Source organism: Pempheris klunzingeri, chromosome 9 (assembly GCF_042242105.1).
Source record: "Pempheris klunzingeri isolate RE-2024b chromosome 9, fPemKlu1.hap1, whole genome shotgun sequence".
Classification (NCBI taxonomy): Eukaryota; Metazoa; Chordata; class Actinopteri; order Acropomatiformes; family Pempheridae; genus Pempheris; species Pempheris klunzingeri.
This window is the reverse complement of record NC_092020.1, coordinates 4,598,071-4,723,055: the sequence shown is the minus strand read 5'-3', so window position 1 is coordinate 4,723,055 and position 124,985 is coordinate 4,598,071. Positions and strand designations below refer to the sequence as shown.

The 124,985-nt window shown below is 43.9% G+C and overlaps 4 protein-coding genes across 6 annotated transcripts in view; 2 read left to right on the top strand and 2 right to left on the bottom strand.

The window, feature by feature from the left end:
- The first annotated feature begins 765 nt into the window (after positions 1 to 765).
- Positions 766 to 8,429, top strand: LOC139206879 (moesin-like). Its single transcript, XM_070836477.1, has 15 exons — positions 766 to 789; positions 1,835 to 1,882; positions 2,086 to 2,169; positions 2,245 to 2,340; positions 2,529 to 2,651; positions 3,027 to 3,178; positions 3,281 to 3,364; positions 3,455 to 3,601; positions 3,764 to 3,860; positions 4,572 to 4,735; positions 4,877 to 5,007; positions 5,188 to 5,348; positions 5,768 to 5,860; positions 6,509 to 6,742; positions 8,149 to 8,429. The coding sequence occupies exons 1-15, from the start codon at positions 781 to 783 to the stop codon at positions 8,311 to 8,313; spliced, it is 1,788 nt and encodes a 595-aa protein (XP_070692578.1). The 5' UTR covers positions 766 to 780; the 3' UTR covers positions 8,314 to 8,429.
- Positions 8,430 to 9,855: 1,426 nt separating this feature from the next.
- LOC139207588 (progesterone receptor-like) lies at positions 9,856 to 18,784 on the top strand. Its single transcript, XM_070837327.1, has 9 exons — positions 9,856 to 10,652; positions 11,673 to 11,770; positions 12,032 to 12,148; positions 12,757 to 12,900; positions 13,036 to 13,245; positions 13,804 to 13,948; positions 15,017 to 15,147; positions 15,302 to 15,453; positions 17,393 to 18,784. The coding sequence occupies exons 1-9, from the start codon at positions 9,856 to 9,858 to the stop codon at positions 17,555 to 17,557; spliced, it is 1,959 nt and encodes a 652-aa protein (XP_070693428.1). The 3' UTR covers positions 17,558 to 18,784.
- Positions 18,785 to 51,306: 32,522 nt separating this feature from the next.
- efnb1 (ephrin-B1) lies at positions 51,307 to 106,305 on the bottom strand. The gene is made up of 5 exons (XM_070836648.1): positions 105,998 to 106,305; positions 82,651 to 82,928; positions 60,877 to 60,969; positions 55,438 to 55,554; positions 51,307 to 53,316 (listed from the first exon to the last, which is right to left on the bottom strand). Exons 1-5 carry the CDS (start codon positions 106,111 to 106,113, stop codon positions 52,922 to 52,924), a joined length of 999 nt encoding a protein of 332 aa, XP_070692749.1. The 5' UTR covers positions 106,114 to 106,305; the 3' UTR covers positions 51,307 to 52,921.
- An 11,451-nt stretch (positions 106,306 to 117,756) lies between these two features.
- The window catches only part of stag2b (STAG2 cohesin complex component b), a 23,133-nt gene continuing 15,904 nt past the window's right edge, over positions 117,757 to 124,985 (bottom strand). For all 3 annotated transcript variants that reach the window (XM_070836402.1, XM_070836404.1, XM_070836403.1), the window contains exons 30-34: positions 123,757 to 123,976; positions 122,724 to 122,831; positions 122,511 to 122,637; positions 120,923 to 121,000; positions 117,757 to 119,691 (exon numbers count right to left, since the gene is read on the bottom strand). In XM_070836402.1, the coding sequence (XP_070692503.1) occupies positions 119,668 to 119,691; positions 120,923 to 121,000; positions 122,511 to 122,637; positions 122,724 to 122,831; positions 123,757 to 123,976 (557 nt within the window). In that variant the 3' untranslated portion in view covers positions 117,757 to 119,667. The remainder of the gene's footprint in view (positions 119,692 to 120,922; positions 121,001 to 122,510; positions 122,638 to 122,723; positions 122,832 to 123,756; positions 123,977 to 124,985) is intronic.

Sequence of the window (124,985 nt, the reverse complement as noted above, 5' to 3'; positions counted from 1 at the left end):
AACTTTTCTTAAATAATCAAAAGTAGGAGTACTAATTATGTAGAATGGCCCCCGCCAGGTAGTGTAGTCTAAAACAGTGTATTGTATTTTACAAACTAAAACTACTGTTTTAAAACAACACATTCAGTAAAAAAGTAGTAGAAGTATCATAGAAGAGAAGTACTCATTGAATTTATCCAAATTGCTAGTTTTGTTTTTCAGTGTGCTCATAATTAGCTGCCGGCGTGGGGTCGGGGGGGGGGTCCTTGGCTGTATGACCTCACTACCTGTAAAATCCTGTCCACGGCCCTGTCAGCTGCCACAAACTCAATACAAGCAGTTTGTAATGGGCCTACACACCAAACACACCACCACATGTACCCCAAATCACTCTGTCATAACAACATATGCTTACTACATGAACTGAAAGGATTATTAGACCAGCAGAATGCAGAATGCTCAGTTGCTGCTGTGTTACAGTTGATTTGTGTCTCTCTATAAATAGCTTTAGGAGACAAATATCCTGTCTATGTCCTAGATTAGTGACACACAGTCAAAATCTAATCAATTTAATGGGAAAAAAACTTGTCGCATACAAAAAACGCTGCCTGTCTAAACATGGTGGCCCCCGAGCTGCCACTGGATTAACCAAGAGAGAAGTTGGGAACAATACAATGGTCCATTCTCATTCTGTATAATCCTTGTAGGTATTGCAAGCAGTTTCATATGACTCCGCAGAGAAAAGGCAGCCGCAAGCACCTCTCTGAAGCAGTGTTTCGGCCACAGATTTAAAAAATACAAATGTCAACTGTAAGTAGCTACCTTTCATTGTTTCATAGCTTAATTTTCACCGTGTTTCATGTTAAGTTCAAACGTTTTGACTGCAACCGTCGTGGTTTGACTGAAATTTGTGCCTGGCTCTGTAACTGAATAGCTACACGTTAGCTCGTGGTAAACTAGAGTAAGAATTTGTAGAGCAAAATGTATGATGTCTTGCCCAGTTGCCACATGTCTGTAATAAATATAATACACAATAAATCCAGGGAGACAAATGCAACAAGTAAACTGGATTTATTGTGTGCTGGCACATCAAATGTATAAACAAAACAGAAGAAAAGTTAAGCTTTCTCATTTGTCTTCACAGATACACATTGAAACAGTCTGTTCTGCTATGCTTACAACTGTAATACATTATTATTAGTATCATTATTATTGTTTTTATTATAGACACAAATGAAAGCCTGCTTTGCTTAAAAAGAGTTATGACAGAAAAAGTTTACGAGAAATGGAGCAAACAACTTCTCCTCTTTGCTGCGTTTTTTTTCTATTGTACAAGTCAGTCTATAGCAGAAACGCTTAACCCTTTGAGGGTCTTCAGCACTTTCTAGTGTGTTATGATTTTTATTTTTAGCATATTTTTTTAGTTTTTCATGCATATTGCTTATAATTTTGCAAGATGGTGAATTTTTCAGAGTTCTCAATTTTTTTCATGTATTTTTTGTGTATTTTAGACCATAAAATGATGCGCATCATGACAAAAACATGGCAATTTAAGGGTTAATTTTTTAAAAAACTAATTAAAATTTGATATGTATGATTAGGGCTGATGCTGGTCTAAAAAACTATTTAAAAAAAATTAAAAAAAAAGAAAGATTTTTAACATTTTTATGGCTTGTTTTTATGCATACACATTTATGTGTGTAAGGATCTTTAACGTGATTATTTCTGAGGACCTTCAAGGGGTTAATGGGTGTCGTTGTTTTGACCCAGTCGTTAATACTCATGCATCATAGAATGAACCCCATGTTCTCAGTTAAGTCTAAAATATATTGTGGGCTTCATTTCTTGATTGTAGTCCCCACCAACCTCTTGCGATTGGATGCTCCTGGTTGAACAGAAGAATGTAAGGAACACTCTTTTTGGTAATTTTGCTGTCAAAGAACCAACAAATTTAGCATTGTTTCAAAGAACAAGCAAAATTATTAGAGCTTTTTTTTCACCCAGTTGTTGCTCTGCATGCTCCTTGATGCTTCTCCAGTGACACAGATGAGTGAACAGCAGGGATCATTTCCTCCTGTATCTCAGTGTGAGTGTTTTCTCTGGCAGATAAATGTACGAGTTACGACCATGGATGCTGAGCTGGAGTTTGCCATCCTGCCCAGCACAACTGGCAAACAGCTTTTTGACCAGGTACACTGTGCGTTGCAATCCAACAGATGCTATGGCAGACAAGTGTGTGATCATGTGACTTGTTGACGTGTTTAGATAGTGAAGACTATCGGGCTGAGGGAAACCTGGTTCTTTGGCCTCCAGTATCAGGACAGCAAAGGCTTCTCCACCTGGCTCAAGCTGAACAAGAGGGTGAGCGGAAAGTGTGTGTGTCGACACTACATCACTTGTTGGTAGAACTGCGCTCCCCTGACAGCCGAGTAAATGATGATGGCATACATGGATGTGGTTTTAGTAATGCTGCCGTGTCACCCCATTGAGGCTAATTAGCACGTATTTCTTCATTCTGGCATCCCTGTGCTGTGGGGTGCCACTCCCAGGTGACAGCTCAAGATGTGAAGAGGGACAACCCTTTGTTGATTAAGTTCAGGGCCAAGTTTTACCCAGAGGATGTCGCTGATGAACTGATCCAGGAAGCAACACAGCGGCTGTTCTTTTTGCAGGTGGGAGATGAGCGCATGCACATTTTTACACTTTTAAAGAGAGTCATGCTGTAAATTTGAAACTCTGTAACATTAGCTGTTGATAATGCGCTTTCCTAATTCCCGATACTCTTTTACTTATCAAATGGCACCACATCTTATTTGGTTGCCATCAGAAACATCCAGATCCATTAAATATTGATATATGCTAAACACATTCGTATTGCAACAATAGTATGAATAAGTTAAACACACATTTGGAGTCTGGACATAGTGGGCATCACAATGCAATGAATGCTGTCTCATGAGTGTGGCAATCATGAATAAGGAATCTCAACCAAAACACAGTGCTGATCCTGCCTTAACGACCACTATGTCTTCTTTTCTGTGTGTCAGGTTAAAGAGAGCATCCTAAACGATGACATATACTGCCCACCTGAGACCGCGGTGCTCTTGGCCTCGTATGCAGTTCAGGTCAAACAAGGAGACTACAGGAAAGACTATCACGTACCAGGATACCTCACGAGAGAGAAGCTGCTGCCACAGAGGTACTGAGTTCTGTGGATATTAGTGTTAACCAAAGTTCAACTTAATTCCACTTTCAGTCATCTGAATTCTAACTGGTGTGTCCTCTCCACTGATAAAACCAGGGTTTTGGAGCAGCACAAGCTGAATAAGAATCAGTGGGAGGAAAGAATCCAGGTGTGGCATGAAGAGCACAAGGGAATACTGAGGTACTGTGGGCCTACAACCAAAAGCCATTCATGCATTTTTTTTTTTGTAAACAGCTGTTGTGTAGTTCATTAAATTGCTCCACGCCACAGAGAGGATGCCATGGTGGAGTACCTGAAGATAGCCCAGGATCTGGAGATGTACGGGGTCAACTACTTTAACATCAAGAACAAGAAAGGATCCGAGCTGTGGCTGGGAGTCGACGCGCTGGGGCTCAACATCTATGACAAAAAGGACAGGTGCGTCGCCATTTAAAAACATATACGACAAACTCGGTGTGACTTTGGGGATCCCCTGACTTTTCACCTTGCCTCATAGCGAGGCTGACATATTTTTTAGTGAAATGTCTCAGCAGTGATTTGGTGGACTGTCACAAAACGGTGCCAATTTTTTTTTTACAGGATGACCCCGAAGATTGGCTTCCCCTGGAGTGAGATCAGAAACATTTCCTTCAATGACAAGAAGTTTCTCATCAAACCAATTGACAAGAAAGCTCCGGTATGCAAAAAACATTATCATTAATGGTCCCTGATAGTGATTTATCTGCATCTGTCTTTACTGCTGCCAAGCTTCATCAAAGGGAGCTAATTTTATAAGAAATTATATTCCTACATACCTAAAGTCACCCAATCGGGACTCCTTTTTATGCAGCTTGATGGTATGTTGAACTGTGAGCCTATTATAGCTTAACTCAAGTCATGGGTGTTCGGGAATGGGATTAAATAGCTGCTCCCGCTCTGGTGCTTAGGGTTTAATATGTAGTACTCATCTTAGCATTAGCAGTGTTTATGGAAACATTTTCACGACTATGTACAGGATGTTACAAATGCTTTGTATATTTATTCAGTGTGGCTGTAAACAGGAGGTGTGAGAGAATCCCATATCATTGCCACTGGTGAAATAACCAATTTTGCAAATGCATAAATTACAGCAAGTAGTGTAATGAGAGCAGCTGCTACTTGATCTCATTCACAAACATGAATTTAGGCTCACATTTCAATTTGGCAACTGACTGCATGCACAGATTTAAGGGAAGCATCCCAGAGCTTAGGGAAATTAATGACAGTCTCCCAAACAAAACCAACCCTTTACATTATTTAAACCCATGTTTAACCGCAAAACAGACCTGAGATGCACACGATGTGCCACAAATCCACCCGTGGACAGTGACCAATATGTGATATATATATATATTTTTTTATGTTTAAGGACTTTGTTTTCTACGTGCCTCGTCTTCGCATCAACAAACGTATCCTGGCCTTGTGTATGGGGAACCATGACCTGTACATGCGCAGACGTAAACCTGACACCATCGAGGTGCAGCAGATGAAGGCCCAGGCCAGGGAGGAGAAGAACAAGAGGCAGATGGAGAGGTAAGGACAGAGGAAATAATGACAGCTTTTTTTTTTTTTTTTTTTTTACAGTTTACAGTGTGTTCTCTCTGCTTTAAGAAAGAACTGTCGGGAGATCTAGTTTTTTTTCAGATGTGTATTTATGCACAATTCTCCTGTCAGGGCTTTGCTCGAGAGTGAGAAAAAAAAGCGAGAAAACGCCGAAAAGGAAACAGAGAAGATTGCTCGTGAGACCATGGAGCTGATGGAGAGATTGAGACAGATTGAAGAACAGACAAAGAGAGCTCAAGATGGTCTGACAACTTTCTGAATACAAATGTTTCTCAACTTGAGTTTTGTTTTTTCTGTCTAAGAACATTAGAAGAATGAGCTAGCATATTGAAATATTTTGTGATTTTAGTATCTCTACAAGGTTCTCATATACTATGTGTGCGTGATGGGTGTTTCTGTGGACATGTGCGCGTGCGTTGCAGAGCTGGAGGAGCAGACTCGCAGGGCTCTTGAGTTGGAGAAGGAGAGGAAAATTGCTCAGGAGGAGGCTGAGCGGCTGGACAAGGACCGCAGAGCTGCAATGGAAGCAAAAGCAGCCCTGCTATACCAATCTGAAACCCAGATCAAGAACCAGGAAAGCCTGGTACTCGAAACACATCTGTATGCTGGGTTAAATTCAGCTTTAACCAAATAGATTAAGTTAGCAGGTGGATTTTCTCCAAATCTAAAAAATAATGAAAAACATTCAGTAACTGACTTTATTCCTATGATGAAGGGCTCATTATGGTATATTTACATATATTGATCAAGTGCCTCTAAGCTAGAAGCAAGGTGTTGCTGTCTTTAGGTATATTAGAGTATAATTTTGTATATTCACACTTTTAGCTGATTCAATAGAAAGGCTGCGAGCCATGATGCTGCATACGAGGATACCCGCACACGCACAGACACACACATAGTCTCTCTCTAACACACATGTGCAGACAGATGCAGGCAGAGCACAATGACCTTAGATCAGGAGCACTCTTAACTCTCTTCCCACTTGTGTGCGTGTGTGTATAGGCCACTGAGCTGGCAGAGCTTACCTCTAAGATCTCCCAGCTGGAAGACGCCAAGAAGAAAAAGGACGACGAGGCAAAGAGATGGCAGAAAAGGGTGAGAATTCACGAAAGAAACCACGAGAAAGATAAAGGATGAATCAAACATGAGCAAAGAGCGATGCCTGACACTCCTAAGTGTTAGACCGAGGTAAAATAGAAGCAATGAGTCAACCCCAGACAAGTATATCACAGTGATTGTATAAATTGTATGGGTGTTACTGCATTGTCAAATGTGGCAAACCTCAGCCCTGTAGAGTCACATTTGGCTAAAACAAGACATTGAATGCATATGCAACTTTTCTCCAAGATTTACTTAAAGTGTATGTAAATCTTTGCATTCAAATAAGGCGTACTAGTCTGAATTCACATGTAGTCTCCACATTATTTGGTATTACTGCGGTGTTACCCTTGTTTCTGTTTTATGAAGACAACAGTTTAATTAGGCGTTCAACAGGGCCATCAGCAGGTTACCCAAGATAACCAAGATAATCAAATTTCCCCTTCAATACTACTAAAATGTGAGCGCAAAATACTATCCAGTTATCTTTTTTCTCAAACAGTACCTGGCATGGAGCTCCCTTTGCAGAATAGGAGCACCATGTTTCAAATCATGATTATGTCATGTTGTGGAACAAATCCAGTTGGCTACTTGCACTTAAATATCCAACCACAGCAATTCACTGCAAGTCGTTTGTGTTGACAGGCGGTCGTAGTAGAAGCTGATTTGGAGCGAACCAAAGAGGAGCTGAAGACTAAACTCATGGGTGTCCACATCCAGAATTCAGTCCACCCTCCTATGCACGACCACGACGAGACGGACGAGAGCAGCGCAGAGGCGAGCGCTGAGCTGTCTTCTCTAGAGATGGTCCGAGATCGCAGTGAGGAGGAAAGAGTAACAGAGGCCCAGAAGAACCAGAGGCTGCAGAAAAACCTCAAGGTAAGTTTAAGTGGATATAATCAAATTTGCCATCTTGCAGAATTGCTGTTCTGTGGCTCGCCTTCAGGTCAGACGTCATGTTCAGCTAAAGATTAGCAGTGAAGCTGTCCTGGAGCTTTTAAGAGTGCAGACAAATGAATCAATAAATGCCTTCAATTTCCTGATTCAGTGGTTATAGGCTCAGTAAATTACGCGGCCTGTAAATTAGGAACCACCCCAGCCGAATGCTGAGGTCAACGCATCATTGGGTCTAATGGCCACTAAATGAGAGCCACAACAAAGCAATACTATATTAAAAAGTATTATTTTTGTAGCCATGCTAGGGCCACGACTCTACGGCAGTGTCCGCTCATTGGTGGGACTGAAAAAAAATCTCAACAACTATTGGACAGACTGCCATGAAGTTTTGTGCAGGCGTTCATGGCCCCCAGAGGATGAACCCTACTGACTTTAGTGATCACCTGACTCTTCATCTAGCATCACAACAAGGTTGAGATTTTTGTTTTGCAGTGAAATGTCTCATCGTAATTGGATGGATTGTCACAAAATGTGGTACAAATAGTCCCCAGAGGCTGTCTCCTTTAGTGCCACCAGCAGGTCCGATTTTTCTCGTATTCGCTGAAATAGCTTCACGTGTACTTGGTGGACAGGCACCAAATTTTGTACAGGCGTTCAGGGTTCCAGAGTGATAGCCTGGACATGGTGCTGACTTTGGTGATCCCCTGACTTTTCCTCTAGTGCCGCCATGGGCTTGACATTTTTGGTTTTGAGTGAAATGCCTCAGCAACCACTGGATAAATTGCTGTGAAATTTTCTGAAGATATTGAATGTCACAAAAAGAAATATTCAGATAACTCTGGTGAACCTCTGATTAAATTGCCGAGTGCATGTGTGTCTTAGCTTTGCACACGCGGCCACGGTGGCTGCCTCTTCCACGCCCCACCTCTTACAGTTTGCGGTTTGAAAGACACGTCTTGTGCTGTTGAAGATTTTAAAGATGTTTAGGTACATTCGCTGTGTTTGCTGTTGACGCGGTCATATGGAGGTTTTGACTGTGCTGTAAAAATGGCAGCTTAAATGCCACCAAAAAATGTGTTTCACCAAATATTGAATGCAGTCTATGTAATTAAACATTGCTGCAGGTACATTGTCATTCTGTTGATTTTATTCATCCAGACCTATTACAACTGAAATAAAATTGGGCTCTATCTGGCAACCAAAACAAGATATGATGTTGCATAGAGGACACAAAAGTGGACTTAATAACTATGGACAATAGAGTGTCTTCAGATGGGGATTGAGGGGAATACAGAGGTGAGGGGAGGTGGGCAAGACTTCTGAATAGTCTCCCAAAGAGTCTCGAGAGAGTGGATTTCATTTGCCGTGTGTTTGTGTTTCTCTTCCAGTTCCTGAGCACCGAGCTGGCCAGAGCTGTAGACGAGAGCAAAAAGACCCCCAATGACCTGATCCACGCTGACAATGTGAAGGCAGGCCGCGACAAATACAAGACCCTACGTCAGATTCGTCAGGGCAACACCAAACAGCGCATTGATGAATTTGAGTCCATGTGAGAGAGGCTGCCATAGGCCCACTCAGGCTGAGGGCAGGATAAGGAGAGACGATGAAATCAAGACAGATTGAGAAATTCTAGAAGTGTAGGTGCAGATTAACGCATAGGTAGAAAATTAAGGGGGCACAACAGGTTGAATATGACGAAATGATGAATGCAGTGATTTTGTTACTGTGCCGTGATTTTTATTGTAATTCCATTTCATTTGGAAACAAGTCAGCGCAGGATGACAACTGTCCTTAAAAATATTTGTACTTCTTTAAGAACAAACACACACTCATGGTCCACTTCAGTGTAGCAAACATATGAGACAAATTATTATTATTATTATTATTATCAATGCTGTCATTTAGGAAAAGCATCAATCACATCACACACATTTACAATTAACTAATGAAGCCATGTGAATATTGATTCTTGAAAGCAGTGACACTTAAGACACTTGTTGTTTCTCCAGCTAAATGTTAAATCCTCTGTTCTTTATCACAGAAATAAAAGACACAGGAACACCATCAGTGTGTTGTGTGTGTGTGTGTGTGTGTGTGTGTGCATGAATGAGTCTATGTATGGATGTCTAATGAGGCATAAAAACAGATGAGCTGCAATCAAAAACAAAAGATAATCATCACTCACAAATAGGCATCTCTCCTACACAACTATAGAGAAAGTTAGGCTGCCTCACTCCATCTCCCATCACCTCACCCCTGCCTCGCTGTCCAAACTAGCAACTCAGTTTTTCTTTAAAACAAATTGGACAAATCGTCGTTTTTGATTGTGTTTTTTTTTTTCCAGCTGTGTAGCTTCCCCCTCCTCTTGATGCTGTCTCTCTAAACAGATGCAAATCCAGTGATCCAGTGGTGACACCATTCACCATGTTTTTTTTTTTTTTTTATAAAACCACCAGACGTAACCAAGTCTAAATAACTTATTCCAGTCAAATTAAAAGAAAAGAAAACAGACACATAGATAGTGAACGGACAAGGCAGATGCTGGGAGACACAGCAGCCTCATTATAACAGCAACAAGGCGATAAACTGTGAATTTCCTTGTCAATTCCGGTTAATCTCGCGAGACATGGGGTCAGTTTTAGGGAGACAAATAACGGGAGGTGCGGGTGGTAGATAATAAGTTACGTTTACGTTTGTTTAGTGCGTCGAGCAGACAACATTCCCGAGTGCGAAGTCCTCCGACGCGGTTCCCAGCAGTTACTCATGAAGTGGAGGCAAAACGCCGCCAGGCGAACAGATCGCGGGAGAAAACCATTACTTTTTTAAAGTTTTCCAGCCTTTCACCCGCGGAACGGCTCGCCAGGACGTCCCTGTCCTGCTGCCACCTCCGACGACAGCTCCGAGTTTCCTGTCCGCGGAGACATATGACCAGCCTCTAGGGTAGGCGTTTTCTCGCCTGGAAAGTGTTGTTTGTGATTTGTTCTCGGCGCGACCAGCTCACTGCCTAAACTCCGAGGAGGCGAGCCGAAGGAGGCACTTCGATCGCGCACGTCGGACTTGAAAGACGCGTCAAACTCTTTAACTCTTTAAGTATAATGAATGAACGGGACCGCCTGGACGCCGCCGCGGACACCTGTGCGTTCCCGACCACCGCTGAGCTCAGCAAGGCAGTGTCCGTCTCCCTGGGCTTGGATACGGTGTCCTCTCCGCTCAGCAACGCCAACCAGTGCTTCAGCGGCGCTTTCGCAGACTTCGACCCCGCTGTGGAGAGCGGCTCCGGAGCGGCTCGAAATATGAACTCAGGGGGCGGCAGGTGTCTCCTGAGCGACGCCAGCATGAGAGAGCACGAGTTTGGAGAGGTGTTCCGTGGCGTGCAGCAGGAGAGCTGCATGGATCTGCTCAGATCCGGCGACATGGACAGCGCGCAAACCGAGACGCGCGGTCCGGTGATATCCAGATATGTCAGCAGGGAATCAAACTTGTTTATGAGCCCGGTGGCAGAGCTTCCCGCGCCCTCTCATGTGGACGAGATCTTACCTTTGAAACCTTACTCCGCGTACTCTGCCAGCCCAAACCTATACAGAGATACCCCGGGTGTGTGGCGCGCATACAGCGGACGATCCGTGCCAGACGCAGGCGCATCTGTCGGATATAATTTCTTGTGTAAATATTGCAATTGTGGGCAAGCCTCTCTTGGATCCAGGCAGGAATGCCATTGTGTCTGGAACATCCAGGGTGAGCAGGGTGGTAAAAGTGGCACCCGAGCAGCGGTGGCACAGGCGTATGGTCAAGTGGAAAGTTACCAAAGTGCAATTCCTCAAGGGCATGCCACTTTTTCCACTATCAAGACTGAATCTTCGGTCTGGGTGGACTGCACAGATCGCAGTTTCAGGTAAAAAGGTTTAATCATTGTTGCTTTATCATTGACATCAGGTCAGGGGGGGGACAGTCCTGTCAAGAGCCACGCACATTCTTTCCTGCCACTCACTCACTCACTCACTCACTCTCATCAAAATACAGCGTGGCAAATACTAATAACCAGGGTTTGATGTGACATGCTTTACAGTTGGTCTTAATGAATCTTACATTGTTGAATGTGGTCCTTTTTATTTTGTGTTTCGAAATTGATTGTTTATTACATCCACAATATCACTTAAAAGCGTCTTGATATCTCTGTAGAGAGCTGCAGAGCCATATTTGATTTGTTAAGAGGCAGCAGAAATAAATCAAATGCAATACGCATGATAATTCTGCAGAGGCAGTTGTGAATCACCATTAAATCATTTGTGCTCCAACAGCCCCATGAGCTCTTCTTGGCCTTGGCCAAATCGTGTTTCAGCTTGCAGCTAGACTGAAGCAAAGTTCACCCTATCCCTAACTTCTCAGAACTGTCCTTATTTGTGCTGCTCAAAATAAGAGTTGACGTGTCAACAGAAGATATAACACCTGTTGCTGATTCTCTGCTTGGAATGTTTAATGTTCAGTTTCCACTTATTTATTCCTCTGTAAAAGTCCTAAAATACTTACAGTTCTTTCATCACAGGGTTGCCTATCCTGTAGGTGATTTGACTTGGTACATGATCATTAATGAGATAGGGAAATCTTTGACAGACCTTAGATACCTAAATCTGACTTTAATAAATGTGTTTGACTGTTATTTGTGTGGGTGTATTGTGGCTATCTATTATTGTGACTAAGTATAGTATCTGTGCCCACTTCTTCCTTTTAAAACTGCACTTTTGTGTACATTTATGTGCCCCTGTGTGTGTGTGTGTGTGTGTGTGTGTGTGTGTGTGTGTGTGTGTGTGTGTGTGTGTGTGTGTGTGTGTGTGTGTGTGTGCGTGTGTGTGTGTGTGTGTGTGTGTGTGTCCAGGGGTGAGGATATGTTTCCAGGTGTGTACCTGTCAGACAGGAGAGCGTGTCAGGTATGCGGTGACGATGCCTCAGGTTGTCACTATGGAGCAGTCACCTGTGGCAGCTGCAAAGTATTCTTTAAGAGGGCCGCTGCAGGTGGGTGTGACAAACACACACGAGTGCACACACACACACACACACACACACACACACACACAGTTACTCTTCCACTGATTTAATTTCTTACACCCACACGCTGGTTCATGCAGGAAAGGCACAGTGACCTGGCATTATGAGGACGAGGTATTTGTTATCAGCAAACACCCACTTATCGTTGCTATGAGTGGAAGCCCAGACATTGTTGAGGTCACTCCCTCATTTCCAGATCACCAGATCTCCATTTTTGTGTGTCACCAGGTAAGCAGAACCACCTGTGTGCCAGCCGGAACGACTGCACCATCGATAAACTGAGGCGGAAAAACTGCGCCTCGTGTCGTTTGAAGAGATGCTTCATGTCAGGAATGAGCCTTAAAGGTGAGGAACTATAGATGAGAATGAGTGAAATATTAGAGGATATAGATATAGAATATGCTGTTTATAGTTTATAAGCAATCAATTTTAAAGCAATATTCATGTTCGTATTATTGTAGACTGTCCAAATTATTCATACAAATTGTATTTTGCTCTTTATCTGTTTTTCTTTTTTCTCCTTTGGCAATGTTTTAAACTTTCAGGCCAATAAAGTCAACTGAATTGAACTGAATTAATGTGAGAGAAAAGTATGTGGCATGCATTCTGAAAATGGGGTCATGGTGGTCAGATGCTGAACATGCACTGGATCAGAACTTATTAATTAAACGTTCCAGGTTAAATACAGTGTAACCAAAGCATTTCAGCAAAGGCCAAAAGAGCAGTTTTTTTTTTTTTTTGCCCAGTGGCAGATGAATGAGAACCTTGCCACGTGGTTATGATAAGTGTTGATTATGAAAGTACAGCCCAGTTTATACTATTCTGTCCCTCTTTCTCTTTCCTGTTTTTCCGGCTATCTCTTGTGTAACAGTCAGACAAAACAACCTGAAATGGAAACGTCTTATCTCCCTTTTGTCTTCCACTTTGTCTGTGTTGTCTGTGGTGGATTCTAGGTCGCAGGCTGAAGGGAGCCGGACAGACAAGGAATGGAGATGAGGAGCCATCTCTGGCTCCCTGGGGGCCTAGGGAGCAGGGAGAGAGGACCGGAAAGAAAGACGTCATCTTGGAGACCGGAAGTGCAGCTGCCAGGGCTCAAAGTGAGGATTAGTGTCACATAAGCTCAAGTATCTTGCTAAATCAATATCAAACATAATTTAGCATCAAAAGATGTGATGTAGTTTTCTTTTTTGTAGTTTTCTGGCTTATGTATCATTTTATCTGTGTATCTTCAGCATCTTCCCAGGCCATGGTTCCGGGCATCCCACCGACCCTGCGCTCCTGCCTTTCCCTGCTCAGTATCCTGCAGTCCATTGAGCCGGCTGTGGTGAATGCCGGACATGACCCAGCCCAGCCAGACAGCCCTGTGTCCTTGCTCACCAGCCTCAATGAGCTTGGGGAAAGACAGCTGGTAACCGTGGTGCGCTGGGCCAAGGCCATCCCAGGTAAATGAGTCTGGGCCAAGGAGATGCACTGGAAGCTAGTTCACGCCACATGTAGACGTTCCTGCCATTGATTCTGGCTCAGCTTGATGCTAGTCCGACTATTTGCACTTCATGCTGGTCAGATCACTGCAAGACAAGACTTACACTGAGCAAGAGAGTGAAAGATACTATGAATCAGCCGCAAAGTAGCACTTGTGTAACTCCAAGTTTACAGTCATTTAAAAGAGCTTTAAAGCTATCAGGTTAAGTCTATCTGTTAGCATTGAGGTAGGCATTTAAGACCTTGTTTTACCAGATAACCCTGGCAGAATTTTATGCCAGTAAACTTCCATGTTGGAGCAGCCCATGCAGTGCAGACCAGCCTGTTCAAATATTAACCAGTAGAGGGTGATATGTTCATATTAAAGCCAAGAATGGCTGCAAATGGCCAGCAATGTATCCAGAGTGTGGTATCCCTTTTCCTGGTCTAAAGTCTTCTTATTTATTCAGTGTTATTCTGTCATGTTTTATCATTTTTGCTTGAGCAGACGTTTTATAAAACAAGTTTTTTGTTAACAGGTTTCCGTGACCTGCATGTGGATGATCAAATGTCAGTGATTCAGTTGTCATGGATGGGGGTGATGGTGTTCGCTCTGGGCTGGAGGTCCTACACGCTTACTAACAGCTCCATGCTCTACTTTGCTCCAGATCTGGTCTTCAACGAGTAAGTCGTGACAAATCCCCCCTTTGCGCAGCTTACCGCTGTAGAGTTCTACTGCTGAAGTGTTCGATTTGAACAAAGTTAAGAGAACTTTGTCCTGTCTGGCACAGCGTCTTTATCAAACAAAGAAAGTTTGTTTGGGCTGTAATAATCACTGTGACAATAGGTTTGTTGGAATATCCTGAGATTTCACCTGTCACCGTGATTGGAAAGAGAGGCCCAGAGGAATGCGAGCTTCAGAGGAAAATTTAAAAGAAATCACATGATGATCGGCATCTCTTCCAGGCGAGACAGTAAACAAGCCTGTTCTGTTCTTACCGTTTCCTTTGCGTTTCGTATATATGTGGCCGCAGAGGGATCACCTCAGATGATTTATTCCGTTTCATCTTCACGAAACCGTCGTCAGAACTGCTGCGCCGTTGACTTGTTCCTTTCTTCACTTTGACAAGTTTTTATTTGCACCCCAACCTCCTCCAGCCTCTATTGAAATCCTTCTGACGCTCCAACTCCTGCCGTTTTGTCTTTTCTTTGTAACTTTTAAAAACTTAACACAGGCTTTGAAATCAAGTCACTGTACACGATACACATAAGTGACAATTCCACCTCTTATCAGTAAGTTCCCCCTCGGTGTTGAGGGAGGGTGTTGCTCAAAATGCTAAAGCCAGTCAAAGGCCCTCAGAGCGGATTTCATTTGGCTGGTGTTTCGCGCAACATTAGCAAAACACTCATTGTGTCTGCATTAGACCTCTGTCACTCTATTGGGCTGCCTCTGACCTGCACGGTAATGGACACGCCTGCCCTTGTTGCTGACCCTCATTTTTCTCTGCCTCTCTGTCGTTCCCTTTTTCCATTATCCACCCCACTCATTTTTTCTCACCTCTGCTGCTTTTTTCTTCTTTTTTCCTTCGCTCTCGCTTCTGCCACCATTAATTGTCTTCCACCTTTATATATTTCTCTCTGCCTGACCCTCTCTTGGCTTGTCGCTTCCTTTGTCGCACCTTGTGCTCCTTCTTCTCCTTCTTCTCCTCTCACGGGGTTTTTTTTTCTTTTCTTTTTCTTCCTTCCTTACAGCCAGCGGATGCAAGTGTCCAGTATGTATGAACACTGTGTGAGGATGAAGCTGCTCTCCCAAAGGTTCTGCATGCTGAAGGTCACCCAGGAGGAGTTCCTCTGCATGAAGGCCCTGGTCCTCTTCAGCATCAGTGAGTCTGCTGGGACCACATCTGAAATAAAAAGTTCAATGTCACCTCCGCAAGTGAAATATGACCACCACAGAGTGCAGCCATACTTCAGAGAATTGATGGGATGGATAAAGTCTGTGAGAGTTATTGTTATGTTCTGGCTTTGTGGTCACAGTACCAGTGGAGGGCCTGAAGAACCAGCGTTGTTTTGATGAACTGCGGACCTCCTACATCAAGGAGCTGGATCGCTTGGCCAGCCGCCGCGGAGAGACCACACGTACACAGAGACTGTTTCAGCTCACACAGCTGCTGGACTACCTCCAGTCGGTAACAGACACAATTCTTCTCCACATATGAAAACACACCATGTCGTGACTCCGAACTCCAATATAAAGGCAATTTACAGTTAGTGTTGCAGAACAACTACTTGAGCAGGGAATAGTAATAGTGCAGATCAAAGTTTTACACAAACACTGTATTTCGCTCACGGCAAAACAGTGCCAACTTATTAACTGCGTCAGGCTGCGTCAGGATTTATAATCACTTTAATGGCTGAATAGGTCAGTTATTACACTTCAAATTTAAGCAACCGTCTGTTTTAGTTAAGTATAGTTTCATTCTGTTTTTCCTCACGTGACAACCAGGGGTACAGCTCCAGTACGTGTGTTCTAATGATGGTTAAGCACATACCAAGGGGCCATATGACTCCATACTGGTTGCACATGAGGAGGGAAAATGATAGTCACCCTCTGCTGGTAGCATTGCTGCATCACAATGTAATGCGCCGTAACTGACACACACCGCCCACCACTCACCCAGAGGCAACCAATGTTACATTTTAAACCTCTAAAAAGAACTGTGTTAATTGGTATACAAACTGTCTAAATGCGACCTTTGTCCTCATGTTTACTTTGGAAAAGGAAACAAGGATTTCCGACCAGATTGTATCCATTTAAATAAAAAGCGCCAGAAAGTGAGTCATTAAAGCTGTTAAAGTTTTACACTCATGTTCCTCAAGTTGCCTATCTGCTTCATAATTTAATATCTTAAAGAGGACAGCGTGACTCAGTGAACTCCCATTTGCATAGATTGTTTGATTTTAGCACAAGTTTGGTAAAGTATTAAATCATCCATGCACTGCGTTTTTTTTTTCTCCTAACTTTATTCTGCACATGCTTCGCACACAGATGTAGCCAAGATAATTAAATTCAGTAAAACCTGAAAGGAAGCATGTTTTACGACCCTCTTTTTTATTCAAACATAGTACAAACTGACTGTAAGGATATCTATCAAGGTTTTAGAAGGCCTGAAAAACTGATAGTACACTGTTGCCCATAAAGTTGGAATAATTGTTCAATACCCCCAATTTAGTTAAAGCCTGAATACACAGTTTGCAAAGGTTCATTGTGGTTTAAGTTTCACTGTGATATGTTTGGAAGAGTTTGATCAATAAAGTTGAGAAGATATACACTTTATTTATCAAGAATAAATCACATTGTCACAATCATTTCATGAGAAGAGGTAAAAAACATTTTATTCCAACTTTATGGGCAACAGTGTATTTATGCACATTAAACTTTTTACAGTGATTCTTGTAATGGTGAGAATTCTAATAAAAAATGTATTACTGTATAAGCCCAAACACGGATTATTCCCAAATCTATGCTTAAATGGATTTGAAATAATCTTTTTTTAAAATTGGTTAATGGAGATATGAGGATATGAAGCTTCTTGGCAGCAGTGCAACCACTAGAGGGTGTAGATGCCCCCCCCCCTAACATTAGTAGAACTTCATGTGACTTGGTAAGATCGGTTATATATTGAGCTGGGAAGTTTCCTCCCAAAGAGAGCAGAGCTGCAGCAGTTTCAGCCTCATGTCTTTCACTGTGGATTTACCCTGAAAGGTTCTGCTTTGTCTGTGTCCCACTCTCATCTCAGATTTTCTAACACCTTATGAGCTAAAGGGCAGCCAGGGATTGTCTGGCAGGGCCCTTTAGGCAAAAAAAGAGAGTCGATCAAGGCTTTGCAGTTCAAGCCCCTTCAGCAGCTACCCTGCCCGTGGAGCTTAGAGCATCACGATGAGCGCCACCTTTTTAAATCACCTCTTCCGCTCGTGTGAATAAACGGGCTTTAATGCCGTTTGTTATTTCCTCTTTTATGTGCAGGCGTTGTTCCTTTGCAGCGCCGCACACATTCAAGCACATCATCTTTGTTATTAATAACCCGTGCGTGATCTCTGCCTCTCTCCTTGTTCTCTTTTCCCCAGATTGTGAAGAACTTACACCAGTTCACCTATGATCTGTTCATCCAAGCTCAGTCCCTGCAGACGCGTGTCAACTTCCCGGAGATGATCTCAGAGATTGTGAGCGTTCATGTGCCAAAGATCCTCTCAGGCATGGTCAAGCCCATCCTTTTCCATAATACAGCCTAGAGAGGAGTCTCTGTGACTGTCTTATATGTCGCTTGAGCTTTGGCACCCAGTCCTTCGGCCACCTCTGGTAAAGCTTGAAATGGCGAGAGAGAGTTTCTGATTTTATGAGGTGAACGATACACAAGCTCCTTTTTACCCACAGGGCGAGAGCGGGGCACAGTGAGGCTGTGGGTGGACATTAACAGAGGGGCCTACAGAACATTCTTCCAGTCTGTTGTAATTTAATTATATCCACTCTATTCTTCTTACTGTGTGCTCCTGTTCTGTATCACGCACATCAAATCTTTCTGGAGCTTATGAAAACACCTTGCATGCGATCCTCCACACTATCTCATGAATGGCCGACCAGCTGGCATGTAGACATCTTCACGCTGATAATGACAACGCGTCATTTTGAGAGGGAGAAAAACACGTTTGCAGAGTTCACATCACTGTGGCTTGTCTGTGTGCAGTAGTATGACATTTGGACTAGCTTTTCCACAATGAATGTTATTGTGTGCACCTGAGATGAACAAAGTTGTTGATTGACAGTTAATAAACGGTTGTGGCATGCATGCTAAGAAGCGACGCTCTTGCCTGGAGGCATATAAAAACATTTCTGAGAGCTGCTCTCATCCATAGACATAATGGTCAACTAATAGTTAATGGTGTCCACAAAACAAATACACTTATAAACCACATTAATGCAAATTTAAAATGTATATTCATGAATTTTATGATGTGAAAAGGGCACAACAAAAACGATGAGGAAAATAATTGGACAAAATACTCAAATCACTCATTAGTCGACTAACGTAATGGGTGACTTTTAAAAAAAAAAAAAGTTTGCTTGTTTTTCAGTGTCAAATGTTACTCAAGTACATTTTTTTCCAGAGCAGGCATTTCACACTGTTGTAATTTTTCTACTGTTTCTTAAAATGTTCTTTGCAAGTGCATTGTTGTGCATCATCACGTGTTCATTGTAGCTTCTGACAGTTTTTGCTCACTGTCAAATGTCAGAAATCCGCGCACCTGTAGCTACCTGTGCAACTTAACATTTAATAAAAGTGCAGCATGAGTGTGTATCTGTTTGTCGATGGTGAGGGCAGACCGAGAGAGAGAGAGAGAGAGAGGCAAACCGGTGCAATCTAGAACAAATGTCGATAAAGTGTGGTCTCTTTTGAGTGCGCGCCAGTGACAATGCAGTAATCAGCCTGTTTTTCTCTGTGTGATTCATTTCAGTGTGCGATGCAGTCAGGTGGACAGACAGACTTTAGAGAACATCAGATAATAAAGTCTTTCCTACCACTGCATTACCCTCCCTCAGGATTATTCATTCTCCACCCAGCCAGGTAATAGATCACAGCAGGAAACCAGAACATATCACAGAGTCGAAAGGAAGAGGCCTATCTGAATTATTCCTGGCTGAACTATTCCGTCTATTTATCCTGTGAAGAAAAAGCCATGTCTGCTGATCTGACAACAGAAAGCGCTGCCTGTGTTTTAATACCATCTAGTGGCGGCTGATGAGTCTACATCAGTAAACTGAAACTCGGCAATAGTATAGCAGGACAACATCTGCTGGATGCATTGACATTTGCTTCGTAATGTAATTGGACACGGATTCACCCGGTGTTTGAGCAAGGTTACCATTAAATAGTCAGAGTCACGAGAGGCGGGTTCATAGCATTAAAGGGGACAACTATTAAAGACCACGTTCTAATCACAGGTGTAATGAATGATTGGATTGTCAAAAATTAATAATTTGGAAGTAAAAGCTTCATCTTATTAGAATAATAAAGTTTTTTTTTTCATTGTTTTTATAGAAAAGTGTAGATTTCAGAGGGGAAAAGGTGTTTTTTTTTTTAAGATACAAATGTCTGAAGGGCCAAAGAGAAAATAAAGCACATCTTTGAGAGCTGCTTTATTTTTACATGGTGCATTTAAAAGCCCAAACTGTAAAAAGCAGTCTGTCTGGGTAACCTCTACCGCCATTTTAAGTCCCATTTCCTGAACAACCTCTTTCAACAAGTATTTGTCCCTCTCATAAATGAATTGGAGCTGAACGAGGTTGGGATTGAAAGACATGCTGAAATATCACTTATTTCTAAATATATTCCCTGCTACACATGCCCCTGTGGCTTCCCTTAAAAGGAATGGCGTCTTTTAGGTTTACAATGATCAAAAATGTATGTGTTGATGTCGACATTTGAACTTAGTTTAGATTCCATTTGATTTCTGTGTTTCTCCGAGTCTGCTCTGCATCAATATTACATGCCTACTCTAGCAGAAGAGGGATTTTTCCTGTTGGGTAACGGCAGCCACAGAAAGCACAAACAGCGCGGCCGCAAACAACAAAAGTTCAAACTATTTCCTCATGTGGAGATTGAGGAAAGATTAATGTGAAGGGAGAGCTTCAGTGTGAGAACTCTCTTCGAATGTTAGAGGACGACACACACAAAAGGAAGCACGACCAAAAGAGGAGCGGAGACGGTTAAAACTTGAGTTTAAAGTAACAGAACACCCACAATACCAAGCTCACAAGGAAATGTGGTTGGCACAGGGGACAATACCTCTTACAGAACCTTACATAAAACTCTAGCAGTAATGTAATGTCTTTAACACTAGGTTGCCACAGCTCACGGCTACAGTGACCGGAGAACAATTCGATTGTGGAGGTGTAAGATGACACCCTTGAATGGGTTGTTTCGGTGGCCTATCTAATGGAGGGCGATTCCTACCCAAGCACCAGTCCATTAACAACCAATTAAGTTCCTATTAATATTTTACCAGACAGGGCCTCTCATCCTGACGTGTTTTAAGGAGCTTTTCCCAGGAGTGTTTGAACATGAGCAGCTTTTAGCGCAGCATAAAGAGGCCTGTGTAATGGGCTGGAGGAGGAGGAGTGGCAACCTGATAGCACTGAGAGCAGAGGAGGGGAGAGAGCAGAGGAGACAGACTTCTGCAGCTGGCCTGCCCTGCGCCGAGCCAAGCCCGGGCCGGGCCAAACACACACAGGGATCGCAGCGTTAGGAAATCCAGGGTTTTATGGCTGCGACACAAGATCAGACATGAGTAACGACCCTGTGCCATGCGTTGAGTGTGATCGTGTCAAAGATGTGACTCAGGAGTTTTCACTTGTTTGCTCAAAAGTGCATCTGAACAGCATTTTTTTTTTTTTTGCCTCCAGGACCTTAAAGTGCCTTTCTCCCATCCTGGAGTCATCCATGTCATAAAATATGTCTTAAAGCAGAAATATTCACAGTGCTGAACTAGCTTTGTGCTGCGTAAGGCTGGTTTGGGTGGACATTTACAACTAGTTCAGGGAAACTCCCTGCCTTAAAGCAAAAAGAAAGAGAGAGAGAGAGTGAGGCAGAGAGAGAAGCCATTATGACTGTAGCCCGAGGCTACTCCCAACGGATAAGGCATTTGTCTTCACTTGAAAGTATGATTTATTTTTCCACCAGTCAGAAGGGTTATGTTTGTCACCACACACTGAAAGGACTTTTTTGGAAATAGCAGCAGAGGCAGAAATGGAAAAAAAAAAAAAAAAAAAAGAATGTCCTCTGGTTTTCTAATGCACTCTTCATGTTTTCTCAGACCTCCCTTCTATGGTTACCTTGTTTGAGATCACTTTCAGTCTTCATTAACTTTAGTTAATCATACCGAACCTCGCGTCTAATTTATCAGCAGGAGCATGTGTGTGTTGATGATTAAGAGAAAGAGGGGAATGTGGGAAGGGGGGAAAGATGTGGTTGTATCAGGTTCCCTCCACTGGGTGTAGATGTGGTCTTAGATTTCTCTCTGGGCTGCTGATTAACCGTGTGTGTGTGTGTGTGTGTGTGTGTGTGTGTGTGTGTGTATGTGTGTGTGTGTGTTTAAGCTGGGAGTGCACTGAGGAGGAGAGGAACTTCAGCTTTAATTTCCCCCAGCTCCAGATATTACACCCCCGCGCTCTCTGTTTTTATTGGAACAGAGACCAAAAAACACCAAGTGTTTATGATGCATTAAAACACGGTGGGGAACTCGAGTGTGGAATTGTAAATCTATACATTTGGCTCTGTCTCTCCAAAGCAGAATTAATTCTTTTATGCGGGATTTGGTGTGTTTTACAAAGACTGATGATTGCAACGTGCCGTGAAATCATGTTTATCATCTTGATTTAGAGGACAGGGGCTGGAGAAAATTCTCCGTCAAGGGGAAAGAGAGGGAAATGGAGGCAGAGGGGGCACATGGGAGGTGGGAGGAGTCACTGAGTTTTGGGTTGAAGCACAGAAGGAAGGAATTATTCTGCATTACCCTAATGACCATTTGAACAAACGGATGGGTGAGGAGACCACATTACATTCTATTAACTCTGCTTTTGTTGTCGGTGAACTGTTAATGATGTACAAAGGGAGCTCTGCACCGCTCTCCTGGACAATGCATGCTCTGTGCTTCTAATTATTCTCAGGAAAGTGCTGACAGCCTTTATACCTGGAGACACATTAGCTGGCTCTAATTAGAGTAAATATTCTTCTGGTATAACACTGGTATTGCCTCACCAATCCGACAGCGATTAGCGCCTTGTTTTTCTGCTGGGCTGCTTATGCATTCCCAGCCCTTCTCTGCCTCTCATTCTCCCTCTGTTTTTCTGTCTTGATCATTGCCTGTGACTCTTCCTCACTCTTTTCTTCTCTGCACTCAATTTACTTCCTCTCCTCTCTCCCTCCTTCCTCCCTTTTTTTTCCCCCTTCTTTTTCGCAGCAGCAGTGGAGCGCCACTAGCTGTGACAGAATCGCAGTGTCTGCCCATGCTCCAGCCATCTCCCAAGTTCATTATATCTGTACACAGTGTCCATGCCCTCCGCCCCTCGCACCTCCTGTGTCCCAGCCAAACGCAATGTGACAGCGCCGCCACAGCCCTCATTTACAGCCATCACAGGACAGATTTCCCCTTCCAAGGCTCCCGTCTGCAGCCTGATAGATGGCACCCCAGCCTTTCCCCGCGCGTGCATGCGAGCCTGTTGTTATTTCGTGTGTACATGCAACCGTGTGTTCATTCGCGGCCCTCCATTCATCCAAGTGTGCGTGTCTCTGTGTCGGGGCAGGCCTACATTTCTTCTGTCAGTAGTGATCCCTAAAACCGTGTATTAGGATAATACTGGGCTTTGTTTCCATTCACTCAGACACTGTGTTTTTACATTTAATGCACTCTGCATACATTGCTACAATCTCTGCTCGCGCTCTCAGAGTGCTGCTCGGTTTTAAGTGCACAGTTTGTGTAAGGCCTTCCATTTCTGTGGCGTGCTTATTGGAGCACCCTTGGGGCGGGCACATCTTTAGTTCGGGAAATGCTGCAGCACACTACACACACTTTTTGATATCTTGTCTCCACTCTCCTCTAAATATTATACTTGTAGCCTCAGGCATCGGTTCTGTGTCATACTGGGAAGGTCAAGACACACGCACAAGGCACATACGCACACCACACACACTCATAGATTTCAAATATCTCTATCAGCCCTCTGAGGATCAGATTGTTTTACGGGAAATCATGTCACGGGTCAAATGATTGAATTATTAATGGAAGTGCGGTGCAATAACAATCAGCCCTTGTCTATTGTGATTCCAACGTGATATTCACAGGCCCCTCTCAGCCTAACTTGATACTACCATGTTACAATCCAAATCCAATAATGCCGACTCTGCAAAAGAATGTCTCCCCCCCTCTCCTCTATTGTTTCATCAGTCGAAGAGCGTCTTCAGTCTGTTGCCTTCACAGTGGAGAGTATTACTGAGTATGTAGAACCATATCGACTGCTGCGCCACATTTCCAAGGACAAGGCAATGCATTTTCATCAAAACAGTCATGGTAAAGTAATTCACAATCATAGGACTCTTTCACAATGCACCGGGCTATGAAGAGTGTGTGTGCGTGAGTGTGCCTACTACAGTATGTGTGTATGTGCGTGTAATCTGGCATTCCTTACAAAACTCTAATCTTTGTTCCTTTTTACAGTGCCAAATATGGATTTGGTTTCTGAGCATAGCTGGAAATCAACCAAGCAAATCTAAGGCGCGTTCATGATTCACATTATGGAAATAAAAGCAGACAATTCAGTATTCTCACATTTGCATATGTAAAGAACCACACTCAGAGTGGTACAAGTATTTTAACCTTATTTAACACACGGGAGATTCAATTGAAAGTAATATGCTGCGTTATGATGTTTTGAGAGGAGTTCACTGCAACCAGAGGCACTTCTCGTTCCCTCAGGCCTGTTTCTCACAGTGCGAGTATGGAAATGCCTGTTATTGTAAAAAGCCCAATGATGGATTCTTGACCTTAGTTCAGGAGGCTTTCACGGTCTGTTTTGAGAATGACCGTAGAGCAACAAAGGGGAAAGAGACGTAAGGTCACCCCTTTAGCATTTATTACCAGCTGGTGCCAGAAAACACAACTCTTTTAGACATCCTAAACATAGCACGCTGGACACATGGGCTGACAACTTCACTTAGGAGAAGGAAATCAAACAGGCTTGTTAATGCAGCTGCTGAAAACAGTCCCATTAGGAGCAGTCACTCCTATTCTTTGTTTTTCTATCATTTGTACTTGCCTTTTCATCGCTTCTCCCTATTGGACATGGCTGGAAAAAAATGAGAAATGAAAAAGAAATGAAACATGCTCTCTCTTAAACATTTAATGAAGACATTTCTCCCCCACTTATAGCTAGAAATGGATATCACAGAGCATTAAAAAAAAAAGAAAGAAAGAAATTGTTATGTTTCTTTCTTTTTGATTCCATATTCCTGAATGAAGGCGCTGCCATGTCTAGTCCATCAAGCTTGTTTGCGTCATTATGCTTTCTCATTACAGCCTAACAGAAGTTTCCCATCTGGAAGAGCAAAATCCCTGTTTACAGCCCTCTCTTCCCCTCCTCTCCTCCCATTTCAAACCCCGTGGACGTTCTCTGAGGCCTAAATGAGCTTGAAGACGAGAAGAGCATGGTGTAGTATATTTTTTCTTGATCTAATTTGCTTTTTCCCTCATTATGTTCCCCACTTTATGTGAAAGAGAAAACAAAAGATGACATATGTAATTACCGCGTGACTAAAGCGTAAACATGCCTTATAGGATGAGGCCATGCTTTCGGCGGGAGGCTAATTGTAACTTTCCCCTTCTCCTTCAGTGCCTGAGTTATACGATAGTGCACAGTCCGACACGTGAACATGAATATGTGCTTACATGCAAACGAGCACCCGCACAGATGCACTCATGCTGCGTGTGCAACCTGTGCACTTTCACTTTCTGTCTTTCAAAAACCGGATGTGTCCTCATGCTGTTTATGGTCTTTATGGCTTTATAGAGTGAGTGACGTGATTCTAATGAAGACAAGTGTTATTGCTGCTTTTCTCTCAAGCACATGACTGTCATATAGTTATATTTCCTGTACTTTGTTCAGGTGATAAAACAAAAAAGCACTGACGCACTGAAACTAATCTTTTTTAATACACAAACACCACTTGAGATTGCAGCAGGCCATGTGTTAAAACTACTGTATGGAACTTGCCTGCCACAGCCCTAAAGTCCCCTCTGGCAGTTAAAACCACAACACTACAACCATGAATGGCATCCCGGCCTTGGTCTACACACACATCATTCCACACATTACTCCCCTTAGCTCTCCTTTTGATGTGTCAGAGAGAGAACTAGCCACTGTTCCACAGTTTTTATTGCTCACACAGCAATGTGTGTATGCATATGTGTGTGTGTGTGTGTGTGTGTGTGTGAGAGAGAGAGAGAGTAAGAGAGTGTTTGCTCTTCAAAGGCAGCAAAGGGGGTGCGCTACTTAAGGCCTATTAAACCTGGAGCTCTGTTCATTGTAGCTGGGAGAGAGAGCGCTGCATGCTGAGGCAGACAAAACGACGAAGGCATACCTTTGAACTGGAATCATGTGGGAGCTCACATTTTCACAAGTGCTGCAGAACTGAAAACAATGTTTTGGCGAGTCCCCTGATATGTGTTTTCTGCTAAGGGCCGGCTAACAGAGAATCTGTTAGGGCTTTGCCCTGACGGTGTGATATTACAAGCCCACAGTACATAATCCAACATACTGTGAGTTATTAAAATATGACCATAGCAGCTCCCTGGGGCTATATAACTCACACATACACTGTCTCTCTCTCTCACGCACACACACTCGGGTACACATTCCTGTGGCACACATGCTTGCACACTGTCCGTACCCCCCCCCCTTGCTCGCTCTCTCGCTCTCTCTCTCTCTGCCTCTCTAAAGCAGACACCCAGACATGAAGACAGAGTTTTATTTAAAGCTGCACACAAACTCGTATCCCATAGTGAGAGAGGTAAACTTCACCCACAAATCAATACTTTAATGGAGTTTCATACCTTCATTACACACCTCACACTGCAGCACGTTGCCCTGCAAGGTGAAGGAAAGCATGTCTCAGGAAAAAGACCACCAGCGTGCGTGTTACTCTATATCATCGAGGCACAGGAGATAAACATAGCAGGCAGTGTCCTCTCAGGAAGCAGGAAGGAAGCGAGACACACTAAATCTGATCAATGCCACAGACTGCAGTTTATGTACAGCGAATCTGAAAATAGAGAGAAATTATTATAACCTGCAGGGTGGTTTGTGCAAAGCAAAGTATGGCTGGATTGATTTCTAAAACTCGTTCCAAATAAAAAGAAGCAAGCTGAGTGCGAGTCCTGTGGTAATGATAGATACGCAGTATTGGATTCATTTATAGAGCGGGAGTGGAACACTATTGTTAGATCATAATTCAAACAACCTGCTTCTTTCAACTATGGTAGATGAGACTCCCAGGAGGATACTGCTATAGTCATCTGCATTATGTGTGTGTGTTCACGTGCACACACAGCCTACGCACACACACGCACATACAGTGAATTCACACAGACCCACACAATTTTGGTGTTCGTGCAGTCCCCAGGCGCAGAGCAGGACAGGAGATTTATGTTCTCTGTCGTCCAGACACCGTTCTCCCGGCCAGCTCCCTGCTCATTAGGGCTCCTACATGGTCATACGTGTTACTCTAACAAGCTGTATAGAGCCCCCCACTAAAGCCTGATGGATTCGAGGGGTGGAGTGAGTTCCCTCCCTGCAAGAACCCGGAGGAGACGTCACAATGCATGAAGCATCGCGGAAACAACTTATCTCCATTGAGGCAGGAAGAGGAGTATGAAGCCGTTCAGCCATCCATCATGGTTAGCTGCATTTATTAGGCCTCAGTTTAATGATCCTTACGCAGACATGAAGACGCACTGAAATGAACATGTTTGGTTTGCTCTGTGTTTGTGTAGAACCGAGGCAGGGACCGCCGTTATCAGTGCTGCGATGGCAACCGAAGCGGGAGAGTATGTTTGCTAATCTCTATAGTTACCTGATATGAAATGAGTGTCATTCTCATTCTCTATTGGTTACAGAGACTGGAGCAAGTAAGAGGGCCAAATGAGCAAACAGACAACTTGTTTGTGAGCTGCTCTGCTCACAGGGTTTATCAGTTTTGCTCCTAATCCGCTTGATAATGCATTCCGAGTCTATTTTACAACTCTGACTGATCATGGTGAGTGAGCGTGTGCCTCTGCTGGTCTGTGTGTCTTTATGCGTGTGATTGTTTACAGCAGAGCCACTGACAGCTTCCTAAGAGATCCGTGCTTGTCATGGAAATCGACTGCGATGGAAAAAGGTTTGTTAAAAGACCATCTCTTGTGAAAGCTCAGGCAATAAATGGTAATATCACTGCCAATGAAGCTCATCTCGTCTAAGTCTGCACCTTGGGATTTAATCAAAAATCCTGTAGCTGTTCACTTACAACTGGCACGATCAGGCTCTCTACTACTGAGGAATACATTATAATGATTTCTGTAATGAAGACATATTGCACATTCTCAGACTTACCATCGAAGCTCTGATCAGAAAAATAACTGACCTAAGCACAGCTAATGATCTCCCACTGGCCTTGTTCGATTCTTTTTATGGCAAAGGCGACAAAGTTACACACAGGTGAAGGCTGCAATGAAATAGGCAAATAGTGGGTACAGAGAGATAGGAGACAGGCATTATTTACAACCAGCCGGTGTAAGATAAGCTCAAGTTGGAGAGTGAGATAGGTGCCCCTACACCGCCCATATTTCAAGCATAGCTATCACAAAGTGGCAAATAAAATGTCTGCAGTCAAATTTTACAGACCAGTAAAGTGTAACTTAATAAAGGCAGTGAAATGCCTGCTGTATTGACTGCTTGTGCAACAACATAGTGATTCCAGAATGATTGAAGATGCCATTAACAGCATCATTAATGAGCCAACTCAATGCCTTTGTAAATCAAATGGTACCGTTCAGCAGTCTAACTTATTCTAACAAACAGTGGGAAGTGAAAACAGTGGTGATAGCACAGGCACAGCCGGCGGGACATTCCTCCCAAGCCTTTTCTGATTAATCACACTGCAATTTTTGCGCGCTAGGTCATCCACCTCGGCAGCTTTGGCAACAGCGACGAGTTTGATGGTTCTTGGAAAGTGCCGTTTTATCATCGCACCAACTACAGGCTTTTTAAATGTAGGACAGGTCAATTCATTCAATCTAAAGCTGTTTGAGTTGGCATGCTGTGTAGGTTTTTAAAACGATATTTGGGTGATCTGGAGAGGGTTTCACTTTTCTACCGCAACATCCAAAGTAAACCTTTTCATTTCCAATGACAGAGAACCAGCGCAGCAGAGACAGAGAGCGCTGCCATTGTAAATTAATCAGGCTTGTGGAGGAGAAACAGGAAAAAGCATTCCTCAAATTAGACAAACCCCAGCCCCAGCTTGATGCGGGCAAGCCCTGGCTGTGAAATGGCCAGCTTCCATGCTTCATACAGAGCCAAGGCAAATTTAGGGCTGATAAAGTTGGCCAGGTCTGTTACAGTTAACCTTCGTGTTATCAGTGCTCTGGCCAGTTATCTTTTCAGATGCCTCCACTTGTGCATTATCTGTCACTACAATGCACGGATGAGAGGGGATGATTGGCATCACAAAGTATTGTTCATTTAGGGAAATAACAACAAAGTCAAGCTGTGTCTGTGGGTTTTTATCCAGACACATTTCCACTGCTGAGTCACTGTCAGATTTGTGCCTTTTCCTCTGATCCGGGAAACACAGTCAAGGGAGACAGTGGTGTAGAGCAGTCCCAAACCAAGCTGCTCTGTCTGGGGGACACCAGGCCAGCCTGACTGGCCGCCCCTTCATGGAGACAGTGCTGGGTTTAATTATCCCCAGCTGTGCTTCATCTCCCTCCCCAGCTGGGCTCTGTGTCCCAGTGTCCTCTGCAAGTGCGCTGCATTCACACTGAAGTCAAGGTGAGACACACTGACGAGCGTGCACACACACTGAGCAGACTGACACACAACCACACAGAGAAAATATGCATGCATGGATGAACACAGGCAATGGACACTATAATAAGAATTCATCACACCTTAGCATTATGAGACCATCTAATGTTAAGCTTTTCCTGTGACTGTCAAAAATCTCTTGATTCAAGTACATGTCATACATTATATTATGTTGTGTTTGTGCCGTTTTGTTCTTCCTGCATGCTGCATTTATATATGATATAAACACCCTCCAGAATATTTAGCATTACATGCCACAGGTACCTTAGCCCTGTGTCCAAAAAGCTAAATGTTATCTTGGTGTCCTGTGTTGTGCCAGTGAAATAATTTTCTTAGGTAAACATGAATTCTTTTTGGCTCAATCGATATACACTCAATTATCAATGTCAATTATATCTTCCCATACACAAAATAAATTATCATAAACATACTGCTCTTCAGACATTTTTTTTTTCAGATTAGAACCTGTTACCACCTCAAACCACCTGTTACCTATCAAATATATTATAATGAGGAGTTTTTCAGTTAAAAGTTAAATATATTTGGAGAAATATGGTCTAATTTACATGTCAGATAATCACCTTTTTGGTCTGTGTTCTATTTTATTAATTTCTTTTGCCTTAACACCTGTAAACAATATAAACCTTCTAATAAAACCCTGAATAAGCAGGGCTGTAGCAGCAGTTGAGGACACTCATTGTGAGTTTTAGCATCCTGGTGGACGTTTACTTTTTTCAAAAACATTTAAAATAGATATAGATATCTTATTAGGCCAGTATGTATATTCAAATTATTATTATTATTATTCATTATTTCCTTATTAAGTCCAGTGTGGCTTTGAAATGCGTGTAGATCTTCATGTTGGGGAAACAAATTTACAGACAATGTTATTGCACGGGTAACTGAAAAAAAAAAATACAAAACGCAAAAATAAAACCAAACAATTCAACTTTGACATTTTTGGTGTCCAAATTTTCTTGACGTCTTTTGACTCTAGACCTGAGTGCTTCATCCTGGCTATGGCCCTATTTAATAACAACAAAATGTATTGCAGGCTATGGGTCATACAGTTGTTTAAGTTGTGCTTATTGCCTGTACACATGCGTAGAGACTGACACATGCACCACACACACACACAGTTGCAGGGGTTTAAAACAGATGTGACTGTTGAAATAACAGAGTACCACCGCCCCATACTGCTTTCAGATGGAGACAAATGCTCATGAAAGCTGTCCCGGCGTGAAGCTCTTGCATGACCACTGCTCTGGCAGTTTTGATTGAATCCCAACCTGACTGGGTTTGACTTGGTCCATCTGTGCGACTGTCCTTGGCCTCGGTTTAGGGTCTGGGGTAGAGGGGGCCGCGGAGTTATCACACTGAGAGGCTGTTAGGGTCATTACAACCCTCTGCTTCGATATTTCCACTTTTTTGATGGGAGCCAAATGTTGTGCTGGAATCCCTGTGTCTGTCTGTCTTTGTTCCCGTCTCTCACCATCCTGTCCAGGGCTATGCCAGCACAGCTGTGAGCGGCAGCGTGTAATAAAAGTCTAATGCGAGCAGCTGCTGGGGGTTTAAACTGTAATGAGATGGTGTGTGAGATTACCACACTTCGCTAGTCGCTGAGAGAAAGCTTGGCACCCCGACAACACTGTCCCCCCCCAACGGTACAATTACACTTTAGATATGGCTAATAGAATATCCACACAACGCCTGTAAGCAAGAAGCATAATGAGCTTTAGCTTGGCCTCTTCCTCCTCCTTTCCTCAGTCTCTCCATCTCTCTCTCACATGCCCACATCTGCACAGAGCGTCCACCCCAAGGAGTTGCTGTAAACTGCGAGGGGCTGATGTAGGAAACAGAGACAGTGTTTCTGAAATCAAAGGCACGCCTAGTCAGAAGATTCCCACAGAGGGGGACGGCTTTCTTTCAGGGCTTGATCGCTGGAAATACGGCTTGCCTGCTTACATCAACCCAACAAATAATTCAGGCCTCAAGTCATGAATAGTTTGAAAGCCCTGTGTCAACTTCATTAGTCATCATGGGGGAGTTAGTGGTACAGGATGTATGCATACCCACATGGTGCCCATACAGTCAATAGAAGGGTTACAATGGAAAGGAGTCTTGCTATGGAGTTGCTTTAGGCCTGCTGTGGAGCTTTTGTTATGCACTACTTTATCATGCAAAAAAATTTTTTTCCCCACTTCTCTCTTATTGTCTTGCTTATTTTTCCATTATTATCTCCTTTTGTGCTTGAGCTCATTTGTTTTACTTCTCCTTCTGCTTCTTTTCTTCTCTCCCCTCTTTCCTCTTGTGCTCTCTTTCTGTCTCATCCTATTATTGGAGCTCTATCCCAGGCATGATAGGATGGATGTAGAAACATAAAAGTCCTTGTTATGATTCCGGCACCTCCTCAGAGGCGCTCTGTAATGAAAGTTCAGGGTGTCTGGGTATGAAGCGTCTGTACCTGTCATAGCAGTGCTGCGATAATAGGCCCAAAGGTGCCACTGCCTCATCACAGTGGAGGAGGAACTCTTCTGAATGCGTTCGGCTCTTCATTACCTCATGCAGAAGGCTAAACTCTAGATTCACAGCTCTGTGGAGCTGGATATTGTGAATGTGACCCCAGGGAGTAGAGCAGTGGAATTTCAATACGCCACACGGCCGGTATTATTCCACACCTGAATGCAGAGCCTTCCAGACAATTAGTGGAGAATTATAGAAGGCGAGGCGTTGGGTAATTTACAGAGTCCGTCTCGCCTCAGCCACAGCCTTGGCCTTGCCAGGCGACGGGGATATTTCACATTCTCACAGCAGGGGGGTTGTGATGCCTCTGGCAGGGAGAAAGAAAATGGATGCTCTGAGAGGACTTAAATGGGAGCAAACTCAATTTCTACAGGTATTTAGGAGATGTCGAGTGAGGCAGCTCCGGCCATTGAATTTCTAAACGTTATTGTTAAATGTTTCCCGTGTCAGGCTGATGCCTGCGTCTGTCACTGTGGTCGTATTTGCAGTAATGTCTATGTTTCAGCGCAGGTACAGCCGCGAGATTTAATGTTTAGCAAATGGCCTGTCACTGTTGCACACTGTAACCGTTTTATCAACCCAGTGCAGACAAGCCCTGTCCCATTATGAATGCAAAGGATGATCAAGTCATTAAAGTAATATTTGAGCCTAGACTGCGGCTTCGCAGGCTTATCAGTGTACTCCACCATCCCTTTCATTAGCCCACCTCATCTTGTTATTATCATCAGCAGCAGATATAGTCTGGTGGAGATAACAGTTGTCATTTAACTACACCACTGCCCTTGATTAAAGTGCTCCATTAAATGACACTGTTGTTATTTTCGCCACAGATCCACTCCTTCATCCACGCAGAAATCTGGATGATTATGAGATGACGCGAAAGTAATGGAAAGTTGAGCAGAACTCCCAGCCAGTATGCATCAATTGATAACATCAAATTACAAAACACCTAAACAAATGATTCAGTTAATGCATCAGTCAGCTCACTTCTGTTCTCCCTGTCATCTGCTTGTCATGCGATGCCTCAGCGCTGCAGCTCACTGCTCAATGTGGAATGCTTATTGCCACATGAGATCTTCGTAGTATCCCAGCTCTCTCCCTCTGAAACGTGTGTTCCAGCTGTTACCACTCTATGGAGTTGTGAGGTTATAATGAGCATGGAAGCAGCTGCTTCCTCCTACAGTAGAGGCCCCAGCCTCTCTAATCCTGATCATTAAGAAAGGGAAGGGTGTGGGGAGCCAGAGCGCACAGACTTGTGGGCCTCAGCACCCCAGGACACGCTGCGGAGACTTGGGTTACCCGACCGTTTTATTAGTTGGACCAGCAGGTATAGAACCTTATTGATCTGCCTGAAGTGGTAAAAAGGATTAACTTATGCAAGACAGCTGGAGCAAAGACTACAAAGAAGTGCAGCGGTTCCATTTTTAATCCGTCATTGTCCAAACTCTCACTCCGAGTTTGGACATTCAGCAAAAACCTGCCAGTGAAACATTCTGCCTTAACGGTGTGAACTTGCTTAGCTAAGATAAAGACACAGTAGCCTGATGTCTCTGTGCTCTCACAGCCTTAACGTCACCATGCATAAACTCAATCTTACACAGAAAATATCAGATTATGAAATATTTATGTCCTGACCTTTCCCAGTAATGATTTCATGATTTAATTTTCTCTGGCTTTACCTTAAAGTGCTGAGAGAATACAAAACGCACCCAAGCACCGGGCACGAGGGGAAAAAGATGATATACAGAGACGATGACATTTGCATTCATCTTGTAAATATCAACAACACTCTGGCAGATTATTTGTAACTCTAGGCTTCCCTGTTTCACTAATGTCTCACTATGAGCCTTTAGACATTGGCAAAGACACCTCTGTCTGTCTGTCTGTCTGTCTGTCTTTTTCTTCTTCTACTATTTAAACCTTTAATACTTTAATACTTTACTGGCCTGATAACCAACACAAAGAGTTGTAAATCACAGACTATGAATGTGACACCACTTAGAGGAAATGTATGCGAGCGTATACCATGGAAAGTACCAGTGTAAAGTTAATAGTGTAACATTTAGAATAACAAGCCCACCCAACCTTTGTCACGGTTGAATTGACGTGATACTGCACCCAGAGCTGCGACTCTAACAAGACTATGTCTTTGGAGCAATTTTATGTAGATTAGTAATATGCTAATTTGAAGCATGACCTCGCTGTTTGCCAGAGAAAATCTGTCTCTTTTTTGATCTGCATATTAATGCACAAAGAATAGATGGAAGTTGAGACATGAAAAGGTTTAATAAAATCAGCAGGTAAAAGGCAGCCTCATAATTAATCCGGCAAAGAGGAAGTCTTCCACAGACAATGGCCGCACCTCAAATTCATAATTGGGCCCTTTATTGATATTCCACAGCCTCTCCAGCGCATCTCCAGAAACAGTGATTAATCTTTCACAGTAAAAAAGAAAAAAAAACTACGGCGAGACGTGCTTTACTTCCTCTTATACCTCTGGTACAACTAGCTAAGCCAATCAGAGCCCAGAATTATTTCAGCTAGAATCAACCCTCCCCGATGATAAATACACAAACTAGCAAAATTACTAACCAAACTCATTTTTCAACAAGAAACACAAATGTGGGTGCTGTTGAGGGGACAGGCCGTGGCTCCATGTGTGATGGTCTGTCATTGCGTTTGCTCGACCTAACCTCTCCTGACACCTGGAGTCAGGGACCCCCCTCTAAATGTGTAATATTCAATCTTCCTGACAGCTCTGCTAATGACCAGGAGGAACCAAAACAGAGGTAATAGGTGAGCCTCAAAATTGCTTTCAAATTATCCCTGATAATGATTCCCTTCCAAGTAATAAACTCTGTGGTGTGTGTGTGTGGTTTTGTGTGTGTGTGTGTGAGTGGCGGTGTGTTTACGTCGGGAGAATGTAGAATGGCAGGGCTAATTATCAGCACTATTAAAGGTAAGTACATCCAGCTGCATCCCGGACAAGTCCTAATGAAGGACAGCAGACGGGACTGGACTCTTTCATCTGTCGTCTGTTGTTGGTCAATATCCACACCCCCGGACTGCTGCTCTAGCTCTGCTTCTGCTCACACTTGGCTTTCAGGCGAAAGTTAAACATCTCACAGTGGGACTGGTATTATCCCTCGGTTTGTGTCAGTAGCCTGAGAGTAAACCCACCACAACTCACAACTGTCTTTACCCACCTTTCCGAACTCTCCTCAGGATGATATGAATCTAAACGCTAAACTTTCACGATGCAAAAAGGGTAATTCAACTAAGTTCTAGTATTTTAGGATGATTACATCTACCCAAGATGAATAATCTTGTCAAGCAACATTTGCAGTGAATTATTAGCATAACACAACTGGTCTTAATTTCTCTCAGTGAGATATTCAATCTTTTTTTCAGCGAGAGCTGACAAGAGACTGAGCCTGAAAAGTTTATTGCATGGTTGTCACACTGATATCCCAAACATCTGTTACTGTAAGAGAAAACTACACGGCTTTGCCCAATTTAGTCCATTTAATCCCACTTTCTTCTCAGATATGTACTTACATAAATTATACTCTTTAGGCAGCCGCGTGCAGGAGCATTTTTGGGGGAAATTAAATGGAAAAGTCAGTGAAACAAGTGTTCTATAGTTGTTCATAATTATAACCAGAGAAAACATACAGTAGCAAAACATGGCAATGTAAAAGACACTGTTTCAAATACTTGTGTGTGTGTGTGTGTGTGTATATATGTATATATATATATATATATATATATATATATATATATATATATATATATATATATATATATATATATATATATATATATATATATATATATATATATATATATATATATACCTGCACACACATATACATATATATATACACACATACATACATACACACACACACATATATATATATGTATGTATGTATTATATATATATTGTGCAGATGTTTGTGTGGCACTGACTTTTCAACAAGTCCTACAACCTAAACAATCAAACCGGTGTTGATGAATGTTTGCTGATGAAATGTTACGAATGACCAACTGTGTGTTATCTAATCTGTCACCTCTATGGTTGGGATCTCCTTAGGTTTAGGCACAAACACTGTTATTTTTGAGATTCATTGTTAAAAGACACTAACATCGACTGCTACAAACGAACAGCGTCCTCCGGTCCAAAGTCAGATTTTGCAAACTCATGCTATTTCAGCTTTTGCTTCGAGGAGAGAACAGTCATTACTCGTATGCCAGAGGACGGCTGTCAGGAAAATGTAAATAGAGATTGTTTTGTTAAGGATTTTAACAAATGACCATGTGACAATGTAGTTTTCTGACTTTGGGTCCAACAAATAAAAATCCACCCTGCTATCTCTGGGGAGTGACCCTTGATGCCACGGTGCCGTACTAAAGATAAGAGCCTGGGAAAACCAAGGGAGCTGTTGGTGTTGGACAGTCTCTGGTTCTTATACCTGTGGCACAGTGGCATTGTGGGTGTCTCTTTGTGTGACACATCTAAGAAGTTTCAACTTCTTTTACCAAGTCATTTTTGCATGACTGTGCAAAACCCATGACCCATTTGCAAATTGTTTTGTTTTAAACAAGCATTGCTGTAGATTGCGCAATATTTTGCTTGTGTGTAGAAGACTTTAAATAGGAAGTAAAGCAGTAGCACATAAGAGAACTGTGCAGCAGGAGGACTGCAGACCCTTTCCCTAGATCTTATTCTACAATATGTTTAATGGCCAGCACTGCAGAAATGGGCTCATTTAATAGAGGCCACACTCCTGGATTACAGTTCAATGTATCTCAACACTTCGCTGCACTGTGTTGTATGCCAACGTGCAATATATCAAGTCTCTATTTCTCTACTAATGCATGTAACACGGCAATTTGTACTTTTCTAATCAGTGCTGCGTAAATACATCACTGTCGACGCGCAGCACTCCTCCGACTCTTTCTTCTCTCAAATTACAACTGTTGTAAGTGCTTTTAATTTTCCATAGCTGGTGAATTATGAATGATATAAAATATTTAAAAACCAGCATGGAGCAACAGTGGAGAGAGTTTCATAATCAAGCTAAGTATGCGATGGTCTGTACTTAACTAAATGAGCCCAGGCCTGTGCACTGCGTAACTGTTTGACCTCTCCGCAGCACATTCATTTTCCAAACATATGTTGGCTATTTCTGCAGCTCTGGACTGTGAAACTGAGACAGGGGGAGAGAGGTCTGTCGTGCATGTGAGCATGATCTAACTGGCTGTGAATATGGGGAACGGACCAGCGGTTAGCGGTTAGGGAGGAAAGTTAGCAAACTGAATGACATGTTTGTGTGATCTGATGCAGATTTTTCTGAGGCTCTCTGAAGGAACGGGATGACCCGAAGCCTTTGGCCTGTGAGCTTCACGTCATTTCCAAACACACGCACGTACACACACACACACACACGCACGCACGCACACACACCGCCGTGCGTAATTATGCCACCAGTCCCCACCAGCATAAACATTCGTAAGGTACAGCTGTTCCAGTGTGCCTGATATTAAATGACAAGGTGACTTGGTGTCCTGTGGGCCACCTGAGAGGGAGAGCTCTGCAGGGGGACACAGCAATCTATTCTCCTCAGTGCTGAGAGGAACTTACTCAAGCAGAGCAGCAGTTATTTCCCCACTCCGCTCTGCTCCCAATCCCTCCCGGTTTGCCTTCAAGTCAGCACCAGTTAGTAGTTCCTTGTGTGTGTGCGCGCGTCTGTGCGCGCCTGTGTGTGCGAGACTGTACACCAGGCTAATTTCCACCACGATGCACTGCAGTGTGCTACGAGCGTTCTCCAGGATATTGATGTGCAGCATATTAGGCAGCAGAGTGAATCAGCTCAGTGTGCTGTAAATATTCTATTGTCACTTTAATGCCTCTGTCAATGGCTTTGTCCGGGCTAATTCAGTCCGCTGCTGTTTCTGTCCCCTGTAGCTTCCAACCAGCGACGAGCCTCACACACATCTGCGCGCACTTCATGCGCACGCATGCAGATACAGAGGGAGTGAAAGTGAGTAAATGAGAGGAGAAGAGAGAGAGAGAGAGAGGACGCACACGTATCACACACATGTGCACACACACACACACACACACACACACACACACACATCGCCCGGGGTTTTTCTTGCCGTCACAGATGATCAAGCCCAGTTTTGGCTTTAGCTCAGCTCTGACCAACCCCTGGTCCTGGAGCCAAACTGTTAAAAGACATTAAGTCAGCAGAGAGACGCGCCACTGCCTCCTCTCTCTGCTAACCACAGGACACTAAAAGTGTGTGCGTGTGCATGTGCGCATATATGAACGTGTGTGCGTGTGCGCATGTATGTACGTGTGCGTAAGTGTGTGTGTGATGGAAAAGGGTGACTGTGGGCTAAGATCTCCACACATCTGTATCCTAATGAGTCTTTGTATGTACTGGCGCATGTGTAGCCTCCTCCTTGGTGAGGTCAGATAGAGAGGGGGCAGAATATTTGGAGCAGCCTTCCGGTCTCTCTGGGCGCACCACATGCCTGTCGCAGCTCAGTGAGCAGACTGTGAAAAGCTTATGTAAATGACGAGCCGCTCAGATGTGAAATCAGCCCTGTATTAAATTGTTTTGTTCCACTTGTCAGAGCTGATTAGTCCAAAAGCTCTCCAAAAGCTGCACAGGTATTGTGTTGATTGTATTCATATAGGAGCACATGCAAAAAAAAAATAAAATCATGGATCACCTCGGGAAAGAGCATCTGTGTAGGTAGCAGGGTGCAATTGCTTTCTGAAGTGTGATCATTAGTCAGTTTATCCCATGACAGATTAGTCTGGTGGTGTTTGAAGATGCTGGATGGCCCTTCACAGATGCACACTGATTGCCATCCTCCCCCATATGTATCCAGAAACACCCCACCTGTCTCTTCAAAGGAGTCCGTTCTCGCTCCATTACAAAGACCAGATCACAGGTCCCATTAGTCTAACCTTAGTCTACTTCTGTCTGAATGTCATTGACCAGGAACTGCACCCCACCTCCCTCCCCTCCCTGTCTGTCTGTCTCTCTCTCTCTCTCTCTCTCTCTTTCTCACTCTCATACACACCACTGCAGCACAGGTGGCATGATATCTTCAATTCTGAGTTGGGATAGTGAGGGGAAATTAGACTGGAGGAGAGAGGGAAGTGAGAGACAGGTTGAGGAGGAGGAGGAGGGAAGGGGGAGTGAGAAAGAGAAAGCGAGGAAGCAAGTTCGGGAGATGTGTGCGCAGAGAGAAAGAGATAGAGAGAAAGAAAGAGAGAGAGAGAGAGGGGAGAGAGGCAGTGAGGAGATTGCAGCACGACGGCTGGAGGGCTCCCAGCATAAAGCAGGTCTTTGAAAAGGGCAGACAAAGAGAAAAGGTCTCGGCCAAATACCTGAAAGAATGTTGAGAGGAAAGAGGAGCGCGGCAAGAGGGAGATAAGGCAGTTAGCCGCACACTGAGGCAGCTCCTGTGTCATTGGATCATGTTACTTCTGCTTGCATGTGTGTGTGTTTGCATGCGCTCATCTGTGCGCTCGTCCATTTGAGCGCCGAGGTCGATACCGGCCCTGCCGACATTCCGGAGTGGTCTGTCTGCGTTCATGGTCCAGTGAGGTCGCTGACAAAGCCGTGACGGGCGAGGCTGTGTGTGGCGCCTCCAGGGCGAGCTCGGCTTGGTTGGTTCGACAAAACCTGGACCACAGACGTGAGCCACAGCATCGGGCCAGACTGCAGGGTTAAAGAGGGATAACAAATTCTCAATATTTCTGTTAGACTCGGGAGAATTCTGGTTCCCATGCGTAGCTTTTTCAAGCTCTTCTCCTGGGCTTCAAAGCATCTTAAGAGGGGCATCTGCTTTGAAAGTGATTTTCAAGTCTGGGCTTTATCTGTGTGTGGGAAATCACCCTCTAGCTATTTTGTAAGCTTAGCTACCTTTGAATAGACTAACAGAGCCTTAGGATAAAGGGATCTACTGAGCTACCGTAGCAACAAACCCAAAAGAGGTGCAAACCAGCTTCTCTCTGTGTTGGTGTGGAAACGACAACAAATCTTTCAGGATATTAGGAGTGGATAATACGAGTATCGAAACAAATCTAAGCAGTTATTAGTTGTGATTGAGGTCTGATAGCAATTAGTCTCGCTCCGGCACACAGACTGACTCCTCTCTAATGATGTCATTGACCTTGTCACCTCCCAGAGGTCAAAGTGTCCATGTTAAACCATGCGGAATGGTTCCGTGTTTAGACTACAAGGGCCTGTCCGTCCAAATGGTGATGGATCGCTTCTTTTTGCCTCTTGTGGTGTGTGTTGCATCAGATGATACGGGTCTCAACATGATACGCAGTTGATTAAATCAATACTCCAAGGAAATGTGTGGTGGGCTCCATTTCAATCCAATAACACAGGGGCTTTAGATGTGCGTGTGTGTGCACGTGCCTGCACATATATAAGTGTGTCTACCCTTGAGGCGCTTTTGCCCAGTACACAAAATAAAGGACAAGGACATTGTGTTTGTTTGCAATATGCTTTTGAAATGAGGTCATCAATAGTAAATGCACGCCTTTAAAAAGGTATCATGATCATGTGCAACATGTGAAAGCAGAAATCTCTTTCATATCAGCAATGACAGACCAGATGATCGCGGCCATTTACTGCCCCAGGTTCGTAAATCATAAAGGAGAGATAGAAAATGACAGACAGGCCAGGAGGCTCATGGAAAAAAGCAGGGCCCATTTTTCTATTTTTCTTTGCTTCTTTATTAGATTTGTTTGTCGAGAAGAGTCCAGCTGCTACTGAGGCAGAAAACTGAATGGGGCTGGTGGACAGATGAAGGACGGTGGATCTGGATCTAGAATAGCAGCTATGAAAGAATTTCCGCCCATATGGCCACAGCGCTCCGTGTTTTGTCATGGATTGTTAGGAGGACAGGTGCTGCCCTTAGGCTGTGCACATTAACAAATGCATGCACGCTGTTCATCGCAGCGTTCGCACACAAACACAGCAAAGCATCGCAGGGAACAGGACAAGGAAAATAATTTGTGCTATTTTACTGCCTACCTGTTTTCTCTCCTTCTGCCTCTTTTTTTTCTCTCTGTCTCACCCCAGCAGTGACCCGTAGCAACCCCCGGTCTAATGACCGCCGCAGTTTGACACTCATTAAAGGTGGTCAATTAACCAGAGGGCCCGGAGTCACTTTCATTAGACGGCTTGTAAAGGCCTATTTTAGTCTAGCTTTAAACACAATGGGGGGGGGTGTAGGGGGTGGGCGCAGACATGGGGTACCTGGACCTCGGGTGGTTGTAGTTGTAGACGTACAAGAGGAGTAGGTTTAAAACCTGCAAGAGGAAGACAAAAGAACCTCTGGAGAGTCATTTGTTTTGTTTGTTATTTGTTTTGTTGAACTGGATTCTGTTGGTGTTTTATGGAAACAAACTCAAATGGTGAAAAACAGTGAAATTGCTGAACAGAGCACAGAAAATGAGATCTCATGAGAGGGAAGATGAAAAACAGAGCCATCTGCTCTGAGGGTTGGCTCTCTAAAGACGATCTGGTCTCATTTCAATCCTTTGTATCGCTCCTCTACAGTAAACCAAGGGAGAGAGTTTTTTTTCTCCTGATGGTTTCAGTGTAACGTTTCACCAAAGGCTTGTGCTACGAGGAAGACTTCACACAGTACTCAAAGTATTAAAAGTATTATAGTAAATGGTGAAAGAGACATCTTATTGTATAATTAATCCGTCTAGGGTAAACTATAACTCTCACTCTCTCCACCAACTAATGAGAAGGGAATGATCCTGTTTTAATAGCCCAATGTAATGCATGAAAAACCTGTTCACTTATACAGTATGTGGTGACAAACGACAGCACGAACACCGAGGCCAACGACTGGGTAAAACATCTGTGACGACCGCTGAAAAAGTTGTCTAGAAACTTCTTGAGGCATGCAGCCTACTGAATATGCGCAGTAGTGCTCATTAGAGGTCATTAGAGGTGCAGGTTTGGTTCCACATTTCCCGTTCCATTACCGTGTGTCCCATGTCTGTTTATCATTATGAGTAATACCCGAGTGGATCCCAGAAAATGCACAAGCAGCACCGATCAAGAGGGAAACACACAAGTAAAAAACATGCAGTAACACCAGTGAGTTGGAGGTGAAGAAGAGGAAAGATACGTCCCTCACTGAGGTGAAAATGAAGCTAAAAGAAAAATAACGTAAAGACGTCAAACTTTGCGGTACCTCTTGCGTCTTGGCCTCCGTCATGCAAATTGTGGACAAGAACGACAAGAAAGTGAGCACTGTTAAGTGTATTACATGTGATTGACTGTTACGGTTCAACTGACTTCAGACAGGAGCATCACTACAACAAAAACAGCAAAATAACATTATTATTACGACGTTATTAAACATTATGTGCATAAGATGGATAATAACAGTATGGTGTATCTGACATGATAAACGTTCTTAGCAGAAGAATGCCATTTTTAGTAGCAATTTTAATTAAGGGGTTTGTCAGGTTCAGAGAATAGATGGGTCTCAGGTCTTTCTCCTCCTGGAGAGGAGGGCAAAAACGGGGCTGGGTGAGTATATTTTTACAAACCGTCAGATGTGACCGGATCTCGGAAAGAAATTCCAGGGTCCGTTCAGGTTTGCGTCCGTCATTTTGAGAAAAATGCTTTTTGGACCTCAGTTTTTTTCCTGCTGCAATACCACTAGTGGCCACTAGTGCCATTTTCATGCCTTATTGGTCAACACACGCTCAAGAATGGTGGCCATCAACGCACAAGTACTCCTTGTTCAACAAGCTGTATGACTGTACATCCTTTAATTTAAGTTAATGCTCTGAATCTCGTGCACTAGTTGGGAAGTTTTGCTTTTTTCCCCCCATCATCATTTTTCAGGTGTAGAATTAGTACCCCAAGCAATAATTTCCCAAAATGATGTGACTCTTGGATAACCGTGTTCTCTCTCTAAATAATTTCAGTCTGCAGTGATTACTCAAAGGGGAACAGGAAACCAAAATCCTCCAGGTCATTAATTCTCTACAATAAACAAGTATTATTATTGCAACTAAGCTTTTATTTAGGTAGCAAACGATAAATCTTATAAAAGATGCTTAAAACATTTCAGTCTAATTCACATTGACATTAACTGAACAGGAGTTATGCACCTTATCAGTAAAGGCAATAATCCACATTTGTAGGACGAGGGGAAAAAAATACAGAATATTTGACCTGATCTGTTTCTGACATAAGCATTTTAAATAAATATTTACGGCTGCATGTGCATGTTTGAAAATATAATTGCTAGTGCGCGGTGGGGACTGTTTTCCCCATTGTGTATGCTTCATGCTGTAACATATCTTAGTGTGAATGTATCTGGTTCTAGGCAGAACGTGTCTCCTGGTCCCAGGCCTCTGGAGTCATCAGCCTGTGAAGGTCAAGTCTGATTCTGAAAGAGACAAGGCAGATTGGCATGGAAATGGAATCTGCTGTCTCTGTGCCAAACGTCCAGACTGACTGACTGCCCTCAGCCTCTCATCACATCCAAGTCTATCCTCTCATCGCACCGTCCACTCCTCCTCCTCTCGCAGCCGCCTCTGCATACCAATACGAGAATAACACAGTGGAGGAAGAGCGCTGAAATGGGCCTTTTTAATAATCACGATGTCAAACAATGTCTGCATGAACGGGAAACATGAATCCAGCTGTTAGTTGCAGCAAGGAACCATCTGCTTAAAGCAGAGCTGTCTCTTCTCATTGCTTCCTTGCATATGGCAGATTTAGCCTTAAGCCATTTTTAAGCAGTTATTTTGTAATGAAACAAGAAATGCACTTATTGAGCTAATGGGTTCATAAGCAGCCGCTACTAAGAGATATTGTTCAAATGTTTATTATATCTTTATGAGAGAAGTCAAGTTAGATGAGTTGTATGAGACCTAATGTGTGTGTGTGTGTGTGTGTTCTGCTGTTGTATGTAATGAGCATGCGCTTTTGATATGAATGAGTGCAGTGAGGCGTGAGATGAGTATGTGCCTGCTGGTATGGAACAAGTCCTTGCACTTCTTGTGTGTGTATGATTTTGTGACTGGACTGTGTATGTGTGTGTGTGTGTGTGTGTTTGTGTGTGTGTGTGTGTGTGTGTGTGTGTGTGAAAGAGAGAGATAGACAGACAGAGAGAGAGAGAGATAGAGAGAGAGAGGGAGGGAGGGAGTGTTCATTGGGCTGAAATGGGTCCCTGCCCTTCATGAATATTCAGTTACCCCCCGCGTTTCCACTGATGTCTCACTGATGTCAGCTTGCGTGTGGGAAAACTAGTTGCCCCAGTAACAATGCTCCCCCAAAGCTGTTCTTACTGCTGCAAAAAAAAGGGGAGATGTGTACTGAAGTTCCTCCCCACAACCAAAAGTGTGCTGATCTGCAGCCAGTGATAAAGTACGGCAGAGTGAAATCTTCTTGATCTCATGTGGCACCCTTTAAAACTAGGCCAGCACTTGGGTCACATGTTTAGGTCAGTCACCCTTCACTGAGGGATTCTCTAATGCATCCTGTCAACCACTGTGCAGCCGCAGCATCGCTGGGAACACAAAGGCATGTCTGCACCCGCTCATGATGCTTCCTGACTGCTCTTCTCAGTATTAATTTCTCAGCTGGGTATTTGCTGTGAATTTGTCTGTTAAGCTGAAAAGCTCCGATATAAAAGCTCTGTTTTGCTCTCTTCAAGGCGGGTGACATTGAGAGATCCTTCACTGCTGCACCGAATGAGAGATGTTATTATTCTGACACTGTCATTGTCAAACAGGCTTGCAGACACACACACATGCCCGCATGCGCGCACGCACACACACACACACACACACACACACACACACACACACACACATACACTCAGCATCCACCATCTCTGCCCCCACAGATGTTGCCCAGTATTTAGGTCAGTTAGTTTGCAGATGGGTGGTCAGCAACGCTTGCATTAGCTTGGGTTTCCAGGAACTGATACAATAGGCCAGTCAATTCTCAGCGGCCACCCCGGAGAGGCCGGAAGTGCAGCTCTTTATAATCATAACGGACGGTTTTCGCTTACAGATACCAAACAGCATTAAGGTCTGGCTAATGACTATAGCTGCAAGATTTAGATTGCGGTGAAAATCCAGTGTAGTGATGTTTACTTGTACTGTGGCTTTGAAGAGATGAATGATCACATGACCACGTAGTACTTACAGTGTGTTACTATTACTGTCCGCTGCTTACTACAAGGGCGATACTGCTACCATTACTACTACTACCACTGGGAGCATTATTATTAAGCACTTTTCCTTTAAGAAGTTTGGTTTTATTTTAGCATGACTTGTACTTGTTTATTATTGAATTTCAGCTCTTTCACAGCACATAATGTCAACACTATGCATAGTATGTATATATTTAATTCAATATTCTCAAGTTTTAATCCAATATTTTTTGGCATTTGCACATTATTGTCAGGTTTTCACTCAATATTCTCAGCCATTTGTTCAATGTTCTCAAGTTTTTGTGCAATATTTTCTGTTACATGTTTAAATATTTACAGCTTTCCATTCGGCATTCCCATTTTCTGATTCTCAGGTTTTCATTTTGTATTCTCAAGTTTCCTTTGAAAGATTCTTAAGTTCCAGTTCAGTATCCTCTGGATTTAGTTCAATATTCAATAGTCTGATTTTTATTTAATATGAACATATAGGTTATTGTATAGGTTTTCATTCAGTCAATATTCTCAAGTTCGTCTCGATCAATACTTTGTTCAGTATTCTTAAGTTTCCATCAATTTTCTCATTAGTCAATATTTTCTGGGTCTCATTCGATATTCACAAGTTTCCATTTGCTGTTCTCGTTTTGGTCAATATTGTCATTTAATGTTTTTAAATGTCCATAGAACTGTCTTGGGTTTCCCTTCAAAGATTTCTGGTGTTTGTTCAGTATTCATCCGGTGGTTTCAGGTTCTCAGTCAGTGTTCTCAGGTTTTCATGTAGAGGTTTCAGGTCAATAATGCCATGTAACATTTCCTGAATGGTATGCCACTGACGTACACAGCACCTTTAATTGTAATTTAAAAATTTGGGAACTTTAATTTACTTCTTGAGCTTTGCCAGACGTGCCTGAGTTTTTCATCCTTCACCCAGCTGTCAGTCAGCCTAGGCCAGGACACAAATCCTTGATGTTACTTAAAACAAGTTGAAAATACAGTGTGATAAACACAAACAATGCATAAAGAAGGAGAAGGCCATTACTCTAAAGTACAAATGTGTGTCTGTATTCGCAGGGGTGACTCTTTTGTAGTGTTAAACATCAAGAGCAGTTTGAGTGAAAGGGGGGAAATGAGAGAGACAGAAGGAACCAAAGCTTCAAGGCATAATACTGTAATTGGAAAATTGTGCAAATGCGTTTTGGAGTCATGTTATATAAATGGCCAGCAGAGATAATGCCTGAGATACGAGGCATGGCCTAATTGAGAGAAGGAGATGGAGGAGGAGAGGGGTGGTGATGCTGAGGGAGCGAATGAAGTGTGGGTTTTAAATTGGGTGAAGGAAATGTGGATGGAAATGGGATGTTTTCAAAGATGAGGGAGGGAGGGAGAGAGGGAGGGAGGGAGAGCTGTTTCTCTTTTAAGGGGAGGAGGGAAAGAAAGAAAGGGAATAATTCCCACTTTCTTTCTTGGTCTCCACACCTGTGACCCAGCAGCCAGCCGCCCCGGCTATTTCACCCACAAGTGTGTGTGCGTTTTTTATGTGTGCAAGTCTCGTAGGTTCTCGCACTCTCTGTATGATTGATGAGTCGCGGTCAGACCTGGATCCCTGCCATGGCCCAGGCCTGATCAGGCATGTTCTGGTCATAACAATGCCATCAATATGTGGCTGACGGCTGTGTGTGTGTGTGTGTGTGTGTGTGTGTGTGTAATGAAACATAAAAAAGAAGCATACCATAACCCAAGAGAATCAAGATGCTTTGGTGGGATTTCCATTTCCTGCCCCTCTGAGGGATTAAAGAGGAACGTTGTTTAGATATAGTTCCCCCCATTGATTGGAATTTGAATCACATTAATTAGCCTTTCATGAACGATCCACATGTTACTGTTTGACTAATGAACTCTCCTTTCGTGGTTTTTCTTCTCTTAGTTTCTGTTTCTTTGTGCCCTCTCAGGTTTCCTGTGTAGCGCTACGATTGACCAAAAATCTGTTTGATATTTGATGAGTAGCATTTGATGAAAGGCATTAGTGGGCCTGCATTATTTATGAATGGCGAGTGATGCATTAACTCATTAAATATGTATATGTGCATTACATGAGAATGAACATGTCCCATAGCATGTCATATTGATTCTGGTGTGAGTTACGAGTCCCCTGCACGATCCATATAAAAACACATTAGGAGGTGGCATACCAAAACGCTTAAGAGCTATATTGACGGACTCTCCCGCCGGATGCACGGTCACAGTTGAGAAGTTGCAGAGTTCTGAACTCGCTTGCTTCAACAAATCAAGGGTGGTGTCTGCACATGCAGCAGATTTTGTGTGGGAGTGGAGTGTGTGAAATAACGTGAGGGGAAACTAAGATGCGGTGCCAACTTACACTCTTAAAGGAATCATACTAGTGTTATTGAATTCTTTCCCTCATCTGGTTAGCTATCACTTTACGTCTTGCACTGACAACTTTATTTTCCATCCGTGGCTCCTTTACAAGCTCTAATGCCCTCGTGGCCTCGTCACAAGTGAAAATAGCTTGTCTTACAGGCACTGATTTAGTAGAAAACAAAATGATAAGTAAACTATGTTAATGCAAAAGCAGTTGGTGATCATCTGAGGCTAACAACCAACAATGCAAACTAAAAACGAATTACTGAGCAAAAAAAACCCCATTAATCTATACTCCCTCACCTTAAACGACACTATGCTCATTTACTTTACATCAGTCTGAAAGTAATTACTATGGTGGCCACACGCTTTGAATTTGTATTATGTAATTTTGTCAGCCTAAAAATAAAGCTCAACATCATTTCATGAATAAAAATGCAAGTTTGCTCTGCCTGTAGGTCTCAGTGCCTCACAAGTGTCTCTATAATAATCTCCAATGATTTACTCCTCTTTCCACATTACAAACTGTTAGAAAAAAAAATGAACTGGAAAAATGCTTCCTTGGAAGTTCTTTTCACAATTAGCATTCATGGTCATGGATGAAAATGAGTGTAAGTTAAATTGTTCCCAAGCCACCTCAAACTGCTGCCAGCTGTTGCTTTCCCAGGTGACTTGTTTCATCTATAAAGACATGTGAGCCATCGTGTTACACGATATAAAAAAAAAAAAAAAACAATGTGTGGAATTATACATGCTCATGTCAAGTAAAAGCTCATGAGAGTGTTTCAGGTTTGTGCAGTTTAAAAATGCACTCGTGTTTAAATATGCAAATGGCGTGGGGTCTAAGCATGCAAAAGCTAAAACACTGCCATGTAAATGGATGGAAATTAATTAAGATAAAAAGACAACCCTTGATAATCATTGTAAGCTGCTAAGGTCTTCTAGTGATGCAGCAATATTTGGGTGTATACATGTAAATGTCGCATATTAAAAAAACCCAAAAAACTCCTCAGCTGTTGAATCTACTGCACAACTCAAGCTAACATTTGATTTAATAAGGATATAGAGCACATGCCAAAAAATGAGGAGTATAAATGCTGCAGTGCATGCTGCAATAGTAATACTTCCTTATTTTTGTGATGTTGACTCTGTTGTAGAACAACAGAAGAACCCTGTGGCAAATGCACACACACACACACACACACACACACACACACACACACAGAGGGAGAGAGAGAGACATACACAGAGAAACATGCAGTCACACACAGTAGCTCAGTGGGGGGAAGGTTTTAATAAACCCACAGTAACGTGGATCTATGGGGGCGTCTCGGGACCGAGCCAGGAAACCAGATGAACGTACCTGCCCTGGGGCACAGAGAGAAACAGCGAGGGTGGGAGTGGGGGAGCGGGGGGGAGCCAGAGAAGCCACAGGCACATTATGTCTCTCATTGCCCTGACTTTTTCTCTCTCCTGCCATCAGTCTCTTCACTCGCCCACTCCGTCTCTGCTCACATCATCAGCCACACTAAAGCCATGCCCATAAACACTGATGTGTTTGTCAGAGAAAATGCCCAATCACTCTAATAACATTTCATGCCATCTCTGCTTTCACCAAGGACTTGGAGTTTGTTCCTCAGTTGGCTTAACGCAGACTGTAATTTCAGACAAACGCAATGGAAATGCAGAGTGCAGCCAATCAGATTTAATCATGTATGAAGAAATGTAATTTTGGAGGACACCAGGGCAGAGCGGGTTGATATGGGTATTAGTTACTATGCAAAAAGGCGTGTCCATACTCCCCGAATATGAATTTATGAAGCCTGCTTGTGATTTCAATCTGACTAATGTATCAGAACAAACCCATCTGTGCAGCACTGACCCCTGAGGTGAGGGTTTGAGGGGGTGCGGGGGGGTTGCTGTGAGCGTGGGCGACTGCTTTATGCTCCTGCCATGAACCAAGGTGGTCAGTGAGATGGGAAATGAACTCTTTTTACCCACATATGTAAAGCTTGAAGGAAAAAAACGAAGAAGAAAGAAAGAAAGGAAGAAAGAAAGAAAGAACATCACTCAAGAACAAGAACAAGCTCCATGGGAAAAATTTTATTTATCAATATGCGGTAGTTTCCAAACTGGTGGAACGTTATTTCCATTGTAGCTGGTGCCAATAGGTTACGCTGAGAAGCGGCGAAAAAGTGAATGGCAGAAAAATAAAATAAAATAACAAAACTTGACAGTTATGATTCAAACAAAGGGAAACAAATTCAACAGGTTTTGCTTACACATGCACATTGAAAAATAATACTGTGGCTTTGAACAATAGCAGAAATCAACCTACAGTGAGGCTCAAACCATGAGCAACATCCTTGTGCTAAATTAGGAAAGGAGGGAGAGAGCAACTTTAAAACAAAGGACCGCCTGGGAGATAATGAGTGGTGTAAACCGGATGATTTATTGGTGAGCGCAGGACGGTCACACTCTCATACGTGGCCCCCTTTTTCTCCTTTCTCTACCCCTCTCTCTCTCTCTCTCTCTCTCTCTCTCTCTACGCCTCTGTCTGGCCCGATAGACATATTAAAAACTGAGAAAAGATTAATCTTTCTGGACCAAAATGTTTTTGTTACATCTAATAATGGAGTAGAAGGTGTAGGTAACTCAAAGGCAGTGGAATAACACAGTCTTCATATGCAGAGTTAAGTGCTGTTTCCAACAGAGAAGGGGACTTATCATTTATAGTTTCAATGGTCTATCCATTTCAAAGCCGCTTGGTGACAAAGCTTCAGTCCTGAACAGTTTCTGAGCAACTAGAATCCCGTTGAATGGCGATGTAAAAACTCTGAACCCCATTTTTTTTTAACACGTGTGGTAACAAAGACTTTTTGACAATACTGGATGCTGCGAAAAAGACAGCTCATGTGTCCGTTGCAATATTCAGTTTAACTCTAAAAGAAAAGAAAAGAAAAACATATTGCAAACAGAGACAAAAATGCAAGGATTCATACAAAACACACTTTAAAAAGACAGCTATTTACAAACATCCTCCATTACAAAAATCTAATCTTAAATTTTTCTTATGAGCAGTGTTCAGGTGAAATTACATCTTAAATTGGGCTCTATCCATATATTTACATTTCTCTCTCTCTCTTTTTCATTTTTTTTTCTCTTCCCCAAAATTTGAATAACATTAAGTGGTCACTAGAATGAATAAAAATGAGATATGGTTTGTGGTAATTTGGTAATGACTCCCTTGGCTGGTGTAGGTGAGTGGATGCGCACCGATCCGAAACAAAAATATTTGATCTAGATGTGTTTCACAGAGGGCCACTGAGGGCTGCATGCTGAGTTAAAACACAGGACCACAAAAGCACGAGCAGCTGTTTAGGTTGTTAACTCTGAGGTTAACGACACGCAAAAGCCACTGGAGTCTTCCCCGAGTCTTCCAGCTGGGCTGCCTTTTAACTCAGCAGTGTATATCCATGGATGGCAATAGTATGTGGCAACGGATGATAGGTGTGTCTGCCGGTGAATAAACATTAACTGGCAGTCTGACCGTTTGACTGGAGATAAACCTGGACCCGTCAGTCTCGGTGCGTCTGTGCGTGTGTGTGCACATGTGCGTCAAATGTCAGCTCGTGCCTGCGTGCTGAGGAATAGCTGTCCTTATCTGCTCCCCTCTCCTCTCACACATCATTAACTGGCACTGCGGCGCTCCGTACTTTGGCAGACACACTGTTTGGAGCACCTAGTTCCAGTCCCAAAACAAGTCTGTTCAGCTGCTAGACCACAATAGCATTCACAAACACACACATACACGCGCAGGGGGGGGAAAAAAATGCAAATATAAGCACAAATAAGCACTCACACATAGGAGCACCTATATGCGCACACAGACAGATCCGAGCGCCCCACCATCACCACCACCACCACCACCCTCACCAAAAAAGCGAGCTTCGGTGTGCACACGTGCGCACATCCAGCTGCAGTAAATCCTGTGTCGGTGCCGCTGCCCTGGGCTGTGTGATAGCTGAGCTGCAGTGTCCTCGCTGGCTGAACACCTTGACTGTGGAATATTCTGCACAGCATTTTTATTCACAGCACAACTGGTGAGAGGATGGAAAAATTAATGCTAAACTACCTCCACCCCACCACCCCACCGCCCCCCTCCCACATCTCACCCATCACCACCCCCCACCCCATCCCCATCCCCATCCCCATCCCCATCCGCACTGCCATCTTCCTCTCAGGTTAAAGCCAAGTCACAGGAACATTTTCTCCTTTATCCGCCGCTCTCGCTCTCTCTCCTCCCCGGCTGGTCAGTGTGGGCACGGAGATGGCACATAGATTAGTCACACGCTGGCGACGCCACTGAATGCGCACTCCACTGACTCATCTACAGATGGCAGCCAATTGGCATCAGACAATACTGTATCTTAATGTTCAGTCATAGCTCGCCGTCCAACTTATATATAGGGCATCATACCTATGTAGGCCAGCCAATGAGTACTGACAATCCAACCGACGCCCACCTCGCCCAGGCAGCAGGCACCAAACTCACTGTTTGATGCTTACACTGTCGCACCAAAAGCCAGAACAAACAAATACCAACCTGCCTTCTATCTTAAAAACCATCGTCCTGAAAGCTCATCAAGCCTTAAATCAGTGCCAACTGGAGCACTGTAGGTGTTTTGTAAGATCTAGGGCTTGTCTGTCTGTCTGTCTGCCGGCATGTCAGTCAGTCTGTCTTGTTTTGGAAGCTAACAATACAGTAACTTGGTGTTCCTAAGCCAATAAGCCCAGATATAAGACAGGTCTGGACATGCCCAAACACACACACACACTCATAGGAGGACACACCCTCAAATACACACAAGTAGGTCATAAATACCAGTCCAATGGTGAAGCTCATATCAGACCAGTGGAGAAGGGAGTATTCTCAGAAACACACACATACACATCTCGACATCAACAGTCCAGGTCAAGGTACGTTCTGGGGATAAAACATGAGCGCAATGGATGACATGGGTGGTGAGATGATGGAGTAATAATGATGATCTATTCAACTCTATACATTGTGCACTTGTAGGAAAAGTCTAACAAAATACAACTGCTTTGTGAACTGAATCAGGGTTCGAGGAAATCCTCCATCAAAAATAGTGAGTAAGGCAAACATCAGAGGTGCGAAGGGAAAGGAACACATTATTTCACACACTGTGTCTGATACCTGAGCTATCTGGAGAGTTTCCTGGCCCAGCACGGAGCCCTGACTAACACACACGCACACAAGCACGCAGAGACACACACACGTTTTATGCTTGCACACAAACTGCAGGCTGAGTGGCGTCCGGGGCCTGTGTCTGCCTGTTTCCTGGCTAGTGTGCTGGGATGGTGTGTTTAATTGGGTGTAGCGCAGACTGTACTTCAGGGAACTGAGATAAGTTATATCCTGCCCGTTAAAGGGGACAGCGAACCAGGAAGCTAGAGTTCCATCTGTTGGTTCGATCCAGCCCCGCCCCCCGTCAGAGCACAGTGGGGAGGTGTAGAAGGTGGCAGGTGAGGGGAGGAGGAGTGGGGGGCATTGGGAGTGGGAGTGGGGGTGGGGGGATTGTCGCACAACTCAAACAAACAGAATAAACCTCTCTCATCAGTCAGCTCACAAGCCCGCTGGTTACTGGTCAGTGCGTGTCTCTCCAGATTTGTGCAGCAGGTGGTAGAAATAACACGGGCTTGAAGAAGCATCAAGTCCCCAAAATGCAAAGGAAAGTGTTCTTCCCAAGAACATAAATCAAGCGCTCCTCTCGTTCTCTCTCCTGACTGTGTTGCTGGCTGTGTGGAGCGTGTCAGACTTTGTAGTAGATGTTGGCAGGGCTCTGCGGGGGCATCTCCTGGACAATGTAGACGGGGTGGCCATAGTCGCCGCTCACCTTCTCATAGTGAGGGCAGTAGTTGTTCTCTGTCCGCAGCGGAATGATGATGTCACTGGGCTCCGTACCAGCCGTGCCCCCGGGCAGCTTGGGATTGGACAGCGTGCTGAGTGACAGCGCCGAGGGGCGGGGCTGGGAGTGGGCGTTTTTCCTGGAGCGCTTGCGCATCTTGATGAGCAGGATGACGAGGAGGAGGATGAGCAAGAGGAAGATGATGCACCCGGCCACGATGGCGGAGAACACGGCCACTTTGGAGCCGAGGATGCCGTCCGAGGTTGCAGAGGAACCAGACTGGTCCTGATTCATGTGGTCTGGAGAGAGAAATAAAAAGAGAGAGAGCTTAGAGATTGTGCAAAAAATATTAGGAAGGGATGCAGGGTCAGAGAGGGGGAGGGTAGCGTGCTTTTATTTTTGCTGAAGGGAGGGCAGTCTGACTTTTTTGAAGAAGAAGTTAGGCCCCTTTCTTTTTTTCCTGACCTCATATTTCTATTTTATAGTTGTAAGATTTATAATATCAAATGGGGTACAAAAAAAACCATCAAAAAGATGGTTTTCATGTGGTGCCCTTCAGCACAGACCTGTTACCTGTTCCTGCTTTACTCATTTGGAGTTTGTTTAGCAGCTCGTTATTTAAGAATGGCTGGATTTTTCCCCATTTTGTTAAATAATTGTCTAATAATCTTATCATTTCTGAGGCATTGGACGGAGGACACTGCAGTTTTTTTTCTTACAACAGATTGCTGAACATTTAGCGGCGTAATAACATTTACAGTAAGCCAGTCCTGTCTTGCGCAGACCTCAGTGTTCTGTGCCTAAATCAACTATGATCACATGCCCGTTTGTTGTTTGTTTTACATGACTAACAGCCCCATTGATGTAATCTAATTAAATTAGCTCAATCAAAATAGCCTCTCAATGAAAACTGCAGTCATCACTCAACATAACAAAGATTCCTGCTCGGATAAGATTGAGCCCGGCCAACTTGTATGACATGCCGAGGCCACATTTGTATGGCAAAGGCCAAGAGAGATATGGAAAAAAAAAAAAAAGAGGAGGGCATATCTGAACATCTGATTTTATTTTATCCTTTTGTCTAAGGGGTTCAGGAAGGGGGGGGGGTTGGCTGTTACTGGATGAGAGAGAGAATGACTGGCTCCTCTGGTGACTGAAATCTGAGAAGAACCAAATCTGTTTTCCATGTATGCATGCAGCTGCTGCCAAAGAGCAGCACTCACCTCCTCCCACCACCACCACCACCTCTTCACTGTCCACGAACACCCCCACCCCCAGCCCCCCACCCCACAGGCACACAAAAGCCCCATACCTCCGGAGACTGCCATCCCCACTAATGACTGTGTCTCCGCACTCGGCTGACCACCCTGCACTTAACCATTTATTGAGGGGGGGATAACTGCACCTTACGTCTTATCATGACTACATGACATCACTGAAGGCTACTGATTCCCGCCTTATCGGTGAAATCAGAGGCGCAAGGAATTTTGTACATTCTGGGCGCTAGACTGAGCTGGAACGAAGCCGTCAGAAATTTCATTCCTGAAATATCAGCCCCTCAAACCACAGTGACACGTCCTTCATTCCACCCTCCACTTCTTCACTTGACATAATCACTGATCTAACAACGTCAGACAGGTAGAAAGCCTGGATATAGGGAAAAGTGACATTAGGAAATCTTTTTATAGAGCAACTAATGTCAAATAAGCAATTATTAAATGAGGACGGCTTATCACATTGGGACAGGCAGAACAGTCTGTACTTGCAGGAAGTTCGTGGCATACAAAGTTGTGGAGTAAGTCAAAAAGTTGGGAAGTGGTCTCTCCTGTGGAAAGCAGCTATGAAAGGTGCTGGTGAAAACAAGAAACAAGGAGAGCCCTGAGCATTAGGGAGGCTCGAGTGACTTCTTCAATTATCTCTGCTTTTAATCTTCATTTATCTGCAATTCTAATGAGGTTTAAAAGGATATATAATAAAGAGGCCTGTCTTTGAGTCTCCTTGGGTGCAGCACACCCTTTGTACACAGTATCAATAAGTAAAGTGACTCTGGGTGAGCTGCATTTGTTTTGGGTGGGATCTCTTACTGTGTCATTGTAAACTGCGGGATTATTTTATTATGTACAACATTGGTTTTACATTTATTTTAGCATGTTGACCCCCCCCCCCCCAGAAATCAAAGGAATGCCTGAGGCATGAAAAAGCCATATGAAAGAGTACTTACTTAGAGATTTTTATTTTCTCTTTTCACGCTAATTGTGATTAATTATTGGCGGAACCCTTGAGGCTGTGAATATTCGTTTTTTACATTTCAAAAACCTTTATTTTACTAAAATATTTGCATTCCAAAGAGTAGAAAGCATTCTTTGAGGAGCCTGAAGCTGCAGTTTATGGGTATAATGTTGGTCTGCCAATCTGCTCACCAGGGTTTCCTGGACTTTCGGGTCCAATCTGATCCTGGTCAACCGGACCGGGACTGGACTCTGGTATGGCGTTGTCTTCTGGAGCGTCCGGGGCAGCGGGGTTCACTGCGTTTGGAACTGTGGGAAACAAAAAAAAAAAAAACACTCAGCCTTGGGAAGCTACATGCGCTGAATTACAATGACTTGTTCCTCTGCATCGGCAAGGATTATTTTTTATTATCTTTTGATATGTCTTTTATGCACAGAGAAGGTTATCTTTGCATGTGTTGAAAGCGTCTCAGAAGTGAAGATGAAAGCACAAAAAAGAGGAAGGACAAGTTTGCAAACGTCTGTGAAACACGCCAGTATCCCTGTCCCGGTCGTAAAAAATGAGCTCACATCTACATCAGCAGCTCCTTCAGCAAACACTCAGACAGGCATTTCCAACACTGACACATTCATGAGAGCATAAGCCACACACACACACACACACACACACACACACACACACACACACACATACATACATGCACACACATAAGCCCACACCTAGAATATTCTTACAATACACTTAGGCATGGCAGAATGAGGGTAAAGTAGTTATATATTAACTTTTTATTGTCTTACATTATTCATCACGTTAAAAGGCCATAATATGCCTTATTTATTGCTCTGGCTTTAACTCTGCCAGAGAGAGGCACACTTCTGATGGGGAGAGCATTGGAGGACAGGAAGAGAAGTGGGGAGACAAGAAGAAGAGAGGAGGGGGTTGCACAAGCTCTGAGAGGAACGCAAAGGAAACAGACAGTTTATCTGTCTGTCTGTTGTGATTTCAGCACACGCACTTTGAAGTCTTTGTGCGGTAAATACTGGCGGGTATGCGGCGTGGCTTTTACGAGGGCAGGGCCGGCAGACAGAAGACAGTTATAAACTATTACCGAGGCCGGTCCGATGGGTCCCACAGCACACTATCAGATGCCTCCCCGCTATCAGGCCTTATCTGCATCTGCCCGAAGGCCTGCTTAGGGCGTGTGAGTGAGAAATATAGAGGAGGGCATGTGGGGAGGCAATTTACATTTGAGTCTCTTGCGGCAGGTTTGTGTGGCATGTGTGTGGCTGTGAATGTGTGTGTGTGTGTGTGTGTGAGTGAAAAGGGCCTGACAGTCTAGCAGTCTATTTTCTATTTCCACCCCAGTTTGGCCCAGACTCGGGTATGGAAATGATTCGGGTGTGGGATGTCTGGGAGATATGAACAATAGAAAAGAGAAAAGAAAAGGCAGGGAAATACAGAAAGAGGAAAAACAAAGCGAGAGATAAATTCATGAGCAAATGGCACTTTTTTAGCATTTGGCGAACACAACTACAATTTTAACAAATTAATCTCCTCCTCTGTCTCTGTCTCCATGTCCAGACCACCGCATTGCTCCCTTCTGATTGCAGCAGTAGTGAACCTAGCCGTGAGCTGTTGTGCGCCGTCAATAATTGATGAGAGAAGACAGGAGTGAGAAGTGGGAACATTCACGTGTGGCAGAGGATATGAGAGGACACAGTGATCTGATTCACTCCATGCTTATAGCCTCGACACTGTGTGTCACTGAGCATGTGCAGGGAGCGTTCTAATGTTCTGACCCATTTTTCTGGGTGTACTGCTGACATTTCCCTTAGCTATGCAGACAGCAACTACCTCAGAACTGCCAGCCCGCCAGAAGGGGGGCGAAGTCGAGGGGAGAGAGGAGGAGTGAGAGTGAGGGAGACAATGATCGAGCGACAGAGCAGAGAGACGGCTGTGTTGAGAGAAGTAGAGGCAGCGAGAACGAGTGGGGGAGAGATGCGTGTGAGGCGGTGAGTCAACATATTTCTAATGAGCACGGTGACATGATGTGGTGGAGGAGAAAGAAAGCGCTGAACAGTGATGGATGTATAAAATATGGGCTTCCCGTATTTCACCTTCAATCAATTTTGCTTCCTTTTCACTTCAGGGCGCAACAATTCCCACGAACAGATGATTCACCGTGATTAGTCCCAGGAGGGTCTCAACAAAAAAAATGTAACATTAAAAGAATCTGCACGTGTTCACAATGGGATGAGTCACATATAATCCAAAGTGCAAAGGAGAGCGAGAGGACATATGGGAAGAGCTTGGGGACTTGGCCACAGGAAGTGTTGGCATTCAGCTGTAGAGACGGAGGGAAATGTGGCTTAAGCACAATAGCATCTGGGTTCAGAGCCAAGCGGAGCTCAGGTTTTTTGTGCTTGCTAGAACAACAGTTAGTGTGGCTGCAGAAGGTAGAGTCAAACAGTGATTGTTTTCATTATTGACTCATCTTTTAAGTGTTTTCTCATTTAATTGATTTAGCCTGGAAAATGGCAGAAAATAGTGAGCAACTGCCAGTGAGCAATTTTCAAGAGCCCCGGGTGACATTCTTAAATAACTTGTTATGTTTGACCAATAATCTCTAAGCCAAATATGTTCAATTATGATTAAATAAGAGGAGAAAATCAGAAAATGCTCACATTGCAGTCACTTTTTAAAAGCCTATTATATTGATACAGCTGAAATCATTTGTTAATTAGCTTCCCTTTGTCATATATGACTGTACACTGAAAATCTTTTAGAGCTTTTGCACCAAATGGTAATAACAATGGTGGAGGAAGTATTACCTTTACGTCATTTACATAAGCAACAATGACAATTTAGCACTGCATACGTACTCCTTTACAAGTAAAAGTCCTGTTACATACATGAGAGCACGTATTATGGCCCCCGTACGAGTTATAATGTGAGAAATGACATCACTGGATTATCACTACTGATGCATTAACTTTTGAAAATGTTCAAATATATGTTACTGTTGGGTTGTTTAACGATGCATCATCATCATTGATCATTTTTTTCTAACTATCTAATCTAATTCTAATCTTTTCTAACTAATGATAATAAATAACTCGTGACTAATATTGTCAAATGAATGTGTAAGAAAATGCTTAAGTTAAGTTCTTCAAAATTATACTTAAGTGCAGCTTTTGAGTAAAAGTTCGTACTTTCATTCCACCACTGTTGGATAAAACAAGCAATGTAAACATGTTATCTTGGCCTCTGGGAAAAGTATTTTTATAGACAAAACAATTAACCAATCAAATCAATGAAATAATCAGCAGATTAATCAAAGATTAAATTGCCACTGTAGTCGTAGTTTCCTTCTGTTTTCAGGGAAGACGGTTACCTAGAAATTGCACACAGCAGCCAGATCAAAGTTTCTGTCCACGCTCTAATTTCTCACGGCCCTTCCTCTAATAGTTACTGGGTTGGATGGGCACATAATGCATCAATAATTCCACTCACAGAAATAGATTTAAAAGTAGTAGCAGCTGGGCCAACAGTTTCTTGTCTAACAAGGTTTTTAGGGCACATAGATTGTGAGTGACAGCTCGTTTCAGACCGTTTTGGGAAATGAGTGCATGGCTCTGGTGAAGTTGAGGAACAGCCGGCAGCCACAGAAACACACCCGAACTGACAGGAGCTTTCCTCGAACTTTCCTCGAATAAGATATTTCCTTTCAACTTTCACTAATGTGAGTTTGGGGATTTGTTTTTCTCCCAGCTAATAGTAAAATAGTAAAACTCTGTGTTACCTGCACTCATGCAGCAGGGTAGTCATTTGCTGATGGTGTTGCAGTCCCTGGCTGTCGAATGCTCAAATTGACCTACATGGAAATATAATGCAATGCCTGTCTGTTTCCGAGATGGTTGTGGGTATTTTTCACTGTATCTGCTGAATTTGTTCCGACTCAGACCTTGCTAGCATCAGCAGCTTGTTAGCTTCTATTCTCCCGCAGACTGCCAGGATACGCTGCTGTCATCCCGCTAGCCAACATTCAAATATCTGCAGACACACATACACACACTCTGCAGATTTCTCACCGAGTCTCAGTTTAGTTTTGACATGTTGAGATTCAGCTTTTAAGCTGGAATCAGATCATCGTGGCGGGCAGATGTTCCTCTCAGATGGTGGTTAGTGTCTGTTTCGGTCAAAACAACCACGCTGAGGATGGGGGGAATGTTTACTGAGTAACACATCTGTGTACTGTACCCTGTCAGATTCAGGATATGCACGTCCACATTTTGGGTAAAACTGCGTCTAAAAGTGAAATATATGATGCAAACCAAATGTGGTGTCCAAGGATATCTAAACAAAGCTCGCTTGTTTACTTCCAGCATTTTTAGATGACTTACCCCGACCATACACTTACATACCACATTTTCATTGTGTGATGACTATAAGAATCAGGCTGAGAAACAGCTGAGGAACATCAGAGGCCTTTTTCCAGTTTGAAAGTGGATTCATTTTTCATGATCATTTCGTAATTGGTTGTTATTTCTTAGTGAACTCACTATTTGCACAAATTGTTTATGTATATATTAAATGATTTCTTCAAAACTACTGTGAATGACTAATAGAGGTGGTGAAATAAACTATTGCTGAACTCATGTATCACTGTAGAAGTAATTATAATCATTATCAAAACATTTTATTTAAATAAAGGTGTTCATATAAAACATTATCTTTATCAGTAGTACATTTTAGTCTTCGATACCAATTTATTTTAACAGCCCTACGTAGCATTTAGAAACAGTATCTAAACGATAATGAATGGATTATAACATACTATAACATTAATAGCAAACTAGAATCTACTATGTTGCAGCTGTAAGCTTACGAGGACATTCTAAGAGATTGTTAATGTGTTCGCAAGCAGCCATACGTCTAAAACTTAACACAAGCATCTGTAAGTGTCTGGATAACTAATGAATGATGACAATATAGAGATGTAATCACAAAAAATGCCACCTCATATTTCACATGTCAAATCATTTAAGTATCGTTTGTTCTGTAACCTCTTCTAGCAGCCCCTCCAAATACAATTATAAACTTGAAAATTAGCATAATATGGGACACTTCAAATTACCTTATACCACCTTATTCCAGTGCGTTATAAAATATTTAATACGTGTATTTATGCTCCTTATTAATACTACACAAAAATATTACACTATGTATCTATATTGTGTTACAACCCGTGAAATCAAACATTACAACCTATCAGTGTGTATCATCTGTAAATGGTTGTTAATGGCAGGGCTGGGCCATGTGACAGGAGTATTTGTCACAACTGTGTAAAATGATACAACGGTATGACCACACCGTCAAGTCCATAAGTGGTAATATGGAATTATTACCAAACCCTAAAATTAAAAAAAATGAAAGAACATACTGGCGGCCAATTCATTCCATAACACAACTTTACAGTTCTAGAAAGCGGTTCCTGTTGCAGGCCGGGAGGGCCGGTAGTCACGCTAGGCACACATAGCGATAAATGAAAATGTCACACCAAAGTGAAACATGGCTTTAAGGCAGCAGCACTGTATTGTGTTCTACATGTGAGGTGAGCACACATTTACCTTGCCCGACTTTCATGATGACTTTCATGGCTCGGCTCTTACACACGCCTCCCTCCCGGTTCTCCAGGCCCTCGACTGTACCGTTGGAGGTTGCTGGAGGGGTAGTGGGGGGGGGATGAGGAGAAAGAGGAAAGGGGTGAAGGACAAGAAGAGGGAGGAAGTTATGGAGGGTAAAGAGAGGAGAAAAGCGGGAGAAGGAGAAGGAGAAGAGAAGATGACACAGTGGTTAATGAGCATGTCCATAACGCAAAGAACTAATCAATATTTACGACAAGCACTGATTAGCTGTTCCAGTGATTAGCCGTTCTCACCCTCAATCAACCGGCAGCTCCTCTCTACGGTATCTCTCATTAACACAATAAAGTGAAGTCAAATGAATGGAACAACATTAGAGCCTACTGTGGGAGGGTGAGCGCCGAGGTGGAGAGGAGGAACATGGTCAGACCTGTGTGTGTGTGTGTGTGTGTGTGTGTGTGTTTTCTGTCTGTGCATAGTTGAGCAGTGAGACATGCCAGCGAGAGTTCCAGCTGCTTGCCAAGTCCTCGAGCAGCTTACTCCCCCTGAGCCACATGTGTCATTACTTGCTGGTAGTGCTGAGAGCTAAATGCCTCCCTTAATGTTTGTGCGTGCGTGGGTGTGTGTGTGCCCATTTATGTATTGGAGAGTGTGTGTGTGTGTGTGTGTGTCAACCTCTCTCCATTTGTTTTACAGTGTGTGTTCTGCACTGACTTGAGCGAGTAGCTCAGGGTCGAGGGTTGTTTATTCAATGTCACATTCGCTTCAGACACTGTGACACAATTGGCTGTCTATTTTAGGGCCCATGATAATGACCTAGGGAGACAGAGTGTGACTCTGACCTTAACACTGAGCGGCTATGCAAAAGGCAGTTTGAATGTGTGTACGTGGGCGTGTGTGTGTGTGTCTGTGTGTCTGTGTGGGCTCATGCGATGGCAGCTCTAATTTTGGAATTCCCCAAATGATCTCCATCTCCGCTTAGTCTGCTGTTTCAACTTACTCCCTTCCTCTGAAATGCTTTTGTTTCTCTTCCTGCATTATCCGTCTTGGTCTCTCCCTCACTCTGTTTTTTCGCTCACTTCACTTCATTTAGTTTTTTTTTTTTATCTGCGCTATCTAACTCTACCCCTCCCCATCCCTCCCTCTTAACTCAATGACCATCTCCCTGGGTGATTGCTTCAGATGGCACCCTCATTATGATGAGATAGTCTTGGAGAGGGTGCTTATCTAATGATGACACAAAGGGAGGCAGACTTAGCTACAGACGGGGGGGTTGGGTGGGACCAAACAATGTTCTACAAACAGCAAAATAGTCATCCTTGCTACCATGATGTATCAATGTTTCTACATGCATTTCCCTGCTGTAAACGGATGTTGTATCAAGCAGTGTTGAAATCTGGCTCTGCAGCTATGGAAAAGCTCATCTAGTTGATTCATGCCTTGTCATTCCTAAGTATTATTAATGTTGACATTTGGTTGCCCTGTGGGATTTCAGCTTTGTGCTCGGGCGAAATTGAAGAAAACTAAATAATGAATTGCACTAATATTATGTTACATTATCAGATCATACTCGGGCTCTAAATTACAAAGAGAACCACAACATTTTGTTAGTGTGCCCCGAGTACGTGATAATTTGTGAGAATGATTGCGATAACATTATGTCAGGAGCTCTTTGGCAAATTCCCCCCCGCTGTAGACTCAACACGACTGAGTGAGCCGGACTCTGAAATATATACGAGGGGGCCCAGAAGAGCCGAGTGCAGCGCAGGAACAAAAAGATTTGAAATTTACGTGGGACATTAATGTGAATGAACACTCAAGGCTAAGTGAGTCTTATGATTTATGTAAAGCCTATGCAGGGAGCATGTCTCTTCTAAAGAGAACATTCAAAGACAGTGAGGTGAACAGGCCTGTTTCCAGTCTTAAAGGCACACCGTCTCGCAGCCATGAATAGCCCAGACGCTACCGTGAGTGCTAACCTCATCGTGCCATTTTGCACCCAATTTCTCCTCTTCTTTCAATTTTAAAATTTCCAGGGCAAGGTTATACAAAAATGAGCTCTTTGAAGATCGAGCTCAAAGGCGCTTGAATAATCTGACTAAGAGTGAGCATCATGCTATGAATTTTATATCCACTCAGGGAGAGCAAATCTTCTCAGTGTTAACTTACTTCTGTCATCTAAATTAACTATTCCTTCAGGCTGGCTGAACAGGCTCCTGCATTACTGATGTGGCGAGATGATAAGTTGGTCCTTCGAGGCTTCTGTTTAGAGGAACAACTGAAAGAGCTGGATTTATAAAGAGATGATCACTTTATATGTTGTTTGTATTCAGGCCATTTAAAACGTCAAATGATTCAAGGCCCTTTACTCCACCGCTGGAAATTCATAATCCGATTAACCGTGTCCTATTTTAACCACATTTCCTTCTGTGGATCCATCCTTTAAGTACTATTCAAGACGGAAATCGACTACAGAAACAACTGTTGAGTGCATTAAAAAATATGCAGTGCATCATCTTTAAAAAGGAAAGAAAAACCGTACATGCTGTGACGCACCACACACTCCTGCGTTTGTCATCTTAACCCTTATCAGATATCAGTTTATTCACATCCGCCACGTCAAGAAAAGGATGATTGTCAGCCATGTTTCTCAAACTCCCTAACCCTACTCCACAACAAGGACGCACTGCCAGGCTTTTTTTTTTAATCTGAAAGCCTCTCACTCATTCTATTTCCCTTTTCCTCCCTCTCTAACCCTCTCTCTCTCTGTCGTTTCATCCCTGCATAGTGACGTTAATCCAAATCTGGATTTCCAGATATTAAAAGGCCGACGGTCATGGCGTGTTTTGGAAAGAGGAAACTGGGGAATTGGGTCTTCCTGTGTGTCTCGGCGGAGATAAAAACACAAGGGGATAAAGCAACGACAGGACGAAGAACAAAGAAACTCCCACTCTGCTGCTAATGATTTAGTGGAACAGACCGGTTCAGCGTTAGCGGTCCAGAATACCGAAAGAACTGGTCATTGCATGAAGGAATGTTGCCTTTTTTAATAAAGCGGTCGGCTCCAAAGCTGGGTTTTTTTTGTGATTTAAGGCTCTCTTTGTGGGTGTGGATCATTGGCCGCAGAGTGACTAGTGGGAGAACAAAAGATCTACAGCTGCTGAAGTCATAAGAGAAACCAGGTGCCAAATGTTGATGTTGGGAAATATCTACAGTACAAATGTATCAGCCAAGAGAAAGCCTTACAGGGGAAAAATCTGGCGTGCAACAAAGGCCCTTGTTCCAATATTACACACATACCACTACTGCTAGTACATTAACATGCATGTGTAAACGCAACCACATCCATATAAGCAAATGCACACATATTTCACAAGGACATTTGGGCTAGGGTGAAAGGACGGTTCCCCTAGGTGCACTGATAAGGAGAGTGGGAGATGTGTGAGAGATGCAGTGCTGACTGGCCGAGACGACACAAGCTCAGGGTAGAGTGCGATGCGGTGGTCTATATTTATTCTCAGGTCTGCTAAATGAGGTCACTCAGGTGTTCCTGCTGAATACATTCCCCATCTCCATCATGAATCATCTGCTGCTTATTATTCCTGTCCAGCCCAGGAGGGTTTGCTTTCATACAGCACGATGTGGCTGTGTGTACGTGTGTGTGCATGTGCTCCCATGTCTATGCGTGCGCGTGCATGCTCTCATGCCCAAAGCACAGAACGAGGGGATGGATACAGCCCATGTGACAGACAGAGAGCAGGTTGTTTAATGAGAAAGTGGATGAGAGGTGACATTCATTGGCTACCTTTCACACACACCCCTCCCTCCCCCCCCCTATTCTCGACAGCGTTCAGACTTCCACTTAGACGAGCTGAGCAGGCTCCTGGTAGTCACAGTAACCACCAACAATAATGTCTACATTTTCCCCAAAAAAAAGCAAAAAAAAAAAAAAAAAAAAGCTAAATACATAAACAGGCGCAACCACAATCTGATCACTCACACTTAGCATCAAGGAAAAACACCAGCACACAGAGCTGTTTCATCCATTTAAGGCGAAGCAGGAAGCTAAACACAGCCGTGTCAGGTATGTGTGTCTGTATCAAACAGAGCGTCACAACTAGAAATGGCTATTTCTCATACCTGCGATGTTCCTATCTCAGTTTTTGTTTACATTAGCAAACCAGAGTCGAAGTGGGGAGGAGGAAAAGAGAGCCTATTTGCACAAAATATTTCACTCCTGAATGAGCACAGAGAGGGTTAGATTAGGTTTATGGGCCTGATTCCAGAGATAACCCTCCCCAGCAGATCTGGCATGCATGCAAGCATGCACGTGCACACACACACACACACACACAAAAACACATACAAAGTGAGGTTGGCAGACTGGAATAATACTGGGGGATCTAGATGTTTGCACTTTGAACCTTTTCTAATCCTGAGTATTAGGGCATGGCTAAAGCCTGATTATGGCAGAATGAAATGGATCTAAATAGATGTCCCAGCCCATCAGCCCTCCATTTCTTTGTCCTAGAAATAGAAATGGAAATCAGTCATCAACCTTCAACCTCTCGATCGCCGTCTCTCCCACGCAGCCTCCTGCGCAGGTTTGGCATGGGCAAAGAAAATTCATTCAGACTTTTCATGTCATCTCAGCTGAATTAGGCGCGCTCGGCTCAGCCAATGTTTTCTTCTCGAGTTTCTTTTCAGTAATAAAACCTGGCAGACAATATAAAATAGTCATATCTCTGACGCACATTTTTCATGCTATTTTGAAAAGCCAATATAGAATTTAGTTTGGAATTAATGTGGTTTGGAGTAACGTGCATGGACACGGCTGATTTTCTCATCTTCATGTCCTACAACAATGCTTTTTTTCTGTTTAGTTTTTGCAAAGCATCACCATGTAGCTGCCCTAATACGACTGCGTGCTGCCGGCTCCCAGGAGCCGCTTTGCTGCGTGTACGGTAAGCAGGTAGCAGCATTAGTGTCAAGGTCTAAGGTGGTTAGCGACCCACTGCACACAACTGTTGCTCAGCTCACTGCTTCAATATACAGCCAGAGGGGGAGCTCCTCTCCTGCGTCCTGATTAGACCACTCTCGCTCAGACCCGTGTACACACACACACACACACACACGCACACACACACACACACGCGCACGCACGCAGGCAAAAAGTAAAAGCATGCACAGCCGCACACACACAAATACAACCACACTTGAAATGGTAGCGAAAAAATATACAGACATGTAAGCACTTGGGCCCACAGAAGCGAGCACACACTGAAGCACGCTCTGACATGTGCATGCACACACACAAACACATGCTCTCACAAACACACATACATTGGCTGCCTGTGTAGCCAGAAGATCAGGCAGGACTTAAGAGCTCCTCCGGCACCAAAATTACAGGGTACCTCTAAATCCTTCCAGCAGAGAGCACTATGGGATAGCGTGGGGTGGGGGGAGGAGGGGAGGTGGTGCTGTGGAGGGGTGAGGAAGGGAGGTGAAGTGAAGAGGTGTGTGTGTGGGGTTGAGGTGTTTGGAGAGGGGATGGAAAGAGGAGTGCTGGGTGAGGAGGGGCAGGAGAGGAAGTGGGAGATTCCTTTTTTTGAAGACGTGAGAGTGTGCAAGCCGGGGAGGAGTGAGACTTGATCTGTCTGAAGTGCAGTTGCATGCGAGTGTGTGTGTGAATGTGTGTAGGTGCGTTGTGAGAGTGTGTGTGTGTGTGTGTGTGTGTGTGTGTGGGGCAGTGGATGGGGTGTCTGTGCGTGCATGCATATGTCGGTGAGGGAATATGGAAGGAGGTGATGAAGTGAGGAGTTGAGAGGAGGAGGAGAGCTCAGTTTGGAAAGAAGAAGAAGTGGGAGGTGATCTCTCTCTGCGAAGCAGAGGAAGCATATGCGTGTGTTAGATTTTGTGTGTGTGTGTGTTAGATTTTGTGTGTGTGTGTGTGTGTGTGTGTGTGTGTGTGTTTGTGTGTGAGTGTGTATGTCTGCCAGCTTGCTTCTCTCTCACTCACACTCACCATTTCTCTTTCACTCTCCCCTGTGTGTCTCATTGTGTGTGTTTTGGCCTCTGTGCAACTGTGTGCATTTGAGCATTGCTTTATCGGGTTCTGTGTATGTGTGTGTGTGTGTGTGTGTGTGTGTGTGTACATTTATTCGTATTTGAGTGACAGTGTGTGTGCTTGAACAGACAGAATATATGTTCACAAATGTTTGGAAATAAGTGAATATTCCTGGTGATTTTTTACTCTGTGTGTGTGTGTGTGTGTTTCCTTGCATGTGTGTGGTCCCTGCACATCTGTCAGGACAGTTCCTGATTACGGAGCCAAAGGTTGGGCATTATGGACTTCCATGGCCAGCACCACTGGGCTAGTGCTTCAAGACTACTTATGACAGCTTTTAACCTCTGTAGAGGACCTGTCAGCAGCTCCCAAAGTGTCTGTGTGTGTGTGTGTGTATATGTGTGTACAGCCTGCAGACACAGAGAGCTTCTGCATCATTTAGCTGTGGGTGTCTGTGTGTCACCTTTCCGTTGAATCCAGTGGGGCAGAGCTTTTACACCACTGCACTTTCCACTCTCCATTTCCCAACTCAGCATGCTACAAAACCCTGTGCTTCTGTGCAGGGCACAAAACTTCCCAGTGTCCCCACACACACACACACACGCACACGCACACACACAGACAAAGACAGAGGATGACATTGTCCTGCATGCACAAAAACAAGGAAGCACACACATGGCAGGACGCGCACACGCAGAATTTTCACATACACACATCTACGCCTACGCACAAACAAACAAAAGTACACACGCGGCGCAGGCCGTCTGTCGGATCAGTAGGAGATAAAGGACGCAGAATAACAGGAGGACCTTGGGGAGCAGAGCAAGTCATCTGTCTCAAACATGAACAGACTGAGCACACTCCAACATGACAGATGCAGACAGACTCATCTTAGAGCACATTGCATCCTGAACCTTTCTCCTGCTCTTCTGCTCTTCTGCCACCCTCCTTCACGACACAAAATGAAGGAGGCCTGCTCAAAATGTGTGCGCACACCTCTTAACTGAAACCCGCATAATCTGACAGGTATGCACCGGAGGAGTTCTGATCATGGAATTTTGAATGCGCTCAATTGGCACAGTAAAACAGTATAACCTGAGGGAGGAGGACTTATATGGCTTATAATACTATAAGCTGTTGCCGATAGTATTGAAGTTATGAGAAGCAACGACAGCAGCTGCAGCATCAAATATTAATTTCATAACCACATTGGCTGTAAAATTCAAGCCAACCACGACTCCGCTGTTCCTAATATGGAACATTGTTAGATATTAGCTATTTCAACTTTACCAGCTACTTCAGCTATAATGCATTCTGTTGTGTAGAGAAGTTGCCAGTAGCCCACACAACCCTCCCTAATGACAGAGTAGCTAATTGGCTGTAATGGCTCTTTTCACCGATATCATCGAGCTGCAGCCACAGAAAACCTCAGCAGTTTTACACAAATCATGCACAGAGTAAAAACAGGGAAAAACAGCCAAAAGGAGCAGCCTGCAGTAACTCTATTTGTTTTAGATGACCAGCAGTTGTATATACCCACAAGCACAGACTTAACCATAAAAGGAAAAATAATATTTCAGGCGGTTGTGACAGTTATTTTTCTTTGTTTGCACTGAATGTTGCTGCTTATCAATTAGACGATTATTTTTAAAAACTGGCACAGCCCTTGTGGGCGCACACACATTAACACCCTTGAGTACACAAAATGAACAGGTGAACAAACATGCCCTGAGAGCGACACACACACACCAAACACAGAAACACCAGTGCACACACACACACACACATACACACACACACACTTGCCTCTATATACAGCGCATCATTTGACTAATAGCTGCTGAAATGTTGCGTGTTCGGAGAAATAAGGAGAGGGGAAACTGGGTCAGAGGAAAAAAAACAGCATTTCACCTTCCCATTGGTTGGAGCTAAAGGTTAGCAGAAATGCAACACATACTGACACACACACACACACACACACACACACACACACACACACACACATACCTCAAAAGCTAAAGGTTAATATTGTTCATGTGGGAGTTGCTGAGTTACTGTTTATCTCGCGCTTAACCAATGTGTGTGTGTGCATAAAGCTTGTTTGTGCACTTGTGTTTGTAGCAAACAATGATTACACAGAGTTTCATCCGTGTTAAAGACAGAGGGGAGTTCTGCATTAGTGTTTCATTAATCCCATCATGGGCCCAGTGTTTCCCTAACCACAGAAATAAGTGGGCGAGAGGCCAACTCCTCTCTAATCCACAACTATCAGTCCACATGACTTCTCCTGCTGCTGTAGTCCTGTTCTTACTTTCATCTAACAGGCAGCAGCATCTCTAGTTTCTGATCCACCTTGTTTTTGGAGCTTCTGTTAAGCTGACCAATCACTTCCTGCTGCTACTTCAAATTAAAAGCTGCACACCTCTGGTCAGGCCCAGGGTTAAGAAAATTCTGCGACGTTATATGCAAAGAAATGGAGCATATTATTCCATTTACATTCTCCATTAACCGTCACTTCTGCTGGGGAAAGTTGGGCAGAATGCCAAAAGAAGTGGTGGACAAAAGAGACAAGTATCTGTTGGCAAAATTAAGTGCAACTGGCCTGAAATTGACTACTAAGAGGTGGCTGCAAAAACTATGTCCATACTGTAAATCAGTACATTTAATGTTAGGAATGGGCAACATATAACATAAGAGGAGATGAAATGGTTGAATTATCTATAACTAAGTCAGAAAACTCTTATTATATGTATCTATTATCAAAATTTTTTTTTTGTTTCTCCGTTACCTCTTTCTTGTCATCTAATGGGTCTAGTTAGGGCACTTTTCAGGAGACTAAAAATGTTTCTGGAGGACTTTTATAATGACGCAGCTACAAGTACTGTACTAACTCACTTAAAATGCTTTATATCAGTGGTTCCTGAGCTTTCTGGGTTGTGATTCCTTGAAATGAGGGTATTTGTTGTTCCTCATCACAGAGCTGTGAGCAGTTAAACCAAAGAAAGGTTTTCAAAAAACTTCACGTAACAAAATTATTTTTTTTCTTTCTAATCCCTTTTTTTGGAAACACTTTTTGGGCACAGGCCCCATCTTAAGAGCCACTAGTGTTCTTCAGTATGTTTTGTTGGTGGATTATAATGAATACATTTTTTGCTGCATACAACAAGCTACTTTTATAGGCTGATTACATTTCAAACCTTCTAGCATGTCATCAGAGTAAGTAATGCTTTTCACCTCATTGCTCGTGATATGTGGAAAACCACAATGCATGCATCATGGCCTCTAATTACGATTGCTCATGGCAAGACGCAGAAATTCTATAGAATATGAGGAAACAGCATATTCTCATTCAATTTCAATGCATAATCTTTTAAGACAAAGCAAAGTACAGAGTTCTGATTAACTAGAAAACTACTGGTGTTTCAAGAGAAAAGGAGAAAGTAGTGCTCTTTTTACCCCATTGTGTCCTTTAACATGGCTTAGTATTCATCTTAGCCCATTATAAAACCCAGTGAGTATTTTCTCATCCATATTAGTGGGTGGTATTGGTATTGTCAGGTCATACATGTGTAATCAGCTGACCGACGCACACAGAAGGTCTCTTAGTGAGCTTGTTACTCAGCAGGAGGCTCATTGAAGTTTTCGTCTTGCTTCATTTGCACTGATAATCACATGAGGTGAACCATGGTTCACTCGCTAAATCCCCACCGATGATAAAACTGATCCTCTCTGTCTTTTTTCTAGCTTTTGTGGTCATCTACAAAGGTGATATGGGACTCTGGACTCCAGAGAGGAGTCGTCCGCCTCGATCTATAGGTCCACGAGCCACAAATCAGCCTGCGCTGCCTGATAAAAGAAGCGCTGGGATGGATCGGAATGTGGTGGGAGATAGTGGTGGCATGTCAAAGGCCACAAGGCTCCAAAAATCTAGACCGACTAAAGAGCTAATCTGTGAGCTAACTCCCCCCCTGAGGGAAACCAGAGACGAAGCCCTGGAACGAGTTAACGAACACGAATGGCTGAGGAAGAAATATCCTCAGAGAACTCACCACTCATGCTGGTGCATGTAAAAAAAAAAAAAAAGTGCTCTGAGGGGCATGCAAATGTGTTTGGAAGTCTAAGTGTGTGTGTGTGTATGCGTGTGCGAGGCTCGTCTGTGTGTATCTGTGTGTGTGTGTGAAGCTCCCACACTGTGTCCATTCATCCTCTGTGGAGAGAGGAGCATCATTTCCACTGACCTTTTCAATCTGGCCTCCAGAAGAGAGTTATGACAACTGAGCCAGCCTTGTGTTCCTCAGTACAATAACACACATCAAAGATGGGAAACAAACAAACAAACAATAACTCTTACCGCAGCCTCAGCACTTCCAATTGCAAATAGGCAATGCAAAACGAACCCAATGAGGTATTCTAAGTAAGAGGGAACGGTACAGTGATGCAATGCTCCAGGAGAGACTAGCTAAGTGCGATGGCTCAGGTGAGAAACACTGTCCTAGGGGTAATGAAGCTGCCTGGGGATGATCAGGTCAGATAAACACAAAAAGGGACAGATTTAGGGCTGCTACTAATAATTTTGGCCATGTAGGAGTTTTTTTTTTTTTTTTGGAGTAATGGGTCAATAAAATGCTAGAAAACAGTAAAAAAAATTTTTTCCAAGTGTCTGGTTTTGCCTGACCCACAGTCCAAAACCCAAAGGTATTCAATTTAAAATTATACAACACAGAGAACAGCAGCAAATCCTCACATAGAAGAGGCTGGAACGAGTTCATGTTTGGGATTTTTTGCTTGACAAATGATGGACACGAACAGTTGACAAATCGTTTCAGCACACGAGAGATTACGGCGCAGGGAGACAGTAAAGACGGTGAGATGGACAGAGAGAGAGAGAGAGAGAGATGTCAGAGACGGAGCAAGAGACAGAGAGTGTACTTGTTATTTAGGAGAGCGTGGATGTCAGCCCATCTGTTGTCCGCAAAAACAAAATCTGCAAGAGGCAGAACAAAGACAGAGATAGAGAGCAAGAGAGAGAGAGAGGGGGGAGAGGACAGTGCACGTGTGTGGGAGTGTGTGTGTCCCTGTGACTGTGCATGTGTGTTCGTATGAGTGCGTGTGTGTATGTGTGAGCCTGTGTGCCTAGACCCCGGGGGAATCTCCTGTACCTGCTAACATGGAGGCGACTGAACAAAGCTGACTGCAGCCAACATGGGAACTCTAATACGCACAGACACACACATATACGCAGGCATCGAGATACACAAGGTGGCAGAAAGATATATAATAGATGGAGGGGGCTGATGTAGCTGGTGTGCAAAGCGCCAGAGCTCCGAGCGCGACTCCAAACCACAGCGAGGCTTCTCCAGCGCTGAGGCCAGCCTGCAACACAAGGAGCAGGAAAAGAAACACTCTTTCCCTCCCTTCCCCTGCTATTCGCCAAAACCCCAATCAGAGAGCACAGCAGACCACAGAGAAAATGCTGCTGATTACATCCTAATACACACAAAGCCAGCAGCTGACACACATATACAAACATGCACGCACACACACTCACACACACACTGATTGCATCCTCTCTGGTGCTCCTCTCTCCTCATCCCTGGTATCGGTTACACGGTTAAGCCACGCTGATCGAGGATCAGTGTTTTTTGGCGCAAGGCAGTGAAAGAGTTCGGGAGCTTAACCTCTAGTCTGAGAGTGGAGAGAAACTGAGGCTCCGGACCCCCGTGCCCCCAGCACAAATAAACAGCTACAACACAAAAATGTCTGGCAGACTCGAAACAATTTCCTGAAGGATCTGTCACTGTGCAGGAGAGACGGGGAGCAGAGGAAGGGGGAAGGAGGTGGGGGGGGGGGGGGGTTGAGTAAGATCTAAGAGGGAGAGAAAATAGGTGGAATGGCATGGCGGAGGGAGAGAAAGATTAAGTTGCAGAAGAAAAAGGGGGAGAGGAAACGAAAGAGAGAAAGACATCGGACCCGTGGGTTTGCGAGGTACAAAATCGTCTACAAAATTGTCAAATCTCTGAGAGAGGCAGCGCAGCCTGAAAGCACGCACAGCACGCATTTATTTGAAGACATTAAGCTTTCTTTTCAGTATCCATCCATCCATCTATCATTGTGTGCAGGCACAAACTCTGACAGCGCACACTTTCACGCCCGTGGGACTCCTGACTGAAAATATTTTGTGCTCAGCTAAGCTACAGTTCTCTTCAATGCGCATTAACAGATGCACAATGCATACAGGAGCTTCTATTACGCAAGCAAATCTGTGCAGAGAGAAGGAGGATGGACGTGTGAGAGCACATTGTGTTTTTTGTGGGAGCATCTATTTGCATGCTAGTGAGAGCTTATGAGTATATATATATATTTGAATTTGCTTATGTGGCTATGTGCTTATTTATGCCTGTGTGTTTGTGCGCACACACGCCTCTTGTGTGTTTGTCTGCTCCCGTTACTGTGTTTGTGTGCCTGTGGTCATGCTGGAATGGAACATGGACATTTTGCCACCGAGCTGAATTCACAGAAACGGGCTTGGTCCTGGCCTGCAGAGCAGTATTTAGACTCTGTATTTATGCGTTGGACGACCACAGCAATCTCTATCACCGCCTTGTGATTCATGTTTGTTTGCTTTGCTCGGCGCTGATTCGATTCCATCAAGGAGCTCCTTTTTTCTCCCTTGCTCCCCCAAAACGCTTTCCGCAGAAATGTTTCACGCCATCCCCGGTCAGAGTTTCATCAGCCGCCCCTCATCGTAGCTGACCAAGCATGCAGTGGTTTCCATAGCGAGGATGCGACATTAAAACTAACAACCTCTATAATTATACATCCATATTTCTCAGATGAGTTTGTGTAAACAAGTCCAGGCTCCAGCTCGGGGAGGCGGACTTCTTGGCAGGCCCTGGCTGAGGGTGCCACTGAATGGCTGTCGGAAAACAAAGCCATTTCAGAGTGTGCCTTGGAAAAGAGAAACCACTGTTCTAGGGACGGTGGAGAGGGAGAGCGCGCTCCATATGAGAGACAGAGAGCTGTGATTTGAGCTTAGCTATTGGCTGGAGAAGAAAGACACCGAGAATATGTGTTGTTGGCAAAGCAGAGGGCAAACAACCTCAGACATCTCAGATGGAAAGGGAAATATGCATTTCCAGAGTGTTTTAGATTATGGGCTGTCATTGTTTTATCCTGCGCTTATGCTGGGTTTTTTTTGTAAAGCAATGCACCACTGTCCGCTACAATTTTCTTTACGGACAATGATGCTCATCTTTTTATGTCTTACATTTACTTTTCCTAATCACCATGCACTCCGCTCCAAACTTGCATCTTTCCAGAAGTCTTGAGATGTCTTCTCTCTCCTTTTGCCTGAAGCTATTTTAGGGCTGCAAAACCACAGAGATGGTTTCTGCACAGCGAATGGAATTAAAGAAAAGCAGGAAGCTGCTTTCAACAACCGAAAAGTTCATAGAGAAGAGAGTCAGCCGGCAAATGAGTTTGTGTTAGCCGAGAGAGTTAAAACGAAAACAAAAATCAACAGTATTGTTGTTTCACGGAGTTTGCTCTGTGGTCTCACGTGGTCTGTGTGCTGAGAGAAGATCTAAGCTATCGGTTAACAAAAATGACTTGTACACAGACTTCCCACAGCACCTACACACACACAAACACACACTCAAACTCCAAACGTGACAGAAAAATAATGGAACGAGAATGGGATGGTTGGAGGAGTGGAAGCGAGGGATGACACCGGAGGAGAGAGTGAGAGACGGGGAGAACTCACACGCAGGATAAAATATTCTAATAAGATAAGCATGGAGCACAGCCGAGGAGGGATGAGTGTCTGCATTTGAAGATGCACGGAGCGGACTAATTGAGATGAATACATGAATATATCAGCTTCATCTAACAGCGATGGGTTCAGCCGTAACCAATGGTTACCATTCACTTGTACAGCCACGTGAGGAGCCCTCCCTCTAAAAGAAAGTCTTCACCCCCTCCCACCGACAACCCCCCCCCCACACACACACACACTCTAAACAAACTCCTCTGTAATAAACGAAAGGCAATAACCAGCGACAATAACGCTGTGCCTGCTAACCCTCTCTGAATGAAATATCCAAAGGAGAAGAAGCAGCGGCAGCCTGGATAGATTTGCAAAGCAAGCAGAAAGTCATATATTACACTGGCACTCTAATAAACACCGGGGCTGTATTCACTCACAGGGGGGGTTAAATCTCCTTATCCCAGGCCATGCTGCTCCGCCGGTCCTAACCTGACCTGTTAGCAGGGCTGACTTTGAAAATGAAATCCGTTAAGGCTTACTGCTTAAAACTCTAATCGGCAACATCAACGACTGTTACTTAAAGTCAATCCACAACTGATTTTCTCTGCAAATCCAATTCTTAAAGCATTCTGGTATTATTGGCACATACTTATATGGTGTGTCTGGTACATAATATATGTCTGGTACATAATTCTTAAGTCATTAAAAAATGATGGCATATAGTGGAACATAATCATAATCAACACGGCATTTAAATAATTTAAAGGTATGAATGAGGTGGCACATTTGATGTGTGAGTGAGTGAATGAAGGGATATAAAATGATAAAACTTCTAACTTCAACTACTCTTATGTTTCTTTCTGGCAGGATATACATCATACCGTTTAAAATAGAACTGATAGAATTGTTTGCCAACTATACTTATTGTTATTTCAGGTTGTGTAGGTGATTTTTAATGTCCACGATGTGCTAAACATGGAATAAAACAATACAGCCTTTATTCTACGCTAACATGCTTGTGGAGGAGTCCTCAAACGCTTACAAAAAGAAAATCTCTTGCACGCAATTAAAATATTTCAGATTTTACCGAGGGAGGTTACCAGATGTTAACAGTTATCATTTCTCTCAAAAAAAAAAATCATTTAATTACAAGTTAGAAATGTGTTGAGTTATTTGCATGTCTATAATCTGACAATCAAAATGCCTTTTGTCTGTTTCAGACGTGCCGCTGACAAATGCAACTGCCTCTTTTTCTAAATGGCTGTGATTTGATTATGGTAATTTTATGTTAACTCTAAAAGATGACATTTAACACTTTTTTTCATAATCAGATTACTGTTATTGCACTGCAACAAATCTAGCCTTAAGCCCTCCAGTGTTTATATATTTATTTGACTGTGTATTTGAGATATATATGTGTTTAATGTCCACGTTCCTGTGCTCACTTGGGTTATTAATGCGACTACCTGCGTGGGAGCACACATGCACACATATGTTGGAGTGTTTACGTCTCTGCAAATGTAGGGCAGGGGAGGATCTTGTGATCTGCTGCAGCCGGGCCAGGGATTTCAACCTTGACCTTCAACGCTCCCAAGGGCAAACAAGAGAATAGGAAGCTGACTTGTAAGGCAAAAGAAGATGGTGGATGTTACATGCCTGCTGCCCAATGGAGGTGGATTCCTTGGAGGGGGGGGGGGTTATTTGGATGTAGAGGTGCACAACGTGTAGGTTGCTGAGCGAAAAAATAATAGTAATTCAGCAGACAGCCCACGCTAAGGCGCATGAATGTTGAGGATATGCAACATGCCTCCTAACCTTAATCCTGTCAGGTGTGAGCGCTGCTGAAAGATCAGCCCACAGTGTCACATGCAGTTTGTCAGATATATTCTTAGGCATTGTTTTTCAGAGACTGGGTCAGCACCCGTGTCTAAACGAGTTAGGGAATAAACAGAGCTTTTCCATTAACACTGTATCCTCTAATAACAAAGTACTTATCAGTCGCTCTGCATTTCCAGAATAAAACAATAGAGCAAGTTGGACTGGATTTACCTGCAAAGTCAAATAAACAAAGCAACATATAAACAGCGTTACTGTTTGCTGCGAGTGGGCATTATATATTTCTCCGAGGCAATCTTCTGGAGGTGAGATAGTGTGCGCTTCACTGCAGCAGTATTCTGTTGGGAAAGTCGGTGTGTGTCAGAGTCTAGGATGGTATACTGAGATGAAGAGTGACAGCTGTCAGGAGGGATCAGGCATACCCTGCCCACTACACAGGAAATCAAGGAAGAGGAAGAGTGCATGACGACAGGCTGCCTCTGTTTACTGCCTCATGGCCTTACCCTTATATAGAACACAGACTCACCGGCCCGGCTAACCACCGAAAACATATCACCAAGCAGTCATGGTACATTATTTCAATGGGGAGCGATTGGGAGAGAAAATGGAGGGACTTTTTTTGGCTCCATTGGGGACGTATAAAGACTGTCTGTATATAATGTGCGTGGGTATGCTTGTCCGTTCTATCTCTTTCCCGCTCTGCTGCTCATTTTCTCCATTATATTTCCTTTGCCTTAAAAGCCTCCTGTCTAAAATCACTTCTCTCCTGACTCTAACCCCTAAACACAGCGCAGCCATTTTCCTCACAAACAGCTCATTCCATATCCTGTGTTTAGACAACGCAATGAAATACAACCAGTTTGTCTGCTCAAACACCAGGGGGGCGGGAAGGTGTATTATATCTGTGTGTGTGCGTGTGTGTGTGTGCATATGGCTTGGGGGTGCTGATGGACAGCACAGACTGGTGCTGGTCTGGGGTTTAGATCAGTGCAGGGTTATCATTACTGACCCCCTGCTGTGTTTCCGTGACCCCCTGTCCGTGGGTTTTGACCTTTAACCCCCCCGTGACTTCTGTCAGAGCTTGATTCAGATAGACAGGACCGAGTGGACGGGATCCCCTGCGGTGACACCAAGGCACGGGACACTCACACACAGCTAAATACACATACACACACACCAGTTGTTGCTTACTTTACCCCACACCTTTTGTTGCTTATTCTACCCCGTGGAAAGAGCAGAAGCAGGGGTGGGAGTGGGGGTTGGGATGATCAAGGAAAAGACAAACGGAGCCGCGGTGTCAGAGTGAAGACCGGGGGTGGACAAGAAAAAGACTGCAAGAAGATTCAATGGAATGTCCACTCCCTATGCATCTTCTTCTCGTCTAAAACAGTGTCTGCCACGTTTGACCGTTAATCAGGCCAGATAAGCCAGGTCTTTATAGGCCGAGCAGATTTACACCGCTCTGCTGACCGGCTGGACCAAATTCCCAGCAGAGACGCTGGGATAACGCACTCACATCTTCTAGGCGGGGATAAGCTGGCCTAAAGGGGCCTTAACACAAACACACACACACACACACACACACACACACAGGAAAAGTGCAGGTGCTCGCTGTTCCTTTCTTGCTTGCTCTCTGAAGAAAACACACACTTATTACTTATTACTAGTTGGAATGATAGATGAAGTGTGTCACGGTGTATGCACTAGCTGCAGTGGAATAAATAAAGCAAGCTCTTCCTATTGCAAAGGACAACACCATTAACATTATACCAAGACAAATACAACATCCGATTACTGCTGACGCGAGAACGTTACAGTATATGAGCTTAATGATGATCTACCATCAGGCCAGATCCTGCACATGCAGCCTCCCCTGACAAGGATTTAAAATTGGCTCTAGTTAAGAGTTCACAGGCTATAGAGCAGGCATATATAACACTGGCATAACACACACGTCATATAGCACAAGAAAATGCTGTAAAAAAGCAAATTCAACCTTAAGTAAAGCTGATGTTTACTCTTTGATGTCGGATCATACTGTAGTCAAGATGCGTGCCCACGCACATGTCACTAATAGAGTAAGTTAAAACATTTATGATGTAATCAGGAGACAATATGTGGAGCAGCCCCGCTACTAGCAGGCTAGGAAACCTTTGAGCAGACGCCGAAAATGCCCAAGGTGTTTTCTAAAGACATGTGGGTGTAATAAAGCTCAAAGAAATATTTCTTAAAGTCCACATGATATGTTGCCACAGGAGCAACCCCCCCACCCCTGCCCGCACCCCCCACCAAAAATTGTCGCTTGATAACATCACAAGCTTCATGCTTCCCTGCATTTTGGCTTTGAGGGAGAGTTCACAAATATCGATTGAACTGCTACAGATCAAAAGAAAAACATATGTGAGACTTAATTTAGTGTAGATTTTTCCTTCTGAGGGAGACGATATAAAGACCAAATTTCTTGCTGTTAGAATAAAACATAACTTGGGTTTCGAGGAGACTTCACTTTATATCTTCGGAAGCATTTCAAAACTTTGAAAGATATTAATTTAAATTGTTCAAATGGGCTTTTTTCCATATTAAAAGATGGGGAGATAGATGTGGAAACTGCTGTATATTTAGAAAGGTTAATTATGTGTTACATGTCAGAGTACATGTAACAATATTCCACATTGTGCTTTATCTTCAAATTTACTTCATAAGAGATGATTAGTGGTTAGTGCTTTATTTCTTATGGCCTGCAGAGCCTCCATTCACTTCTCACTGTGCCAGCAGTTCTTTGGCACGAGGCAGCTTGCTGCATGTTAGTTCAGACATTGACGTCTCTAATGTCACGATCATCTGATCATTTCATTGATTCAATGAGGAATCAATTACACATGTGGCAGAGCTGCCAAATGACAGCATCCCCCGACTGGATCCACCACAACACATGTTGTTAGTTTAGAAAACCATTAAGTGATTCCAGGAAATATAGGAAATGACTAACTAAAGTATGAATTAGAAAAATCCCAAGTAACGTCTAGAATAACACTGTTTTTTTGTATTGTGCTGCAGTTTACTTGCTCCTGCAGCTACCGAGCAGACAAGATGGAGAAACCTTGTCTGGGCTGTCTGATGTTTCATCCCCCCAGATTAACTGTTGCTTTGCACCTGCCAACTCGTGACTTGAATGATAAGGCTGGCGTTATTACATCATTTCTTATGATCAAGCCCAAAACCAACAACACATTAGTCTGGGTCTAAATACTTTCTGAGATCTCTATCATGTCTGCGGCACCTCCCAGCCTATTGGATCCTTTTGAAGACATACAAAGTTTCATTTTCACAACACATAAGTAATTTCCCAAAACAGCTGGAACTGAAGTTTTTTTTTTTTTTAAATCATACATTACTAAACGATGCATTTATTGGGGACTATTTTTAGTTGCGGATTAATACACATTTAGTGCTTTTTAGAAAGTATTTACAGCACCAGAACATTGGTACTGACTCAAAAGACAGTGTCTATGTTGATGTTCATGAAGGAGCATGTCACCCAGTGCAACAGTGTGGCTCATTAATGATTTGTACCAGATGGACAGCAATAAAGGTCTGTGACACAGAGGTATTGGCTACATCTGGCTTTGGGTTCATGCGTCAATGTTGCTGAAACTGATTTCACTGGGTGACAAAATGCCGGCATGTAATTAATGGCAGCTCCTGTATTCATCAGCTTGCAATGACCAAATTGATCGGTATATTATGTATGCATCATTTCACAGCAGTGTCCTGTGGGTGGTTGTAGGCTTTGCCCTTCATATACCAACAGGATACTTGCTAAAAGCGTTTCTGTGGTGACCTACCAGGATGTGCGACATAAGGGGTTCACAATCAGAATTCTCCTCCAGACCTCATCCGCTCCTGACCCTGAAAACACTGTTCATCTGTGCCAGGAGGTTCAACTGTGTTGCCATTTTGACAGTTTCATTCATTCTGTATTGTGATACAGCAGCAAAATATTTTCTTGAGTTTCTTGAAGGAAGCAGAGGACTCTAAAGAATTTTTTTTTTTTTTTTTTTTTACTGGAGTTAGACATTATACATTTTCAGATTTATTTTTAAAAAGTGCTAAAAGTAACATTATCTTATTTCCTTCAGAGGTGTTGTTTGATGTACCCATATATGATCAGGCTCTGCAGCTCTGCTGGCATATAAACAGCTACAAGGCTTAGGTAACACCTACTATCCTGCCAAACTCACACTATTAAAAAATGTAAAACAGATTCAGCTGGATTCTGTTTTGTCGTGCTTTAGGATGACTTATTTCCGTTACATTTTTGAGATTGCACTGGTGATGGAACGCCTATGGCCTCGGCAAAGAAACAGATCCTATCTCAGATGACTCAGAAGACATGATCAACTTAGTAACGGAGCACATAAAAAGTGCTCAGAGAGAGCGTGAGTTAGTGAGACGGCCAACCGCCATCATGGCACACTGATATTTGCCTAACAAAGCAGAGAGCAACAGTAAAGATAGCGCTTCTGTTTTGTTCCTGTTTGAAGCGTTTGGGAATTTGACCTTGAGCATTTTGATTAGTTAATTGCTACGTTAGACAGATTAATCCTCCAAATATATCAAAGCTGCATTTCATACCTTATTTCCTGTGTCAGATGTGGGCAGTGAATGTCAGCAATGAAATCAGGGACACCGAGTTTGAAGCCTGGATGCTCCGCAACTCCCCAGAAGCCTTACCTCCTAATTTTCAGTGAGTCACACTTGACATACATTTACTAACAGTTAAATTACAGTGGTTTTATTATCTCTGAGATACTCTGAAGGGTTTTCAAAATTAATCTTTAATGGCTGTAACCTACGGCCATCCTAAAGTCCTCAGCATGGCACCAAGAGCTGAAACAGAAACAGCAGGAGACTCCAAACTATTCCGTCCACGAGAGGTGGTGCTGGAGGTTGTTCCCAGAGTCCTGCATGGCCTCTGGGTGTTTCCTACACGCCCCCCTCTTAAATATGCATTGCCAGCAGCTCAGCAAAATATCTGTTGGCGTTACAAAGGCTGCTTACCCATAAGTTAGCAAAAATAATTACCGAGAAACAGGGGGAAAAAAGCATGTAAAAAGGGAAGTGTGCACAATATCTACATATTTTTGTAAGAGGACATATTCAGACCATTTAATTCAATATCAGTACAGCCAAACCACAAAGCAAAAACACTCAGTTACAAGTACAGACACTACATTCAAAGTTATTTAAGTATTATCAGTCAAATGCACTGTGTATCATAAGTATTCATTATGCAGACTGGCCTCTTATATAATAATTCTCATGAATTTTCCAGGACATAACCATATCATTTGGTACTAATTACAAGGAAAACAAGACTTTCCCTTGTAGAAAAGCCACATTTAAATCTAAATAAATATTTACTTACTATTCATTTATCATTGGAAACTTTAGTCTGCATATATTTTATGTTGATTTGTTTGCTTGCCTGCAGACATATTTTCCATTTTTGTATGCCCGGCGGACATGCTGTGATTCCTTTCTGGGTTGCACTAAGTAATCTACTGGAATTAATCAAACGGAGGTGTACCAACTGAACATTGTCTCCATTTTCCAAATGCTTAGTACTTCTTTCTTTTCAAGTAATGTCTTGGAAACTATTAGGACATTAATCTGAAATGTGTCCTGAAGTCCTGTAGAACAAAGTGTTACACAATTTGAAAATGATACAGAGTTTGACTGGAAAGGATTTAAATACAAGTACCTCAAATTGTATCTAAGTAAAGGGGCACGTAAGTAAATGTCAGTAAAGATTGTGGGTTTGGATCCCGTGTGACGGACAGCTCTACCTCCCTGAAGGCCATCTACCACTGTGCCATAAGCAAGGCACCGCATCTCCAGCTGTTGCTATGGAGCCGCCGCAGCAGCAGTGGCTGTTAAAACACAGTTCTACTTGGAAACTCACAGGTGTGTCTGTGTGTAACTGAGTGTGAAGCAGATTATTACTCAGACTGCCCAGTCAGGCATGTCTGGTTAAATGAAGGTTAAACAGCTAAATACCAACAATAAATCATCTTTAAGACAAACTTACAGGTGATGTAGTAGTTGACGTTCCTCTTGAACTCCAGGCCCATGTAGTTGGGGCTGAACTCCTGGAATTTGATGGTAAACTTGATGTCCTTCTCCGGCTTGTTGCAGTTGACTAGGACATTAGGATCGAGGACTGTGCTGCAGCTCTCTGCCTGCTCCCTCTTCACCAGGTACAGCTTGTAGAACTCATACTCTCTGCCTTGGTCCGCTTTGGGACAGATGATATCCAGCTTGTCCCCGATGTCTGGGTAGATCACCAGGCCCTTTCCAGCCACAAACCTGGGAGAGAAAAAAAACAGAAGACAAATCGTTACTAACACATAATATAGGAAGTCTGGAAACGCTGCTGCATAATTCAACAACAGTTTATACATTCTTAATACCTTGAGCTATAGGAGTTATGGGTTTAGATTTGTCTGGCATAGGCTTTTAGGCAGAGCTTAGTTAATTTGGCCCCGCAAAAACACTACATGTAGCAGCTTGACACTGTTCAGCGTCAGTCGGCAGAATGCTTCACACAAATCCTATGAAGTTTCTTCTCATACTTGGATCCAAATCAAAGCATACCAAACATTTGCAAGCAGGGAAACAAGATGGCCAAACACAAAATGGCTGCCGCAGAAGTGGCTACAGATAGGATTACGTCCGAAGAATGCCACAGATTCTTTTCTTTTTTCGTATTTTCTGAGATCCATATAAGACCTGTGCTCAACATAATATCTACGCTGCTGCTACTTCAGAGGTCCAAGTTTCTGGGAGAAAACTGTGCGAGGGGGTCACCCGGAAGGTCAAGGCTTCCTGGTTCATCTTCCCTCTGCCATGATCATCTACTGGAGGATTAAGATAATCCATCTGGCCTTACTGTACCTCTCCACCTCGCTCTCTGCTGCCAACTCAATCAGATCAGCGCTTGTTCTCTTTTATTCACTAAAGGTGGGGAACAGGAGGAGACCCACTGTGTGTGTGTAAGTGTGTGTGAAGAGAGGGGGCGGGGGCACACTGAGTACTTGCAGTGTGTTTGGTCAGTGGTGTGTATGTTTATGCACGTCTGCTTGTGTGTGTATGTGTGCAAGTCGGTCAGCAAAATGGGCTGAGGTTGCGGTCTGATGGGGGGGCAGACGGGCTGAATCATTGTTCTGGACTTGTTTGAGGCTTAAAATGTCAACATGGTTCAGCTCTGCTGTCCCAGTTAGCCAAGCATTAACCCAGACAGCCGGACTGACCACGGGTGTGTTTATGTACGTGTGTGTATGTGTGTGTGTGTGTTGTGGTCGCAGACAGCGAGCACAGCAGCGGGGCTATCTGCTAGATCTGCCCATGCCAGCGGATTTAAGCAGGATTTAGCAGCGCGCAATGCATTTGTTGTTCTTTCTGATCCCTCACGTTTAAACAAGACATCAGGGGCTGGGCCCCTCTCCGTCTCTCTCTGTCTCTCCCTTCTTTTTCTCTCAGTGTAATCTCACCTTATCTACAGCCCCTCATTTCATCATCACACACATCATTTCACCACTAAATAACTGACTCTTGAGGCAGGCCCTGGGAAGGGAGGACTCTGATGCCTCCTGAAAGAGACTGATAGAGGAGTGCGTGAGTGTAGGGGGAGCTTATGATCGCCATCCCTCCTCCTCCGATGTTTAACACTGGCAAACGGCCAGCCATTGTAACAAACGATCATTTAGAAAGTCCCATTTTCTGAAGAAATACCCCCCATGAAAATGAACATGATTGGATTAAGACCTTTTCAACATTCATGGCTATTCTTCTTGGACAGGGACATTAACGAATAAATGACTTCATTCACAAAAGAGATAAATGCAACATGAAATTCGCAAAACGGTCAAAATCCTGTCCGTCAGCCCCCCTGGTTTTTAACTAAATATGTTGTGGTGATGTGGATTGGGCCGCTCGTATGAGGCTTGGGACTTGAGAGCGGGTGAGACGTTATTTCCACGCTATTGTCTGCGGCCCATGGGGGTGAGGAGGGGGCTTGGGGGTGAGGGGAGGGGTTGCACTAATTCAAGGGCCGATAAGAGAGAGAACGCGGGGTATCCTTTGTCCTACCTCTCCCAACAATTTGCTGGTTTTCAGCAGCAACACTCTGCATGTGCCCATGTGTGTGTGTATACATGTGTACATATGTTCATGTGTGTGTGTGTGTGTGTGTGTGTGTGTGAGTGTGTGTGAGTGCGTGCACACCGCGCCAGAGTACACGTGCGTGTGTCTATGAAGACATGGACACAATCAGCCTCTAATTGGATCTACAAGATGCATCAGTGAGGCATAAACAAGTTTCCATGGTAACATTAGGCTTTGTTGCTGACCACCCCCTCTCCTCCCCACCTTCTCTCTATTCCTCCCTCTATCCCTCCAATCTCAGCCCCCTCTGTTTCTGCTCCCCAATCTCATTCCCCCTACCTTTATCCTTCCCTCTCATTCACCTCCTCAACATTTCCCTCATTCTGTTTTCTCTCACCCTTCTCCCTCGCCCTCCCCCTCTCGCCACACAAAAAAAACACCTAGAGAAAAACAAGCATGAAACCAGAGGGAAAATAGAAAAACCTGACAAACATCACAATTAGACCTTGATTTGTTTCACTCAACAAGTAGGTGTTTTCTATTTTCTGTTTCTTTGTAGGGAAATTGTTGGCAATTTTTTTTCCAAACATTTTGTTTCAACAGTGTTAAAAATACTTAAAAGCCTGGCTATCAAATAAAACAATGAGCCTTACACCCCACTTCTCAGTTTTACAACCCATTTATTCCATTATCAAAGAGAGCCGCAACAATTTAGATGAATAATTAAGATTTCCAAAATCGTAATATCTTAATATCCCTGAAGGATTTAATCACAAACCGGCCCCTGTCATTGATTCAATTTTCCAAGCAGGCCTCCTAGTTGGCGGTTAGATAGCTATCCTAAGTGAATTCTCCGCTTCTGTTTCCCAGCCTTTGTTAACTGTCTGCTATAATGAGGCTCTGGCTGCTGTGGAGGTCTGGAAGCGCCATCGCAGATGGGAAAGAAGCAACATAAAAGAAATAGGGCAGCAATTAGTGTTTAGCCCAGTTTAAAAGCCCTCCACTTGGCAAGCTGCGGCCCAGCTCCAGTCCAGGATGTGAAACTAAACTGGTGGGCTGGGATTTTGTCTCCCGTTTGTCTCTCTGTTGGCTTAATCAGCGCCACTCCGGTGCTACACACAGCTACGCAATGGAGAGGAGGAGACAAGTGACTGAAGATTATTGTACTTTTGAGAAGGTCGAAAGGGAAAAAAGGGGGGAAAAGGGAGGTTGAATTGCATCTTTCATTCATGTTGTCTGGAGACTTTATAAGACCTGTTGATGAAAGAAGCTTGAGTGCACACAGGAAGAGCCGTGCAGATACAAACGATGTTTCTGGGAAATGACCCCGAACGCGAGAGAGCCTTTATTCCCCTCATGTCAAACGAGGTGGATCTGCCTGAACCAAACAAAATAAAGAGAATCATTTTCAAAACAACCAAATGAGGTTGGTTTTGTTTCATCTGGACGGCTCCACGGCGTACTCAATCCTGTAAAGAGCTTATACAAACAGTCCTACGCTAGAGCACAGCAGAGAGAGAACAGAAAACAACGAAGCAGAGGAAGAGAGAGGCGAGAGGAGAACCCCCTCCTCTCTCTTTTTACATTCCACTGGTGAATATGAGCACATGATCTCACATATGCTACACACACCCCCCCACCTCGCCATACACATACACACACACGGATGTGGGAGCACACAAAAGCACCGTGGGGTGCATCCTGGACCTTCCCAGCCCAACTTCCCAGCCACCCCTATTCAAGCGTCCTGCCCTCACCGACTTTCATATAAAACGCCGCCTACACTAAGGCCCACTCAAAGCCCCTTACAGAGCCTCAAACCAGCCCTTCCCCCAGTGTTCTCCACCCCCGTCCAGTCAACTCAGGCCTCTGCCCCGAGCATAGCACTGGCAGGCAGCCTCGGCCTCTGAATGAATGGGCCCGAGACACAGGAACTGTGAGAGAAAGAGGCAGAGACGGCTCATATCAACAGAATGGTATCAAATTGATTTGTTCCTCCTGAGCAGCAGCATGAACATGCCATACATATCAATTAAAATCAATTATCCTCTACCATGTACACAGGGCAATACATCTCCACCAGGAGGACATGCCAGCTGAGATGCAGGTACTACCTCTTCCACTTGCTGCCTCATTGCTGCGACCCGACATTCAATTTTTCCCTCTTTCTCTCTGGCCTGTGAAGCACCAGAGTGCACCGTGTAAAAACAAACGCACATACATATACACACACAATCATCACCACAACAGGTACTCTATTCCCCTTGCTCTCTGCGTGGTAATTATCACGCCAGGAAAAGTGTTCCCTTACCAATTATCATTTCTCTCTTCCATTATCCACAAAATCAGTGTGGCTGCTTCTTTCCCCTATTATTACACATGACGCTTCCCATACGGCGGACACATTTACAGCCGATTCAGTCACTATTCCATAGGATAGATTTAATGGTTTCTTGTGACACATTGCAATAACCACATGACAGAGCCACACTTAAGTCTGCGAAGAACACAAAGACATGATAGGCAAATAGCATTGTAGTTGAGCTCTATAATATGTATATAGTGGCGAAGACTTTAAGCTGATTCACTAGCCTGAGGCAGTCTACGTTTTGTGTAATCATAGGCTACAAACGCATCCTGTTCTCAGTCAAGTCAATCAATATTAAATAATTATGTGCTTGCCGGGACTGCCTCAGCCTCAAACCGCTTTCAGATCTATCAAGATAGAGCTCACTCGGCCACACAATGGAAACCCTCAAACAGCAGCCTGTGAAATGACTTCCTTCTTGATGTGTGTTTAAGATCCACTGAGGGCTGTTGACACAGTGTGATCATTTCATAGTTGGGAGAGAGGCACGTATCATCAAACTGTCAGTATGTTTGTACAGTTCCAGAGAAATTCGACACATCTGTAATGCTGCCCAGTCACGTGAACTGCTGGCTAGATGACTAACAGATCTGAAACCAGTTCGACCCGTCCTCCTCTCACATATGAAGGAATGGTATGGAAAGGTGAGCTAGTCACAGGTCCTCGCTCGTAGCCGGGGGCCCGACCCGAGTGCTTGTATACATAGCTGGCTTCTGTCAGGCTGTCGCAGGGGAAGATGTTCTTAGGGAGGCCTGACTGTAAACACACACACATAAACACACGCCCCGCTGTGTACACACACCGATTTCCTCACATGTCAAACACAGTAAACAAGTCGCCTCTGTGCTGGTGCAGGCCACACACACATACAGAGACAGAAGAACAAACACAAGGATCCTGAAATTAAGCAAAACAAGGCCCATCTGGCTCCAGAATTGTTTAGCAAAGCAGGAAGGATTTGACCCTTATTATACAAAAGCAGGACAAACTCGCCAACGGGTATGGGTATTGGACAAACTATAAACTCAAGACTCAACACTTGGCAACAGTGACTTGCTGGAAAGCAGAACACTAAGGATTTTCCCTCTGTGCCGTCCCCATTAGAGGGACATAAATGAAGATGTCAGAGGCAAAAAAGACGGACAGAATATCCTGAATTCCACCCTGCAGAGAACTGCTTTTGTACGTGTGAACACAGACACCCTCTCTCTCTCACAGACACACAGACAAACACACACTAGCTTCGGTTAGCTCAGTCAACAGGCTGGCATGCAGAGCAAATCACATTCAGCGTGACTCATAACAGTTGCACACAGGCGAGTTATAGCAGACACACACACACACACACGCGCGCGCACATACGAGCGCCGCTGACACACACCTCTCATGTTCACCAAACAAGCTCAGTATGCTTGCCCTCGATCACTGTCACATGAGGGACTAGCATCACACCATCGGCGGCCGTAATGAGCTAACAAGATGATGCCCAGATGGCCCTGCCACAAGGAGGACAGAAGTGGACGTTGTTACTAGACGAACAGGCTGAAGAGGACTGTTGAGCGAAAGGAGTGTCAGAAGTCATTAGGGAGGAGAAAGATCATAATCTGTTTCTTCTTATGGCCTCTGTGGTTTCTGTCAGTGCCGAGCCCATCCCTCTCTAAGAGCAGGGGAAGTTAAGCGAGCATGGGTGTATGCGGTTGTGATTGAACGTCATCCACGGTATCGCTGACAGCAAGAGAAGGCCCAGACTGGTGCACTCTGCGTCTCCACTTATTCATCCCGGAGCCCAGGGACTGAGCTCTTCCAGCTGGAGAGCTGGGGGAAAGAAGAGACGAGAAGAGAAGAGAAGAGACGAGAAAAGAAGAGACGAGAAGAGAAGAGAAGATTTGGCTAGACGAGAGAGCTTGGGTCAGTTTCAGCCTGAGTTTAGCCCTCATTCTGAGGTTGCTCTTCTGACCCAAACACACACAAGCATCTTTCCTCCTCCCCTAGCTCCTTCCCTGGCCACAACACAACACACACAAATGCAAAAACACACACACATACAGCCAGCTGCCTCCCATCACTGAGGAGCAGCCACAGATGGGCTCTGCATGCTCCGTAAAGATCTCTCCACAGGCCCAGTCTACAGTCGCTGCCAAACCCGCCTGGCCCGAACCCACTATATGTGTGAGCGTGTTTGTGTGACAGTGTGTGCAGATATACGTGTGTCTATACATGCCTGAGTGGGTGACGGTGCGTGTGTGTGTTAGTGTGTGTGACAGCCCGAACGTGCCAGAGTTGGTGTGTGTGTGCGTGTGTGTGTGTGTGTGGTGGTGGGGGGGGCTGGACAGTCGAAGATAGAGGAATCCCCCGGGACCAAGAGCTGCAGAGCAGAGAGTCAAGAGCTGGACCAGGATGCAAGGTTGTAATCAGTGCCGAGCAGAGCAGGAGGGGAGAAAGCAGGAGAACCTCCCAGACAAACAATAGCATCTCTCAAACTCACCCGATTGTGTTTCTCTCCCGGTTGGGGAGGCAGAGGAGAAACTAGAATCATAACCATTATCAAATCCACACAGCTTGCCCTAGTTGTTAACCAGCAGCCATTTTCTGCTCTGTATCTTTGACCCCATCAATAAGCCCTCAGAAAGAATTTCTCAGAGAAACCAGCCCTTTAATGTCGCTACTCAATCAGCACATCACATGTGCTAATAAACACACACACAAGCATGCACACACACACACAGCTGCAGATTATACATTAGTTATTTAAATTCTGTTTGGCTTAGATAGAGCCAGTCATGGTTAAATTCAATTTTTAACAATTGCCCTCCTATCTTGGCATGGTTAAAAATTACTCGGGGGAACACAGTTTTAGACTGAATAATGAAGCAAAGTGGAAAGCTCATTGAGGATGAGAGTCAGGCTACGCTTTGTAGCTTAAGTTAGTTACCAAATTTTTGCTCACAATGATTGAGTCACAGTGAGTCGGCTCTCTGATACATCAGGGTGGGGGGGGGGTGGGAGGGGTGGGAGGGGGTTGGATGCCGTGGTCAGCAGTATTTTTGGCACCAACACATCTGGGAATCAGATCAGCGTGTGATCAGTCACAAGACATCTTCCAAATAAACCTGACACTCAGGTTTTAACGGGCGTTCTCTTCCTCCACATTTTGGGGAACTAAAACGTATTCGCTTTTCTTAGTTAGATTAGAAGATTGAACTGTATCTTGTATGTGTGAATCAGAACTGCTGCTGACTTGAAATTTCCCCATTGTGGGATAAATAAAGGAATATCTTATCTTATCTTATCATTTAATAAATGTACAGTAAATATGAAGCTGCAATCAGTTCCCTTAGCATAAAGAAAAACAAAAAAAGGTATATAATTCTGACCAGCACCACCTGTAACACTGCCATGTCTGGTTTTCCCGCTTTGGTTTGGTAGTTGTAGTTTGTTACTTTTGGACAGAGCTGTTTTTCTATGTTTCCAGTCCTAAAGTGAAGCTAACCTAATTGACTGCTGGCTGTAGCTTCATATTTAGCGTACAAACATGAGACTGGCGTCAATCTTCTCTTCTAATTGCTGACAAGAAATCGAATAAGCATACTAGACTACTTCTTTGACAGACATGGAACCTTGAAAAGATGTTTTTTTTTTTTGCCTTCCACCACCCGTCTGAAGCACCGCTACAGAAAGACTTAGGTGTGTCTCTTTCAGAATCTTGAATTAACTGCTTCCAATTTGAATTTTACGGCAGCCCTTTGTGATCAAGGGAGCTGAATCGTTATTTTAAGAGTCTGTACGTTGTTAACAGGTGTTAATACGACACAGCTACAGAGAGACTGGAGAGAAACCAAAGCCATCCTAGAAGAACAAAGGGAAGACATGGCTCACAGAAAGCAAATCAATCAATCTCTGCCAGAACACGTCTGGCTTTGACAGCACGGTTCTGAACCCTGAAGTAAAAGATAGCACGCAGCAAAGTTCAAAATACTTTCATTGTTCATCTGTCAGTGTGAGAGACAATTGCAAGAGAGAGGGAGGGAAATACTAACACAATATTTATCTTGCGTCCCCTTCCCTCCTGACTCACTGACTTTTTATTTTTAATGTATTCCTGCTATTGTGAGGAGAGCTGGGAGATGGATGGGTAGGAGAGTCCGGTAGGTGATATGTGTCTGCTACAAGCACAGTGCAGTCACTCACACATTTCCCCTGTCTCCAATCTCAAGTAACAGCAATAATTCAGTCACCAACAAACAGCGCCAGGGTTTTTTGTGGCGTTTCAATTGTCGGTGGTTGGTGGTTTTTCGTCTGCATTGTTCTTGAAACTGCTTCCCTGGGAAACTGGGAAAGTCAAACAGCTGACGAGATGTCACCTCATGAACTCTCTCCTCAGTTTCACACACTCACAAACAGCCACGTCGGCGATCTGACACACACTCTCCCTCTCAAGCATTCTCTTTTTCTTCTTACACACACACACACAATTGTAAAGTTCTCTCATCAACTACTTGTCAAGCTCAACGGCACACAGCGCTGTCTAAACAGGCCTTGAGATGCAGCTTCTCATATGCACTGACTGTTGCCTTTCAAGGCTTGTGACTCTTGATCATATCATGTCAGATATCTTGTGAGTCTTATGGTTGTTGCTGCCGTTCTCTCCATTCAGAAGTCACGGGAAAAACTCACAGTAAATCTAAAGGATTCTCACAGAGTGTGAACACATTCCACTTAACTTGGTTTTTCATTTAGCCCACAGCGGCACAAGCTTGGGAGAATGTGTGTGGTGCAATAAAACTTAGCTTTAACAGTAATTTCCCTGTAGCAGTACCTGCTCATTGTGCATGCCCGTACCTGGGCCTCACACATGCCTGTTGTGACTGGTCATGCGGAGCTATAAGGGGAATAGGTATGACCTGGGGAATAATCCCATGTTCGAACAGGGCCATATGCATGCATGAGCGCGCACACATACACACACACACACACATGCGCATTCTTGCATGTGCATGTATGTTATGGACACACACATTCTTTAAAGGCCAACAGTAGCGAAACAAGAGAAGATGGGCCTCCCTGTGTGCAGCTGACAGAGTGAATTACACTGCGAGCGAAAACACTAGCTTCCTGTCTCACACAACAGCACTAGATGGCTTTCGGATGGATTTCGACGAACCTTGTACAAACAGCGAGTCAATAACGCCGTTAATGGCCGACCGTTGACGAAGAACAATTCACAAGTGATTTGAGGAGAAAGTGTGTGTTTAGAGCACTTTGCACCACAGTCTGTCGGCCAGCCATAACAAGGGCACGCTGCCAATAGGTTCCATTTGGAGGGCTTGACACCAGAACTGCGTGCAGAAATGTGAATATTCCTGAGCCCTTAATATGTGACTTGATATACGTCATCAGAGCGAGGCTTTGGAGGGGGAAAAAAAGAAATTCCACTAATGAAAAGCTGATAATTTTGTCTCCAATGATTCAGGAAACCATGAAATCAATGACAAATTTGTGTTATGAGCAAACGTACAAGACATTTTAATCCTACAGCACTTTGCCTCTGATATTTATGTCTGTTGCCAACGCTTTCATTATCATAAAGCGTGTTTAATATTTCTCAGCTGTGTGAGAGGACCGCCACACTACAGATGATTGAGTGCACTAGATTTAGTGGCTCTTTCTGTCTCTCCTTCGCTTTCTCCAGCTGTGTCCACGCACTTCAGGGCCTATACACACGACAGAGTCGGCCTGAGAGAGAGGGCAACAGAGAGAGGAGGCGAGGGAGGGGGGGGGGAGAGCACTGTGCAAGCACTGAGGACACGGTGCCAACCAGAGAGGCCCACCGTGCCTCAGTCCCATCTCTCCAGCTGAGGGCTTTGATTCGCCTGATTGTCTCCAATATTGAGACACACAATAAACACAACACTTGGCGGCCATTTGCAATTCTAATCAGTCCCTCTCAACTGGCCTGGACAACCCAGCTACAGCCCTCTGGGATATCACTCATCTGACTGCAAAATAATGACACAATCATCGCCATGGCTACGCTCCTACTGCATCCCATGAGCGGCAGCACAGAGAGGATATTAATACACAGGAGTGCTTGGAGGACTAAATGAATTAGCCAGGAGATTAGCTAGATACCAGGTTAATGAATGTGCCACATAGGCAACTTCTCACATCTAGCATTTGGGGAGCGTTCACAGCTCCCTCCCCCCAAAATAGCTAGTGGCTAGTAGGCGAGATAACAGGCCCACACCTGCTTCTGCAGGGCATGTTCTAGCAGGATTTCAATAAACCATCTTCGTGAACATGACATTCTGGCACTGTAAACTCAGCCTGATTGTTTCTTGATATAGAAGCAAGTTGCAATCTTCTGCACTATCTGATCTTGACATGCTGTAAAGTGACGATAAAAAACAGCAAGCAGGCGGTGACGGTGACGGTGATTGTTATCCGCCACAAAAGTCTGTGTTTATGTTGAAATATGTGAAATAGTTTGTTTTCCGGATGTTAAGAATCATAAATTAATGCAATTTAAGAAGTGTAAGATGAGACGAAAGATAAAAGAGGCTTTATCTTTAACAAACTGTCGCGAGAGTATACATCTGTGAATTATAAAAGCCCATCTGTTGGCTTTTCCGGTGCTGTTTTCATTGACTTGACAACGTGATGGTAATAGATGCTTGCAGATAAATGAGAGCAAAGTGACATGCAATCATCCACGTTTTAGTCGCCTTGATGTATCTGCTTTAACAGTCACCCGGAAGATGAGAAACTCAAATTTATTTCAGAAAATAACAGGCACATCTTATGAAACTGGCTATTTGACTTGCAAATCATTCAGATGATTCATAACGGCGACCATGCTCGTCTGTCCTCGTTTTTTAAGCGAGCACAAGAGCATGCCTGCGTGCGTACAGCAAAGTGTGTGTGCCGACGCTCGCAGAGGCATGTGAATGACAGCCTGTCAGTGAAAGAGATGTCATTATCTGGCTGATGTCTGTGTGAGTTGTGACCGCGGGGGCAGGGTCACATCACCAGTGTGGAGCTGACACTCTGTGGACAGGAAACATTACTTTATGATTTCCCACTAGAGGGGAAACACTCATGTCACAATCTGCAATGCCACTGTTCGACCTCATTTGGAGGTTATTCCAATACAAAAAAGTGCGTAGGAGTGCAGCAGAAGACAATCGCACGAAAAGATACTTATCGCAAAGCCTTTTTTTTTTACAGGAGATATTTTTTTAAAAATAACATAGTGGGCATTTTGTTTTGCTTTGTTCACAAGGCCTTGAAGAGATGAGTTCTGGTAAACCTCTCCCTCCCTATCCTTAGCCTTTGACTTTTTCTGTGTAACAACAATGCTCAGGTTTTAGTTCAGCGTCCTGCAGTCGATCTGTTAGGGCGCTGATAAGAGAGGCTGATGGATAGGTTTAATCAGCAAAGCCCAGGGATCAAGACCACGGGACAGATCAATCAAATGCTGTGTGGTTTATAAAAGAAACGGCTTTTATCAGTGTCACAGGGGTCTCTGCTTGCACTTTTTTTCACTGTGGGAAGAAACCAACATTAGCACAGTAAAGTAAATGTATAAAATAGGCCTGCATGTGCTAAATGCTACACTAACTAATGTGACTAAAAATGATGCGGTGAAAAAGGCACATCTGTAATCACTACACTGAAACCATTAAACTCCTGCGGCACCTCTCCAAAAAAGCATAAAGCTAAATGTCCCTGGTCTCTAACATACTAAACACCCCCTGACATAAAGTGAAATAAAACTCCTACTAAACCCCTTCTGAATCATAAAAACTTAACTGAAACTAAACCCACACTGAAATCATAAAGGATCACAACAGAAGGGCAAAAAAAAAACGCTGAAAACTATCCGCACCAAACAAACAACAGATCTCCATACAAGAGAGAACCAGGCGTCGTTCTAACTAGGACACCGCGTTTTTAATACCCGGCTGCCTTCTGTGTTTTAAAAGCAGCTTCTTATCAGAGAATTTGAGTGACAAGTCTATTCTCTGCTTACAATCTCAGCTCATGATTGTAAAAGACAGCTACACATGTCCCATCCAATCCAAGACAAATTAGTTGCTCTTTCTTCCTTCCCCTGGATGGGAGATCTTATCCAGGCGGACATGCTTAAGTTGTCAGTGGGTTTCTAAAACCCATATTGAACAGCATATTGACTGATGCAATCGCGGAGACACACATCATTAGGCTCATTAACAGTGAATGTAAAAGGGGAGGATGGGCTAACTGGTGTAGCGGGAGTCTGTGTCTCCGCTGATAACACTCGCCTTTAACAAGCAGAGTGCAGGCAAGATGCAGGCTGTCGGTATTAAAATGAAATGTGTGTGTGTGTGTGATGTGCGTGCTAATAAATAGCTTGTTTGACATGATACTATTCTCATTCACACAGTTCGCTCTGTGATAACCGTGTGGATTGTGGCCTCGTAAAGACGCTCCATGTGTTGTTTTAGGAAGCCATTACAAACTGGGCCGTCTCCATTACAAGGGCTATCTGATCATTATTACCACCATCTGTAACGCACACTCAAACCTTAATCTGCACAAGCCAACCACAGCTGACTCCTGAGCTGGTGCACACGCACACACACAGAAGCACACACACACACACATCCACACCACTTTCCGCTGTTACATATATATATATTTATGTTTGTGTGCATCCAAATGTGGCACAGCCCTCTTCCCGTGTCACTTTGCAGCTTTCAGGTCAAAATTCGAGTCCAACCTAGTTAAGCAGAGCGCCACAATCCTGTTGAAGTCACCGACTTGCAAGTCTCTTTGCAAGGCCGAACCCCAACACCCGTGCAATGCAATCTCAAACTCCCAGCTAGAACTGCCCGCACCCTTCAAAGGCTCATCACAGGACGCACATCTAATGCAGAGAGAAGGCCGGTTAAAGCCTCAGCCAGGCACACTGCTTTGAAGCGACTGCTTCAGCCCCTCAAATAGGAGCCAAATCATTTCCCTTCCCTCCACCATTCCATTGTGTGAGAGGTGCACCAGGCAGCTCTATTTGGTGGCCGCATGTGGGGCGCCTTCAAGAATCACGCCACCCCATTCCAGAGCAGGGCCACTGCAGGAAATGAGACTCTCCCGGATGTACAGGGGCTTCGCGACAATAAATATATTCATGAATTCATGTATATTTCAAATAAGAATTTGACTCAGCCAGCATAATGCGCATGCAAGGTTGCGACTTTGAGATTCTTGACAAGCACGAGGTGCTACAATCAGAAATGTATAAATAAATCAGAAAATGCTGCAAACAGAGCTACTAAAAGCAGCTACACAGGCTCGGGCCGGGTGCGCAGAAAGGACCCACTGAGGTTTGTCTGCAAAGAAAAGCTTTCATCTTGGAGACAGGAGAGGAGAAGAGAGGAGTGATGTGCTGGAGGTTTGGGCTGTCATGTTTCACAGCAGGGGGACTGGGGAGACAGATGAGGAGAATAGCTAAAAGTAGTCAAAGTTTTCAGTGCAGGAGGAAATGGGAGATGAGACAGCGGAGCACAAAAGCGCCACACATTAAGATTAGCAAGTTAAAATCACAGTGTGAAATATTACACTACAGAGCCATAAGAGGTAAAACTACCGCGGTCACTCATTAAATCGAGTCAGCGCAATGCCCTTGTTCTTCTCTGCAGAGTTCATAAAGGGAGCGGAGAGTTTGGGGATATTGTGTTTGCTTTAGCAGACCGTCACTCCTATTTCCAATATCGGAGAGATGAGAGGCTTCCATGGCAAAGCACATCATGGGGGAGAATAAACACACATCTAATGGGAAACATGTGTGTGGGAGATGAAACGGCCTCCCTCATATGAATAGGATGAAATACAGACCTGTGTCCTGCTGCGCTCCAATCATGGCCGCAAGAACTCGGCGTGGAGGGGAAACGGCAGACCCCCGACAGGCTCTCTCACTCAACACACACACACAAGCTGCCAATATGGCCATTCTGGAGCAGATTCATGTGGAGGCCAGAGTCTGACAGTGACATCTCCATTCACTCTTGAATTCTTTTTCTCTTCCCAACATGCATGGACACACACACACACACACACACACACATACATTCATACACACATACACGCACACACACAGTCACAGAGAGCCAGAGGCCATGGGAGGAGGAGCAGCGTTGGGGCATAAAAAAGCCTTTCTCCCTGCCGTGGGTCTCTGTGGGGTTTAGCATGGCATTATGGGAAGATTAGACTTTAGAGTGCTCCGCTATCTGATGTCATTGTTGGTTTTACGTTGTCTGGATGGCTTGTGGATCTCGGACCTGATGGCAGGCACATTTCTCTCAAAACAAAATGCTCGGGGTTGCAGTTGTGATTGATTGCAGGTTCCTATTGTATCTGTCTGGTATGGCTCTATTGGAAGAAGAATTAGTCAGACAAAAACTCACGGAAAATGCTCCACATCTGACTCCATCAATCAAGTCAGCAATCAAAATAATTCAATTAAGAGACTTAAATCCCGCTGGCTTTCGAGTCCCTGCTCCAATAGCCCAGAGACAAACTCAATTTACTGACAATCCATACATGATAGCATTAACTCCACTTTAAGGCTCAAATCTTTTTCCATTACTTACATTTTCTAAATATCAAGGGAAATGCGAAGGAAATAGCCGAGTTGTACTGTTTACTTAGGCAAAGGAAAAATTAAGTAAACAAGAGCAACTTTAAATATATAATAAAATAGCAGACAGACCAGTCCAGACAGCTAAACTAATTTGCAAGTTGTTTAGAAAGAGGACTTATTTGCACAACACAGAAACTTTAGAAATGTTTTTATAGATCTGGTAAATGGCTGTACATCAGAGATGCAGGATTGTGGAAAGACTGGGAGAGGGAGGTTGCTGAATATGTGTGTAATTGTCTTTTTCCCCCCGTTTCCGAGGTGTGAAAGGGAATGCAGGGTTGCACTGGGGTGTCCCAGGGAGAGGCGATTGAAGCGTCAGTCACAGCTGCCACACAGAGCCCCGGCGTGCAGCAAATCCCAGGCCCAGCCCTCGTGGGCGGAGGGGCCGGGTCCGGGCCTGGGAGCAGCAGGAGTCCCACAGGCCTTTTCTTCCAACTCCTCTCACCAGCACAAGGGGGACCGGGATCATGCTGGGAGTTTGCTTAGAAAAGGCTGAGCCAAAACTTGGCAGAATGGGTTAACGGAGGCATGCATACACACTCACACACACACACACACACACACAAACTCAAATGCTTTTTGGGCTGTCCGTCTTGCCTGTGGGCATGGTGGGAAAAAATAAAAAAAAGAAGAAGTACGAGGGAAAAAAAAAAAATTAATAAATCAAAGATAAATCAAACTTCCAGTTAACATCTGAAAATTTGGAACACACATTTACAGACACAAACACACAGCAAGAAAGGGACTGCTCCAACAAGATTACTGGAGAAATGAGTGTTTTTTTTCTTGATGCCTGGGGAGCCTAATAGTGGTAAAGTCCTGAGGATTATACACTGTGCCATTTCCATGCTCCCCCTAATAGTCTCCATGTCCTGCCTCTGTATGCCATAGATGGATTATGATGCTTTATAATTAACATCGGGGAGGGGGTTGTTACAGACCGCCCATCTGCCATGCTGACACACTTACGGGGGGTATCCCTTGGGAAAAGGGGGCTGCTACTACACTATTCCATTACTTTATCATTCTATCATTCTATTATCCTACCACTCCATTCAATTACACTGTCACGCCATTAGTGTACTCATAACAGTGAACAAAGAGCTCCATGATGATCATTAATGATATGTTCAGGGCTGGTTGGGTATGGTCATGCTTCATCCAGTCTCTACTCGTAAAATACTATCAGTTGCAAAAGTAAAGCTCACTTTGGTTCCCCTTAAGGAGCTACAGGTAAGAGATTCAACAGTTCCCATAAGACATGTTATGTTATGTTATATTATATTATATTATATTCTTCTTGAGTGAGGATTAAAAAATATTTGGGAACAGAAAAGGATATTTTCTTGTAAAGTTTGACAGGTTTGCAAACTCTTAACTCAAGGTTGACATAATAGCTTTTTTAGAGTTTTTAACTGCGTGCCGTGGTCGACCTCAGCAGATGAAGTATACTTCATGGTAATATTTTTTTTTAAAAGCAAGTTAAATTACTTTTGAGGCTAGTTAATGAAACTGGAGTTAGGATTTGTCTTGTTTGTTTTGAGGTACAATATTACAGTTTTTGTAATATTGTAATATTATTATAAATTTTTTTGTAATATTGTAGCTCATGGTGAAAGCTCCAGGAGGAAAACTTGTAAAATTACTACTAAAGCTATATAAATGTAAGTTACTAGTACGTACTTTCTTTTGTCTAGTAATTGTTGAAAGCTACAGAAAAGCTAAGTAAAAGCATTACTGGTAAAGCTAAAAAGAGGACCTTGAGTTAAGACCTTTTTTGTCTCGTATACTTTTTGTAGTTTTGTGGATGCAGTTGAAAGCTCCAACAAAAGCTGGTAAAATTACTAAGAAAGCAGAAGCACAAAAAACAAGTTTAAGATTTTTTTTTAACTAATGTTTTATAGTTTAGTTTTTTTTTAGCACAAAACTAATGAAGAAAAACTTGTCTGTACTTACATCATAATTTAACAACCTCATTTTCTCAGCAAAACCACAGAGTTTTTTATTAGATAATAAACATGCACACCTAGTCCTGTCCTATTGTTGGGTTCCCTCATCCCCTTCCTGGCACTCTAAATTTAAAACTCCCCACAAAAGTCTTTTGAGCGCCACAAACCAGAGGAAAACAGATCCCTTGCTGCCTGTATGCCGGTGACAACTCATGACGTCTTAAAGAATTTGTGGTGCAGCTGGCTGTTAAGGTTGCCTGCCCGCTGCTTGGGCCTGGCGTCTGAGGAGCTCTGCCTCCACAGCACAGAGGGGTTCTCTGAGAAAGAGTTAAGTCTATGAGGTCAGTCCAGAGGAGGAGGTTACAAGTTCCCGAGTCGGAGCCGCAGGGGTAATGGTTTTAGAGATGGCTGTCACACAGATCCGTTCCACTGTCCAACACCGCCGCTGATCACCACCAATCCAAGTCCGCTTGCTTTTCAATCGCTCAACTTCTCTCTCCCTGTCCCCCTTTCTTCTTTTCTCCCTCTCTTTCCCTCTCTCGCTGACACATGGAAGTAATCTGGGAGCTCTATGCCGGACTGAAAGGATGTGCGGTTGAGCCCAGGGCCGCGTTTCAACGCTCTACATCAGCTTCCTTTCCTCTCCTGTTTAATCCCCTTATTCTCTACCGCTCTTATGTAAAAGAACTAAGATGGCAAACAAAAGGCAGACTTTTCCCCGCATTTGCCCAACTTTTTCCCCCACTTCCTCTAACTCTGCATCCCTTCATTTTTGCTCGGTTCTGTGAAGGACAGGCGAGGCAACGAGGCGAAATCTTAAGGGAAGCTTTCCAGCGCCAGCGCCTGTGCCTCTGCTTGGCAAAGCTGGAGCTAATGGGAACTTCCTGGTTGCTGCCAGCCAGGCCTCTGCCTAATGAAGCCGGGTCGCTAACTGCCTGTAAGGCAGCCACTGTTCAGCCACTCCACACTCGTCCACTGCTCGGCCCTCAACACTTTCACAGGGGCACACTGGCACGCTTCTAACACTTCCTTAATGCTCCACTGTGGCTGGACAAAGAACAATGGCACACCGACATGCACTCTCAGGCACTAATTCACTTCCATAAGCTTATTCTTGTCCCTTTCATGTAAGACTTTTTTAATTTAATGCGAACACATAAATTGAGTAAAAATGAACAGAGCTCATATTGATTTGTAATTTATTTGACAAAATAATTGGACTAGAAATTACTACACCAGATAAAGACCAAATATCTAATACTTTGTGTTTGTTTTGGCCCACTTGGGTTCTAAATTAATGCGGTTTTATTCCCCAAAGCAATTATGTTAAGTCTCAACAAGTTTGTGACTCATAACAGACAAACTAAGCCAATGTCTGTCACACCTATGTGAGAGTCTGGTAGTTCCTAACTCTGGTTCTCAAGATTAAGATTAATACCCACTGTCTGATCCTGAGATACAATTGATGATTATTTGCACAATGGATTTCTTTGTCTATTACTTCTGATTAGTCACCTCTGGCTGTATCAGGTTGTACTAACAGGGATGTTGCATTTATGTACCACATAGCAATATATCACAATATATTGATATGGTGATAGTTTACAGAAACAGAAGATTCTATCAGTATTGCCAGCGGCTGATCAGCTATCAAAGCCACTGTTGATTGTTTTTGATCAGCTAACCGATAGAATGACTAATCTTTTCAGCTCCTCTTCCGAGTGATTCATTGCATTCAGCTGTTGTTCCAGTTGCGAATCAGTCCCTGTAATATGTTTTGAAAGAAACTTTAACTGTAGGTCAAAAAAAAGAAGAAAAAAAAAAAAAAATTAGCTGCAAATGCTTTTTGTCCCAAACCAGAGGAATGAAACTGGGTTTCATGCGCACCACTGCCTGAATATAAAGAAATAAACGCATCAATAACACACAAAAAGCAGAATGATCAGTTTTCAGTGATGTGGCAGCCAAACCACCAGCGGATAAAGTGAGTCCATCTGGAGTGAAACCATGATGGAAAAACTGCATTTTCCCCCCCAGAAATAACCTAAAGCACTGCAGCCCCTTTCTGAGCCCAGGTGCCTCACATAGATAACCAAACGAAGAATCTGTCGCTACACACCGCTGAAACAACAGACGTGTCGACACAGAAGCGCACGCACATAAAAGCAAACGCAGCTGTCCTTATAGTGAGACACAGGGTGCCTTTACAGCACCACGGGCCAGTTGCTTCCCAGAAGTATTTCTTATTGGTTGGCCGTCCCTGCTACTCTCTGAGTGGGGCTCAGGCTCTAAGTCCTCTCTGTGTGTAATGAGATCTTTATCAGAGGGAAACACGATCACAGTCTAAAGGGGGAGAAAGGGGGAAATCGGTGGAGGCAAGGAGAGCGAAGGTGTGCGTCGCAAGGGGTAACGGGGGCAAGCAGCAGGGCGCGGGGCAGAGAAGAAACAAAAGCAGGCCCCTGACCCTCTCAGCAGTGACCCACACTGTGGCGAGCAGCAGAGGGGAGCGTTTACTGGACTCTTTGCAAGGCACCAAATCCTGTTTCTGGTCTAGTCCCGAAGTTTCATCCGGCTCTTGTTTAACAGGTTGCGGCAGTTTCGAGTTTTGCAGTTGCAGTTTGTTTTTTTAACCTCGTGCTGAAATCCTCATTATATTTAAATGTCAGCTTAGTAAAGCTTTTCTGAACACCACTTTGCAGGAGTCAAAGGTTCCTCGGTGTTCGAGGACCAACCTTTAAAACATTTCCTTTGATAACATCTGTTTCTAAAAACAAAGATAAGGCAGGCGTTTGTTTTTTCCTAATTACCTCATAAGAAAAACATTTTTTCCCCCCTATCATGTTATCGGAAAAAGCTAATTATGAAAACAAAACTTGCACTTTAATTAGGCCTTCTGTACACACATTCAAGTAGTAGCAGCCAAATGAAATTATGTTGTTTTGAAATGGTGTTTAACCATAAACTTGCCACCTCATCTCCAAATGCAGTTTTATTTTCTCTTTTTTTTTTAACACAAAATTAGTTGTTTTTTTTCCTGTTTTGTGAAAAAAAACTGTTTTCTAGATCTCACGGCGCTAATCAAATCCAGCTTAATCATAAAACTCCATGAACCTTTAAACCGTGTAGGAACGTATAAACCAGACCAGTCAACTGTTGCACTGTGAGCCAGGCGGCTGAGGTCAATGGACGGCAAAATAAGATGAATAAGCAAAGACTCGCAGCAGCAGAGGCCTTACTTGACTTTTATCGAGGCAAACGCCTCTCTCTCTCTCTCTGTTATGCTATTTTGTGCATCTCTGCGGGCTTCAAACCCGACACAGAGGAGGCCAAAAAAATGTCTGCAAAATGTTTCCAAGCCTCACCGAAATGCAACCAGTTCAAAATCAGTGCAGCAGACTCCGGGCCCGCCTGTGGCTGCTGCCTCGCCGTGTGTTTTCAGAGGTGTGCGAGTGTGTTTTCCGCCTCTCTCCCATCATCTTGTTTGTCTCCTGAGCTGCTGCAAACAGGCTGTGGTAGCTACAGGTCATGAGGTAAATATTAGCTGAGGAGGGTTAGAGGACGTGCAGGAACCACTCATGGCAACCTTGTCAGATTATCATTAAATTGGCATCGCTGCAGCATTCCCGAGCACACTTTGAGTGTGTGTGTGTGTGTGTGTGTGTGTGTGTGTGTGTGGAATGCCTGTACATTGCTTTGCTAGCTTCAGCCAAACCGATGGGACGTGATCAGTCATAACAAAGTGACATTTTCTGGCGTAATCCCACTCAGCTAAATGAGAGCTAATCCGATTTGCTCTGATCAAATGTTAGACGCTTCTTTACCGACTGGGGACGTTGACGCATCCAGCCTCCTTCTCCTCCACCCAATTTTCCCCCCTCTCTAACCCTTGCCATTTCACTCATCCGCCCTCAAATTAAATATCAAGAAGGTGCAACACATCCAGCGGCACAGCTAAAACTCAGGGATGTTTCTTCTTCTTCTTCTTCTTCTTCTTCTTCTTCTTCCCAGACGGCCCTACAGTGATGATGTATTTTGCCTGTTCAAGCACACTGGGAGGAAATCAATTAAGCAAACCCCAGTTATTGATAATGCAGCAGCTGGAGTGATAGCATCCTCACATGGAAATCCATAACAGCAGGAACGCTCGGAGGGCCTTGCACATAAGCCTGCGCGCACACACACACACACACACACACACAAAGAAAAGAAAAAAAAGCACACACACCATAGTGGCCCAAACCTGCTGGTTTCCTATACTTTGTCTCATAACTCATGGCCTGTAGGGAGGCGCTGGTATTGTTATATTTTCTGTGTATGTGGTACAGTGTGCAAGCAGAGGGCCAGATTAATTTATTAGCTGAGGCAGCAGTGCTCCCCAAAGTGGGAACAGGAAGTAAGACGTCATAAATCTAGATAAGTCACCAGATAGTGTACTGTACGTTTCTATAGGTCTCTCCCTTTCTGTTATCACTATGGAGCAATATAGGCCGAGGCAGAGAGATGGCGTTTAATACAACAAACAGCGCTGACAGATGCTGATTGCCGTACAAGTATTCTTCCTTTTTATTGCCTATCAGACACTGCTGCTGACTGATACATTTCAGAGGAAAAACAGGTTTGTCTTTTGTTATTGCAAAGTCTGCACACAGCAAGATAATTGTCTATTGTTTTCTAAGCACAGAGGAGCTGGATAATTAGGTTGAGAGAACACTTTGCAGAGTGCATTATTGTTCCACTGTGAACTTTATGAAATATTCAGCCAGCATGGGGATTTTACAAGGAGCAGAGCGGAGAAACAGATGGAGAAATGATCTTGCAATCCCTAAACCAGCGTGGTAACCTTCTAAGACATTCCCTCCAGGTGACATCATCAATCAATAAATGTCTGCCCCGTTTCTTTTTTTTTTTTTTTTTCCTTCATTTGTCTACTCATGGCTGACACGAGCTGTGGGTTTTCGTGCTTGTGTTATATGTGTGTGTGTGTAATATCTCTGTCTGATGACGCTCACTGTTCCACTACCTCTATAGCCGTAGTCAAATAAAAGCTGATGGGCCGTAGTCTCGCCATTAGGACCAGGCCACACACACACACACACACACACACATCTCTACACACACTCCAATGAACATGGCAGCAATATTCAGACTCACTGACTGCACAACGAGCTCCTATGACATTTGACATTTGGGGGATAAATCATGGATTCACTTGAATGAGTAAGTTCTAGTTATAAGCTGGTCGAGCTACTCTCCATTTCCCCTCTGTGCTGTGAGCTCAAATGAAGGTCAGCTCCTCAGCTCAAACCGTACAGGAACACAGCACAGGGGTTTTTTTTTTCCCCCTTCCCTTTTGGTTTATTTCCCCCAAATGTATGCTTTCCAACATCATGCAAATGCGGGAGTCAAGTCTAAGTGGGTGATAATTGTTACCAGAGCGTATTTTATTATCAGCAGTCTGGGCTCACTCTGCTTGTTGTGATGGGAGTAATATGAATTTTTTGAAAAATGTCTGGCTTCAGCTGCTCGCTTTTGAGAAACTTGCCCTTGATTTGATGTGGAGAAATTAGACTGGATCCAAGCCAGGACAATTAAGGAAAATTAAATCCTTTTCAAGCTTTTCTTCCTCTGATATCTGAAACTATCTTATCACACTTTTTTTTTTTTTTTTTTTGGTAGGCAAACTTCAGTGCAAGCAAAGGGGAGTTGGGGCGCAGTGTGGCCCTCTGAGGAGAAGTCAAGCAGACCATGTTCAGAGCTCCTGGGAGGAGAAATAGCCAGTAGAGCTGGCTACACCTTGACACACTTGGCATGCTTTTCTCTTTCATTATCTACTCAGCTAATTACATCAGCTACAAGAAATTGCAGGGAAGAAGTGGACAGACCGAAACTCCGAGACAGTCATGCGTAAAGAGTCCGAGCAGACTTTGGCCTAAGTCTGGTAATAAAAAGGTGCGCGTAATATCGTCATAAATCCCTATAATGAACCATCTATTATTGTGATTTAAGTGAGGCCTGCTGTGTATTGTATAAGCTTACACCTACTGCGTTTCTTTGGTGTTGGGAAATTCCCCACTGAGAAATAAATCAACACAGAACTCTGCGGCGCAGGATTGGAAATTACAGCTAAATAAATCACGTTCTTTTCTAGATAATTGCTACATTTAACAGTACATTTAACCCAGCTTGCACACAATGGCAACTTTTCCAGTAACGTTAGTCCTCCATTGCGCACACACCCTGCGAGTTTGGTTTGCTTGTCCAAATGAAATACGAGACTTACTTGGGATTCTGCGAGCTCCAAATTATAGTCTCCAGCGATTTCGCCGAAGGTAGCGCCGACCTGCACATTAAAATAAAGATCCAGAGATAATACTTCCAACCACCGAGTCCCGCCATTCTGGTGAACGTACAGACAGTGCCGATAACTCAGAGCGTCGGACAGTGCGCCTGGCAGCCTTTACGTGTGGTTCGCCCGGTGGGAAGGTGAGCTACGATCAGTCGGGAGCATGTGAGGTCGATATCAGATACATGTCCTTCTGTCCGACTTCTTAAAATCTCCAGGCCCCCGTGTCCTTGACTGAACTGTCCACAGAAGCCACTGGTTCTTGCTCGGATCTGGAAGGAAAGCAGCCCCCCGAGTGTCCTGGTTGACCTGTGGCTGAGACAAAAACAGCCTCCGCCGCGACCTTCTAGCTCCGCAGAGACAACTGGCCGACACGATCTGACGTGCGGTGAAACGGATCTAAGCGATCGCACAGTTTTCTGGAGACACAATTTGAACGATGCGGCTGCCGATGAAGCTCTGCGCCGTGTCTTTGTCAGAGCTCCCCCGGTGGTGTCGGTACCTGTCGCTGTATATAGCCTACAGATGACCACATTCATCCATCAGTCACAACTCCGCAGCACGCTGGGAATCCCGAGGTCCACTTCATTCCAGTGTTATCTTTCACTCCTCCCCCCTTGCTATTCTTCTCCGCAAAGGAATTGAGTTTCTATTGTAAATATCCCTCCGGGCTCTCAGCGCCGTTCCGCGTGCGTGTTGCGCTCCAGCGGGGCAGCCTCTAGTCCAACTCACACATGCTGCGTGGTCAGTGCGTAAATATACCGCGCGTCTTCCCCTCGATCGCCGCTGCTCGGACACAAAAAAAAAGTGCCGAGGGAAGATCAGACCTGCTCACCAGACCGCTCGGTGGCTCTAAATCCACTTGCCAACATGTCCACGCCGGTGTATTTTTTTCCCCAAGCCGTCTACAACAGTCTCTGCGCTCCGGTGTGTGCGGCAGCTTCTGCTCAACTGTAACCCGAGCTGAGGAGAGCGCGGGGGGAACAGCCCACAGTGCGAGCCGCGGCCAATCACAGCGCTCTGTCCGAACTTGGAAGCAGGAAGCGTTTATGGGGACGTGGAGGGGTGGATGGTGGAGGGAGGGAGGGAGGGAGGGGGGTCTGTTATTGGGTTGACCCCACATCGCCACCCCCACCGCTTCGGCCCGAGCCATCGACCCAAATTGAAATGGACTTTGAAGTTATTCGTCATTCTGAAAGCTCTGGTGGGGAAAAACCAGCGTGATAGGCTATTGGAGCGTGCGTAAAAATGCTTACAGAGGAAAAAGTTTGGCCCCTTTAAGTCCAGGACCTGCTTGTCCCTGTAGATCCCACACTTAACATTTATGCCATAACATTCATATAATAAGGGCCTATCAAAATCGCTCCGTGGGGAATTACAGTTGTGCCTGTGGTGGGCTGGATAAGGGGATTTAAGATGTTTTCTCCTCATAACTAGGGTATAAATTAAGTGTTTTATAAACTTCTCTAAATGTATATATAGTTCAATTCTGCAAAAATGCAAAGAATTTACTGTATAGGATTACAGTGTGTTATTTCGGTCCTTTCTTTTTTCCTCTTTGAAAGGAATGATGATTAATGGTCTCTTTGGATCTCTTTCTAGTTGTCCCCTTTTGGGATAATGAACTGCATGAGAACTTAGTCTCCAGTGTCAATAGACAATAGACGGTCGGTAGCCTATAGTCATTGGGCCATTCATTCATTGAGGAAGAAATGCTTGACACATAATTGATCATGTCCATGTCTGTGCCCCCTTTGTGTGCCTATGTGTGTGAGAGAGAGGAGAGGGAGAGTTTGTCTTAATTCTGTTGCATTTATTCAATCAATGCCGCCCCCTAATGGTTGTAATGGACCCGGTTCACAGAACACAGGAGGGGAATTCAGTGTAATTGGAAGGGAAAGATAACAGACATTTAAAGCCATGTCATATGGTTCCTTGAATTATTTTTACTACATCCTGTTGTGCCCTGACAGCCCATAAATCTTTGTTTGCTCTTTGCTCTACATGAGCTTCGCACCCAGATGATTATGCACTCTAATTATGTGAGTGTATTTATATTTGTGTGTTTTTCGTGTGTGTGTGTGTGAGACAGTGATGAGAGGGGCCACATAAGCTGGGGTTAGAAAAGAGAGGGAGGCTGGAGCTGGAGAGCCACAGCTGCGTCATAGTAAGGATTTCTGGCACCACGTCGCTTGCTTCCACGTTGCGTGGAGAGGGGGGGGGGGTAAGTGTGAAGAGGTCATGAAGTTGTTCTTTACACTACAAGTGCGGTTGGAGTTTCGCCAAAGCTGCATCCTCAGGACCCTGCCTGCAGAGTGTTGCCATAGTAACAACAAACACAGGCCAGTTGCCACAGAGCTGGCATGTCCTGCCCGATGGCCAGGACATTTGGGATACCTGATACCTCGGCGGCCAATCAGACGGCCACAGATAGATACCTGATCTGGTGCGAGCCAATGAGACGCCTCCTGTGTATAGCCTCGACCAGCTGCGGCCAAAGCTGAGTGGCCAGTGGGAGTGCGGCTCCAAGACCACGGTGGTGGACATAACATGCTGTCGTTGTGAATACGATCAAACCACAAACTGGAATCAGCAGAATCAAAAACACTTTAGCAACCAAATGCAATATAATACGGAGATTTTGCTCTGAGAGGCAATCAGAACTGATCTTTTCAACAGCACACATGGCAGGAGAACCCATCATCATATACAACACAAGAGGATTATGGAGATATTTGACTGCCCACATTATTCTACACAAACACAAAAGCTTTATGCAACATGACACACAGTACAGTACATGTAAGGACAAAGGAGTGTATTGAGCGTAGCTCTCATGCTCAGTCACACACACCATGGAAGGCAATTTGATTCCTCCCCACCACCACCACCAGCAGCAGCAGACAGCCACCTATGAAATAGTGGCATTTTCAAGGAATGAGGTCATCGTGTTAATGTGTATAGGTGGTTCTGATTAGTGCTTCTATAAATAGCCTGAATGTACTTTGATACAACAGAAGCTCACAGGCAGACGCTCTTCAGACCTTTTAAAATGGAGTCAGGCTGCAACTAAAGATTATTTTCATTATTGATCATTTTCTTTCGACTAATTGAGGAACCGTTTAGTCTATATAATATGTCAGAAAATGGTGAAAAATGACAAGTACTGTTATAGGAAACCTACGGATACAGGAAATGGTGGGAGGGAGGGAGGGAGGGGGAGACGTATAATCTTCAAGCTGCTCATTTTGTCTGAGCAACAGTTGAAAACTAAACAACCGAGTCTACATCCGTGCTGGTGGCTCTGTGGGGTTCATGGGCACAGAGCTAAACATTAAAGGTAGGATGCCAACATTCTCATAACGTCAAAGCTAACGTGCTGATGCTAAGCAGGTACACTGTTCACCGTGTTCACTAGCTTAGCTCAGCATGAGGCAAGGTGATTTGAACATCATTAGTTTAGCAATTATTTAGTCATATTGGATAAATTACATTTCTTTTGATCAGGTGACGGTGCCAGAGGAAATGTCAGGGGAGCACAAAAGTTATTACTGTTCATTCTGAGAGGGACATGAATGTGTGCACCAAATTCCATCTGTGCCAAAGGTTTGAGATATTTCACAAGATATGGGATCATCTTCTGGAAACAATGAATATCTGTACAAAATGTTGTGCCAGTCCTTCCACTGTACAGGCTAAGATATCTCATAAGAAAGGGTGAAAGCTCTGACCTGCTGGTGGCGCTAGAGACGAAGCCAGAAGATAATCAAAGTCAGGAGGATTCATCCTCTGGGCACCATGACAAATTTCCATGGCAATCTGTCCAGTGTCAGTGGCTGAAATCATCCAGATTCTAATCATGAAAATAGAGTGAAGCAGGAAATCGTGTGATTTAGGATCGATATTCTGTCCACTGATGATTTGTTTCAGCTCTGAGATGGAGAATAGTTAGTCATTTCTTTTGCTTTCCTTTTTCTGAAACACCAAGATGAACCCTGGTGCCAAGGACACAGTTCCTTCCCAATCTGATATTTACACTGAGCAAACACTGAAACCATGACATCATCATTCCGGGAAGAAGCCACTGCGGGCCTGTAGTCAGCCCAGCAACCTCACAGTGAAAATAAATCACAGTTCAAGTGGCCTCCTCTTGCTTTTAATCTGCCCTTAATGAAGTCTGGCACATTTCCCTCTGGTGTGGCTCCATGACACAGCCGTGATCTACGGGCCAGGCTGGGGACCAGAGGGCGGAGCTGTGAGGGATGTGGCTTCAGCCGAGGCTATGGATCCAGGTATGAGCGAGGCCCCATTGGCATGCACGGGGTCAAGTGGTTAACCCTCGTTATCTGGAGAGGACCAGGAACATGTGACTCCAACGTTCCAGCTGTAATCAATATCGAACAGCCATTAACCACTGAGACAACACATCCTCACACACACACACACACACACACACACACAAGCACTTAGCTGCATGTTTCCCGTCCGCCTCGCACACAGTAAAGTGTTCACTAAAGGAAACACAAGGGCATAAATGCAAACAACATGGCTTCACTCTAAACACTGAGCCAACTGGAACAGTGGGAAAACTCTGTTAATGTAAACGGACTATTTTCGGAGGCTGACACTTGAAAGTTGTTGTGTGAGCTATTCATGCTGCTTTGATTTAACTGGAACAGCAGTGAGGCCAAACACAACAGCTGGGGCATCCGCAGACTTACATTTCCTGTTTGTGGTTTACGCTTGATTGCTGTCCAGACGTCTTCCTCCCCTCTCTTCTCCCTCTTCTGCCTCACCCTACCTCCTCTCCTTTGCTCGTCGTCAGCCGTCATGACTGACAGGAAAGCACTGATTACAGACAAATAACAATCTGCACCAAACATGTCCTCTTCAATTTAACATCCCAGCAGGAGAAGTAAGCAAAACCTCATCTCTTCTCCTCTCATATCAGTAATTAGGTCTAATAACAAACCAAGACAATAGATGTTTCGTGTAACCATCTTTGTCTACACATAAACATGTTGGAATCTTGATAACAAGCCTGATTAGTAGCTGGCTGTGATCCTCCTATCTTAACTCCCCAGAGTTCCCTGCATTAAACCTTTTTAGCCTCTCAGATGAGATTAGAATTTGAAAAGAGAAATTGTTCTTTGATGCTTAATATCAAAAGAAGTCGACGCACAACAATTCCAGATGAAATAGTATGTAAAAAGTTAGGACATGTACGGACACACACACACACACACACACACACACACACACACACACACACGTTATTAACTCGCTGTGATTATTTGTTAGCGTAAACTGGATTTTGTAGGCCCGTGGCCCGGAGGGTTTAGAGAGGAGCTAAATTGACGGAGAGAATATGCCAAATGTTGGCCTGAGGGGAATGTTCTGTCCATTCTAATAGAATTACAAGCCTCTGATAGATGAGTCTTTTCTCCAAGGCTACTTGTCTGTCAAACATTAGGTCACACTCAGCTTCCAGACTTGAGGGGGGTGGGCACAGAGAGAAGAGGGGGGATAGAAGGGGGCTCGGGGCATAGAGAAGAAAACGTCTGAAGAGGTGCCTCACTCCCTGCCAAGAAAAGGAGGGCAACAAAAGTGAAAAAGGGTTAGAGGAGAGAGGGAGGAATGAGAGAAAAAGAGAGGGTGGGAGCTGGTGAAAGCGAGTGAAATGAGTGAGGGTGGGGGTTAAAGAAAGAGGAGAGAGTGAGAAGGGTACAAAAGGGTGCATTCGAATCCACTCTAATTAAGGCCTGTGTGATGGACAGGACCTGCGGACGTGCCTTCTTTTCTTTTTGAGTGTGTGTGTGTGTGTGTGTGTGTGTGTGTGTGGACGGTGTGACGATGGGAGGGGCCAGGCCTCTAGTAGAGATGTCTACTGCCAGCAGCCTGAATGGGACAAAGACCTGAATAGAAACTTCAAAGCGACCTCTGTGAGCTCACCCCCCCCCCCCCCCTCCTCTTCTTCACAGTCCCTTGGCTGTGTGATGGTCAACAAGCTCCTGCTCAAGTGGTGTGTGTGTGTGTGTGTGTGTGTGTGTGTGTGTGTGTGTACTCATGGCATGTGTGATTCTGTTTTCCAGTCTGTTATTTTCTGACTGCTACATGCGCTTCTTGGCAGCTATGCGTGCAGTGTGGATTTCAAAGAGTGTCTTTTTGCCCGTGTGTGTTTTTGTCTTATGCGAGGATGTGTGTGTTTGCTTTAAAGAGCAGACTGCAGGATGCAGATATAATTGGAGCAGAGGATCTGACTCATTGCTCTCCCCCTCTGAACTGTGCGCTGGCTCGCTTTGGCTGGATTGGAATCGAAACAAGTAGCCCACAAAGCTGACGTGCTGAAGAAATTATTGTTGCTAAATGATACAGAGGGATTTAGCGTCTAATTTGATCCCAACGTCCTTACTGATTTTGGCCTGTGTTATGATCTTGCGGTGTGCGTCATCTAATTCTATTTGGCTCTGTCTCAGGGCTTCTAATGATCTTCCACTTATCACCTCTCTCTACAGTAGATACTCCTCAAAGTGTCTCTCTCAGCAGAGCTAATAGCCTCACAGGGCTGCACAGAGTAGGAATCTTTCTGGACCCCAGAGAAAAACAGGAAGACCCAGGGTGATGGCCAGGGCAGGCAGAAAGATAAGATTTAGAGTGTGTACTGTGCGCTTCGGCGTGTGTGTGTGTGTGTTTGCATGCCTCGCGAAGGTATCTCTCCTGTCTGAACCCACTTGCATCAGTCAAGAGCCAGGTCAGGCTCCAAAGCCCCTGGGATCAACATGTCATTGTTCCTGCCTGGTGTCACTGACATGTCCTCAGTGACATCATCACCCGGGGACACTGAACAGATGATCCATCCCTCTTCAATGCTCAGCTGAAGAGCCATTACAGTCCGCCTGTAATCAGGCTACTGAATAAAGTAGCCCCAACAACGTCATCAGTGTTGCCTTTTTTCCCCTGACAGGTGCAGTGAAACGGCGTAGGCCGCCGCTGCTTTGATCATGTATTTATATTTTAAGAGGTAATATGGAAGCCCTGCATGCAGACCTAAACCTCATTATGACTGTGCCAGTGGAGAAATATCCTCTGAATGTGCCTTTATTTCAAATCTAGCAGCTGCTGTCATCTGTTTCTGGGAAAATATGCTTTTATTGGAACCATAGAAAATCACATTGAGATAACCTTATCAGAAGATAGAATGTTATCTGTCATCCTGATTATGTCATATGTTTTCAGCTGAGCGTGATTCGGTGCTGCTATAAATAAAGAGGCCATAAAAAATCCTGGAGGAGGTCTGCAGTATATAACGCCCACACACACACACACACACACTCATAATGCTGTAATTGCGACACGCCTTTAAAACAAAGAGGAATAATCACAGCTAATGCACACACTTGTGCACGGGCCTGCGTGCAGAACAAAAAGGGAAGCCTTGCACTCCAGCATGCACTGTTGCACGAACACACCTTTGGCAACTGAAGATATATAGCGAAAAAAACATAGTTAAAACCCAAAGAGACAAACTCCTAAATCTGAGGATGTCCTTGTTAGTAAGCAGCCGAGGGTACACGAGTGCTCTCAGCCGCATCATCAAAGCCTCAGCAATTACTCCCATGCTCCCTCACTCTGGCATAAATCTGCTCTTATCTAGGCACGCTGCAGGATCAGGGAATATCAGCTCCAGCATCTGCTCCATCTACAAACCCAGCCACTAAAAGCACAACAAAGTGGCTCTGCAGGCATAAATAAAGGAAGGAGGGGCAGCGGAAGAAGCGAGAGGGGAGCATAGAGAAACGGAGAATGACAGATAGGCAGAGGGAGACACAGGGGTGTGTGTGTGTTCCTGCTTGTCTTATTTGCCTCAAGCCTTTGGGCTCATTCACACTGCAATCTGTCAATCAGCCAGCCAGAAAAACTTTGCCCACGCTGATTTCCAAGCAGCTCCGCTCAGCTCAGGGTAGATTCTCCACAGGAAATTAAGACGTATGGAGAGGAGGAAAGTCAACAGCTCAGGCTGGGGTAAAAGGTCAGAGTTGGAGATTTAGCGGTCAGGGACAGATATGAAGCTAAGACCGGCATGTCATATTTATTGGAGGGGTTAAGATAATCACTGAACTCAAAGGGCCCGTGCACTCCAGAGAAGTTAGGATCAAGGCCCCTGGACACATTTTTTACATTATTAACCCAGTTTTGTGCAGAGAAGTCAGCAGATCCCGGGTCTGTAATGGAGAGCAAAGTTGCTCACACCTGGCTGAAGCAGCAGCGGTGACAGATGAACAGGTCTACCAACTATTTTTAGGAGGATGTTTATTTTCCTCGCGGCCGGACCGAGGCAACATCTTTCATTCTGACCTCTTTATCACAGCTGCGACCCTGACCCTCCCTCCTCCACCTCCCCACTCTGTCTCCTGTACCTCCCCGTCCTCTCCACTACTTCCTCCTTCCCCTCTGAGCCGTCCACTCCCTGTCGCCTCGGGTCGACCGCTCCCTGCTCTCCAAATACGCCCTTTGAGCAAGCGGGGGAGAGCTGACTGGTGCGGTTTGTGTTTTGTTTTCCTGTGATGTATACTGTAGATAGTGCTCCAATTTACAGCCATTCATGGCTATTTAGTTCACCGTGAGCTGAGAGGCCTCAGGTCATGAATCAGTTATAGAGACAAAATGTTACAAGTGAATGTTATGAGGAAATACCTCAGCTCCAGGTGCTGGCTCGGGGTCAGGGGTGAGGGGTGATGGGTCGCACCACCCCTCAGGGCTCCCTGACCTCACAAAGGCTGATGAATCGTGTGCTAACAAGGACCAGCTCTCTCTTACTGTGTCTGCACTCTCTCTTCTTGTCTTTGACTACCTCCAATTTTCTTTTTTCCCCCCCTTTTTTCTCCCCCTCCTCACCCTCCTGGGGACTGATCTGGCAGCAGCAGAGTAGTAATACTTATACCTGCTGAACCTTTAAAGTACCTCACCATCTGTCGTCTCCCTTGGATTTATAATTATCATCATATCACATTCAAACTAGGCTCTGTCGCACTCTTACATAACCTCACCCCTATCTACCAGCGCATGCAATACTTAAGAATAGATTGAATAAATTATTATTGGGTGAGGTGTTAAATCTTGGCCTGCAATAGAAATGCTTTCTTTCTAATAAGGCTCGCCTGCATCGTCTCTGGCTTGTATCTGCGCAAAGCTGATCACAGGCACGTGCACTGGTCAGCCGCCTACACGCACCCAGTGCAACACCTCCCCTCCCGCCCCGCCCCACGCACACGCACAAATGGACACAGGGCAGGCGGGCACGTCGCACGCACGTTTATCACGCACACACCCGCACCCCGGGGCCATTTGCACAGTCATATCATAGAGCCAATTAAAGAGATGAGTCTTATTAGCAGAGGTGTCCTGGTCCTCGTTAATCAATGGGGTTTCCTGGCAGGGGCTGGTGACACGCGGAGCTCTCCGTCATCTTTATGAGACCTGTCTCATCACACCCTTATAAGACACTCATCCAAACTTTACCGAGACTCATGATTTAGCAGAGCAGGCTTGGCCCAGAAACGCGTTCAGTCATCTGTGGGTCACCTTTGAATGAACTTCAAGGGATCAGAAAATGGAAGCACAGACATGCAGGCTTTTTTGCGTTTGCATTGCTGCCTCACAGGTTTGCATGTCCTCCTCCCCCTTTCCAATTGAAAAACCATAATCTCGTCTGCTCTTTCTGCGGGGAAAGCCACTGTTATTCTTGCCGCAGAGCTCAGGCCCACTGGGACGAGCGAAAGTGGCTCCACAACAAAGATGTGAGGCGAGGAGAGAAGGTGTAGAGAATCAGATTCCAGGGCAACCCAGGGTAAATATCATCCTGTTCCCAGTTGAAAACCTGTCTTGTTTTCTCGCTTCACGGGGTCGAATGCCCCTGCACAGACCTCTGGACCACCTGCAGCTCTGCTGATGACAGATCCCCTCCACACACTGGACCATCTCAGCCCTCAGTGTCGAAGGGAGACTAATCCTCCTGCTTCTGTCCTCTAACTACAATGGCCCTGTCACTCGTTCACTCATTCAGAATACCTTCAGCGGCTCTGCGTGTGTGTCAATACGAAGAAAAAACCGACAGGAGGCTGACAGTAGGTTCCCACGGCGCTCTATTCATAGCTTTCCACTGGAATCTCTGACCTGTTCTGGCTTGTCTCATGAAACCTGCTCCTCATAATGAAGGGCACTGATCCTTTTCTCATTTCACATTCACCTTGACATCTCTGTTACGGCCCACAGAGCGTCTCATCTTAATCCGGGAGAGATACCTTCTCTTTATTTGGTCACCAGATGTTTTATGCGGTGCATTATCGGAGTGATATGACTCAGAAATGTGAAAGGAAGACAGGCGCTAGAAGATGAGTTTGGACATTTGAGCGTCAGCGGCCTGGAAGTCTGCGAACTGTGTGTCCGTGTTCCTAATCTGAGGTCCTGGTGAATGATTTTCTAGGGTCAGCTGCTTTGCTCTACCCTTACAAGCCAACGAGATTCCAGCCAATGGTCTCACTTATGATTTATCCATGGAATTAAAATGATATGGATTCATCTTCTCGCAGAATACTGGAAAAGTACCACCACCCACGCTCCTCTGAGAGCTGTAATCAATACCACGGAAGAGTGGTTGCGTTAAACGCGGAGCAAACATGCATATTTTAAACTGCCATTAAAATACTTTTCAGATCCAGTTAAGACTCGCTCCCCCCCGGTGAACTCTGCACATGCACGTGTGAATCATGATGTCCAGTCCTCCTTGACCCCCCTTTGACGTCTCACCACCAGCTAAACTGATAGGGCCCGTGGAGGCCTTCGGGTTATCTGGAGTAAATACGACGTAGAAGGCCTGCAGAGGCTGTGGCTCTGATTTAAAGTGAGCAGCCCTGACCTCAGCTACACAGCTTAACCCAACTCAGCCCAGGCAGACACACCGCTGTGGGAACCGGTCATAAAGAGAAAACTAAAAATGTCTTTGGTTTCTTTCTGCATGAACATTAACAGTGCAATGCAAAAAAAAAAGAAAGAAAAAAAGGCTGACGGCTCGAAAGACAATCAAGCAGGGCTGCTGAGGTAAGTGCTTCTCTGCACATTATTCTGACAGCAGACATGTGACAAGCGACAAGCAGGCTGACGTAGTGATAGATGAGCCTCTTCATGTATCACAGGCCGGACATGAAGGGGAGCTCTGCAACACGTCCGCATTGATCTGATCTCCTCTTTATTAATCATGCACTTAACACAGAAGTCTCTGTTGCTTTCATCCTTTCTTCTGCCACCTCACGTCCGCAGTTTTATCATTACAGCAACTATGGCGCTCTTTGTCTCCGCAGAACAAGACATCACTCTTGCTACAATGGGTCCTTTTGATAGTCAATACAAACGTAAAAGCCGGCACATACAGTGAGATGTGTGCGTTGAAGATGGAGGGTGTCTGAATACATATTCAGTCTTTTCAGGAAAGACACACATACAGTATATTAGAGTGACACCATGTACAGTAATGGCACTGCTGGCTCGATGCCTTAGACTATACTGCCCCCTTGAGCCACTAAAGTGAATAACACGTCACCCAAACTACATTTTACCACAAACTGTGCTGACTAGTTGTGACCAACCCCACTATTAGTTCCAGTAAGTTCATTGCGGTCAAAAGTACAAAGTACCACTGATGAAATGTGTTGATTTTTATTCAAAAGTTACTGTCTCCAGACAAGTACAAATCAGAAAACAGAGTGACTGAAAGAGGATGGGATAATAGACAACAACTTAGAGTGTAGGCAAGAGTGCAGAGAAAAAGAACAAAAAAAAAAAAAAAAAAAAAACACAGAAATGGCCAAAAGGAAAGAAAGAAATTAAATTTGTATATATACACATGATCTAATAAGAATTTATACCAATGTAGTGGTAAGTAACAAACAATAAACAGTACTTTTTCCTTAAAAGAATTTTCTTTTTTACTTACATAAAATAATTAGGCAAAACACATATAGGCTGTTCATCTACTTTATCACATTACATCTGACCACCTCATGTTTCATGTTCTAAGAAGCCAATTATCCACCTTTAAACATGACTGATCCTCTGACATGGAAGATTACTGTGAGAGAAGGTGACCTTCACAAGCATGTTTAAGGCTTAAGCATGGAATGACTACAAAATAACAACCTCAGTAGACAAAACATTTCATTAAAACTTGTGTGTGACAAATATATGTCAAAATCTAAGCTTTGTCTAGCTGCCACAGCGCTGCTGAATAACTTTCATCTTCAGTATTGTCTGAATGACTACCTTTCATGTTTAACATTTGAAATCTTTAAGTATTTTGTGACAGGACTTTTCATGTTGAGAAAACCTTAAAGCTGAATTTCACAAGTCTTTTCATTAGTTTTATCCAAACTAATTTACATGTAGGAAAAAAGGTAGAAACCCGAAGACATTATCAAGACAAAAAAGAAAAAAAAAAACCAAAACAAAACATAAAAATACAAATTTAAAAATCTTCCTTGATGCATGGCTTCACATGCTTTCATTTTTTTTTTTTTTTTTTTACTTACACATTTCTCAAACTTTGTGACTGAAGGTTGAAAAGTTGAAAATAAGAAAACAAAAAGCACATATATAAAATCAGCACCGATTCATATATAACTTTTATTTAAAATGTAGAGATACCCATTTCAACATTATGCTGCTGGATTTTAAGAGAAAAAGATGTGTAATATTTGACCGAGCTGCTTTCTGCCAGAGCCCACACAGTGGCACTCCTGGGATAAAAATCTGCTCTTTGTTGGGAGGGGGGGGCACATTTTTCTAGTAGATGGTGCTTAAGGAGTGGTCCAAATCTTGGGGTAAGCTCTAGGACTTACTGCTTAACAGTGTGGAGCATTCAGTGGACTCTGGGAATCTTCACAGCATAAAGGGATCATGACTGATTCTACGTGACATCTCACCATCTTAACCACCAGTGGTTATCAGGACCTCAAATCAGGCCCAACAACAGGGAAAAGAAACTAAAGAGATAGAGGGAGAAAAAAAAAAAAAAAAAAAAAAAAAAGAGCACAGAAACATAAAGACCTCCATCCACTTGGCTAACACAGTACAAGCAAGCTACTACAGTCTGTTTATAAATTACTACTTCACACCTGGTAACTTACTACAATTGTAAAAAGGGTTAGACATAAACAAAAAATGTTTCTTAAGTTAAACACACCAATTCATCCCCGTTTAAAACAAAAAGGAAAGAGAGAGAGAGAGAGAGAGAGAGAGAGAAAAAAAAAAGCTATTATGGATTTTTCTTCAGACATGTCTCATATCTAATAGGTTTGGAAGTGGCCTGTTACACTATTTCTGAACAGGAAGAGCTTACCCAAGATTATAAAAGTAAATATTTGAAACAAAGTCCTCTCTGAGCAAGCAACACTGAGTGTGGGTTGTCATTGGTCCACGTGGAGTACAAGCCAGAATTTTTTTTGTTTGTTTTGTTTTTTCTTACAGAAAACACTTCTGTTTTCGCATCTAAAATTCTCTTTAAATACAAAGCGCCTCTTCTGTTATCCCAGCGTCAAAATCATCTGGATATTAGCTTAAAACATGGACACCCCAAGGACCTAGAAGAAGCAAAAAATGATTTAATAACACGTTAGAAACTCACAAAAAAAACATTGGCAGGCATATGACCTGCTGATATTGGAAAACACAAAAACACTAAGTGACTCTCTGCTGCGTATGACTACGTGTGGTATGAAAACTCACATATATAATAAACTCAGACTAATACACAAGTATGACAGTTTATTATATTGCCAACTTTTCGACTCTTCAAATTTATGAAATAAAAAGTCATGATCTATATTATCATCTATGATATCTATGAAGTGAATGAGATGCACTACAATCAAAGAATACAAGTGAGTTACAAGTTAAGAACCAAACTGGTTGGTTCACAACAGACGGTCATCATAAGGTGTTGAAGGGGAGAAAGTGATCTACCCAACCATTTAAAATAAAAAAATCTAACAAACTATTTTGTTTCATTCAGAAAATGTAACAATGTTGTGGCTTTCGCCAGTTCACAGCCAAAATATAATATAATAATTGGCTGTTTAACATTTCAATATGGAGAGCATTTGCTTTTTTTTTTTTTTCAAAATAAAATCTCATCTACAACCAAATCGTAAGTAACATTGTGTAAAAAAAGGCAGAGGGTGCAGTGGGTTGTGTCAAGAGGCAAAAGCTGAGCAGCTAAGTGTGCTGAATGTTGTTTCTTTGCCCAGAAGTAGATAACTGGAACAGGATTCTATGTGTTTGGTGAGGACAAAACAGATTCCTATCATATTTCTTGTGACAATTCAATTATTGAAAGTATACACAAAGCATGCTCACATTCAGTGCTCTATAGTGAGGCAGTGTCTGTGGTGCCCTGCATTTCAAAGTCTTGTGCAAGAACAAACCCTGAGGCAAATCCCCAGGGTTTCTTAAGGTTGAGGCATGTTGAACCAAGGATTTAGGCCAGCAGTACATTTGGTAATAAATATCATTTGGCGTGTTTACATTTGGTACTGTTGCATTTGGTTGGAGTGCAAGCAGGACGGCCAGCTGAACTTGTCCAAATATTTTTCACAGCCACATTGAGCATCCCAGGTAATGTTACAGGTCGCAAGCAATCTATTCTTGATTTACTCCCATGGACTACTTCTACTAGTTTTTGTGCAACTCTTCTTACCTTGAGGGAAACCTACAGCTCACTCTGTGCCCCACAAGCTTTTACAGCAGGCCATTATGCAAATCAGCACGAAGGGTGAAACAGAAGTGTTAGTTTAGTGTTCAGATGGTTCTTACCGATTCATCCATGATAGAAGCAGGGTCAAAGTAGTCTGGCTTGAGCTCAGATCTCTCACGACGGTTCTTAGAGGGTGGCTGGAAGAGAAAGATGACGCTTTTAGAGCAGATATTCCAACAACTTTCCCTGCTATGGCAGCTGCTTTCACAGACATCCAATGAATATTGGAATAATCGTTGCCCATATCAAAAATTAGGGCTGAACAAAAACCATTAACATTGTGATACTATGGAATATTAAACAAGATGATAAATAATTTCAGCATTTAACTCCTGCAGCTTAATTTGGAAAGAATTTATCACACATGTTATGAATAGAGTAAATTTAGAGAAACTAGGGCAGTTGTTCAATTTTCTGGTTGATTCAACGTGACATTTGGAGCCTTTTCCCATGGAGTGCAGCACTGGCTTAAGAAACCAAAATACACATTTGCCACAGATAAAATTTTGTTCTCATCATACATGGTTCTGTGGTGTTGGCGTAAATGGTCAAATAAATTAGTCATGTTGCCTCATGTTGTACTAACAGTTGCAAGGCCCCGTCGAAAGAGTACATTTTTCATCATCTTTTAAAAAACCAAAAACCAGATATATGCCTCCCCGCAGGCAGCGGTTCTTTTTGATGATTTCTTTTGTCTTCTGTGCTGAGTATGCATGCGAAAGCAGTAACCAAAATGTAATTAAATCAGGATTTAATATGGTCTTACTCACGAAAAAACTTGCTAACTTGGTTGGATAAGCTCTAATAAAAAAGTCAAAATGAATGGAAAAACTGTGAAAGGAGCTGAAAGCATTTTGGAAACTACTGGGCCATAAAACAAAAGTAAAATAAGGACTGCAGTGTTTTGCTCAGGATGCTCATTGATGACGATGATGAGCACTGAGCTGCTTTCACTGACACTGATAAATGACTTGATTGGTGCCGTTTAATCCAACCACTCAGAAAACAGTTCATCAATAAATTAATAGATGATATTAAATCACGTCACAAAAAGTGCTTTCACTGCCCACACTGATTTTGAAAGCAGTTAAGTTTTTTGTGAGGCTCCATATTGACCCAAGGTGTTGCTGCTGAGATGCACTCGGGCAGGCAGGATCTTTGGGCAGCTAGTACTTAGCTGGTGGTGTGAGGTAGCCTGACATGAAACAACAGAGCTTGAACAGGTCTTTAGGATATTTGTTTGAGACAGAGTTTTGAAGGTTTAAATTCTGAGTGTCTCAGAATTAAATCAGATTGCTGCATGGCACTGCATCCTGTGTTGCGACAGTAAAATAACCAGACCACGATGAGTCTCCAGATGTAACATCTGTCCTTACTGTTCTCACTCTAGGCGATAGATATAAATATAATAAAAACAACAGTAACTAATGTTGCCTGCTTGCGACAATTTTACCAGTCGTCCAAAAGTGATGTAAAAATGCCAGTTAGCTCTGTAATTTGACCTTCTAGGACAGGGACTCTCCTCTTGTGTCTGTGCCCTACATACACAGGATCCCTTTTCAAAATCAAAACAGGATCTAAAGATTACCGGCACTTGATTGAATTAACATTAATAAACACATCAATTCAGTTAAATATGTATCTTACCAGATCAATGTCCATGGTGTCAAAGTCCATGCCTTCATTGAGGTCATCCATACGACCCTCAGATGACATCATCACATCCTCCACAATCGGCTCTTCGTCTTCCTCCATGAGCCCAGTGCCGCGACGACTACAAAAATCAACAATTATATAATTATGGAAACATTTACTTTTAAAGAGATTTCCATGACACATCTGTGCAGGCGTGTGTCTTACATAGCGTGCTGCAAATTGGTCCTGAGCTTGGCATAGTTCATGGCTCTTTCCTGCTGCTGGCGTGCCTCTTCTTGCTGTCTCTGAGCCAGCATCCACGTCACCTGGGAACTAAATGCACGAGAGCGCATTAATTAGCAATGTTTTTAATCCACATGGGCTGGGTACTTAAACTGGAAATACCACAAGGGCATCAGATACAACTATATGGATGGCCCACTGGCCTGGCGCCTATGAAAAGTCAGGTTGGATAAATAAACTAGCCAGTCACTGTCCCTGTAGGGCCAACACTTGGCAGGCTGTTAAGTACAAGAATTCTGCAACCGTTTACTCTAAAAATTAATAGTATGCAAATGGGAAATTACATTTAACCCTGTCCTAATGTATTTTGGCTCATATTCCAGTCGTCTCAAAGAGTGATCCACTGAACTAAATCATGGGCCTGGATATAGGACCACGTATATCTATAAAATCTTGTGTTGGGAAGCATTAGGATGCAAGGAAATAAACAATAATTCATTCAAAGAAACGGACCATCAAAGAGGTTTTGAAATGCTGGGACAACACGGCAAATGATGAGAAACAGTGTTGGACTGAGGAATCTAGATGTTTGAGAAAACGCTTTTAAAAGGTTTGATAGTACGCACCATGGAGCAGAAAGATTGATTGAAATAGCCATTTTAATTAAGCCCCCCTACGGAAACTTTTAATCATATACAAAAATCAAGAGCAAAAGTGAACACCAATGACCTAAATCGACACTGAATGGGTCCCAACAACTTTCATATCAAACGTTTTAACGTCTGAAGTGGTTTTGTGTTTTTGGAGCCTGGCCACCTAAGATGTTCTTTTATTTCATGAGTTCAGTTTGCATGTTACACCTAAACTTTAATCTTCTACAGTGAAGTTGTTTTCATTTAAACTTTGTTAAAAACATCTTGTATGTATTGAACCATGACCTGTAACGTGTATTGTACCGAACTGTGATTTCAACGCATCATTACACCTCAGGAATGCCACAGTCAGGCATGCATACTTGTAATCCATGGGTGTCTGGTGGTGCTGAGGCGTCTGTTGATGGTGCTGTGGGTGTTGGTGGGGCTGCTGCTGGTCGTGAGGGAGGGGATAGACCCCCATGAAGCTGTCATCACGACCTCTCTTCGGGTCTCGCATGGCAGTGGAGGTGAGGTGGGGGGACGGCATCATGACTGGGGTCTGCATGCTCTGCTGCCACACCTCACTGCTGCTGCTCTCCTCTGGAAAGAAATGGCCAAAGCGTTGATAGACAAACTTGCAACAAAAATTAATGGGTACCACGACAGAACACCACCCAACAAATATCTTTACACCGTCGCTGGGGTTTTACACCTTTAAAGAGATGTTGGGAAGATGGTTTAGTATTTCCGAATGTGGCATATTCTCAAAGAATGTGGAATACAGTACTGCATGGAAATGACCACACACACTCATTGCACACAGAGGCCTGTACTTGCACAGAAGGCAGGGTTTGAGGAGAGTAAACCAGAAATAATCCTGACAGTGAAATCCAAAACTAACGCAAGTAGGAAAAGGTGCACAACTCCATCAAAAAGCAGGCAAGCAAGCATGTTTACATTCATACATACATACACACAGATTGAAGTGACTCTGTGTGATTGGTAAGGAGCAGTTTGACTCTCTTCCACCATCTGCTGTTTAATCTCCTCACCCATCAGCTCGGCTGGCTGAGCCGGGCTGCTAGGAATGCATTTGGGTTAATCTGGGCTCCAATGCTGCTTTTGTACCATCAGTGCTGGGATATAATGCATTTAATTCTCATGAATCACAGACATTATATGTTCAGTGTATCTCTGTGTTGGCTGGCTGAGTTTGAACTGATCGATGGTTATAGTTCACAACACAAAACTGCTGATGTACAGTTTTAAAGCTTTACAATCTGAGCTACACTAAATCTGAGTCAAATTTCAAGTTTTGGACCATATTGAGATAATAGTATCACACAGTTGCTGTATATTTGTCAGCTGCACATCTATGATACGAAACTTTCATCTAAATAGTGCTCAAGTGGTACTGAGGGACCTGAAGTGTGCTAAGCAAACACACCCCACACGTTTAGACCACCAGCCTGAACCGCTGATACAAGGCAGGGTGGGTCCATGCTTTCAAGTTGTTTATTGCAAATTCTGACCCTACCATCTGAATGGCAGACATTGAGGCTCATCAGACCAGGCAAGGCAATTCCGCTGCCAAATGTACCCTTAGTTT

Coding starts and splice junctions, on each gene's coding strand:
- efnb1 (XM_070836648.1), bottom strand. CDS start 106,113: ATGGCGGGACTCGGTGGTTGGAAGTATTATCTCTGGATCTTTATTTTA. Junction 82,929..105,997: donor TGGAGCTCGCAGAATCCCAA/GTAAGTCTCGTA, acceptor TTTCTCTCCCAG/GTTTGTGGCTGGAAAGGGCC. Junction 53,317..55,437: donor CGAAAGTCCAGGAAACCCTG/GTGAGCAGATTG, acceptor TTCTCTCTCCAG/ACCACATGAATCAGGACCAG.
- LOC139207588 (XM_070837327.1), top strand. CDS start 9,856: ATGAATGAACGGGACCGCCTGGACGCCGCCGCGGACACCTGTGCGTTC. Junction 13,949..15,016: donor CCAGATCTGGTCTTCAACGA/GTAAGTCGTGAC, acceptor CCTTCCTTACAG/CCAGCGGATGCAAGTGTCCA. Junction 15,454..17,392: donor TGCTGGACTACCTCCAGTCG/GTAACAGACACA, acceptor TCTTTTCCCCAG/ATTGTGAAGAACTTACACCA.
- LOC139206879 (XM_070836477.1), top strand. Junction 3,179..3,280: donor GAGAAGCTGCTGCCACAGAG/GTACTGAGTTCT, acceptor TGATAAAACCAG/GGTTTTGGAGCAGCACAAGC. Junction 4,736..4,876: donor AACAAGAGGCAGATGGAGAG/GTAAGGACAGAG, acceptor TTCTCCTGTCAG/GGCTTTGCTCGAGAGTGAGA.